The sequence below is a fragment of the Pseudochaenichthys georgianus genome, chromosome 4, assembly GCF_902827115.2.
Source record: "Pseudochaenichthys georgianus chromosome 4, fPseGeo1.2, whole genome shotgun sequence".
Lineage (NCBI taxonomy): Eukaryota > Metazoa > Chordata > Actinopteri > Perciformes > Channichthyidae > Pseudochaenichthys > Pseudochaenichthys georgianus.
The window spans coordinates 9729348-9854686 of NC_047506.1; the positions used below are offsets into that span (position 1 = coordinate 9729348).

At 41.9% G+C, this 125339-nt stretch overlaps 4 protein-coding genes, 1 long non-coding RNA gene and 1 pseudogene across 9 annotated transcripts in view; 5 read left to right on the forward strand and 1 right to left on the reverse strand.

Moving 5' to 3' along the window:
• The first annotated feature begins 3159 nt into the window (after window positions 1-3159).
• LOC139433744 (uncharacterized) lies at window positions 3160-42867 on the forward strand. The gene is made up of 3 exons (XR_011643132.1): window positions 3160-3497; window positions 7946-8111; window positions 42239-42867. It is a non-coding gene; the product is annotated as an uncharacterized lncRNA (long non-coding RNA).
• Window positions 42868-47526: 4659 nt separating this feature from the next.
• Window positions 47527-54208, reverse strand: prdx6 (peroxiredoxin 6). Its single transcript, XM_034080356.2, has 5 exons — window positions 54029-54208; window positions 50988-51144; window positions 49296-49439; window positions 48699-48845; window positions 47527-47756 (listed from the first exon to the last, which is right to left on the reverse strand). The coding sequence occupies exons 1-5, from the start codon at window positions 54118-54120 to the stop codon at window positions 47631-47633; spliced, it is 666 nt and encodes a 221-aa protein (XP_033936247.1). The 5' UTR covers window positions 54121-54208; the 3' UTR covers window positions 47527-47630.
• Window positions 54209-54458: 250 nt separating this feature from the next.
• Window positions 54459-65281, forward strand: plpp6 (phospholipid phosphatase 6). The gene is made up of 2 exons (XM_034082014.2): window positions 54459-56983; window positions 60646-65281. The coding sequence occupies exons 1-2, from the start codon at window positions 56503-56505 to the stop codon at window positions 61011-61013; spliced, it is 849 nt and encodes a 282-aa protein (XP_033937905.1). The 5' UTR covers window positions 54459-56502; the 3' UTR covers window positions 61014-65281.
• Window positions 65282-65669: 388 nt separating this feature from the next.
• Window positions 65670-113740, forward strand: LOC117445340 (flavin-containing monooxygenase 5-like). Of its 3 annotated transcripts, none has more exons than XM_071202848.1 (11): window positions 65670-65759; window positions 96633-96775; window positions 96872-97056; window positions 97152-97317; window positions 104711-104853; window positions 104934-105133; window positions 111040-111175; window positions 111290-111509; window positions 111596-111668; window positions 112187-112439; window positions 113033-113740. In XM_071202848.1, the coding sequence occupies exons 2-11, from the start codon at window positions 96640-96642 to the stop codon at window positions 113180-113182; spliced, it is 1662 nt and encodes a 553-aa protein (XP_071058949.1). In that variant the 5' UTR covers window positions 65670-65759; window positions 96633-96639; the 3' UTR covers window positions 113183-113740. The 3 variants fall into 3 exon arrangements, with proteins under 3 accessions (XP_071058949.1, XP_071058951.1, XP_071058950.1); XM_071202849.1 differs by lacking the exon at window positions 65670-65759 and adding an exon at window positions 92623-92837; XM_071202850.1 differs by lacking the exons at window positions 111040-111175; window positions 111290-111509; window positions 111596-111668; window positions 112187-112439; window positions 113033-113740 and having other exon boundaries at window positions 104934-105137.
• Window positions 113741-114741: 1001 nt separating this feature from the next.
• Window positions 114742-123628, forward strand: LOC117445290 (flavin-containing monooxygenase 5-like; annotated as a pseudogene).
• Window positions 123629-123720: 92 nt separating this feature from the next.
• Window positions 123721-125339, forward strand: part of LOC117445289 (dimethylaniline monooxygenase [N-oxide-forming] 2-like) — a 4948-nt gene continuing 3329 nt past the window's right edge. The window contains exons 1-4 of one of the 3 annotated variants that reach the window (XM_071202851.1): window positions 124276-124283; window positions 124634-124774; window positions 124970-125158; window positions 125273-125339. The exon at window positions 125273-125339 is cut by the window's right edge and continues 341 nt beyond it. In XM_071202851.1, coding sequence (XP_071058952.1) covers window positions 124643-124774; window positions 124970-125158; window positions 125273-125339 — 388 coding nt within the window. In that variant the 5' untranslated portion in view covers window positions 124276-124283; window positions 124634-124642. Of the gene's footprint in view, window positions 124775-124969; window positions 125159-125272 lie in introns of all 3 variants that reach the window. The other 2 variants (XM_071202852.1, XM_071202853.1) reach the window with 2 other exon arrangements.

A 125339-nucleotide genomic window follows, 5' to 3' on the forward strand; every position in this document is an offset into this window, starting at 1 on the left:
AGCAGTCAACACTTAGCAAGGAATACTAGCATTAGCATTTCACGAAAAGCACACTGGGTCAAGCCCCTGGTTGAAAGTGAAACTGTTAATGAAGACACGAGTTGCTTTATTTACACAGACATGCACCGATACAGTTTCTGTTTCAGTATTTGCAACACAAATGTATCTATTAAGTACATACTTTTAGTATTTCTAGAAGCAGCTGAATCCCATTGCATCGTATCATACCATTAAGACCTGTGTGTGTTGATATTATGTTGGATTGAGATAATTGGATTTAGAAAGGAATTAGTCTAATCTAACACATTTGAAATGTGTCTGGCACAATAATGAAGGCTTGTATCGTCACGCATCAGTTTATCAGTATATAGGCTATACAGGAATCAAAGTCAATAGCAGCACATTTATGGCAGCCTGCTGACTGATTATCTGTGGTTTTCTTTGGTTGGAGGGAAGAAGTTCAACATTGGGTAAAACCATTAGGCTTGATGTTTCCATTTGATGAATATGTGTGAACTTTTGCAATATCAGCACAGACATGCACCATCTCTTTGTTTTGTACCACTTGTACAGATAAGGTTAGAATTGCAAACATGATCATGCTGCTAAGTTGCTTAATGTACATGATAGTTTACATGCACAATACTACCACTTTTATACTACACAGCTCTTTCTCTTTTCATTTAGATATACTGCACATATATTTTCACGCTAATTTGTCATATTTTTTTTGTCCTGTATACTTTCGATTCTATAGCAAGATATTTAGAACTGTTTTTTTTCTAAATTAGGGACAGAGATAAAAACTGCATTTGGAAAAAAACACATAATTTAAGAAACATTTCTTTACGCATCAACAACACACACTGATATGTTTTTTATTTGTTTCCAGGAACAAGACAGACTGGGAGGACAGTGGTAAAACAAGTTCAAAACAGACTGTACTCTATAGTGTTGGCACATATTTGGTGTAGCTTGAGGTGTGTTTTATGTGTTTTCATTAACAAGAGAGGTTGAGGGAGTGAGTAGAAAGTAAGTGGAGCGAGGAGACATGAACTATAAACAACAGAAATTGGACACATCATCAAGGGCAGCAGATAGCCCCTCTTCCCCAGCACCCTGCAATGAGCCATAGACATTCACTGAAGGCTAAATAGGAATCCCCCATAACCCCGCGACAGACTGACTGACTCTGCATAGTGTAGATCTCTCTCACACACACAGTCACTGCAACACACACTTAAATGCACACATGCATTTACACAGCAGCTTACAGACAGCACAGAAATAACCCCAGTCTTGGGGCATTACCATATTCACTATCTGCTCCCCTCATCTACTTATATCACACCGCAGCACCGTAGGGCTTAACCACATGCACTAATTTTAACAGTGGTTCAGTTATTCTGCTGTTCATCTTATTGACATCTTCTCTCTTTTTCTTGGTTTTCTTTAGAGCTGTTTTAATTTCTCTTTCACTTTCTCTCTTGTTTGCAGAGACATGTACGTTAACACCTAAATTGATACTGCAAAAGCACTTTTCTCACTGTTTATTTCATTAGTTTACATTCTGTCAGCCCTCCCACATTTCACGTCAACACCACAGTGTGATGCACAGGTGTCTGAGTGACAGGTGAAAGGAAAGGTCAGGAGTTCCTCAGCCTCGTAGTTCCTGACATTGTACGCCTCCTACAGCAGCGCTGATGTGCTTTGATTCCCCTCAGTGCTCAGTGAAGCGCCAGAGCAATGAGGAGGGGCTTTCTTCTGCCCTTTACCTTCAACATTTGCATGGCTCTCACTGTAAAGGGGTTTCCCTCAAACACAGACCAGTCAAAGGTCTCTCAAAGCCCGAGATTGTGGCCCAAGTTGTTTATTTAACTGTCAAAAATGATAAAGTCTTGAGGGTCTTCATCAACCCTGATGGTAGTAGTAGTAGACGTTGTAGTGATTGGGAAAACACCTGCGTGATGTTTCTGAGTATATTTTCTCATTTAGGATCCAACACTTCAACACGATAAACATTACACAAAGAAACCCATGTTTTCGGATAATCCCCTAATAATTCATAACAAAGACTTCTGCTGAATCCAGATAGCAACTGCTTTTTTTCTCTGAGATGATGTCTCTCAATACATTATAATCAGTTCAAACGGTTCAAACCCTATCCAGTAGCCTACTCTGTTGCACAGCACAAATTCAAATAAACTAAATAATACTTGTCTTATTGTACTATCTGTAGGTTTACATTTGAATTTACTACAGTCATTTTGATGACATCTACAACTCTCGTTTATCTGAACATCTTCTGCCAGCTTTGTAACATCGTGAAAAGTCATTTCATGCTTCCACAACAAGCTTTAGCGTTTTCAAGAGGATGATTCAGTGGTTTCGATCAGTACAAACATACTCGAGCGTGAGTAGCTTTTAATGAAGCAGAATTATGTAAGCAGCAATTCAAATATTGTGTTCACGAGATGAGTTGTGAAGAAGTTTGACATTTTAGGTTACAGCTTTTTTGCAGATAGTTACGTGAGAAGATCAATACCGCTCTCATGTCTGTATCGAACAGACTGTTAGCTTAGCTTAGCATAATGACTGAAAACAGCATAAAAGCAGTAAGCCTGGACCTGCTTAAAGGTGACGAAGTCTACACCTGTATCAGCACTTCTAAATCTCAAACATCAACACATTATTTTTTATGAAACTGTGTAAAAAGGACAGATTGCTGTTTTTTTCAGGGTTATTTGCCTCTGCCTGTCCAAGACCACCATAACAACTTAGGAAATTCCCCATTTCTGCTCTGTCATGATGGCTGCTCAGGAAACATGATCCTCTAATCCGCCCCCCGCTGCTTTCTGCATCAGGTCAAGCTCACTATCAAGAATGCTGTCTATTTCCAGTTGACCTGGCCAGACAGCTAGTTATATTCCCCGGGTTATGCGATTAAGGTTGCCTCAGTGGAGGAAGAGGAGGGTGAGGAAGATGAGTGTGGGGTTTCCTGGGAAGCTCCCAGTCAGACATCTGCTGCCATCACTCTATCTGTCTCCCACTCCCCTCCCTCCGACCCCACCATCACTGTCTGTCTGCTGTTCGCCCTCTCCCTGTATGTCAGAGGTGGCTCTTTGTGGCGAGCAGCAGCGCTCCACTGAATAATTCAAACATCCAGCAGGGACAGACAGTGGATTAAGTCCCTGTAGAGGAGGAGGAAAAGGAGAGATGAAGAGGAAGGACAGAGGGTTCTTTTCCCCATTAGATGTGAGGAGTCGAGGGGAATTTCATTGACAAGGCAGCAGGTGGTCATAAGTGTTAAATCAGCAGGGTAGAGAGAAGACGAACTGTAAGAGTGGAAAGAGAAACGGAGGAGGGAGTGAAAGAGTTAGTGAGCGGGCAGCGCGTCACATGACAAGCTGGAGATCCCGGAGCAAAGCCGGTCACCTGACTGACTGGAAATGCACCCTGCTGCCTGAGAGCGATTCCCAGAAGTCACGTCAGTGTGTGTGAGTATATGAGAACTGGGTGAATTATGTAACATGAATACATCACATAGGTGCACTTTTATACATTTAGAAAAAAGAATTCAGTTCTAATATTTAAAACATATTTAGTAAAATATGACAATATAAATACCAAGCTTCCCTTCACATTTCTGTTTCTGTTTACAGTAAACTGGGCAGCTGGGATGAAAAAATGATGTTCCTGAAACAAAACTTTGTGTTTAAACGTTCAACTTGCAGGGGGTGTTGAGGTAGTGAGACTGATCAGAGTTAACCAGGGTATTTCTCTCTTTTCTTTCTTCTTCTGCTGCTGCTGGACTTTTGGGCCAGCTGTCTCACGCCCACTCAGTCACACACAGATGCACGATCTCACACACCAAAACAACCAGGATGTAATTTACAGTTCAGTGTGCTCAAGTTCAGAAAGTCAGGGGGATTTGATCAGGTGTCTTTTTTTGGAAAAACTCCTAATCGATTTAAGTTTTAATTAAATGAGATCTGAGTGAAAGCTTATTGCTTTGCTACCTTTGCAGTTCCTCTTGAATGACACATGTTGGTCTGTAGGCCGAGGCCCCTGTGGTGAGTGACTAACCCTGTAGGTGGGTGTAGGATTAACACAATCTGATCAGTTTCACTTTTGTGCGTGTGTGTGTATAGTATTTTGTGATCTTAGACTTTTTCCTTTAAAGGTTTTCGAACAAGTTGTGTCGCCCTCACTCTCATAGTACAATTTTGTTAAAGAATGACAAAACGTACCAAATTTATGGTGAGATTAGAATAATTGTATTAAACCAAATCCGACTTCCGGTGTTTAACCCTTTAATGTTGTGCTATTTGCAGTATGGTCTTGATAATGCTGGTGTTTCAAATAAATAAAATATTGAAAAGTACAGGATAAGCATGGCTGTAAAAAAGTGATTAACATCTCAAGACCAGGGATATTAGATAAATCCTTTATTTGAATTCAATCTTTACCACTTATAAGCTTTTTCTGTCATTTTCAACCACAAAACCTGGTCTTTTTAGCGGGAAAAGTTTATTAATTTGTCAGGGAAAAGACGGAGAAGTTGTTATATGCTTACATGCTATTGATGTGTGAAGAGATACATTGGCTTAACTTTACATGTGTTTGTCACTTGTTGTTTTCACACGTGTGAAGGTACAAATCTAAAGGGGATTTGACATCATTGCCATTTTTGAACAGTAATTGAGAACATTTGAAATTACTTTAATGAAAAAGTATTACAGTTAGATCATAGCACTTTTTCATCTGGAGTAGAACGGTGAGTAAGATTTTAGTAACCATGATTTGAAGGTGTGACACTGTAATTGTTACTCATGCTTCATGGGAGGTTTCGCGCTCTGGCTTGCGTCGTGCTGTTTGTCGACACAGTTCATGCTAAGGCTGATGGAGCAGCATTCATAGCCCTGTGCATTCTGGGAGTGTGACAAAATAAACACATTGCAACCATATCTGCACAGCTCGTTGATGGACTTTATGGCCCTTCCCTGTGCGCAGCGCCTTCAGACTTTGTAGCAGTGGATGAAAAATGCACCCAGCATGAAAAGACATGAAATACTTTCCATGCACGCACAGTTTGTGTTCCCTGGAGGACGTCCGCACGTTAGTTTATGCGTCCCCAGTGGGAATCTGGTGTTTGCTTTAGTTCCGGGTGGGTTGCGCTCTGGGTTTTTGGGTCGGTGTTTTCAGGCCAGTAGCTCTAGAAACAGGACCGGCACGACTGCTGTGTTTTTAAAAGGAAGCTGTGTGGCTGTTTTTGCTCTCATCTCCAAAATGTTCCTGTAAAAGATTGAGAAATATGAAAAACTATCGCCTGGTTCTGGGTAAAAGTCGGTGAGGTAAATTCTTTGAAGCCTACTGAAAAAAACACCAGTGTTGGTTTCAGAGCGCCCACTCTTGTTTCAGAGCATCAATAATAAAGAGTCACTGCACAGATCAGACCTGCAATGAGCATATAAAAAACAAAGAGCTCATGTCTTTCCACCATCAATCAGACAGACATCTGGCAGCGATTCATTTTATTAAACTGCTGTGTATTTCACTTTTATACCTGCTCCTTTGTCTCTTTCTCCATCTTCCCTCCTCTCCGACCCCCTTCCTCTCCCTCTGACATAATTGAAGTGAGCTTCTCCTCTCCTATGTAACCCAACGCTCGGCCCACAGCACTAAAGTGTCGTTTGGGCCGCAGCTTAAGTACTCGGTGTGCTCTGTGCTGCGCTCTAACTCGTACAGATCAGCAGAATCCCAGATTAGACAAATGAATTATTCACCTTATTGCCTCAAATGCAGTTTGTGGTAAAAGATAGTTATAAACCCTATTAGACGTCTGACCCTGTTCATTTCACTGTTATGACCTGAGGATCCTGCTTCGACCAACATGCAGTGCAAAGTAAAGGGGCCCTGTCCCTTTCCTGTAGCGTGTTATATAGGTTTTGGAGCATGGAAATGGCTGAAATCCTCTCCCGAGACTGGCTCAGATCATCTCCCCTGCAGCTTTTATCTCCCGCTGTACTTTCTGCTGTATCATCTCCTCACCCTCCCTCCCCCTGCCTCGTCTCACTTTCCTCCTTCACCCTCCACTCTCACTACACTCTCCCTCGTCTCTTTCCAGTTATTGCTTTTTCCCTCCTCTTATCTGCCACATCATGCTATGTACTACTATCAATTTGTCCAGATTAAAGACAATTTATAAAGATATTTGAGGGTAAATTCGACATTTCTCCGAACTTATATGTACTAGCACATAAAAACATTACTTTTATACTTAAACAGACAAGATATCACATGTGAATTTGTGACCTTTAGAGGCTTTGATGGGAGGATTTTGTTAACTATTGACGGACCGATGCTAGCTGTTTTCAAATGTTTCCAGTCTTTATGCTACGCTAGGATACCTGGTTAACAGCTCCAGCTTCATATTAAACACATGAGAACGGTAACGGTACGTCCACACAGCAGCTTTTCAAAAATCTTGAAAATCTTGGAGCTGGGCGTGTCTGACAGTTTGGGGATTTTTTGCGAGCAATGCGACCAACAACCAATCACATGAATCTCCCGCCCCCGACATACAAAGCAAAAAACCCTGGGGATTTTATGCGAGCAATATATATATATATAAACTCCCCAAACAGGCGAAAACCTACCAGTTTCCCCCACTGTCTCTGCCACCTCCCTCCATGCCTGGTTCCTCCGGTTTGTATCCCGTTAATAGTTCTGGTCGTAAAGAACCGGGTGATTTGCTACCGTAATTTCTCGTTTGGAATATGAGGAAATGAACTGCGGTCTGGTTCTCCCTGCTTACACGCGGTTTGATTGGCTAGCGCTTCTACTGTCAGATTTGCATAAACGTGTTTGATTGGCTGGCGCTTCCAGCTCAGCTTCAAAAGTTGAACATTGCTCAACTTTTGAATCCTGGACATCCTGGAAATCTTCGCTTCGCTCCCCCACAATGCAGTTCGGCGAAAAGCGAGGCAAAGTGACGTCATCCCCATTCAAAGTCAATGGGCAGAGAAGCGTTGGAAGCGGTGGAAGTTTCTTCTGAAGCTGCTGTGTGGACGTACCGTTAAGATCTTCTTATGTAACCATCAGCAATAAAGAAAACAAATGCATATCTCGAAAATCTAACTGTTCAACTACAATAGCTTCTTATATTAAAGGTGGGGTAGGTAAGTTTCAGAAACCGGCTCTATTGCACTAAAATTTGAAAGTACACAGCCGAAAAGAATCCGCCCCTTCCTTCAGACTTCCTTACAGAGCACCTCCTCCAACACACATGAACGCGCAATACATGCCCAATTACGGCACGCCCAATGAGGGCACGAGATACATTTGTGCGTGCACGAGATGGAAGGCTGACAGACAGGGCGGTAATCCAATCGGCTAAACGGATTGGTCGTGCTTTTTACAGTATTACGGCTTCCACAGATGACGTTTTTTTATGGATTTGTTGTCAAAGCACTTAAGATATTCATTGCTATCGGGATGTTAAGAGCATTCCATGGAATATAACAAAAAGTGTATCTCGAGCCGGTTTCTCAAATGTACCTACCCCACCTTTAAGCTCTAGGCCTCTATGAATAGCTCCCTCCACTGTCTTCAGTTCATTTCTCCTTACTTTGTCCTCTGCCTCTTTTCCTCCGGCTTTTCTATGTCACCCCGCCATCTATTTGCATTTCTCCTGCTGCTTGTGTTTTATGCCCTCCGTCACACAGCAGTAAACACAAGAGCCACAGAGAGCGCTGGTTTGTTTTTTTAATTAGGTAAATGGACTTTAGTCTGCTGGACCAGACGGAAAAATCACTCTCTGCGCTCCAGCGCTGTCATAACGATTTCTTAAATTAATGAGTTCAACTAAATGTTATTAAAATCTTGCTGTGCAGCGGGTTGTGCGCACTTTTAACCACTGCTGTTTTTATTTTGGGTTTCCTAGGTTTGCTCTTGGGCTCTGAGAAGGTGAACACTCCACAGTTTCCAAAGAGCAGAGTCGACAGATGCTCGTGCCAAAAGGGGAATTCACCCACGCAGCGGCCGACCTCAGACCTCAGCTCTACCTGTGCCTGACAGGCTGCGATCGGAGGCTCACACACCCACAGAAGGTGAGGCCAGGCTGGGTTTGGAGGGCTGAGAAGTGGCCCTGCCCATCTTTCCAGGGAGGATCCCTTCAGACACAACAACAAACATGTGCTCAGACAGAGGGGTATTATCTGTTGTTATTATTGGAGATAATTATGTCAGATAATTATATCTATTAGCCACGCTGTGTCCTTTTAGCTACTCCAGTGTCAATATTATTCCAATCTCAGTCCTGAGAGCGTTGGACCTCATGGGAAAATACTGTGAGCCGGGTAGAGAGGGGGTGCGAATGGACCACGACATAAGTGAGGTGTTTTATTTATTTATGTAATAAAGCTCTAACAAAAATTATTTTAACTTAATAGTTGTATTTTTGTAGCAGTTTCATGGTATTCAAGAGCACTTATCACCAAAAAGAATCCACATTAGTATTAAAAAACAACACTAGTACAGAAAGTTAAAAGACTAAAACTTCTAGAAAACATAATGTATTATTTGTCTCAGCTAAATATATTAAAGAAAGGCCATAATATAAATGATTTACCAGTCTAAAGGCTTTAATTCCAAGCTTAAAATAAAAGTGACATCTGTGTTTTTTGTTATTAGACACACTGTCACCCAACATGCGTTGTTTCCTTGTCGTACATGCAGCTTTTCTGACTTTTGAGGGACTGTTTCTCTCACAGAGGGCTTTTGTGTGCTGCAGGTGTTGAGGTATATGAGGCCGTGCTAAGGAGTGTTTTATTCCTATGGGCCCCCTGGGGCCCCGAGGCCTGGTCCAAGAGAAAGACCAGAAGCTGTTTCAACTTCCTCTACTGTTGTTTTGTATGGAATACAACTTCAAACACTGTACGTCAGAGCACAGAGCCAACCACAGCAACACACACACACACACACACACACACACACACACACACACACACACACACACACACACACACACACACACACACACACACACACACACACACACACACACACACACACACACACACACACACACACACACACACACACACACACGCACACACACATTCTGTATGTTTTTCTCTCTTATTACCCAAATCAACCCACAAAGCCTCTTTCTGCTGTACTTTCAAATTAAGAGTGAATCTGTATTATTTTCAGCAGGTTCTGGAGAGAGAAGGCTTCGAAGGACAGGCTTATTGCTGTACATTACAAATATACTCTATAGTGATTGTTATCGGTGATAAAAGTGTTTGGAAGCATGGGATATAGGCTGGTTTGTTGGATTGTAGTCTGCAGGTTTATTTACATCAGTGCTGTGTGTTGGACACGGTTATTGTGACTTCTTAAGTTAGCAATGGTTCATCTACCAGTGATCGTGAGAGGCAGTTGGATCTAAATTTAATTTCCTATCGTGTGTTACTCCTTTGCCTTTTCTTCCGTATCACATTGACATCACTATGTTACACATTTGCACTTCTATTGGCTTGTGCTTCTAAGCATTGTATGCTAAGGGTAAGGACATCTCTTTGTGGCTGAACATTTGCATAATAGGATCCCTTTAACAGGATTCTCATAACGTTGTATTTTAGTCTGTAAAATATAAAGTAAAATTAAAACAAATTGCAAACATCTTTAAACTTGGACCTATTTACAATCCCTCTGCATCTCTCTGTGCTCTTGAAACGCATTTAAGAAGCGAGTAAATCGAAAACCTGTGTAAACACTTTTTAAGGCCAGGATTTCTCTTCATCCCTCTTATAGCAGATGACAGATCGTTTTTTTGTAAGCAGTTGCTGCTTCAATTTGAATGTGTTAGGTTGTTGCCTTACTAACCATGTCTTATATTTCAAAGATACAGAATCCTTAGGACAACTTTGGGAGACAAGATCCGCAAGGAATTATTTGTACTATAAATAATGTTGCACAAATCACTCAAGCTTAGAGTGATCATATACAATACAGAGTGTAATATTAGACTATAGCACCATAGGGAGTGCTGCCAGCAGGTAGGGCAGCCGAGGGGAGCGCTCGGTATGGATTGTGTTAGCGTCTCTAAAGCCCCTGGAGCCACAACACTGACCTTTCCTGTTATGGAAATGTACGGCGGGCTGTTCTAGGCCCACAGCCACACGCTGCTCGTTTGAATGGCCACACAGGCCCCCTTCTGCTGCCTGCTCCTTCCTGAAGACTGCTTTTACTGTTTGAGCTGCTTTGTTAATACACATTTGTGGAGCATTGTTCAACAGAATGGGCACAATGTGTCCCCTTTGTATGTTATTCCCTGTCTTTATTTTGGCAACCCCTTACTCTACTGTGTGGTACAGTTGTGCGGAAATGTATTCTGCACTCCTCATAATAACTGTTAAATAATGAGTGATGCTTTCTGTGTGTGCGTTGGATGAAGACCAATGGATTTGTGGATTCAAAAACATAATCGGGTGCAGAGAGTTTGTTTGCCTTTTTTCAGTTAGCTTCATGCTGCTCTCTTCCTCCCTCTCTCCTGTCCGTCACTGTGATTAGGGGCTAAACTGGAGCAAATGAAGTGACATGTTTTGCTTTGCAAAGAAAACAGAGCTGTGTTAATCCTCGCGCGTGGAGTGGTGTGCATGTCGGAGCGGGGGCTCACTGGGTCAGCGATGATGCAGCGCTGCGCTCTGTCCGCCATCATCTGGATTCTCCATATGTGATGTGATTAGAAAGCTATTTGCTCCTTGGCAATCTGGTCCAAGAAAAACACCTGCTTTATTAAAACAAAACAAATTACCCCATTTATCCCCGAAGACACAGCACCCTACGGTTTAGCCACCTGAATACATCACATGGACGGATTATTATAAACAAATGGAGGTTTTAGGAGTAAATCTGAGGACAGCGAACATGATCCTTATCGTGACGTATGGCTGCACTTTACCAAAATCTCCAGTATTTTTGTTTGACTGAAAGGCTTAACACAACAAAGCTGAACATGGCTGTTTAGATTATCACAAGTATTGTAATTTCTGTAAGTGATCCACTTTAGATAAACGTTGTGTGTCTCCGTATAGTAATTAGAAGAACTCTTAGATTTCAATTTTTATTTAAGGAATAATCTTTTTGTTTAACTTAAACATTATGTATTTCCACAACCTCTGCTCTAGTAGAACCAGGCTAAGTTTTCTCTGCAGTATATTGTAACATTCGGTCTGTATATTTCACATCAAAACAGATTGCCCCCGAGGGAATTACACTGTGCTGGGTTACATAAAAAACCAGCTACCTTGTAAAATAAATATTTCTGGATTGATGTGGCTGCCGTGTCAGAGAAATTGAAAGATCTACACCAGCTTTTCCAACACGTTCTATATAAATGGGAGATTTTAAGACAACAATTTTGGCTAGAGAGGTTTTTCCACAAGAAAGCTCCTTGAAGCAGGGGGGATTAAACACTGTGACGTAAACAAAGATCACTCCCTCAATGCTGGTAAAAATAGATTTGAACAAACATCTTGCCAACAGCAATTTGCATTCAATGTGAGTTGAAATATCCTAGAAATGCCACGCGGCTTGGCTCTGCATATCTTTGAGAAGCGTCCCTTTGTGGCGTCGTTTGTATCCCTGCAAGCTTTTCAACAGAAAGCCAGCGTTTGAGGAACGTTAGTGTTACAGTGTTAGCATAATAGTCAGCTGTAAGCCTGGATTGGTTGATTTGTCAGAGAAACTAAGCATGGCATGATAATCACTAATCTGTTGGGATTCTCTTTCAGTTTTGGAATTTGGTACAGTTCTGGATGCTTCTGATGTACAATGAGGCCTTTTCATACAATTAAATCTCAGTTGAATGTGTGTTATACTCAGGAATCTGTATGCAATTTACCTTGTGGGCTGCAACAGAAATCCTTGTTAGATTCTGTTCATTTTCAGGGTGCAACTAGAAGTCTTTCAGGCATGACTGTGGTCTTCTGTAGAAACCAAAGAAACAACAGCCTCATCTCCTCATCCATCAAACAGGGTTACCCCCTTCTGTTAAATCTGTAAATACAAGGAACACATACAGTATTTCCCTGTTCCTCAGAGTTTGAGACTGTTTTTCACTTCCTTATGCAAAATCTTCGTCTCTCTTTTTCTACGCTTCAGTGGACATCAGCTTTCTGTCTGTCTGCTTGATGTTTGAAGTCTCTCCTTCTTTTACTCTCTCTTCTGCTCACCCGGTGTTACTTCATGCAGACGTCCCCTCTGCCCCTCGATGTCTCTGTTTGAATGTGCCTATTTTCCTATTCTGTGTGCTGAACGTGTAGACTACGTAGGATGCAATGGGAGGATGGCCAAAAGCAGCATGATTGACATAACACAACAAAAAAGTAGGACTCCCAGACAGTATTATTCCCACACTACTAGATATTCATTGTTTTGTCATCATGTTGTTTGTCTCTACAAGAGTCCCTATTGTCATATCTGAATTGAATAGTGGACTGTATTGTACGTTGTTAATTGTATCAAAATGTCAGAATTAAATCCTGTATTGTTTCAAAGCCAGATGTACACAATTCTTTTTTCAATCATTAACTCATTGTGGCTGTTCTCTGACTCCTGTTTGTTGTAACAGACTCCTCTACACAAAATAAAATAGGCCAATTCATCAAATAGTTGTTAACCAACAGACTAACTGACAGACAAACAATGGCGTCCCTGAAGCCTGACGTAAAAGAGGACAATATTCAGAGAAAAGTCATTTTGAATGCTGTTATTTTAAAAATAAGAAAAACTTCTTTCACCCCTAACCCTAACTGAGTCAACCAAACATAGTACACATCTGCTGCCAGTGATCACATCGTAATGTCTGTTGAAGATATCCTCCATAAAGGGTTCAACACAGTTTGTCTAGAAGTTGAAATTAGCGACTGCTCAAGACGACGACGTGTGGTGTGCAGACAGACTGGCCAAGTTAACCACTTTAAAAGGGTTTTCAGTCAGAACCATGTTTTCCCTATCTTGCTTTCCCAGTCTCTGTCAGCATCACACCAACAACCATAAGCAGGGATTTTATTTGTCATGAATTGGCTCACTTACGCAAAGAAGACAAAGGTCTAAATCTGTTCTTTCAGCACTTCTCTGTGCGCTTCTCACCCTAACAGACAGACAGACAGGATTCAAGCACCAGCAAGTGTTCGTGCGTGCGTGCATGTGTTTGTCTAACGACTGTGTGCATGTGCATGTGTGTGTCGGTGTCAGCTTGTGTGCATTTTTGGAGAAGAGATGTGTTCGTGAGTTCAGAGGAGGAGAGCGGTTGGCTGAAAGTACAGTTAAGAGAGATGAAGCACATGTTAAACCTGGGTGGTGCCAGGAGGCAGCAGCCATTGGCACGGGACTAACAAGTGTGTATATCTGTGTGCTTTTGTGTGTGAGAGTGTATAGTAAATGGTGGGGGGGGCTTGTCTCGGTATTGCATTAGCTGTGCCCTTATAAAGACGGGAGCGGGATATACTGTTCTCATACTGAAATGCCATATTAAACAAACACAAGCAGTGTGTGTGTGTGTGTGTGTGTGTGTGTGTGTGTGTGTGTGTGTGTGTGTGTGTGTGTGTGTGTGTGTGTGTGTGTGTGTGTGTGTGTGTGTGTGTGTGTGTGCGTGCGTGCGTGCGTGCGTGCGTGCGTGCGTGCGTGCGTGCGTGTGTGTGTGTGTTGGGAGATGGTGTCTTTCTCAGTGTGAGGCCTTTACAGGCTTTAGGAGCAGTAAGACCGCAGTCCTATTGATGTAAAAATAGACTGTATATGCTTACAGTCTATTTACATGTAGACACAGAAAAGACTCAAGCCCAATTATCTTCTGCATGCACAAAGAAGGAGAAGTCTATGTTGAGAGGACTGTCTTGTAGAACAGTAACAGCAGATGAAGTATAATGAAGGTGTCAGTATAACTGTCACGTTGGTGAATTAACACTGTATGTTAGTGTTATTATTCTGATGATTGTCCTTCCTTGTTACTGTACATTTGGAAACACCTGCTGTGGGGACAGCTGTAGCTCAGGAGGTAGAGCTGGTAGTCCTTCAATTGAAAGGTTGGATTCTTCTTTCTATATGTCGAGGTGACCTTGAGCAAGGCACTGAACCATAAATTGATGATGGATGAACTGCATCAAACTCTTCTTCAAACAACCTTTACAGTAGGTGCGTGGAGATGTAAAATGCAGGCTATAGGTGATCTGTGATTCAACAGCAAATTCTCTAGAAAAATTGGAAACAATAAGCATTCCATGAAATGTAATAATGCTCTGTCTCAAACGTTCAGATGTTTCTTTTAGGTGTCTTGATGTGGATCAGTATCTCCAGCCAAACTGACCTTTACAAGAAGAAAGCTGGTGTGCTGCTACTTTTCTTTGACCTCTCGCTCTCCTCTTCTTCCTAGTCTGCTCTCCACTCTTAAGGTCACAGATTAGCATGTGTGTGTCTCACTCCATCAGCTCTAAGCAGCTGACAGAGGTTGACTTCAGTGGTATGGTCGCTCACACCAGCATTAACACCCTCACACACATGCACGAATCAAACTCACATACAACTATATGACGGTGCACGCTCAGCAGCGACGGTTTTAGGCCGACTGTGAAACACACACCACATCTTTGTTATGTCTGTCTGTATGGTATTGTAAGAACTAGACCCCATGCAGAGCGTCTCATACACTTCCACTGTGTGTGTGATGTGAACCATGTCGCCGCGCGGTTCCCTGATCTTTTTTTTAGATGGCTAAATTATTGGGTGGAAAGACTCTTTAGAAGAGGCAGGAGACATATGATTGAAGATGGACAGGACTACCCGGCTGTTGTTTTTAACCCAGTGTCAGGTCCTGCCTGTTCTCAGCCTAACATTGGTTTATGATTACAGCATCGCTGATCACTATCATAAGTACTTTTGGCCTTTAAGGCAGCAGTTGAAGTTGGCACAGGCTGCTCACATTTGAACCGCTTTGACTGGCTTGGCAGCAAATAAAAGTGTTTGAGAGTCTTTAAGCACTTTGGCTCCCAAACCGCCTGACGGAAAATCACATAGATTTGTCTCTGGTTACAACAGTTCATAAAAACTCTCCTATACAAAAAAGACACATGATATCCACTGAAGCACAGGCCGTGTAGAGAAGTGATCAACAAGGAAACATGGGAACGTACGGAAATTGAAATATATATGCTTTTAATTGTTAAAAAATCAGTGCAAATAAACATTTTTTAAGATACTTTAAAGGCTTTTTGGCTGAAAGGAGTAGTAAGCGTGTTAGATGAGAAGACGGATCCCATTAAGACATGAATAAGGAGATATAGCTAGAATGGCAAATGTAACTAAATATACCTAACAACATCTTTGAAGCTTATCTATTAAAATGTCATCTGTCTTTATTTAATCTTCCACATTGTGGTTTTATACGGGGTGATATGTGGGTGTATTTCAAGAAGCAGTGTCATCTAGTTGAGAAGATAAAACAACCACAACTTGCCATTTCTATGTTTTATGTATTTGTTTAAAGGTGGGGTAGGTAAGTTTGAGAAACCGGCTCGAGATACACTTTTTGTTATATTCCATGGAATGCTCTTAACATCCCGATAGCAATGAATATCTGAAGTGTTTTGACAAAAAATCTGTGGAAGCCGTAGTACTGTAGCACGAGGATGGCCTACACATACTTATCTCGTGCCCTCATTGGTCATGTGCGCGTTCGTGTGTGTTGGAGGAGGGGCTCTGTATTTTCAAATTCTAGCGCACTCGAGCTGGTTTCTCCAAAATTACCTACCTAATACATAATAATAATAATAATACAATAATACATAATAATACATAAAGATATAACATGTTACTTAGTGTGTCTTAATGGTAGGTTGATTTTGTTTCTTTCTGACAGAGCCTTGCTAGCTGTATAGAATGCTAATATAAGCTAACAAGCTTCATATACAACTTAATACTTACTTGATAAACATGAATGTTTTATTAGTCTTCTCTTGCCAAGGGGGCAAATAAACTTATCACCCAAAAAGCCAAACTATATTTTATTAATTTGAACTTAGTTTAAACATTTGCATCCATATAATTTTATTCACATGGTTTCACACTTGTATGTTGTTGACTTATCCTGTGCACCACAGCATACACTTCACTTGGAGACCAGTCAAGACAAAGTCATGCTTGGAAGCAAATGAAAAATACGATTTCCCCATTTTTTGGTTGCACAGTTTGGACAGCTTGCTGCTGCTTTTGATGCTGTGGCTGAGTGAAAGTGTTGACTGAGATAACAAGTGAACGTGTTGGTAAAACAAAAACATTCAAAGGAGGGAAAGAGTTCACTAAAACCTGTGTGCACAGCGATGCTAGTTTCTGAGCAGCAAGTGAGCTCTTCTGTGACTGGAACCATCTTCCAGTCACAGAAGAGTGTGTGTGTGTGTGTGTGTGTGTGTGTGTGTGTGTGTGTGTGTGTGTGTGTGTGTGTGTGTGTGTGTGTGTGTGTGTGTGTGTGTGTGTGTGTGTGTGTGTGTGTGTGTGTGTGTGTGCGTGCGTGCGTGCGTGCGTGCGTGCGTGCGTGCGTGCGTGCGTGCGTGCGTGCGTGCGTGCGTGCGTGCGTGCGTGCGTGCGTGCGTGCGTGCGCTGCGTGTGTGCGTGCGTGCGTGCGTGCGTGTGTGTGTGTGTGTGTGTGGTACAGGGCATGGTTATTGTCAGCTCTCTGGGCCTGGAGTCTTTCAGTCACACTCCTCTTTCATACTCTCCTCCCTTTGGTCATCAAAAGAGGACCCTCAGAGGTTCAAGTGTGTGTGTGAGCGGTTATGTGTCTCTTTCTGTCATGGAAGTAAAATATGAGATGGTCTTGCTGTTTTCTCTTTTTTTATATCAGCTTAATGACTTTAGGGGGACAGACCGAAGTCTGACAGGATGACATTTCTCGGGTTTATGGCAGATGTGATTTGGATGTTGGAACAGAGTCAGTGACAGTCTGCCGGCCGAATCCAATTGGTCTTTTTATTGAATGGAAACGACAAAACTCACCATGACAATTTTTCCCTTTTCTCATTCACTTCAGACTGCCGTTAGTCTGAGATGTATGGGGCCTGTCTGATGCTTTCCATGTTATATTTGTTTATGCTTGGCTAGTAAGGGGGAGGCAAGAGGGGAGGCAGAAAGCCAGAGAGAGGAATCATTGAAGTGCTAGCCAGTGTTTATGTTTGTGTCTGGGTTTCCCTCTCTCTCTTTTCCTTCATACCCACAACAGCAAGCAGCTTCAGTTTCTTCACCTCTCTCCATCTTTTCCTCTCACTTTACCTGTCTCACCCCCTCCCAAACTCAAGTACAATTCAAGCTGAACCTGTCCTCCCTTCACTTTCCCTCATCCTGCTGCCTCGAGTCTTTATACACCTGCCAACTTTTACTCTATTTGTGCTTCAGTCTGGCTCTTGGCGTGGTCCGTCTGGAGGCTGAGGAGAAGGGAAAGCCGTCAGCTAGGAGGAGCTCTGAGGCTGGGAAGAAAGAGCGCCTGTGGTTCAGTACGCGCTTGTGAGTTTTCCATCGCAACGTCGAAACCCAGACGTCTGAGCAAGCTCTATCAGGAAGGAGTTTGCTGCGAATCCACGGTGCAAACACACACTAAATATGTCCCCTCTGTCGTGGAAACAGCCTGGTTGACTCATGCTAACTTGCTCCTTTCTTTTCTTATTCTCTCTGTCTCTCTGTGCCTGTGTCCATGTCATTATGACTAAACTGAATCGGCACTTTAGGTTTCACATGACGGCAGGGAGCTCTGTTTTCTGAAGGTAAGTTTCAGAAAGCGGCCCAGTCCCCCATCTATGCTCTTTCTACCCAAACAAATTAGCACCGCACTGCTGTGAGTTTTTCCACACATGGCATTTCACCTCATTTTAGAGGTTCACTGGTACCTCCAGGCTATAGGACTCAGACATACTACACTATTTAGCTGCCTGTCACCACTCACTCTGAGACATGCAAAGCCTTCACCATCCAACTCTGATGCGGGGGAAATAATAGTTGAAAAATATACTGCAGTGTAACAAAAACATATATTTAGATATATTTTAACACTCTTACATTTGGAATATTTATTATACAGTGTTTGCAAATATCAAGATCATTGAAATATTTTAAATGCAGCGTCGTTGGCAGCATTTTCAGGATGGTTCGTTATCACAAAAACAATCACAGTGTAATTTCCAAATCTACTCACGTAAATGGCATATGATATGCTAGTGCCGAAGCATTCAGAGAGGGTGTGTGTTCCCAGAAGACAATCAAACAGTGAAAATGCACGGTCATTTACCGCAGGGCACCCAGTTGTCAGTAAAGTTGATTGTTACTGGAAGTCAAAGGGGCAAGTCTCTTATTGGTTCAGTTTGACTCCTCCTTTTGAAACTGCCACGCCAACCGTCAGTGGTTAAGTGTGTTTGTTTTCATATCCTTAAAGGTGAAATGTATTTCTGTAAACTAAAACCACTCACCCCAACATTCATTATATCAAAGCTTTTGTGGCGGCAACTTGTTTACCTGAGATTAGAGGAATTTGTTTCCTAATACAAACTCCACGAACCCTCTGGCTCTTCCTCACTGGGAGTTTTGCTGTAGTTTACTATTGAGAAGCTGTGAAGACTTTGCCCTTTGGGTTTGCACCTTCTGTCCACCTCTGCACTAGCGGAGCTTTGAATCACGGCCATGCTGATGTTCACCCTGTGCATTCATCTTTATTCCCTTTAACCACACCTTTTCAGATCAGGCTGCGAGGGGTTTCCGGCTTGTCCACGGTGAGTTAACCCCCCCCCCCCTACAACGGTGTCACCTCCCACCTGCCTGTGGTTTCTCCTGCCTACGTGTGGCGAGCGTGTCATGGTTCATGAGTCAGTAAGGTGTTATCGTGCAGACACGCTGTGGTGAGCTGATCTTTGTGCCGTCCGTGATGAGAATCTAGATGAAGGAGACCCCCATGGTGCCCCCCTCGTTACCACACAGGGAAACACTTACAAATGCCAAATGTGTTTAAGTCTCTTATTTATACAGAAATGAAACGAGGTGAAATACACCATACTGTTTTTGCAACTTTAACATATGTATCATCATTTTGCACAGTTTCACATTGTTAAATTGAGTTTAACCAAGAAGTTGTTCTATACATGTTGGTGCATATTTATTATGGACAGTTTGGATACATTTTTGCCTTATTATTTCTCCTGCATATATGTCTATATAACCCAAGGGATTGTTTGACACGAAAGACTGCAGCCTTGCTGGCAGATTTGTGTGGCTGTACCTAAACACAGATGTGCTTTGAGCTAATGATAACATCAGCATGCTAACACACTCACATTGACGACACTCACATGCTAATGTTAAGTACATTCGTTTTTTGTGAAACATTTGGCTATAAGCACTAAACATAAATAATGGTGTAAAATGTTATACGACCATGGCCCTATATGGGGAGTTAAGGGTGAACCAAGGTGTTATAGTTCATCCTCAGGGGACCATGAACGTTGTTATACCTATGTCATAGCAATCAATCCAAATGTTGTCAAAACATTTCAGTTAAACGACAAACTTGAAAATCATGGCACAAAGTCAGGGGCTTCATCGGCTTCATTTGTTTGGGTCCAGGAATACCTGCACAATATTTCATGGCAATCTATTCAATAGTTGTTGAGATATTTGAGTCTATTCCAAAGTGGTGAAAAGAAAAACCGGAAGACCATCTTGACTCTAGTGTCTGATTGGGGTTACGCTTGTTGCACTTTCTCTAGCAATGTGTCTGTGTTCTTGGATCCTCAGTTTCACAAAGTTGTGATAGGATCTTGTATTTGGTGTGAGTAGTTATTCTTTTACAGAAATATTATATCAGAGGCCTCATTTTAGTTTGCGCTGAGGTCCACTATTCTTCGACAGCTGAGCGTTCATTGCAAGACACTTTTATTGAAACCTCTCTAACCTTTCAAGAGACCACAGGTTTAATTTGAATGCCATTCATGAGGCATTAACGTTCTACCTCAAAGGTGTGAGCCGTTTAGGAGAGGGGATCCTGTCGCTGAGAAACAACCAAGCAGGGTCACAGATGCACACCAGAGCGCTTTCATCCCACGCAGTGCGCTGGCGGTCTGCTGCTCATCACATTCTCAGCTCTGGGGGGGATTCTGAAACTGCAGGGGGGGAAAGGAAAGCCCTTGTTTCAAAGTGTGTGTGTGTGTGTGTGTGTGTGTGTGTGTGTGTGTGTGTGTGTGTGTGTGTGTGTGTGTGTGTGTGTTGTGTGTGTGTGTTGTGTGTGTGTGTGTGTGTGTGTGTGTGTGTGTGTGTGTGTGTGTGTGTGTGTGTGTGTGTGTGTGTGTGTGTGTGTGCGTGCGTGCGTGCGTGCGTGCGTGCGTGCGTGCGTGCGTGCGTGTGTGTGTGTGTGTGTGTGTGTTTGTGTGTGTGTGCAATGGCAGTTAACAGTAGAGCTAATGTCTCAGGTACTTCATGACGCCCACACATGATTCTTTTTAATCTGCAGTTCACTTGGCTACACTTACAATCAGATACTTTTTAGCGATGCATCCATCCATCAAACATTATCCTTCAAGTGACAGACACTATTGATCATGTGGAGCATGATGAATGAGGGTAAAGAGAGGAGTGGGGGGGTTATGCACTGGTGCAGATATGAATAGGACCCTGCTTTTAAACAAAGCCAGCTGTGCCAATCCAGATGCACTGCTGAACCCAACTCTCCTGGCAAGATACTCCAGTTACTTACAAAAACAACGGGTGATTTCTCCCCTATGTGAGGAGGAGATAACCTTACTGGAAGTAACAGCTTCCTATGAATGACCGTGAGTCCTGTCAGACATTCAGGTTAGCACAATAGGATACAGGACCACATAGCGAGCTGTTGACGTTGTGCCGTACTTTAGCTATAGTGAAGGGTGGGGGGCCGTAGCATGAAGCTGTGGAGGTGCTGTTGTTCTCAGCAAGCGGGTGTCCTGGTTGATAATTAGGTCAGCACAGCCCTCCTGGGAGAAGAGGGCAGAGGGGACACTGTAGAAACCCCTGAGCCCCATCACAGCCAGATGAAAAGAAAACACTCCCGGTACAGGTTCCACATGTCAGGGCGAAGGGTGAAAATGTGTTTTAGATTTTCCTTATTCCCTCTCCTCTCGGGTCCTGTTTGATTCTGAGCTGGAAGGGAGTAACCTCCTTGGAGCTCTTATAACACCTCTCTGTCCGGGCGTTTCGTTTGACTTTCTTTCTACACTATGTGAGGTTGTGTGTGTGTACTGTGATGTGGTCTAGTCTGTTTCTTCCTTCCTCTGGGTTTTAGCTAATCCACTTCTCTAGGCTTCCTTCCCAGAACAGCGAGACCTTTCTAAAGAAAACAGGGCAAAGCAGCACCTTGGAAATCCCTCCACCTCTCTCATTAAAGATGAGGATGAAGACAACGTTTTTTTAAGTGATTCAATTTAAGCCCATGAAACTGGACCTCGGCAACATTGCTCCAAGAGAGGGATGAAAGACAGACAGATGGAGAGAGGGGGCCACTTAAGTAAGCAAATATGAATCTGTTTTATTACTTTGCTTTAGTTCTGACGGATCTGAGATACCTCTGTTTGAAGCTATGCTTAAAATGTAGGTCAAACTATAGATTAAAATCCCTTTTGCTGAGAATATATGCCTTGAATTCGTTATGGCTTCTGTATTCTTTTGGTGAAAGATGGTGACAAACCCACATGACCTCTCCACCGTGAAGACCTGGCGAGAGTTGGCACAAATAGGCAACCCCAGTGAACATACTTGACGCACTGGTGTAAGAAACAGACGTCAGTCCTCCATGGGGCGATAGAGATATTCAGATTGTTTCCATGACCAGAATAGTAAACAATGATTGTGTCATTGGGGGAAATCGTACCTCTGTCCACTGTACAGAAGTAATAAAATAGGAAAACAAAGACATGGGATGTGTGCCTGAAAGGAGAGGTCACAAAGTTCATATGTTGACATGTTTAGCTAGAACTTCGTCAAAACTGGTCAACCAATCCAACAAGGAAGTTGACAATGCCTTACAAACCTGCTTAGTCCCCATGCTGGGAAACACTAACCCAGAACTTGAAGTTTAGACATTGTTTTTACTCACTTGAATAGATCACTTCATGTCTTCATTTGTATTTCCTCACACATTACAATGCTAAGTTAGACATTAAGTTGGTAAGTCAAGAGGAAATGTAATGAGGGTTATTTGTGACTGGCACTGCATAATGTTTGCGGTTGCACCCTGCATGTGCATGTCCTCCTGTGCGCATGTGTGCATGTGGTTGTGTACAACATAATGACCCACTAGAAGAATTGCACGTGAGGCAAATGACAGACCTGCAGATATAAAGACTGTTCTTATGTTCATGTAATTCAAACAATAATCTGCTGTGCACCCGCTGATCCTGCCTAACTGGGAATCTTCTCTGTAATCACGCTCCTCACGTTTGTACTGAAGAGCAAGAATTCCTGACTTCCAACGGGCCCTTCTTCTTTGAATAGCCTTAATGTATAATACATAAACCTCTGTTTAACAGGAATCTGAACCAAATGATCAAATGTATGACATTTCCTGACACCCAGGCTTATTCAAACATTTTAGCATTACTGTCGTGTGGTCAAATAGGCCCTGAAGCGAGGCGGTGTTTCCATTCTCATTCTATGGGCCTATACACCAACAGAGTCATCGCTACGAGTGCAGAGGGTGTAAGACTTTAACGTCTTCCTCTGACACACTAGTGTGAATGTCAGCTCTGTGGACAGCAGTGCATTTGTCTCTGTCAGCAGCATTTCAGCGCCAGCAAGGATCAAGAGCAGTGGAATCATAATCCAGGAAACCCAACCTGCTCAAATTGACTGACAGTTTCAAGACATTTTGGCTCTGAATTAGAAAGAGTTTAAAAAGGAGGAACAGAATTATAGAAATGAAGGAAGAGAGTGTAGGTGGAAAAATAGACAATTTCTCTTGAAAATATTAGTAATATTGATGACTGCACAAAACACCCATGAGGCATTTTTATCTGCACTTAACTAGAAGCTATCATGAACCTCTAATGAATCACTGTCAGTGGCATCTGCTTACTGGAAGAGTGCGTGGGCCGTACTGCTTCACAAGCCAAAACCAGTGTATCCACCTAGTAGGTTATTCAGTGTGTAAACTGCAACACGAAGTGGAGACGCACCAACTGAAATGAAAAGAAGAGGGAGTAAACTGGTCAGAGTAAAAACCACTGGATGGTGGATCGTAGTTCCCCTAACAAGAGGAAACTTAGGTATTCAAAGCAGAGCGAGAGTGTGTTTTCACAACTTCAACCTGAGACTTTTCCCTCTCATCTCACACTACCAGCTGTGTTTTTGTTGTCTTTCCCTCATTTTCTGTCTTCTTTTCATTTCAGAATAAGTGCTGACAGGTTCTTTAAAACATTGAGAGAAAAAACGTATCCTCCTCGCGTCTCTTTGACCATTGTTCACTTTAAGCCGAACTGTCAAAGTCTTTATGTACAGAAAATACCAACCTGATCTCACCAGAATGCGTGACTCCACCACGACTCCTTAACACCGCATTGCGTGGTGGACTCACGAACTTTGTTACATTTACGTGTCTGCACCACGCAAACAACCCCAATGTAAAGTGAATGAGGCTCCTTTGTCGTGGTGCACACACGCATTTCTACAACGTCCTGCAGTGAGCTTTTATTCTATAAAACGTTTTTAAAATCTACTTTATAGCTTGTAGTAACTCGCGGGAGGCTTCTTTTATTTTATTTGTATTCATAATAATTTTTATTTTTCGTCAGAATGTATTATGGTGCATTATTTACGAATTTTTGTTCTCAAAAAACAGTGCATTGCGTGTAATACAACTGTGATTTTTATTAAATTAGTTAGTTTTTAAGGAAGGCCAGAGCTTCAGCTGTGTCCAATAGATTGTTCCCTTTAGTTAACATTTTTTAAAAGAACATTATATTCCTATTTGATCATGTCCCCTTTATTGTATTACGGAGAGCAATGTGAGCGTCCATTCCCATTGGATAACGGAGGATTTTACACCCGGAAGTAAGTATTCCCCTTACTGTCAATTGATTTTACAATGATATCTGCACTACTCATCAACTCAAAAACACCAGATTATCCTTGTTGATTACACAACATTAATTGGTTTAAGTTGTGTACAATGCTTTTGTAATTTTCCCCTTCGATTCGGAGAAACAAATATTTGTTCAGTTTAGGATGGCCGAAGACACTACACTACCCAGAATCCTCAGCTATAGTTTGGGACTACACCATGTGCTTTGCTTGACAAACCCCGTGATTTGTCCTCAAGCTCTGTGATTGGATGTTGGAGTGGCAGTGCGAGAAGTTTGCTGAGCAACAAACAGCATTTTGATATGGAATGAAACCCATCGACGGCACACTATTCAAAACAGGAATCGAACGTCTCCTACACCCCCCCCCCCCCCCCCCCCTTTGGTCACAGGCTCCTCCAACAGTGCTACACAATAAAACAGATACACAGAAAAAATAGTGCAAGTCAATACAAAAAGAAAAATAGTAAAAAGTGAAATAGTGCAATAAGAGTCTATACAAGGGATTGGAATATGATATATTAGACAAATCATTTCTAAGTAGCAGCCATCAAAAAAAAAAAAAAAAAAGCCTTTCAAAGTTCAGGTGTTTAATAGTCTTATGGCCTGTGGGATGAAAATGTCCCTGAGTCTGGTGGTTTTAGTCCGGATGTAAGATAAAATAAGATAAGATAAGATGGTACTTTATTGATCCCAATTTGGGACATTGTTTTTGTTGCAGCAGCATAAAAGACAAGGCATTTTACAATAAAACAAAACTACAAATAAACAAGAATAGAAAAAAAAGAAAATAGAAAATATACGTGTTGAAATAGAAAATATACATGTAGATATTATATATGCAAATATACATATTCGAAAATATATGACAATGGAATATGGAATATCAAATATTGAACAGATTATGTATGTGTAAAATGTACAGCAAGGTTGTATTACACTGCACTCCCAGGTACTTGTAGTCCTCCACAACAGCCACATCCTCTCCTAGAATGCGGCTGTTGTGCCAGACGGCAGCAGACAGAACAGTTTGTGGCTGGGGTGATGGGGGTCTTTTATAATCCTGAGGGCTTTCTTTAAGGTTAACCTGGTATTTTTACTCCACTACATTTATTTTAGTTACTTTACAGATTCTGATTAATGATGTGAAATATAAACAACCCTTAAAGCAGACTTTAGTTACACCTGAGTAAAATACAGGGAAGGTGATTGTCAAGTGCCAACAATCAGGAGAGATATTTGATTGGAGGACTGGCTTATCTAAAGCCAGTTGAGTAGCACTTGAAATGTTTTGGCTCTATGAAACCTGATGTACTTATATGATTCTGTTTTCTTCAAGCTTGTATTTTGTTGGTCGAACGCACTTATTGTAAGTCGCTTTGGATAAAAGCGTCAGCTAAATGCAATGTAATGTAATGTAATGTAATGATTGTTGGTGCTTGAGAAGACTAAATATTTATCTGCAGATCTCTATAAAGTATATACATTCTCTACAAATAGTTCATTAAAAACTGTATATAATTGCTATTTTGGACATCCCTTTTCAAGATTTCAATATTACTCTAAACGTGTAATAACGTGCTTTAACCAGTAGGAGGTATGAGTTAAAAACATAGGTTAAAAAGCTGTCAAGTTTACAGTGTTAACAAAATAAAATATACTGCTGTTTCTGGTTTAGTTTACGACGGATATATTCTGTTATTGTTTTGATATTTGTAACACAAAAGCGATGGAAAAACCCCACAGCAACACAGAAAAGATGGTCTTAACATGAGTAGTTAATAAAAAACAATAATATCAAAACAAATTATTACTACTAACTTTATTGTGAAATTAAAACAGAACGGTAAAATAATAGTTTCCGGTCTATTTTGAGGCCAGATCTCTGTAGATAAATAAAGAACTACGACAGATGTGTAATATTTACAATGCATTCATGTGATGACTTTCAAAGAGTAAAGCAAGCACTGCTGAATAAAGTATGATTTATCTTTTACGAAACGTTTTTTCTATATGGAATGCAGTTGGAGGTCAACCAATCACAGAGCTTGAGGCAACGGGAACAATAGCTGAGGATTCTGGGTAGTGTAGTGTCTTCGGCCATCCTAAACTGAACAAATATTTGTTTCTCCGAATCGAAGGGGAAAATTACAAAAGCATTGCACACAACTTAAACCAATCAATGTTGTGTAATCAACAAGGATAATCTGGTGTTTTTGAGTTGATGAGTAGTGCAGATAGCACTGTAAAATCAATCGACAGTAAGGAGAATACTTACTTCCGGGGTAAAATCCTCCGTTATCCAATGGGAATGGATGCTCACATTGCTCTCCGTAATACAATAAAGGGGACAAGATCAAATCGGAATATAATGTTCTTTTAAAAAACGTTAACTAAAAGGGAACAATCTATTTGGCACAGCTGAAGCTCTGGCCTTCCTTAAAAACTAACTAATTTAATAAAAATCACAGTTGTATTGCACGCAATGCACTGTTTTTTGAGAACAAAAATTCGTAACTAATGCACCATAATACATTCTGACGAAAAATAAAAATTATTATGAATACAAATAAAATAAAAGAAGCCTCCCGTGAGTTACTACAAGCTATAAAGTAGATTTTAAAAACGTTTTATAGAATAAAAGTTCACTGCAGGACGTTGTAGAAATGCGTGTGTGCACCACGACAAAGGAGCCTCATTCACTTTACATTGGGGTTGTTTGCGTGGTGCAGACACGTAAATGTAACAAAGTTCGTGAGTCCACCACGCAATGCGGTGTTAAGGAGTCGTGGTGGAGTCACGCATTCTGGTGAGATCAGGTTGGAAAATACATGTATGATCCATATTTAAGACCGGAGACATGTGAACAGATGGCAATACTCAGGGGTTAGCTCTGATTTGTTGTGTGTCTTTCTAAATTACACCATTTTGTGTGACTAATTGAGCAAAATGTATTGTGCAGATGTGTCCACACTGGATCAAAACCCTGTGGCCAACGGCTGCATATCTGGTTGACTAATCATCCCCCTACCTTATAAACTCTTGGCCTCTCCATACTCCCCTCCGGTCTCTCTGGGGAGCCACTAGGCGGCCTGGCTCCAGTTCTCTGCACCAGGAGCCAGGAGGTCTCCATGGAGAGCATACCCAAACTGTGAGTACCTCCTGGGGTCCAGGGACTCTCATCGCCTTGGAATCACAGTGGAGGTTCACGCTTGGTGATAAACACAGTGCAAACACACTTAATGAGTAACATTAAATCCCTTATCTTGGCTGACATTCGGGGTTGTTTGGTGGAACTTTAGGAGGAACAGCTATTGTGGAGAGGAAGAGGCAAAAGGTCTCTTTCCTCACTTCTTGACTCACTCATGATCTATGTGCACGTTCTCTGCCTCCTATAAATTCCAATGTCAGCGTGACGTGCAGTAAACTTCACCTTATCCGAATCAAAAAAGAAATTAGGGATGAATACAAAAGGTTTATAGCAGTGTAACTTATAGCCATTAACTTTGCTGATGCAACAGAAGCCTGCCAAAACCCAATGCCATGCGATATACATGTTACACAAAATCCACTTCCATGAAACATTGAGCCCTGAAATTCCCAAAACACAATATTTGTCTTTAAGTAACTTCAAATTAGATTAAATATTTTCTTCCACGCTTTCTCTGCTATCTCGGTCTCTCACAGTATTGAATTGAAGCCACAGGAGGCTACTGTACGTCAGAGTTTAATGAGTGAAACATTTACATTTTTATGGCTGCAGTATTTAAAGAATTTGGAAGTTAGATATGTCGTGAAAGATCTTATATACATTTAAATACTTTTTTTCATCATCTAATGCCTATTGGCCTCAACTGTACTACCTCAAATGCACCATGCTAATATGCTAAACTAAGATGGCAACATGTGTTTTCCCACATTTCCTTTTCAAAGAATGTATATATTAATACACATTACAGCACATCTGGCACATCTGGCACAATTAAATTCCCCTCAAAAAGCCTTTTTCATTGCATATGCAAACTATAATGTGTGTTTTCACTTTGCTATCTGTGTCCTGTCTCGTTGAAGGTTATCCTTTTAATTACATTTGGTAGAAGCAATATTTTTTATTATTTTCCAGATAGATGCACAATCATAAATGACCTCTTCATCTGAGTTTGTATTAATGATGCCTGCAGATTGGTCCACCTGACTGCTCAACATACAGTATAACAGGTATATAAAATGGTACCTGGTAAAGTGTATTGTTTATTACAATAGCAATGACTGGCACTTTAACTCACATACTATGAATGCTAACATACTAAATACCTCTCTATCTGTGTTTTACTGCTCTGTAGGCTTCTGGTTCCTTCTCACTATCACAGATTCATTTGTGAATTGCCCTGTTAGGGACCCACAGGCCACTTAGAGCCTGTTGCCCTCTGACCTCTGGGAGGGGTTAAGTATGTGAATGAGAGGGTCACAGAGAAGCTAAGGGTTAATTGTAGTCCCTCTTAGAAGTAATCGCCAACATCACCCACGCCTAGTGCCTCCCGCCCACTGCCTCCCAACACACACACACACACACACACACACACACACACACACACACACACACACACACACACACACACACACACACACACACACACACACACACACACACACACACACACACACACACACACACACACACATTTGACAGCTCCAACAGCAGTCCAGCTCTCTATCCTCTGCAGTGTCCCTTCATATGGCCTGCAGGCAAACAGTCCCCTCTTTTTATGTAGACAGATAGATGTTCAGCTTGTTTCCTGCAACATATTTTGCATACCACAGACCGATAGAAGGTCAGGCCTTGCCAAAGCCTCTCCCAGGACTTGAGTTGGACTCCACCGCAGGGTCGCCCAAACACACAACAAGACCATAGTCTGAGACACCCTTACAGGACTGCATACAGCAGGGACCCAGCACTGTCTATTTATCTGTTATAGCCCAGAGCACAAATGGATGAAGCTTGGGGAGGATCTCTGTAGGAAGAGGAATGTTAATTGCAGGGGAATTTTCCTTTTCCTTTTTTTTTATCAAGCTTGACTTAATTTATTGTACAGTTGTAGTTTGTCATCCTATTTGAGCTTTTCATTTGGAGGACAGTGTGGGACTGTGTGTGCATGTGTGTGAGGAGTGACATGTACTGTATGTGTGTGCATTCATGTGAGGCGGAGTGAATGCGATTAGAGGACTGGTTGAGCGCAGCGGGGGGAAGAGGGCCAGATGGAGAGGCAGAGGAAAGCTGGGTTGGACTGGGAGGGTAATTGGCTGAGATGAAAAATGAGAGTCCTTGACCTTTTGTTACCTCCAGGGATGGCTGATAGCATGAGAGCCCATCCAATCTCTCCGTCCCTGTGCCACTCCCTCACCCATAAAGATCTTTAACTACAGGGATGGAGGACAGGAGGGATGAAGGTAAAGACAGGCGGTGGAGCTCAGGGGGGAGTCACTTGGTTGTTCTTGGGGCGTGGTTGACTTTTATTGTGTGTGTGTGTGTGTGTGTGTGTGTGTGTGTGTGTGTGTGTGTGTGTGTGTGTGTGTGTGTGTGTGTGTGTGTGTGTGTGTGTGTGTGTGTGTGTGTGTGTGTGTGTGTGTGTGTGTGTGTGTGTGTGTGTGTGTGTGTGTGTGTGTGTGTGTGTGTGTGTGTGTGTGTGTGTGTGTGTGTGTGTGTGTGTGTGTGTGTGTGTGTGTGTGTGTGTGTGTGTGTGTCAGGGTCTCAGGGTCTCAGCTGTCTCAGCCTCCATTAGGCTCTAATAGGGCTGTCACTATGGGCTTTTAACTCTGCTTGTTAGCATGGCAGACAACCAACAAACCCGCTGCTCCTCGCTTTCCGCGCTCCCAATCCCACAGATGTCCCCATTAGCATTGCTCTCTACCCGACCGCTCATCCAGGTCTCTGCACTTCATGTACAAACACACACAAGCATGCCGGGCGAGACGAGTCCTACCTCAACCGCAACACCTGTGGTCGGAATGATTCTCTGCTGCGCTGCTTTCTTTGTAGCACATCAACAACTGTACAGGCGGGCTCCGTAATCTGATGAGCAGTACCGTTTTAGCGGGAATTCCCCAGCGTCCCCCGTATGACCTGCGGTGTCTGTGTGCAGCGCGGTGACAGGTGGGTCCGTTAATTAAAGCTCAGAGCTAATGACAGGGCGGCAGACCTGAAGCCCGGCTGAAAAGAAATGGGGCCCATGGGATGAAGAATTGTCGGCACGAGTGTACTTGTAGACTGAAATCCCTTATTGTTGACAAATGACTGAGGAGTTGAAGAAAGGGAGTGCTTGTTGGTGTTTTGCCATCTTCAATTCAGTTGTTTTCAATTATCTAAAAGAAAACAAATGTAAGTTAAATGCATGGTTGTTGAATTAACATAATATAAGCCTTAAATCAGCATAATGGGCTCAATATGGCAAGAACAACCACAAGACATTTAAAAAAATGTTGGTGTCAGAGCTCAAAGTAAAATAAAAACCCTCAACTTTTATGGTTTGGACTGTCGCAGATGCAGTACACGATAAACGGTAACTATTTTTGCTTTTGCATTGTTGTCAGTTCTGCAACACAAAAAGAGACAATGGCAACAAAATAAGTTAATTCAATGGCCAATATAAAGAGAAAATATCTTAACTGGGTAAGCAGATACAGGAAAGGGGACAAAGAGCTCAAATAAATGGGAAGAAAATTAAAGAAGAAAAAAGCAGCAACAGAAAAGGATTGAACCCAGGAGAGCAGGCAGCTGTGAGGAGGTGCAGTTTGTCCTTGTTAAACTCGCGGCCATATGGCCAGCATCTGAGCGGTTCTGGGGGTGATTTTTATAGCTTTTTTTATAGCTTGGCAAGCTCGCACTGGTCCAATGAGAGAGTGCCTGCCTACCTGCCAGTGCACGACCATTCAGCTGATGGAGAGGAATAAACATGAATAATGTCCTGAACTTTATTCTACATTTGGAATATTAAAAAGCACCAAGATCATACGCCTTGTAAATAGATTAGCTGGTTTAGGGCTGCTCCCTGTGTCCTTCCTCCTTTGTCTTTCCTTTGCTACATTTCTTTGTCCTCTGTTGTAGCACTTATCCATCCCTCCAGGCTGTTTTTTAATGAAACATTGATGGTGAACTGTGTCTTTTTGAAATGAAAACAAACACTGTTGATTTCACTATTTCCCCACCCAGATGGATATCAGTAATACACTAAGACAGTTGTGCAATTTAGACCTGTGCTGTTGTAACAAATAACAGCCTTCGCAAACAAACAAGTTAAATGGTTCAGTGTTCAGTTGTTCTCCATCACGGACCCAATTATAATCAATGATAAACACTTAACAAATCATTGCTTGCTATGATGCAACAGCTAGGATAACTGCATCGTTAAATTAGCACACGCTTCACTTTTTGCACACCCACACATATTCAGCACTTGGGAATCGTTCTGCACGCTTTTGTCTTCTACAAATAGTCGATAGCAGTGTTTCTTCTAAGCTAACCACACTATGGGAACCTGTCTTTATTCATACTCACTCACATACATTATATCTACCATGCAGCTCATTTCTTTTCATCTTTTCCCACAAAGTTCATTAGGTTTTGCTGCTGTTGTTGTTTGAGTTGCCAAGCCTCTCCACCAAATTGCATTTCTCAGACATTTCTCTCAGCGTTTGAACTGGAAATATGAAGGGGATCAGGTTTCCACTGAGGGGAATTGGTGAGTGTATGTGTGTGTGTCTGGCTATGAGGAGTTTTTCTCATCCTTTGTGAGACTCTTTTGTGGACACACATATTCTCCAGATACATTTGGCAAGTTATGGACTATCGGCTGAGATTTCAAGAGATGTATTACTGTTGTAGTTTTGGAAAACCTGATCAGCAAGAAAGTCTAGGTTTAAAAAGAAAAAGGACTGGGGCGTAAATGTGATGCCCCTTCCCTACTTCCCACCCTCTTACTTCCATGCCCTCGCTCAGACCCCACCCATCTTCCAACTGTACTTGGGGCTGCTCCCTTGGCCCCACTATCTTGAACCATCTGACCCTTATTGTCATACATCCTGCCTGTTTCAACGCTATTTGCAGGGACAAAATCTTTCCCGAGACAGACAGACACCTTTTTTAACCACTGGAGTGTGCATTCTGTGTTTATTCGGCCCAAACAGCCAATGTACCAAATGTATAGACTCTAGCTGTAAGTCAGGCAGCCTCTGACTGAATGCAGCCCTCATCAGAAAGATAAATGCAAGGCTTTTCACTTTAGCTTGTGTCTTTTCATCAAGCGTATTTCCAGAAAATAGCAGCATACAAAACATCAGATCTGTGTAGCACTAAACACATCTTTTATTGTTTGACTTTGACATTGACTGCATTAAAAACATGCCAACTTTAGGGGGAAAAGTGAATCAAGTGTCAAGCTACAAGTAGAAAAACTCCCTCGATGTGTCAGGCAAAGAACAGTCTTATAAAACTCTTAAGGCTTTCAGTCAATGGCACATATGATCATCAAAGATACATCCTTCTATCAGCGGGATTGAAACACGTGTAAATTCAAAGTGAAACACACACTGACGCACGTGTTGGCTGGGGGGGGTGATTGAGAGAAGTGATCGTTAATCTCTGTGTCAGGTAACCACATCTGTGTGTTCATGTTTACATCATGATAATAGAGTCGCAACACACCACACTGCCTCGCTCTATCTCTCACATCTCCCTCTCTCACGTCTCCCTCTTTACTGGACGTGGAGGACTCGTGGATCATGGCCAGTTTAAACAGTTCCCCCTCTTTTCCCAATCTCCCCCCTCCCACTCGCTGTCACATCAAACCTGACCTTCAGAAACTGACTGCAGGCCGCCTGCTTTAAATGTGTGTTGTGGTTTTGGCAAATGGTAATTGGGATATGTAGGCGGGAGATTGAGAAAGACAGGCACAAATTAATCTTGGGAAAGGTGGTTAAAAGTATTTGATTGAACGGCATTCATGCAGATACAGGCAGGCCGGGAAAAGCACAACTGAGAGGAGCTGAAAAGAAGGGTTGGTACAAAGCTGAGATTTGAATTCCTGCCAAACTATTGTAAGTGTTGCTGCTCCGCCTGCAGAGGCCTGGGTAATCTTTCCCACTGCTCTACCTCCTCCACGTCCTTATTCCCTCGCTCCTCTCCGATGATGACAATCTGATCACCAGAACAGAGAAGCTCTCTAAGACTAAAATAATCTGGCCACACACTAACATAAGGGTACCTCTACGCCCAAATACACTCCTGTATGATGGATTGTTGTGTGGTCAAATGTAAAAGGAACCAAAAAAAGACAGAAGCAAGGTGGAAACAACTCCAGGTTGATGCATGCAGGGTGAACTGAAGGAGAAAGGAGGGGATGTTAAATGGAAAATGGCCCAGTGCCAAGTGGCAAAGTGCCCTTTCAGCTGCCTGCTTGTTTTATACACTCCTATCACAAACATCTCATCGCTCAGCACGAGCAACTGTGTGTGTGTGTGTGTGTGTGTGTGTGTGTGTGTGTGTGTGTGTGTGTGTGTGTGTGTGTGTGTGTGTGTGTGTGTGCGTGCGTGCGTGCGTGCGTGCGTGCGTGCGTGCGTGCGTGCGTGCGTGCGTGCGTGCGTGCGTGCGTGCGTGCGTTTACATGTACCTGCAATAACTTGTTGTAAAAAATGTAAAAAGGCTTTGTTTTGCTGAGGGACGGCAAAGAAGCGACTGTTTTGTTCGACAGAAAGGATTGCAGACACAGAGATGTGTAATTTAGAGTGCAGCCTTACTTGTCATAAAGAGAGATGATAACACACTCAAGGAGATGCTCCTGTCACAAACCTCTTGACAAGCCTGATAATGTGTGTATGTGTATTTGTATGTATGTGTGTGTGCTCATCAGTCAACTCCTCTCAACCCTGTCTGCGTTCAAAGAAGTGTATTGTCTGCTCTTATCTGTGCATCTGTGCAGAAAGAGTGGAAGGAGAGGAGGAGGAGCTGCAAGGTTGTTGTTAAACCTCCTGTTGCCTTCCTGCTTTTAAGCTGTGATTTATTTCCACCTCTTAACTCTGAAGACACAGACTGCTTATTACTGAGTGATGAATGCTGCTATTGATGGGGTCATCTCTGACTTTGGGACAACTCTGTTTTTTCTTCAGTGAGCTACAGATATGTGACACATAAAAGAAAAACTAAATAAATGAGTTGAGAACTATAATGATGCTTTCATACAGGCTCAAGTTATCACTGACAGATTTTCAGAGCTGTGTGCTAAGAATAAAAATAAGACAATGACAGCAATGAGACTCGACTAAAACGGTAAAGACAAAACTTAGAGCTGAAAGACGCTAAAAGGGGATCTGCAGAATCAGGTGATAATACTTTGTATGTTTATATGAGCGACCACTTTCCCATACAACTAGTCATGTAAGCCAGTGTTAATACAAATATTAGTTAAAGCAGCTTTGACTGAATTATCCTCAGGTCTGCAACATAGTAGATAAGTGTGTCATAGGTCATCAAATACTAAAGTGTAAGTAGAATTAGAAGAAATAGTCTTTCAGAATGTCAAAGCGTGCACAAAACCAACTCCTCGCTCACGGCAATAAAGTTAATTGTGATTCAATTGTTACTTTCCATCCATGTTTAAATGTTTAGCACTTGGAGCGCCAAACGTGAGCATTCCGACTCTGTGGTAGTATTGGTATATAGCACGATTCAATGTGGTACAGTAGAGTGTTGTTCCTGCTGTATTTAGAGCTCCCAGCAGAGTAGTAACCACAGTGAATGCAATAAAACAAAGACCTCCATTTAAAGAGGGGCACTGTTTGCTGTTAAAATGCTGGATCGCTGATCTATACCTTCTGCCCAGTGTGCTCTTCAACTTAAGATTTTAGTTGCTATTTTGGAAAAGGAGAACAAAAAAAGCATGCTCAAAATTCCCCAGTATCCACTATTCCCCTCCGTGCCTGATTGTGAGTGCGGGACATGTGAAAACCTGGCTGAGAGCGGGCCAGCTGGAGTGGCTCTGAGCTCCTCTGAGAACCACAGTAACAAAGGCTCACTGTGCTGGAGTGGCACTGAGAACTGCACACTGGCAGCAGCTCTGAGACCCAACCAACGCTGGGCAACACTTGAAAAGGCCCCAGATTTTTCTGTCTGCCTTTCGCCTCCATCAAACCTTGTTCTTTTTCCTACTGGCGTCGCCCTGTCTCACCTTTGCTGTCTGTGTCTGTCAGCCCATACATTTATCTTAGGAAGATGTCAACCTGTGTTTCTCTTTCTGCTTGTTGCCTTTCACTCGCCCTTTTAGTACTCCATTGGCAGCATCGATTTTCAAAAAAACAGTGAGAGAGTCTTAGAAACTGTTCTGCCCCCTTTTTGTTGTTTGGGTCAAATCCCTTAACAACATGGCTGTGATGTCATAACAGAGAGACGACTGGACTCAGATCAGGTGCATTCAGGTGGAAGCATGGCCTTAATCCTCCTTTAAGAGGCCTAAATGGCACAAACTGGCCGCAGGGAGGATGGATAAGGTGCATGTGATAACAGAACAGAAAGAAAGAGTCGGGCTGCGGGGAAATCCCTGATGAGGTCAATCTCCTATTCTGAGGTTTGAGCCCCCCCTGCTAAAGCTGTTGAAAAAAAATCCCCACCAAAGAAAGAGTGCCAATAACAAACCCAATCCGCTTTCACACCAAGTACTTTGCCGCACTTAGTGCCCCGGCACTTAGTGCCCCGCAGTGGCGTTTTTATATGTACAAAAGTGGTGGGGCACAAAAAACTTAGATGTCTTAAGCTTCTGCCGTGAGGTTCATGGCTGGTGAGGCACTGGCACTGACTCTTCAGGTTTACAAATATTATATTTTGACCTAAATCAAAATATAATATTATTTTCAAAAGCTTTTTTTGTCTGATGCTTCAATTAATTTTAAACAGACAGTTCAACAGATGGATACCCAAAAAATGTAATTTTATCATTTAAATATTGAATTATTCTCTCTTAGTAAGATCCCATTTTCAATAAAATTGCAGTCTTACCTTGACTTGAAGATGAAGTCCATGCTATCCTTCTGGATAAAAATCTCTAATACTTTTTTGTAAAAGTCCTCCTTATGTTCTTGTAGTTTCAAAAGTCTATCATAAATCTAATCTAATCAATAGATTTATGATTCGAAAATTATAAAAGTAGGGGAGACATGTGGATATTATCCGGCGGAACAAAACGTGCATTTATCTAACAGGTTTGTTTCCCACAGATCTTATTTGGAGCTATTTTCTAAAATCCTATGGAGAAATCTCATTGCTTTTTTGTCGAGGGAAGCCATGCGCAGCTTACTTCCGGGTTTTAGGACGCCTCACTGCAGCTCTCTCTCCTCCTCTTCACACACCACACTTTTCGCGGCACACGTATTTACAGCCAATCAGCTCTGAATTATGTGAGATGGTGTATGGGATGGCAGCTCTATGCCCCTATGGTCATTATTTTTTTGCCACACACATTAAATAGGAAGATATTCTGAGCATGCGCAGTGTAGTTTTTACAGTCACCATTGACTTAGAGTAGACAGTAAGAGGGAGGGGCAGGATCGGGTTTTATCCCACATGGCTCTAAACAGCTCAATAGGCACACACTGTAGACACTAATTAGAAGAACACAGACTAAAACAGCAATGTACAGACGAATCAGATGATTAAACATCTTAAAATATATTTAATATATTTTTTAATTAATTTTTTGCATTTTTTTGTAATCATTATTTTTAATACTTTCTGCTGACACTAGGTGGGGCTGTGCCCCTAATGACCAGTCGCCACTGGTGCCCCGGCACTTAGTGCCCCCATGGAACTAAGTACAGATCGCGTTCACACCGGAATAAATTCCCTGAGGGAAGATTACGCAAATATGCCGCTGACGTCACTTCGTCTTCTTCTGCTTTGGGTTTACTGGCAGGCCGCAAACAACTTCACGGCGTATACTGCCACTCAAAGTCCCCGACCGGAAGTCCCCGGAGTTGGGGACTGGCTTCAGTTGAAGCCTTCCGAGTAAATCGCCAGAACGCCGACACCGACTCATCACTCCACCGCTCCCATGTTTTTTTTTGTGTTGCCATAAATTATTCTCTCTCCGTTGGTGCGTGGGGCTAATGCTAATAATGCTAATGCCAGCAAATACAATGGCGGTGTCTGTGCCATATGTGTTCGGGGAACCATATGTGTTCGGGATCCGTCTCTTACCAGTGACGGCACGACGTAATGACGTCACACATTGTGATTGGCTGTGCGGTAATTTACCCAGGGGTGCTCGGGGACGCTGTCTAGAGTATAGAGGGGTTTTTTGATCAGTGGGGCCTTCTTTTTACAGAAACATGATGTTTTGATGTATATTTCCATTGAAAATGCTAACCGCTAGCCGCAAAGCTAGCATCACAGCCACTAGCTCCGTTTTCGGAGACTTTGCACACGTTATTCACAAACATTTTCACACGCTAGGAGTATGGGAGTACTTTCATTTGCTTCGGCTTGATCTGTAGATGTGATTTGATGTGTCGTGTGTCCCCCCAAAATAACAATCGACAGTGTAAACATAATTATGTAAATAACCCAATTTGTTTGTTAAAAGGATTTTACATTGTTTTTGTTACTTTTCGTTGCAGTGTCTTAAATGTAATTTAGGTTAACTTCCTGTTTGAAGTTGTTGCTATGGAAACAACATCACGGGAAAAAAAGTAATATCTTCTACATATAATAACGGACAAAGTAAAGAATGAAGTGTAGGCTATGTTTAAATGTTCGGAATTTGACCGTGTATGATGGTCCTCTTGAGTTGCCGTACAGCCAATGGCGTACAGCCATTGCTCCATTTTCATGTTTTTTTGACATATTTTTCACAAACATTTTCACACGCTAGGAGTATAGGAATACTTCAATTCGGTTCATCATGATCTGTAGATGTGATTTGCCCCGAGCACCCCTGGGTAAATTACCGTACAGCCAATCACAATGCGTACAATGCGTGACGTCATTGGTAAGAGACGGCCCCCCGAACACATATGGTACCGACAGCGGCTTCACAAAACTTTTCAGAGTTTTACGGGGCGTGGTTTGCAATTCGCCCAGCCAAAATAAATTGGTACTTTTTTCTCCCCAGGATAGTACCACCTCTCTAGCAGGCACTACAAATGGGGGTAAAAGTTCCCGGCACTAAGTACTCTTTTTGGTGTGAACGCAAAATAAGGGGTCCTCACGGAACTAAACGGGAAAAGTACTCCGGTGTGAACGCGCCTATTATGCAACCTACTTCACTTATCTTACTATATCTACAACTGACTCTGCCTCTTAGTTCGAGAAATTACACAGAAATGACAGGAATCATAGCTGCATTCTTTTTTAATTGGTTTGTTGTGTGTGACCCTGTGGGATATCCGTTACATTTGACAGGATGTGTGTTACTCTGTAAAAATCAGTAGTAACTTCGAGAACCAAAGAATGTCTTGGGCGGGGCAAATCACTTTATCCCTGCTTGTGACCACATCAGTCCAAAACACCCTTATAAAAATACTGTACTGCAGTTAAAATTATTACAACTGAAGCTTTTGACAAAGCTTTGAATATCAATGTCACTCAAAAAGTGTGTTCATTGCACATGCTGCCACTGATTTAGGTTTATTTTATCATGATCCAAAAACAAACAGCAAATATTTGACTTTCAGTTTCTGTCAGAGATAAGCTCCGAGGTCACAAGTGAGGCAACTCTCACTCTGCAAGATGCAACCCTGAAACAAATGGGTGTTAAAAGCTGTTTCTGTCCTGATGACATCTCTTTAGGAAGATGGTGCTATTGATAAACTTGTTCTCTTGTGGAATAGTATGGTTGTGTTAAAGCAGCAGTTAAACATTTTGGGAAGTATGCTAATGTGCTTTCTTGCTAGGAGTTAAATGAGAATAAAGGTACCTCTCTCCGAACCGCACAATACATTATGTATCTAAGGCAAAGCTGAACAAAATATTTCATGCTTTTTCGCAGCCAAAAAATAGTCAAACATATTATACAGATAATTGTAATTTCTGGACTTAATGCTAAGCTAAGGTTATCAACTAATGGCCCCTGCTTTATATGACTGTACAGTCTTAAGATTGTTAAATATATTCTTGTATTGGTTAAGCAAGAAGGCAAATAAACATGTTTACAAAATGTTAACTTCTATAAACCATTTTGATTAGTGAGTACTTCCTCAAATATCTGTCAGGTCTAATAAACAAACGTCAGTATCCATATCACGTTTGCCTAGTTAGGTCAAATATAATCAGATGTCTGCTAAATGGGAAAAAAATTCCCAACCCGCAGTTGGAATGATAAACCTTTTTGAGTTCATATATGTGTAGATAGTTTGCAAAGTGTTTGTACATTAGATCGCTGACAGCAGTTTGGTCATGTCATAAAGTTTTTGTTCAGGTTCACCCTGAGGTGGGATACACCCTCACCGGTAAAGGGCAGTTCCTGACCCTTGATCCCTAAAGTTTCAGGTCAGACTGGAGGTGACGAGCGGCCACCCTCAGCGATTTCATGTTCAGCATGTTAGCGATAGAGTTAACCTCTGCATTATGCGCCACTGGGTCAATCCAAGGTGTGAAGCCACTGACCCAACATCTGAGCTGTTGTCTCTTTTTCCTTTTGTTTCAGGGCAACAAATGCGGCAGTTTCTTGGACCCAACACACACAAATCCAAGTTGCATCAACTCGTTCCCCCCACCACCTCGTACTCCTCAAATCCTAAGCCCTACCTATGTATAAATAAACGTGTGTACAGGCGCTCGACTCACCTTTCCTCCCCACCATCCCCTACTTAAATAAACATGCAGGGGGAAGCGAGGGGTTAATAGGGCCAAGTTTAGGGAAAATGAGGGAGGCATGGAAGGAGGGGTGGAAGGTGAGGGAGGCCCAGGGGAGCTCATTATACTCAGACAGAGGAGACATTAACCCACATACACACACTTTGACACAAACCTCCAAACTTCTTTAACACACACATAGAGACTTATTACTCTCCATGTGTAGCATACGCTGGCTTTAAGCCCCATTAACACACAGTGTTATAAGCGCACTTATTGAAAGCAGTACGCCAGAAAACTCAATGCTTCTTGGTGGGGGGATGGCCTCGAGCGGGATCATAACATGAGAAATAAATATATAATTTCAGAATATTAAACAGTGTGTAGCAAAGACTTGGTGTCGTATATCTGTGATGTTAAAGTGGGAATTTGTGTACAGTTCAAGGGACCTTTAAAATATCTTCAAACACTTTGATGTTGTTAAGTTTTAAAAAAAAAACATATTTTTCAGGCACAGGCATCTTTCATATTATACTAATATTGCATCGTTGTTTTTCCTTTCCCCTGCCTCTCTCCATGTTATAGCTCGGCAGTGTTTATTTACAAGTGCTTGTTTTATGATCATCACTTTATTTGATAGTTAACCATGGTTCTGCTCTCAATGGATGAACATAAACAAGTACTAAAGCAAAACATATGTCACTCTCTCAGCTCTCTCTCTCTGTGTGTGTGTGTGTGTGTGTGTGTGTGTGTGTGTGTGTGTGTGTGTGTGTGTGTGTGTGTGTGTGTGTGTGGTGTGTGTGTGTGTGTGTGTGTGTGTGTGTGTGTGTGTGTGTGTGTGTGTGTGTGTGTGTGTGTGTGTGTGTGTGTGTGTGTGTGTGTGTGTGTGTGTGTGTGTGTGTGTGTGTGTGTGTGTGTGTGTGTGTGCGCATGCGTGCGTGCGTGCGTGCGTGCGTGCACATGCTTATGTGACCCTGGGTGTGAGAGCCAGGAAAGCCAGACTGGTTTCATTATGCTCCAAACTAGCCCATTATGGTTAGGGGGAAATAATCCAAACCCTAAACAGTTGCTATGGTAACGGCATGTTGCCTCCCTTTTTTGAACCCCTCTCCCAATTTCTTCTCGATCTTCATCTCAGCAACCCCCTCCTCCTTGGCTCTCCCCACTCCCCACCGCATCACATCACACTGAACACGCACACACACACACACACACACACACACACACACACACACACACACACACACACACACACACACACACACACACACACACACACACACACACACACACACACACACACACACACACACACACACACACACACACACACACACTAACGTGGCACTCACTCGCTCTTCCCCCAGCGGCGGGTTTCACTGCCTCTGCCCTCTCACACTGACTGCCCTCTGCTTAAAGGGAAACAAATCAGTGGAAAAGAACACAGAGAGAGACACAAAACAGCAAGACGGGTCTGAAATTGTAGGGTCTCCATCAAGCAGTGGAGAAAGAAGTACTCAAATATTTTCCCAAAGTAAAAGTAGCAAAACTAAAATGTAGAAATACTCTGTAAAAAGTAAAAGTACTCACATTTTAGAATCTTATATTTTAAATTACTGCATTGTGATTATAGTACAAACACCTCCAAATTGGACATAATTACAGTATTTGTTCTGAATACATTTTGTTACTATCCACCACTGCCATCAAGTCCAAGTCAGGGTTCAGTGTAGACTAGAGGGATAACAGCCCAATAAATGATTAAAAGGACTTTGTTTGGAGTCAGTTTTAAGGTCAACATGAATGTTATTACTTAAACAATTAACGTGGTACCTGAATCTGAATTAACTTGAATGTTTGAAATTGATCTTAGAATCATTAGAATAGAATACTTGAATGTTGTTGTACTCATGAACAGTAAAACTAGTACACACTTGTGATGTGGAAAACTTTGCCCTACCTCATAGCACATTAATTCACATTGTAGTAGAGATTTAAAAAGTTCCCAAAGTACATTTGACCGATGAATTAGACTAGAATATTTCTGAATGACTGAATAGTGATCATCATGTCTGAAAAGCTGGACAACGCGAATGCAGAATATATGTGTGATACTGTAAGGCAGTGTGAAATAAGATCATTTACCACAAAATGTGGGGAATACAGTTGCAACAAGAAAAAGTATGTGAACCCTTTGGATTCTCCACACATAGCGTTGTGTGTTCCTTCCAAACAACTCAACTGTGGTTTCATCTGTCCACAGAATATGTTGCCAGTCGTGCTGTGGAACATCCGGGTGCTCTTTTGCAAACTTCAAACGTGCAGCAATGTTTTTTCTGGACAGCAGTGGCTTCCTCCGTGGTGTCCTCCCATGAACTCCATTCTTGTTCAGTGTTTTACGTATCGTAGATTCGTCAACAGAGATGTTAGCAGCATGTGCCAGAGATTTCTTTAAGTCTCTAACTGACACTCTAGGATTCTTCTTCACCTCATTGAGCATTCTGCGCTGTGCTCTTGCAGTCATCTTTACAGGACGGGCACTCCTAGGGAGAGTAGCAACAGTGCTGAGCTTTCTCCATTTATAGACAACTTGTCTTACCGTGAACTGATGAACATCAAGGCTTTCAGAGATACTTTTGTAACCCTTTCCAGCTTTATGCAAGTCAACAGTTCTTAATGGTAGGTCTTCTGAGAGCTCTTCTGTGCGAGGCATGGTTCACATCTGGCAATGCTTCTTAAGAATAGCAAATTCAAAACTGGTGTGTATTATTTATAGGGCAGGGCAGCTTTAACCAACACCTCCAATCTCGTCTCATTGATTGGACTCCAGGTTGGCTGACTCCTGACTCCAAGTAGCTCTTGAAGAAGTCTTTAGCCTTGGGGTTCACATACTTTTTCCACCCTGCACTGTGAATGTTTACATGGTGTGTTCAATAAAAACATGAAAACATATAATTGTTTGTGTGGTATTAGTTTAAGCAGACTGTGTTTGTCTATTGTTGTGACTTAGATGAAGATCAGAACACATTTGATGACCAACTTATGCAGAGATCCAGGTCATTCCAAAGGGTTCACATTTTCTTGCAACTGTAGTTGATCTCGTTTTGCTGAGGGCTGGATAAGTAGATTGATACCCCACTCTTTATCACAAGAGTGGTATCGACCTTCTCTAACTCTGAGCAAGAAAGTAAGTAAGTTCGAGGTTTGAAGTGTGTAAATATCCCTTGAGAATACTGAGAGTGTGGCTGTAGGAATGTAAAACACACGCTGAAAAGATTATTAATGACTTAAAGTGGCTGAGTGGTGCTGCGCTTTGTCGCAGTTCAGGTGGTCTGGGATCCTTATTGGGTTGGGTTTGATGTCTCCTCTTAATGGCAAAGTCCCCTGCGTTATGATCACGCACATACACATACACAGAGGCACACTTTATAATGTGAACAGCCATTTGCCTTGTCGCCGTGATGAAGCTCTTGGCGCTCTACTGGGGTTGTTTTAATGCCCAGACACCCTTAGCCATTACTCAGGTGATATGTCAGGGGCGGGTGATCAATGTGTCTCTAATAGAGAGATCAGGGGGAGCAAAAAGCAAGAGAAAGACAGCGATATTGATAGAGAAAGATAAAGATAAGCACAGAGAGTGATTGCACTTTTACCTTCTCATCCATCAGCCTGTTCCTGGAGCACTAACTGGCCCTAACCTGCTCTGCAGTAATAGCCTGTCTAGATGCTGTATTTACGAGATGCCATCCAAACAATGGCGTTTATCTAGGCACTCGGATCATACACTTTCATCACTTTTATCATTATGTCCTCGCCTCTGTGTGTGTCTGTTGAAAGGCTTGTTGACCTATGCTTTAACAGAAGCTCCGGGCTGGGTGTCGAATGCGAAGCGGTTAATGCACCTTAAAGTTCAGCCAAATCCTGAGGTCAGCACGCATGTCTCTGTTTTTGTTCGGCCTGACCTTCAATATCTTCACCTGTCTTACTGCCCACGCTAGTCGTACTTGGTGAGCTGGTACACATAAATGCCAACAGGTTTGCCGGAGTTTTAGATTGTAACCACTTGGAATCATTAAGAGAATTAAACAGGAGTGTGGAAGAAACAAAGAGAAGAGCTTCAGTGTTTTGTCTGTGCACTGCATGGGAAAGGGAAGCTGAAGAAGCAACAACTTTGATAAGAAGAGTGGAATGGGGGAGGTACAATAGTGTGTGTGTGTGTGTGTGTGTGTGTGTGTGTGTGTGTGTGTGTGTGTGTGTGTGTGTGTGTGTGTGTGTGTGTGTGTGTGTGTGTGTGTGTGTGTGTGTGTGTGGTGGGGGGGGTGGGGGGTCGAGATGTGGAGAGTGGTGAGAGTGCCAGGCGATGTAGGAGGGAGAGAAAGAGAGAGCACGTCTGGAAAGCATCAAGCCATAGCTCTGCATATGTGCGAGTACATGTGTGTTTTGTTGCTCCTCTGGTCTCTGGCTTGTTAACCCGCAGGTCACAGGCAGCTTCAATGCCTGGCAAACAGCATGGGAATAATGACCTCTTCCATAGCAAACACATGCTCATGAATAAACACACGTACATAGAAACATATATACCGAGTGTGAGTTCACAGCGCTTTTACGTCAAAGGTCTGCAACACCTTTGCAGGAACAGTTTGACTGCGGGGATTTGCTTATTTGATTTCTGTCATCTTTTGACAGCTGTTCCCCCGGTTTCCAGTCCTTATGCTAAGCTAAGCTAACCAGATGTAAGCTGTGGAGGTAGTGTACAAACATAAGTGGTATTCATCTTGTTAGATACGAAAAAAGCTCATTTCCCCCAAAAACATATTCCTTAAAGTCACTGAATCTTTGCACATTTACAACACTCCAGGAGCTACAAGCATTGAGCTTGTGTTGCTGGTCGGGATCCTCTTCTGGTTATCACTTCCCAGGAAAACTGCTATGGAAACTGAGGAAAACATTTTCTTCTCTGAGATAAGACAAGTTTGGTTAGAGGCTATCCCTTTCAGAGCACTTCTTATGTCTTTGATCAGCAGTGTGTGTGTGTGTGTGTGTGTGTGTGTGTGTGTGTGTGTGTGTGTGTGTGTGTGTGTGTGTGTGTGTGTGTGTGTTATAGAGAGCGGCAGAAAGAAAGAGGGGCCAGCAGCTGGTGTGTTGTGTTTTGCCCTGTGAGACTTGGCCCAGGCCGGTGTTGTATTACATGTACTAGTGTTGCCGAGGTGAGATGGGGTGAGTTGGCTCAATTGCAGAGAAGCAAGGGGTGGCAGATGAACAGAATTAAGGGAGGGGGGAGTGGGGTTGGTACTGGGCACTAAATCCAGAGTCTGACACCCAAAGCGCTTATCATGCTCTTGCACAGGCTATTGTAGTGTGGAATTTGAGAAATGCATTTGATCAGTACGGTGTGGCTGTTATTTGGGACGACTCCTGAGGACAAAACAGGCACCAGAGGGAAAAGGAGGAGGAGAGGAGGTGGACCTGATGAATACTTTCATCACCAGCATCCAGTGTTTGTGTGAAGAAGAATGTAGTTTCAGAAACAGAAACAATGATTCAAAACACAATATAGCACTTTCTTTATAGGGGGATTTCTGTTAAGTGAGCAACTGATTAAAAACAAAAAAGAAGAATAACATTCCTCTTTGCATTGTGTGGATGACGGGAGTGAAAAGGAGGAGGTCCAAAGATATTTTATCTGGCTCTGCACACTCTCTGCCTCCCTCCTCACTCAAAGGGAATCCCATCTTTTCTCTTTGACCTCAGCATTCCTCAGACTCAGAGTGAATACAAGGCCAGAGCGTGCGTGTGTGCATTTGTGTATGTGTGTGTGCTTGTGTATGTGTGTGTGCATGTGTGTGTGTATTAGATCAGTGTTCACCTTCAAACAACTTGGAGTAATTAATACCGTCCTCAGCCATGCAGTTTTTAGGGTTGAATAACAAAAGAGAAACCTACACCTCAGTCCTGGCTTCAGTGTCTCATCTACAGTTCAGGCCGGCCTGTCGAGGTGCTTACTGCGACACAGAGATTTAAAGTGAAGCTTTATAGTTTTATATTCACTCTGCTGACTTAAAATAAAAATCTCTTATTCACAAAATGCCTAATTGACGTTATGCAATCTCTGTTATTGCTCGTATTGTTTTGCAATCAATCCCAATGTGTATTTATGCAAGCTGATAAAAGAACTTCAGTGATTTATGTTCCGCGGTGGACCGAGTATGCAGTTAGGTACTTAAAAAGTGGCAAAGCAAGATAGAAAGACATTTCGATTACAAGTTTTGCATTCATATTTTCCACTTAAAGAAGGTTTTTCTCAGCATAATATATTGATATTATCAAAAGTAAAAATATGTGTCCTGTTATATTATATTTGTATTATGACACTTTAAATACCGACAACAATGTGTATTTGTCTCAGCAAAGGGGTCAGGCCCCTCCAAAGAGTACCAAGATCATCTGAGGGACAGGAATAAGATTAATGGGAGACGAAAAAACTAAATAATGCATCACACATGTGTGTTCATACGTCTGACTTTTATGTATTCTTTTTCAATTAATAGATATTATTTGTTTCAGGCCTCAAACTATTATTCAAATTAAATGATGTGAGAATTTTAGAGGGGAAATGTAAATAGAGAATCTTAATGTGTAAAATAACCAGTAACTTCAGCTAAAATGTAGTGGAGAATAAAGTACATTTCCCTATTAAAATTAAGTGGAGTAGCTTTATAAAGCACCGTAAACTCAGTATATATACACATTATACTATATAATAAAATAAAGTACCTTAAAAAGTAGGTTATTTACGTAAATATACTTGTGCATCTTATCATAAATGGTTAAAGTGTAAACATCACTTGAGAGAATACTGAAAATGTGGCAATGGGAATCTAAATGTATACTAGAAGTAACAGTACCCTTAAATTGTACTTGAAAATGGTAACTGAGTAAATGCACTAACGTAGTTATTTACCATACTTTGCATCCTCTTTAGTTGTGCAGCTGGGGAGTTTCATTTGGAGAATGGCATTTGAAAAGCCTTAGCGTGAAGCATAGAAGAACCAACACAATCAATTTAAATGACTAATTCATTGCACATTAAGACATTTAGACAGCTAGGGCATTAGCCTGTACTGCTGAGTTGGCAAAAATGATTTAAAAAAAGTAGAGTGAAAGGGGAGAATGCTTTGTAAACCTCACTGTGTACTTTGAGAAACATTGCTGAAAGAAGATCAACTTGATGTGGCCAATCCTCTTTCATTTACGGAAATGTAAATAAACTAGTACTTTTATGACATGTGGTACCACTCCCCATCTCTGTGTTGTTGCGAACAGATTGTTGCTTTCAACCTAATTGCTGTCTGTGGGTACCATCAGTGAGTCAATCAGTGTGCATATACTGCCCCCTATTGGTATAGAATGGTACTGCAGCAAAAGCAGCAAGGTGATATTTCGAGTTAAGGTTGTAGAAGGACACCTAGTGGCACAGTCATTTATGGCAGAGAAAATGTTACCAAACTGCCCCCTCGTGTGGTGTGAAAAGACTCAAAGATTCAGAGAACATATGTGAAAAGTGTGTTTATTGATTGGTCAGTTTTATGTGTTATCATCCAATGATTTATCAAAGAGTAGTAATCTATACAAAGATTTTCGTCCCTAGTGTTTCTTTAGGGCTGGGTGTAGCGCAAGTAATTCTTCCCAGAAGGCACCTCTTTAGTGGTCACGCCGTTTGGGAAAAGAGCAGCAGCTTCAGCATCAGAGAGTGAAGGAATGACCATGACTTTGTCACCAAGCTGAAAGAGAAAGGAAGAGTTTTTGAAGAGGAAGGTCTAGTTTTGATAACAGTCCTACAGGAGGTCTTCACAGCAGCCTCATATTGCTCCTGTGTAATGTGGCTTTTGGTTATTTTCTTCAGTGTTCCCAGTTAAAATAAGGGCACATATACAGTGCAGTTATACTGTGTTTGGAAGAAAAGCTTGATTTGATATAACAATTATCTCTTGCTCCTACACTTGTAGTTTTGCACTTAAAGGTGGGGTAGGTAAGTTTCAGAAACCGGCTCGAGTGCACTAAAATTTGAAAGTACGCAGCCGAAAAGAATCCGCCCCTTCCTTACAGAGCACCTCCTCCAACACACATGAACGCGCACATGACGTCAGCAGACTGGTGAAAGTGTCCGCCTGTTTCTGGCGAGTCATTGAAGTACTGCTGCAATGCACGCCCAATGAGGGCACGAGATACATTTGTGCGTGCACGAGATGGAAGGCTGACAGACAGGGCGGCAATCCAATCCGTTTAGCCGGGACTGGTTGTACTTTTTAGAGTATTACGGCTTCCACAGATGAAATTTTTTAATGGATTTTTTGTCAAAGCACTTAAGATATTCATTGCTATCGGGATGTTAAGAGCATTCCATGGAATATAACAAAAAGTGTATCTCGAGCCGGTTTCTGAAACTTACCTACCCCACCTTTAAGGGCTGGTAAATTCATTTAATGTATGCTAAACAAACATTTTTGAAGATTGTTTTCTGGAGGCTTGAACTGGTGTGTTGAAGGCTTTGACTGATTGTTAGGTCTATACTGTATTTAACCACAACCAATTTATTGAAGATAGCATATGTGACATACATATGACACTCTCGACTGTACGCTAAGTATAAAGCTTAAACAAGGAGACTGTTAGCTTTTTCCTTAGCCCAAGCTCGTGAATCACACTGAATTTTAGCCATTTACCTTCCAGTCGACAGGTGTTGCAACCTTCTTCTGTGCCGTGAGCTGCAGAGAGTCGATAACTCGGAGCAACTCATCAAAGTTCCTTCCTGTGGTGGCGGGGTAGAGGATGGACAGCTTCATCTTCTTGTCAGGGCCAATCACGAAGACCTGAAGTGGGTTAAAAATGCTGGAGGGTCAATGTTACGGAAAATGCTTCCTTTTAAAAAGGTGACAAAAACAAATCCTATAAATAAAAAAAATGCACTATATTTTGTTCTGATTATATTTCCTTCAATCCATTTACAAGTACAGAAACTGTTATTGTGATAGCGATTTGTATTCCATATGAGGATTTCTAAATCCAAGCTGTTAAGATGCAAACACTGTGACTCATAGTCAATCAACAGCCTGTTTTGCACAAAGCCATCATTTAGCTCAGATGCTTCACCATCCAAAAATAGGTCTGTCCGCTGCAATAAAATTAGACAAGAGACCAAAACCTTTTACAGAACAAAAAAGTTGGGTCAGGACAGGATTCTGTATCTTTTTGGCAATTTTTTTGTATGAAATAAAAACACATGTCCAGAACTGATTCAAGATGGAGGACAGGTTTCTTACGCAGCGAGCAGAGAGGGGCAGCCCATCGCTGTCTCTCTCATCAGGGTCCAGCATGCCCAGCTCGATGGACAGTGCTCTGTCGTGGTCAGAGATGATGGGGAATGGCAGAGTTTTTTCAGTTGAACTGCTGACTGCCATCACATCCTGAAGACACAGAAACACAGTCAGGCTAACTCTAAATCTAATCTAATCTAAATCATGATATTATGATCCTACGTGGATATTCTCACAATCCTGGTCATCAGTGCAGCACAGGTTTGATAAGTGACCAGAGAACGTTAATCTTTAACTCAGGGGTTGACATCGGGATATATTTTTTTTTTTAAGCAGAGAGAGGAGCTGTGGATTATTGTTATTGATTAGTGCATCAGTGTTTTAGGGTCAAAAACACTAAACTCACAACTTAAAATGAAAGCGTTTAGTTTATTTAATAAAAGAGCACATGATCAATGTGAAAAGTGACAGTAGATATAGATTAGTTGCAATTTGGTTATTTAAAAAAAAATATCTTTATTTTTTTAAACACCTTGAATTTCAGGGGGGGCCCGGGGCTCCGTTGGCGGGGCACAGCGCCCCTCCAAGACAATGGTAGGGGAAACACTGTGGGTATGTAATTTATTTCAGAAACACTTTGTTATATTCCATGGGATGCTCTTAACATCCCGATAGCAATGAATATATTAAATGCTTTGACAATAAATACATTAAAAAAAAAATTCATCTGTGGAAACCGTAGCGCTTTAAAAAGCACGACCAATCATTTGAGCCGGCCCGGCTAAAATAACTGGATGGCCTACCTACCTGTCAGCCTTCCATCTCGTGCACAAACTTATCTCGTGCCCTCATTGGTCATGTGCGCGTTTGTGTGTGTTGGAGGAGGGGCTCTGTAAGGAAGTCTGAAGGAAGAGGCAGATTTTTTCCAGTTGTGTACTTTCAAATTCTAGCGCACTCGAGCTGGTTCCTCCAAAATTACCTACCCCACCTTTAATGTAACCTAGATAAAACGTTTTTCTTTGTATGTGTTAGCCACATGTACAGATTTCATTTAACTATTTAGGACTAGTGGTAAATGTTGTTCATTTATATATAAAAAGTAATGTTATTGCAGACCAATTGCAGACTCTATTTTAAGTTTATCTGTTTACTTAGAACCATACAACCAACGGAATGATCATTGAAGTTTATTTTGGAATTAACCTACTGTATGCAACCAATGCACTGCACACCTGGAGCACATGACCTTCACACTAACTACACTCAGCCTCAAACATTTTAGAGCTAAAATGCTTTGTAAATTATGTTTAAACACATCTAAAGAAAAATAAACCAAATTAGTTTTTTGTCAAAACTGTACATTCAGAAAACAGAACAGCAAGCAGTGATTTATGACAAAACTCACCATTTACACACCTTGTTTTTAACAGTGTCATACGTCACTGCTTGCTCTCCTTGTAAGCCACATGCAAATGTCCTTATTGTACAATAAAGTATGTGATTGTTAACCTTTATTAAGGGTTACTTGATCAACAGTAACCTCACCTGTTACATTATCCCTCTTACACACCACCTTATAGTTATGTAAGGTAGTGTGAGTGTGTGAGAGAGAGAGAGAGAGAGAGAGAGAGAGTGAGTGAGTGAGTGAGTGAGTGAGTGAGTGAGTGAGTGAGTGAGTGAGTGTGTGTCATCACCCACCTTGCTCCAGTTGTGGTGATCCTCAACACTGTCAATGGACAGAGCAATCATCTTAACACCTCGTTTCTTGAACTCATCGCTGACCTTAGCAGCACATGCGAGCTCAGTGGTGCAGACAGGAGTGAAGTCCTTTGGGTGGGAGAACAGGACACCCCATCTACAGAAGAAATACAAATAAAGCAATTAGATCTGTTTTCTACACATTTTTTTTCGTTCAGGAAATCTCAATGTCCAAAACTGTATTAGGAAAACAGCAAATAAGGACATTGACATTGTTACGCTGATGATGTACAGATCTATCTGCCTCTCAATCAAAATGCCAACTCACTACAGCAGTTGAAGGACTGCTTAACAGAGATTAAATCCTGGCTGAGCCAAAACTTCCTCACCCTTAATGAGAGCAAGACCGAGGTCATCTTTTTTGGACCCCAACCAACAGTCTCCCCGGTTGATATTCTGGGCTCCCTCAACACAAATATTCTCCCCTCTGTCATGAACCTTGGAGTGACCTTCAACAGCGCCTTTCCATTTGATAAGCAGGTTAGCACTGTAGTCAAGACCTGCTTTCTCAAAATACGACTATTGGCTAAGACCAAGTCGTTTTGATCTTTTAAAGACCTAGAAAGGGTTATTAACGCCTTTGTTACCTCGAGACTGGATTACTGTAATGCTCTGTATGTGGGTATGGACCAGGCCTCAATTAGACGCCTGCAGCTAGTGCAGAACGCAGCTGCACGTCTTCTCACTGGCCATAAAAAGCGTGACCATATCACCCCAATTCTGGCTTCATTGCACTGGCTTCCAGTTCGGTTCGGAATAGATTTTAAACTCCTTTTATTTGTTTTTAAAGCCCTAAATGGGCTGGCTCCTGCCTATATAGCCGAACTCCTCCATCGCTACACCCCAGGCAGAGCCTTAAGGTCAGCTGATCAGCTGCTGCTGATCGTGCCTAAGACCAGGCTTAAAACCCGAGGGCATCGAGCTTTTGCAGCGGCTGGCCCTAGGCTCTGGAATACTTTGCCCCTTCATGTGAGGTCGGCCCAGACCCTGGGGGTTTTTAAATCAACACTTAAAACTCACTTTTTCTCTCTGGCTTTTGTTTAATTATTTTTTTATTTATTTAGTTATTTATTTTAATATTTATAACATAACATAGGATTTCATAAAGTATTTTTAAAACAGTGTATACATTATTCGGTGTGTAGCTTGCTGCAGCAGCAGTCTGCACGCAGGCTTCCTCCAAGTTTACAGTCAAACAAACTGGTGGTGTGACCAATGGGCCATGGCCATTTACAATTATTAATACTATTACTATTATTAGCATTAGTCTATATTTTGGTTGAAACTAAGCCATAAAAAAAAAAAAACATAAATAATAATACAAAAATATATAAATAAAATCGATTTTTAAAAATAATATTCGATTATGGAGACTGTAACGAATATTCGAATAATCGAATAATCACTGGCATCCCTACTCCTCACAGGCATGGTGGTCACATGATTTGGGGTGACCAGAAGCCCTGAAAAGATCTGGCGAAGCAGAACAAACCATGGATAATGAATGTTTCTTAAGAGGAATGTGTTTAGAACTAGAAGCTGATGATGTGAGCACTGGCAAGAAGTTAAACACCTAAACTAAATCAATAAACATGAGCTATATGTGCACACACAGACCGGCTCTTTTATTCCTCCTTTCTTATAGGATTGGAAAGTGCTTTTAAAAAGTGTATCTTTTACACTTTGGAATTGTTTCAAAGGGTCAATTGGCTGAAAAAGGCTAAAACAAACTCAACCAACCACTGCTGAAAAACACAATGGATCGTAAACTATGTCACATTTTCAACAGATGGTAGCCTCTCAGAGTTCAACATATAACTTAGTACACACACCTAGTACACACACCTAGTGCACACACCTAGTGCACTTAGTAAACAAGCAAGTTATTAGTTACTGTACCTTGGTGTTTTCCTTATTGATTGATTGATTGATTGATTGATTGATATACTTTATTAATCCCCGTGGGGAAATTGTTTCTCTGCATTTGACCCATCCTAGTGTTAGGAGCAGTGGGCAGCCATTTTGAACAGCGCCCGGGGAAATATATACTTATATTGACAAGTGTGTAGTTGCAGCAGGTTATGCGTGTTATTAAATTAGAGCAAAGTACACCATGGCAAATATACCCCTCTATTTGCACTGTGGTCGGGACGAGGATATTACAGGGTAGAAATCTTGAATTTGTATCTTCAAATCAAAAGTAAATGAAAAATGCACCATCAAATTACTTCATTAAAGTATTGTGAAGAGCTTTTTTAATCAATTGTTTGCACGGGTCCACACACTACATTAGACTAGGTACATCTTTCTATGTACAAATAATTCTCACTGCATTAAATTGTTGGAGCATTATGCCAGGCTGCGTGTTGGTATGGTTGTAAAATGCATGCTATAGTATTTCTTTCTCTCGGTTTTTACAAAGCGGCCTACAGCTGAACAAGGGTGTGAACTAAAGGTTATGCAAGCAAGCACTGAGGCACAGTTACAAATGCACACAATACAGGCGTTGTCTGTTCTTTGCTTACATGCAACTAATGAATTGGCCAGAGAAAATGAATGAGAACCACACATATGTCTGCTACTCTCTTTTGTACAAAGTTAGGACAGCTCCATGTTGCTTTCACCCATTTTTAACACAAAATTAATGGTGTGGGTTTCATTACATTTCTGGTGTATTATGCTCCAATCCTCCAGTCATGCTTAAAGTAACCCTGTATGTGTCAGGTGTCGCATGGCAGTCACGGGGATCATCAGTAAAGTGATCTGTAGACTTTTGTGTCAGACCCATCGGTCAGACCTTTATTTAAAAAAAATGCACTTTAGCTTTTAAATATCAATAAATATCCTGACTCAGATGTGCGTAAAGCTTCTCTGAAAACAGCCACACATATAACCAGCTCCCATGGTGCAAACATAACTCAAAACACCGACTCAAACATTAGTTGCAGTATAATGGCTGTACGGGGAGCATGCGCACTCACGAGCTGCCCAGGAAATCATGGAACTTGATTCTGCCGATGGTGGTGTCGGCCTCAAAGTTTGGGAACACGTCTCCGAGCAGAAGTCCGGGCATGGTAGTCTCTTCTTTGCAGCTCCAACAGTAAAAAGACGAGATACAACGTGCCTGCGACTCGTGAATGGACCCGATCCGGATAGGGGCGTGATCAACTGCTGATACGCAGATCCTCGACCAATCAGAGACAGAGACGTATTGATTCCTTTTTTTGGGAAAATGTTTCATATTTGAGTGTTGTATGTCTTTTGTTGTATGGACCAAGAGTCTCTTTAAATAAAGCTGATGATGATGATTAACATTTACAAACATCAATGAATAAAAAATACAGACAGATCCGATACAAAATTACTTTCATTAAGTACGTAAGTAAGTACAACTTTATTTATATAGCACCCTTCTCAACACGGATGTACAAAGTGCTTAGTACAGTACACAGGTCACAATTCAAAGTACAACTATAAAATGTAATGTAAATGTATTACATACATCATTATTTAATTGCATAGATAGATAGTAGGTAGGAAACAAATAAAATGAAAATAAATAAAGCATGTAACAACTCTGCTCTCTTCCATAGTTGCTCATCATATATTTGAGTTATTCATATGTTCTGAGAAGAGACTACATGTTTTCTTTCAATTCATAATAGGGCACTGACATGATTGCACACAAGGTTTTTGTGGAGATTATTGTTCCTTTATTTGGATGTATGGATTCAAAACTTTGCCAGGAGTTTTGCCAATTTGAACGCCCTTTTTGTTAATAATACCAAATACATTATATTCTCTTGTGAGAGGAGCAAGAAGTGACTTTTGGATGAAAGTCACCTAGTAAAATCGATATTATTTTCTATTTAAGTATCACAACACTTTCAGTTATTGTAAAATGTGATGTATTTGTTTTTAGGGGAATTGTAGTTAGATCTCTACTTCATAATATCTGATAGTTGAATGATCATATACATGACCCGGTTTCGAGAGCTTCATCATCTGTCACCTACTCCACAACATGCCCTTGCATGATGAATAGAACAAAATAATTGATGGAAAATGCAGCAATGTTCATGGAAACATTCAAAAGGTTAATTGTCTTACTAGATAGATAGAATCGGAGGGATGAAACCCTCTTTAATGGTCACACATACATGCACACAGCACACACAGTGACATTTGACCTCTGCATTTAACCCATCATAGTAGTAGGAGCAGTGGGGGAGCTGAGGGGGTGTCCTGCTTAAGGGCACTACGGCAGGGCCCAGCAGGTGAACTGGGTCCTCTCAAAGTAGCAGTCCAGACTACATGTTCGGGGACTTGAACCAGCGACCCATACGGCTCCCAGAGCCATGCACTTCCGGACCGAATATATCACAAACTTTACAGACTTAAAGCATTAAAGAAGTCATCAACATACCATACAAACCTGCTCAGGGATTCCCACCAAGGTAACGTTGTCAGCACAACCAAACATGTGGCTGTACGCCTGGGACAATAATTTGAAAGGGCTGCCACCGAACCTGCTCAGATAAAGACTACGCCCTGCAGTTGTTTAAGAAAGTTGCTGAGCCTTTAAAATGTTAACCTAAAACAGTTTGACCTGTTTTTATTCATTTAAGCTACAACCTCTGGTAGAATAAATGGGGCTTAGGGAAAAGTCAGTATTGAGAGGCGGTTGTTGGTCTTAGTCTTTTCATTAAGTTGTCTGACTGTATGCAAATCATGAAATAATTCGACCATTATGCTCTCAAACTTTGTTATTCAAATTATTACCAGATCAATCAAGGAGATCTTTGCCACCAGGGCACAATCTAGGAATAAGGGGTGTTTCATACAGAAACGAAAACTAAACGTCTCCAATGTAATATTTGCATCTTATTTGTTTCTCTTCAGTGTGAATTCAATGTTCAGTACTACCTTAAAACCGGTTGTGTGCACATTCCTAAAAAACTACTCCAAAACAAGTTGCCTGCACTTCTAGAAAGAACTTCATCATTATGGCTGATATTATTTACATATCCCCCCTTTATTTGTATTTTTCTCATGTTAGGGTTTGTGAGCTGTGTGGTTTTTCTATTTTATTTATTTATTTCTCTGTAGGCCTACAGTACTTTGGTCTGGAGGTTATTAACGTGCTTTACAAATAAAGCTGCATTGTATATGGCTCCACAATCAAAACAAGATGAATAGGAAGTCACTTATAACTAATGGTGTATTTTGCTTGACAAAAAGGGGTAACCACACTGGAAAACACAATTTCCCAGGTGTCTTTGCGATCAACATCAAAGATGGCGATTCGGCTCAGCGTTATAGGACGTGCTTTGAATGTTGAGCCGCACAACAGATGACCTAAAGGAGCGAAAACCCCGCATAGCACTGCAGACAATTTACCACAGAGGGCCAGCAACACCCCACCTTACTGTACATCGGTTTTAAAACAGATAAAATGCCTTCTCCTAAATCTAAAAACCCGGTTCATGGCGGCGGAAGCCCGGTGCTCGGCAGCTCCAACGGCCGCTACGACTTCATGTCTCTGACGAAGCCGCTGAACCGGTCCTCCCCGCCGCACCAGAGGCAGGGCTCCGACCCCGCCACCGCCCGCCTCAGAGCCTCGGAGAGCCCCACTCGGCGCCGGGGCTCCAGCTCCTCCACCGGCAGCGGACAGGGGCTGCCAGAGGAGGACGGCTTGCGGCTGAACCCCTCTTTCATCCGCGTAGCACTCAGCTCCCTGCTCGCCATCGACCTGTGGATGTCCAAGACGATGGGGGTGTGTGCCTGCGAGGATTCGTCTTGGGGCAGTGTGCGCCCCTTAATGAAGCTCATAGAGATATCCGGACATGGCATCCCCTGGCTGGCCGGTACCGCCTACTGTCTGTACAAGAGTGACAGTGCAACAGGACAAGAAGTCATGCTCAACCTTTTCATGGGTAAAACACTTTTTGTATTCATGTGCCTCCATATATTGTCAATCTGTGTCTCTAGGGGATTAACGCACAGAAAGATCCAGGTTTCTAGGTACCACTGAGCTAGGCTGAAGTGCAGTTCTTGACACACACACAGCTCCTCCCTTCTTTTTTCCTGTCGTTTATAAAAACACCTCCCATGACTATTTTTAATAATATTTGTCTGACCTTAATTTACTTTTTTACAGGTTCTCACATGTAGCATAGATCAGCTGTTTACTATGGTCTCAACCTACCTCTTTTTGCAGCTCTCCTGAGGCTCTTTGAATGACGTGTGTGTGTGTGTGTGTGTGTGTGTGTGTGTGTGTGTGTGTGTGTGTGTGTGTGTGTGTGTGTGTGTGTGTGTGTGTGTGTGTGTGTGTGTGTGTGTGGTGTGTGTGTGTGTGTGTGTGTGTGTGTGTGTGTGTGTGTGTGTGTGTGTGTGTGTGTGTGTGTGTGTGTGTGTGTGTGTGTGTGTGTGTGTGTGTGTGTGTGTGTGTGTGTGTGTGTGTGTGTGTGTGTGTGTGTGTGTGTGTGTGTGTGTGTGTGTGTGTGTGTGTGTGTGTGTGTGTGTGTGTGTGTGTGTGTGTGTGGAATTATAACCGCTAATACAAGTCTTAACCGGCACAACATTCTTGTGTTTTGCTGGTTTGTCATGAAGCATAGCTGAAGAGGAGTTATAAGGGACTTGTATTGAAGCTCATGTTGGTATCATGTAGACTGTACATTGATTTATCAACGGTGATGCAGCTTTTACTTGGATTGCATCACTTAACTGCCAGTACAAATCACTGGGAATTAAACACAGGACTTATTTATTTCACTAAAACGAGTGCATCCACTTTGTATATCAAGATGTTCCCATTGTTCTTGGAAGACACTCTTTGTCTCCCTCCTTGTTTTCAGATGTCTGGTTGTTTTTTGTGGTAACACGAGCCCAAAATAACAATGAACTGGATATTAATTTGTGTATTGTGCAGGTGAATGTGCATGTTGTTTATGCTCGTGTTGGATTACTAATGACTGCTTCAGTTATTATGAGGCAGGAAGAGGCAACTCTGAAACTCTTTATCATCTGCCATGCACAAATTGTTCTCACGTGATCCCATCTCCAACGTGTCACTTTGGTATTTGTTATTTTTCTCCCTCGATGTATCTCCCCCATCAGAGCCTGCGGGCTCCCACCTGTAGACGAGATGTTCACTTTGACTTTAATCCACCTTTGCTGCTCCTCCTCCTCCTTAATAACTACTTGTTGCATCATATTTTTGGTTTGGCTTTATATAAACTTTATGAATGATCTTAATGTTTTTTATAAAAACAGAAATCTCATAGGTTTTTCTGATTTTCTTCATTTTATGTAGCTTTAATTTATCAAAACGATTAATTTTAAAACACAACTTTGGGCTCTAGCGAATTGTGATACATTTTTTAAAACAATTTTCTGACCTATTTAGTGATTCGTACTGTTGACAAATAGTCAGAAATGTGCTGTTAGGGACTGAAATATTGACAGTCTTTTGTTGCGTCCATTATGATATCTTGAAAAGCTTTATGTTAAAAGGATTTAAATGTCATGTTTGCCCATGTAGTATATGAGCTCTTCTGGAGGGGATTTGCCTCACAGTTTCAAGGATATACAGCTGCAGTAGGGAGGAGTGGTTTAAGGGTACATTTAATGTTGAGAGTACTGGATATGTAATTTGTTTTGCCTATAAGCATCCTTCAGTTGTCATATCATATACCAGCCAACCTCCCGAATGCATAATGTTAGTAAGTAAAAGCCTTTGATTCGTTGCAAAGACCGTTTGTAACTGCATTAAAATAGACCAGTCTGAACCAGAAGGCCGTTTTAAGAGCTATTAATTGGCATGCTTGTGCATTAAAATCGGGTCAGTGTAAAGAAAGGCCCATTTTGAGATAATTAAATGTCTGAAAAGAGGGGATCTCTTCAGGATTCTGGCATGGCCAAAATACTCTCAAATCTAAGTGTTGACTTGTAAAGGAAACGGCATGCTGCAGTTCAGTGCCTGAGCCAGCTGCCCTCTCTAATTATAAAACACAGCTTCTTACCACTGCAGTTATTTGCTCATTGAGTAGTTATCAATAATAAATGATACTATTGCATATTCATTTTCTGAAATCCTCTCATTGGACTCCCAGCTGCAATTGGCTCATTTCCACCTGACCGTTGCATTAATAGTTCAGCACTGCAGACCTGATGAATATAAAGCAAATGCTAATAAAAATCCCTTTTTAATTAGGTTCCTTATGCCAAGGGAAGGGTTTCTTTTCTTAATATAAGCTGCTGTTTTTCACCACCCAAAGCACCCAAAATACTTTATAGCCTGGTTCTAATATTTGTATATATTATCCCAAAAAAAGAAACCACATTATGTAGTGTTTCCTTAGTGCTTTAAAAAATAAATAGACCTGCATCACAACAACATAACAAGGAAAGAAAGATACCAGGGGGGTATACTGCGAAGCAGGATTTTCGCTTAGCCGGCTAAATTCAGGGAAAACTCCGGCTTTCCGGTCATCCGAAGCTGGTTCTCTTTTTAGCAGGCTAGATCTCCATGGTAATATATGCTAAGCAGCTAACCTGGTCGGGACCAGGTTAGGTTGCAGGCTAAGAGCTCAACTCAGTGAAAGCACCGCCTGCTGACCAATCAGAGCTCAGTGTGCGGAGTTTAAAGCGATCAAGTCATATTACAGGAGAAAGGAAATACAGAAAAACTGCCGTCTTAGGAAAGACGGCCGGCAAAAATCACCGACTGTGTGAACGTGAACATGAATAGAATATCACCTCCCATCTTCAGAGCAATCTGACTATTATAACATTAGCGTTAAGAAAGCTTACTTAAATATCGGCCACAACATAAGTAACCGGATCAGAGTACATTAAGTACAGTCCGCGGCATATCACTTCATAATGTATCATATATCTCCTTATCTGAGTCAGCTGAGCCGTATCTGGCCGTGCAACACTCACAGTGTCACATACTGTGTGCAGAAGTATTATTTTAAGCAACACATAAGTTGACGAAACACTCGAGTCAAATGTAATTAAAGTCAGATCGTGTTTTAGACGGGGCAGTGATATCATAAACCTGTTAATGTACGCATTCAAACACTTTTTCTTTTGCCAGCTGTATGCACCTTGCAGGTGCAGCTATGTGGCTTTGATCCTGGATAAAGTGTTTAAGTCATGGATGTTTAAAGTTTAACTTCTTCATTTTTGACTAGTATTAAAGTTCACTTTTCATTCAGGAAGTATGACGCTGCGCTGTCAGTACGCTTCTCCATGTTTGTGATTGGTCGAATGCTCCAAATACCACCCCTTTCATGTGAACGCGCACCTAACTAGATAGGACACGGCTGGCTTGAGCGATCCACTTGATAACCCGCGTCGTAGTACAGTTTAGCGAGAGCGCGTATGTTTTGGATTAGGCCAACCGGCTAACTCAAACATATCCAGGTTAGGTTGAACCAGGTTCGTAGTATAGGCCCCAGCTGTCATTGGGGTTCAAGTATATCCTCTCTTTATATTGAATTAAAGTGTCTAATATCTGTTTGCCAATGTTATTGTGACTACATTGCTGTTTCCTCAGTTGCTATAACACACTCTTCCCTCCCCCCTGCAGGCCTATTGTTGGACCTGGTGCTGGTCACCATCGTTAAGGCAGTGGTGCGTCGGCGTCGGCCAGCCCATAACCGCATGGATATGTTTGCTACCTTTTCCGTGGACCGATTCTCCTTCCCATCAGGCCATGCCACGCGCGCCGCCATGTGTGGGCGCTTCCTGCTGGCTCACCTGGTGCTGGCCGCCCCTCTGAGGTTCCTCGTCGTGCTGTGGGCCGCCCTAGTGGGCCTGAGCCGGGTGTTGCTAGGCAGGCACAATATGACTGACGTGATGTTCGGCTTCTGGATGGGATATGTCCAGTACAACCTTATAGAGATGCTGTGGCTCTCACCTCAAACCCTGCAAGGCCTGCTGGGACAGTTGGCCTAATGCTAAGGATTGAAGGAGGAGACATGGTGGTTTGATTCTTCATTGCCAGAGCACCTGCACACTTTTTGTCTTTTTCAGACTGATGCATAAGAGAAATTGTCTTGACAAGAGAAGTGTGCTATCAAACACACCTTTGTTCTGCTGTTATCTAACACTTCAGAAGCTCACTGTCAGCCATCCCTTTTCAGGTTGCAATGCCTGTAATGGGAAGTACAGGATTTTAAACCAGAAAAGCAAGAGAGGCGGATGAGTCCAGATGACCACCTGAGGCCACCTTTCTCCCCTTAATGGGCCTGATTCAGTGGAAATTATGAACTGAAAGCATGCTTTCTAAATCTGAGGTTTCCCTTTGCCGATCTGACTTAAGATATACCCAATAAAGAACGCCACAGAAAAGAGGTTCAACAATAATATGAATCCCTGCTTTGGAAAAATAATGGCAATATACTTTTTACATATATCTTCCTTTAAGTTAATACAGAAGCAAACAGCAATGAGAAATCAAAATGGATTCAAAACTGCAATATACAAGTAAATGATGAGTGGGGAAGTATCCTAACTAATGAGCCTTGTCACTGAGCCACAGCAGTTTTCAATCTGCACACAAACTGTAAATAATAAAAAAATGGTTTTCTTCACATATATTTCACAGTGTGCAAACGGGCGTAAAGCCCCTACTGTTATCTCTCCAATGTAAGGCCCTCGGCCCTCACCTCTTTCTCCAGGACAATAATGTGAGATGGTAGAGCTAATCTTAAAATGAGCCATATCATTTTCCCACTCAGCAGTTTACAGTTAAGGATCATGTTCACCTCCAGCCAAGCTCAACTTTGCCACAAAGCCAACTAAACTTTGATTTCCACTTTGTATATGATATCTGATAGGATCACTTTAATCTCACCAGTTTACTGATTGACTCATATTCCTGTGAAAGTTTCCTTGTATCACTAACCTCATCCAAAGCATATCACGTATTGCTGTTTACTAATCAACTCTGCTGGATCACATACACAAATTACCATATGATACACATTAACATTATTACAGGTAAAAAAAAAAATCATAATTTTCCGACACATTATTCAAAGTAAGTGTGTGGGAACTAGGGATGCATATTGTTGACTTTTTTACGATACCGATACCACTGAACGATACCGATACTCAAGCGATACATATCGTGATACTTTGAAAATGTATCATCCCACAATTACTCCCATGAAGTGCTTTACGATATAGTTAACATGTCAAATGAATATTAAATTCAATTGTGGGACTTCTTGGACCTTTTAGTACTGAACAAACAATGAAAAATACATAAAAAATATGAAGAAAACAGATTATGGAATATCTTTTATAACACCCGCCATCAGGTGTGCCGCGTGAATAGCACATCTTGTCAATGCAAACAGACCGTTATAGCACCGTTATAATTAATGTTAAACCTGAGATTCGACTAGAGAACAAATACATAATAGAATAATGGTCATGAGATCTCGGCATTGCACAAACAAACAAATCTCATCTTTAAAATCAACATTTACCTTCACTGGTGAGAGAAAACAAATCCCATCACAGTTCATTTGTGGGACTTTTACCTTTCTAGTATTGAACAAACAATGAAAAATACATAAAATATGAAGAAAAACGATTATGCAATCTAATTTATAACACCTGCCATCACGGGCCACGGACTCACTTTTAAAAATAATTAAAAAATATATATATATTTTTTTTTTATAAGTATCGAAACCGGATCTGATTTCTGTACGGTATACCGTAGCCACCATTAACCGGTATTTCGGTAATACCGGATACCGGTATGCATCCCTAGTGGGAACCCTCTTCTCTATACACCGGAAGTCTCAAAGTGAGGCTATTGAGTGGTGAGAAAGTAAATGCCATATATTTACATCTTCGTTGCAAAGAAAAGCATAATCTGCTAAACTGTAGAAAGATAATTGTTATAGTTTGGCCTAAAGCAATCACAGATATCACTAGATTAGGGGTAAAACATATGAAAGACACATTTACAATACAAAACTAAGCCATTAGTGACACTACATGTGCAGATGTTTTCAAGATGTTGCTCTGATTTCACAACGCACATCTTTTTTGTCTTGACAGCATGTAAAAAAGAAAACACCCATTCAGTGTGGAACAGGGCGTGCCTGAGCTCTGCTTGCATAGCTCTGTCCTTGGAGGTCATGTAGTGTGATTAAAACCTTTGTGAGGGAACAAGGGGCACTTAATAAGACCCTACAGGTCAATGCCGGTGACAGTCTCCACATGAAATGACAGCTTTCTAAAATTCACTGTGAAATCGCTATAAAAGACACTGTCTTTGCAAGCACTGTATTCATTCAAAAACTAGGCCACGGTACATTTATTCATTGGGTTAGACATTTTAAAAAACAATCCACCAGAATGTCTAACTTCGTACGTCAGCAGCACCGTGGCAGCACATAGTTTTATATTAGCAACCAGTTAGAGTGAGCCAGGGTGTTAAACTGGCTGAGCGACTGCTGTCAGCGTTCACAGTTCAAAGGGTTGTAAGCTACTGCATTATGAAAGGACGATTGAAACTACAGTGTATAGGGTGCCTTGCCATGGCGCATTTGAATATCTGTTCTCTGCAACTAGGGCTGCACGATTTTGGGGGAAAAAATCGAATTGCGATTTTTACTGACAAATATTGTGATTCGATTTGCGATATTTGTTTTTAAGCGACCCAAAGGAAGTTTATTGTAAAATGCGGCCATATCTCCGGCTAGGAAGGTTGCATCAACATGCTCCCGTCTCTTGCACCCCGAGCTACGAGTGAAATAACTAAACTTACATGAAACCTCCGTTGGGTTGCTTTAAAGTCCAGCTTTAGTTTAAGATTCACCCTGTAATAGATGTAAAACATGTGATGGAGCATTACTACCTGACTCAGATGGTTTGTTTCACCAAAGCATCTAGGAAAGCTCCATTGGAAGCCATTTGGAAAAGGCAGGCACTTTCAAAAATACTTGGCAGGTGATTGGATCAATCTGTCTATCACCTTCTATCATGGGCCACTTCTGATTGGTTAACAACGGCTGGTACATGAGGAGCACAGCACTTCTGATTGGTGTGGATGACTGACACACAAGAACACATTTTTTTTTTTTTAAATCGCAGGCTTTGCGATTTGATAATTGCATCATTTAAAATCGCGATTTCGATTTAAAATCGATTAATCGTTCAGCCCTATCTGCAACACACTGTCATATCTAAGTTTTTTGAAAATCACTGTGATGGGGTAAATCCTTACATTGATGTGCTGTTAAAAAGAACAGCATGTTGGATGATTAAATTATATAACACTGGTTCACTGAAAGCAGAGTGAATGAACTCAATATGAACTTTAAATGACGCCAGTGGTCATGTAGTTCACAGAAACCGCTGACCTATTAACTGATTTGTCCCCTTACTTGCTAACTGTCTTTCCAGCTTATCAGTCTCCTCCTGACCTTCGCTGTTGCGTTGGTGGCAAATCATTTAATGTCAAACTGCTGTTTTTTTGGTCTGTTGTCCTTTTCCATGGGTTAGGACTATTTTTTATTCTGATTTCTTTGTAAATGTGTCATGTATGAACTGCTGTTGAATCATTTTTACGAATATAATTTGACCTGGTATGCAGGTGACCCAGACCTTCCTCTTACATGCTGTGTTCTTCCTGCAATAATTGATCAATGATCTTCCCAGTGTGGAGGAGAACATAATGCGTGCGAGGAGGTAGCGCTTTCTTTTTATTTCTTTAGCCTTCTTTAACAAATATAATAGGCTGGATGGTGGACTTCGTGACCAAATGATTTATGATTTATTTCTGGGTTTTACATGTTGATATCGAGGTGATGCAGTACTCTAAGAAAAATATGTTCATCACAATGATTACTGAATAGATTTGGCATATTCCACATCAAACCTATTTATTTCGACAACAACCTGTTTGTTCAGCTTCTTGAAGAATCAACAAATGTCACATGAGTTTTTGCACATAGTCAAACATGAAGTCAGCTACAGTTTAATTCACGGCACTGCGTTTTGCCTACTATAAATTATATTGTGTGTTTCCTGTATAGACCTTAATCTTAATGTATATAATTATGCCAGCATGGTCACGTGATTACACTGTGTTATGTTTGGTGGATTTTAATGTGCTGCTGAGTAATCCCTGAGGGGTTGTACTTGAATGATTTGATTGTAATGATTTTTAATAAAAACAATGGGGATCACATCTGAAACTGTTTCATGACTCGTGACTGACGGATGGACAGACAGGCAGACAATTGTTGTTACTCAGTTACATCAGCACTCTTCCAAATTCAATAAACTACTCAGTACACAGGCTGAAGACTTTTCTTTTTGTCGCTGCTTTTAATTGAACTATTCATATCTTAGACTGCACTGTAACTTTTATCCATGTATTTTTTCTTAATGTCTTTCATTTTTTGTTTTTCTTTTAATGTTTCTTTTATTATCTTTTACTGTTTTTAAATGCCTTTATCTGAATGTCTTTCATTTTTGTAAAGCACCTTGAATTGCCTGGTGCTGAAAGGTGCTATATAAATAAACTTGCCTTGCCTTGCCTTGCCTTACACAAAATGAATTTGTCAAACTGGATTTACGTAACAATTTATGTGGGCTGGACTAAAGACCGCCTCACTATAAAAGAACGTGCTCAGAAGATACCAAAGAAGAAATCAACGCGTACGGATTGAGGTAAGAGACCTGCCACACTCTAGTTCTGCTATATTTTACTACAGGATCATAGTATTTGGTGTTGCATGTGTTAAAAAAGATGCTTATATTTCAGTGAGATTTGTGATGTGGCTTATTCATGAGGAAATTATCAAACTGCAATCTGACTTGTTTTTTTGGCACTCACACAAATCTAATTTTCATAGCACAAAATGCACAACTCATTTCATTTAAAAAATGTTTAGTGCTTTCAAATAAGTGTGAGATCTGCAGTTATTTCTATTTCTAGCAACTGGGATGACAAGTGTAATGACACAACCTGGGTTTGATTAAGTCAATGCATAACAGATCAGTAATAATGACTTGTGAAAATAAAAAGATATTTTCCAAACATTAATCTAATGCACGATGGAGTGAGACCTAGTGCAAAACTGATGCAGTATCTGATCTGCCTTCTTTTTTATATTGTGGCTTGTTCACTGGAACTTGCTGAAACAAAGTCAAGTTTGACGTTGCAGCACACCTCCAGATGTCCTGGTATGGACATAGATATGTCTCATAATTATTTGTGTGTAAATATGTGATATGTAAATGTAAAACACCATCCACAAATGCATTTAAAAGATTTGCAAACTCACAAATAAATGTGCAAGTGTAAAACGGATCTGCAAATAGGCAAAATATTTTAATCCATTTTGTATTTGTCGACCAAAAATGCGCTTGCGGATCTCAAATTTCTGCTCGTGGATCTCACATTTCTGCTTGTGGATCGTCTTTTTACACACACGGAATTTTGAGACATATTTTCCGCCGGTCTCTTCTGAACTCTATGACGACATTTCCCGCTTGACTGAATACACAATGAAGAAATAGTTTTATCTGGGCTGCTTCGCTGCCAGCTGCTCCCCCGGGTATTTCAACATCAACGAAAGTGCTCGATATATGCTATATTGATCCAATAAACTAACACAAACTAACTGTATCACTATAACAGGATGATGATGATGATGATGATGATGATGATGATGATGATGATGATGATGATGATGATGATGGCGGCGGCGGCGGCGATAAAGAATACATCTAACGTTCCGCTGTTCATTATAATACAAAAACAGAGCATTAAACAAACCATCATGCTCTTACTTTGAAATCATGCGGAAATGTTGTCATCGGCGGGCCATCACGTGGTTTCCGAAAATAACACGAGGGCTGCAGTCGAATAGTCCAAAGATCAGCTCCTAAGTTCTAACCCTATCGTCTATTCCTTGACCTCTGAGTGAAACGTCACGGGGTTAAGGGATAGTGGACAGGAGAATTCAAAAGGACTTAGGAGAAGAGGCTGCGGTACTTTAGAGAATCCGAATGCACTTTCACTATCCGACGTGTTTATGATGCGCCAGCGGACGTCATTGTGTGCGTCTGCTGCTGTGGGGAAACTATGGAAACCACAGTTTTCTATTCAGCGGACTACAACATGGATGTTTAATAAGAACGAGGGACTACTATAAACTCATCTAGAGACTCTGCACCGTGCTCTGATGCTGCTGCTTTGCTTTATGAACGTGGACAACAGAGAAACATATTCTTCATGACCAAAGTTGGAATTGAAATAAAAAAGGAAAGTGAAACTTATGCTCGTCACCCTCTCCCTCCGGTCCACAAATGATCCCAATACGTATGATTGTATGAACTAAAGATCTTAAAATCAATACAGATGTATTTATTATTAACGTTAGTCCTTAACATCTATCACTGTGTATATCACCATTCAAACATCTTTTAAAAGTTGAACAAACCCCACACAGCTCAGTAAAGACTGAAATGTTGACTTTATTTGATAATTTCAGTGAAAACTAACGTTCATATTTATCTTTTTGATTATAATACTGATGAACGTTCAAAACAAAGCACTTTGGCAACTTACCACCTATGTTTTAAAATGCTTAATAAGCACCGTAACTTTCATGATATCATTTCTCGGTCATAATCGGTTGTTTCCGTGAACGGCCAACTGTTGAGTGATGGCAAATGCAGCGGCTGCAAGGCATTGTGGGGCAGCATTTTCGCTTCTCCTGTCGGTTAGGGAGGTACAGTGGTTCCTAAGCTAAAGGAGGTTATAAAGGAAGTTTGAAACCTCCTTTCCTATCATTCTCATCATTCTAGAGAATTCGAACGGCACTTATCATGGCTGCCACTGAGGGACTTCCGGGTCATTTCACTCCTTTAGGAAGGTTCCTAAGCTAAATGGACTATTCGACTTCAGCCGAGTAGAGTTTAGAAGAGACCGGCGGAAAATATGTCTCAAAATTCCGTGTGTGTAAAAAGACGATCCACAAGCAGAAATGTGAGATCCACGAGCGCATTTTTGGTCGTCAAATACAAAATGGATTCACAAATGCCTGATCGAAAGTTGTAAATGTTAAAGAGATATTATTCACAGATCTTTTTTTATTTGTGAAAATATTTAGCGTATTTGCAGATCCGTTTTACATTTGGAAATGTATTTGTGAGTTTGCAAATCTTTTAAATGCATTTGTGGATGGTGTTTTACATTTACAAATCACATATTTACAAACAAATTATTTTTATGTTCACACAAATAATTATGAGACATATCTATGCCCATATACTGGGCAGTGGTGGAGTGGGCGTTGGACACGGGGGTACGCCGTACACCCACTTATGACGCTTTTTTTTAATTGTCTAACAAATATAAAATCATTGCCAGTGTTCAGTTGCAAGTGTGTATTTGTTGTAATAATGACAAAAACACAATACATTTCCCAGTAATTATAATAAAAAATAAAAACGATTTCCTTAAAAAATGATGATTCGTCATCACGCTTGTGACCCATGGATGTAATAAGAACTTGTGACCCCGCGGCGAGCTGGGGGTGTGTCAGTGATTTGGCGGTAGCTCTTTCCCTCAAGAACGCTAAAGAGAAAGCTCTACAATGGCAGGCAAACATTCTATACTTGACTTATTTTCTAAAAAGAATATCATTCACAAAAAGAAAGAGGCTATCAGCAACGAAGCTACAAGTGAAGCTGCTACTAGTATATCATCAGAAGAGGGCGGGCGGGCAGGCAGGCAGGCAGGCAGGCAGGCAGGCAGCGCTGTCTGCTTACTTGCAATGTAGGCTAGGCCTCATCAGAATAATTTCAAGTCCAGATTCAATATTGTTTGCATAAGTAGGCTATATTTTTCGTTTATTTAATAAGTTAATTTCAGGACAACTTTGGGAATTGTGTTTGTTTGTTACAGTGGCGAGCAGTGACTTTTATACCTAGGCCCTCTGACTCTCCCCTCTGATTCGAAAATAATAAAAGTAGGGTAGACATGTGGATATTATCCGGCTGAACAAAACGTGCATTTATCTAACAGGTTCATTTTCCACAGACTTTATTTCAAGCTATTTTCCAAAATCCTATGTAGAAATCCCACTGCTTTCTGTCGAGGGAATCCGAGCGCAGCTTACTTCCGGGTTTTAGGACGCGTCACTGCACCACTTGCATAGACCTCACAGCGGGCGGAACTTGTCATAAAGTCCGCGAAAATAAAGCCGGCCATTAGAGGGAATATATGATTGGTCAATTGTACTGTCATTTGACATTACTCTCTCATTGAGTTACTATAGCTGGCCCTCTGTGAATGTAGAGAGGGACCAACATATGGGCTCAGAACAGTCTCATAATACACACATGCACACAGAAGGATTCACTTGTATTTCATGATCCGCAAAAGGATTCAAACTTGTATTTTTCAATGCACACACAAATGTGTTCCGTTTCATATATAAATAAAATCCAAATACAGAAAAAAGTTTTACATATGTATTTTTGATCCTCACATATTTGTTTTCCATTTAAAACCTCTGCACCTGCAAACACAAACAGCTTTCTGTGCACGGATCGCTGTGCATTCGTGTGTGGGTTTTTTGAGACTCCCCTGACGGTCAGCCGATTCATACTTGTAATTTTTTCTATAGCCAATCAGATGTCTCCTTCATTCTAAGCCAATCACGAGGGTATGATTTCTTGCGTTCATGACACTTCATATATACGCATTTTGCGCAGTCCGGTCAGCTCGCTAAACAGAGGGCGGAGCTTCAGGTGATCATACAGAGCTGCGTGTCTCCGTCAGACTCAGCAGCTGATCTCTCTCGTGTCCGGTTATACTTCACTCGCGTTTATGTCCATATAGATCAGATCCAGCTCTCCTGATCGGCCTTTATAGAGAGCACCGATCAAACTATTAAGAGTGAATATCGGCCGATAATGACCGGCGGGGCTCCCCCCGTTGAACGCAAGAAATCATACCCTCGTGGGGGCGCGCTCATGTAATTGGCTTAGAATTGAGACATCTGATTGGCTATAGATAGAAAAAATTACAAGTACGAATCAGCTGACCGTCAGGGGAGTCTCAAAAAACCCACACACGAATGCACAGCGATCCGTGCACAGAAAGCTGTTTGTGTTTGCAGGTGCAGAGGTTTTAAACGGAAAACAAATATGTGTGGATTAAAAATACATATGTAAAACTTTTTTCTGTATTTGGATTTTATTTACATGTATATGAAACGGAACACATTTGTGTGTGCATTGAAAAACACAAGTGTGGATCCGGAAATACAAGTTTGAATTGGGGCTGGGCGATTTGGAATAAAAAAAAAAAAAAAAAATGTCTAACTAATGGACAATTTTCGATTTAAACCTCGATTTTTTTTCTGTTTTTTTATAAACAAACCAGACCATGGCAACATTTCAATACATATTTTCTTTATTAACACAATAAAAATAAATGAGATTACCAAGTAGTCTAGGCCTATGTGAACAAATCAGTTGTTCAAGAATAAAAAAAATAAAATAAAAACAGCACCACGGCACTTGGCTGTCATTAATGTGCAAAGATTTTTTTTAAATCAAACTGGAAAAAAAATCTCTTGTAGGCCATCCCTGAAAAAACTTGTAAAATGAAATACAACAAATAATAAATAATGATAATGAAATGAATAATAAAAAAATACCCTCAAACAAAATAACATCCCTTTAACTTTCTAGGAAGTTGTCTTTCTACAGACCTTACACAAAACAGTTGTTTGTTCTATGTATGACCGCTTGTACCCGAACCACTTCCATACAACTGAAGTAGCACCTTTTTTAGGAATGAGTTCTTCATCTGTGTTCGTGGACATTTTTATGGTACGTCTGTCGATGAAGCGGTGAATGTGATTGTAGTAGGCTATGTGACTACCCGATCTGCAGCTCTGCACATGCGCACAGTGTTATAAATTAAAATCAATGTTTTTGATGGCATAAAGTACCTTAAACATACCGTCAGTTTAAATGCTGTTTTATACTGAAAAACCAGAAGTTCTCATTAAGCTTTTATTCTGAAAATCCTTCATCTCCGGTTAGCATTTAGCATGTGGCTAATATACCATTTACTATAGAGGTGCAGTGTTTCCCACAGATCTGAAATATACTTGGGCGGGTGGTGGCAGCGGGCGGGGGTGCCCGAAAAAATAAATAAAAAAGTTTTAACAACATGTTTATTTATTGACTTTTCATTCCTGTATAATCATTTTGCGCAAAGATGGCACTGTTTGTCAGAGCACTTCATCCTTCTGGGATTTCATGAAGAACAGCTCCAACGCCTGTGTGTATGGGAACACCTCTGGTGCTGGTCCATTAACTGCCAGTGCTTCCCACAGATCTGTTTCCCACATATCTGAAATATACTTGGGGGGGGTAGTGGTAGCGGGGGGGGGGGGGGGGGGTGAGGTGACGTGCAACAACATTAACCTTTCCGTTGGTCGCTTGTTAGCAGACCCTTCACGCGATGGCAGAGCGAACAGGTACAGGCAGGGCCCATAATGATAGCCCTATAGTTTAAATCTACCACCCACACATGAACATATGGAAATGGGTTACTATTTAAAAAAATAAATGTATTTAGGAACCTATCCATGTGATTTTTAGTGGGGGTCGACCTCAAATCCTCTAGGGGGTCCAGGGGCATGCCCCCCCGGTAAGATTTTATTTTTTATTTTGGAGTTAAATGCATCAATCTGGTGCATTTTGAGAAGAAAATAAAGAGACGAGATCTATGGAAACACCTATATTAAACAGAACTGTATACATTTCAATAATCATAAAATCATGGCCATAACTAATAACATACCATTTCCAATATGAAAAAAACACTGAAACTTGTTTATTAATTTATTTTTGGTTCATTTATAGTTGAGCTCCTGAATCAGCCTCTCCTGTCTCCCTCCTCTCCCCCCTGCTCCTCTTTGAGGCAGCAGCAAAGACTAGTTTTCTCTCAACAAGTTTTAAAAGTGTATCTTACCTTTTTTCATCCAGTTAACTTATTTATTTATTCATGCATATTTTACTAATCACATTACATTTCATTTAGCTGACGCTTTTATCCAAAACGACTTATAATGACCGATTACAGGGACATTCTCCCTGGAGTAACTAAGGGCTAAGTGCCTTACTCAAGGGCACACTAGTGGTGGTGTTCCTGGCGGGATTTGAACTCACAGCCTTCCGATCTTCAGCCCACCTCACTATCCATTAGACCAGTGACCATCAACTGGCGGCCCGCGGGCCACATCCGGCCCGGCAGACATTCTCATCCGGCCCGCACGGCGGGGGTGACTGTGGCGTTGGCGGAGTGGTCAGTGCGTTCGCCCCCTACTCATTTTTTTTAATACGTCTTCTGAGTAATGTGCAGTACCGGAGTCCAACAGAGAGGCAGCAGCTGTGGGACAGTAGACTGAGTACTGCGTAGCCTTCCCTGCCCTTAAGAAGAAGTGATCCTTCGTTAGTGTGAAGAGTCTGCTAAGCTTTATGCGCCAGGGCTCTCAACTAACTTTTTCCCCCATCCTCCCGGAACCGTCCCGAAATACAATCCAAGCCGTCCAGAAATTAATGTGGACCGTCCCGATTTTTTTTTTTTTCTTTTTTTCCTACATTGTCATTAGTTAAAATCATTCAAAGTGACCTTTAACATAAATAAAACATCATACAAATCATTAGATGATAATTCATCAACCTTTTTATTTTAGTAAATCATTCAATCACATAAACAAAGGCCAAATATATTTAAACAAACACACAAACGAGAAAATTACTCTAATATTGAATCCAATCAAGTCCCATCCAATTATCAAAAAAAATCCAACACTGTGTCCTGAAGACAGAACCCAGAGTAACCACTAACCAGGATGACAGTCTGTAACACAGTCAGGAGACCTTTACAAACTGCCCCGCCCCCTCGCACATAGACGGGACAGAGAGATCTCATCTGGATTGGAAAGCTCGAAAATACATCATAGACGCATGTTTTAGTCTTATTGCATATTAGAAACGGAGTTGGTGAAACTAAAACTGCGATATAATGTGTATGTAGCAATAATACATATGACATATATTTTTTAAATGTCTCCTGTACCGATAAAAAGTCTGATAACGTCAGAGCTTAACGTTACCACTGTCTTTAATAATTCCGGCCCGTTTAACACCGGGGCTCGGTACCCATCCCTACATGGGGATAGGCGCAGCATTTTGCTAAGGACTAAATACGATGGAGGGTTCTCATCTCAGCCTTATTACTCATAGGGGATGAAGAGGAGTAAGTAAATAAAGAGGCCGGTGCTCCAGGGTCTGGTTCTGCAGTGCGTTTTTGTGATGTAACGGTACAACATTTCAGAATTCCTCCACGGGATGCCATTGTCATTGTACATCACTCAACCCGCGAAATACACACACTCAGTCAGTACATAGCTAGACCCAGAGCCATATTATATTAATCTGGCTAGACCATAGAGAGCGCGAATTTGCGGACCAGGAATTCGCGGGCACAGACAGCTGGGCGGCTGGCTGACAGCCAGCGGCACAGCAGTGGCTACATGTGCGTGTATTTCGCGGGTTGCTAAATGTTTTATGCGTGTGTGTTTATGTTGACAAGGAGATTTAATAACTGTGTGCTACACAAAACGTGCAGTCGGTTTCATTTTCATCGCCGTTTGTAGTAGAGTTAGCAGGATATTTTTATTTTAACTCTCGTCCCAAATTCGTCCCAAAATTATTTTTTATCCTCCCCGACACTATTTTTTTCGGCCCCGGGACGACGGGACGTCCTTAAAGGAATGGTCCACTCATTAGATAATTAATCAAAACTTCAGTATTTAGTGAAACGTTATGTTTAAACCATACCCTGAAGAAATCAGCGATATTCCCCGGTAAATAATGATTTTATAGCTCTTTTTTATCAAGACCTGTATATTCCGTCTGGCCGCCGCCATGTTTGCCATTTTCAGTAGTCACGTGATGGTCGTGACGTCATCCATGCGTTCACTTTGTCAACACACGGAAACATGGTGGAGTATTTCAGTTCGGACTCGTCAGCAGAGGAACAAGTTTTGACCAATGTGAAGAGATTGGATGGGGGAATTCAGCCATACATATCAGTATGACAATACGACACCCTCTGTCCTAAGACCCTCTGTCCTCAGACCCTCTGTTCTCAGACCCTCTGTCCTAAGACCCTCACATCGTACAAGAAAAAACTTCAGAAGAAAACCCACAGTTTAAAGGGAACATGGGAGAAACCTCAGGGAGAGCAACAGAGGAGGGATCCCTCTCCCAGGACGGACAGACGTGCAATAGATGCCGTGTGTAAATTGAAAAGATAATACATTTGCAACATAGGTAGTCCAAATGTTTGGAAATGCATGTGTGTATAATAGGAAGATGATATAAGATACTATATGTATGCATATAGTACCACCCTTGCTAGCGATTCCCTCTCTAGTTTAGCATACTCAGCTTCGTTGTCCCTGGCCATAGAATCACGATTTTATGGGGCCGGAAAAAACTGGGGTAAAATACACACTAGCCGGTACTACGCTATATGGAAAGGCCACCAAAAACTGTCCTGGCCTGGACGCTAAAGGACGTTAAAACGGGACTAGCCGCTGCAATGGAAATGCGCTATAACATACCTTATTCTTACTCCGAGCACTACTTCTGCTCCTCCGTCGCTTCACACTTGCAGAGGGCGATTTCTCAACTGGCCGAACTGGTGTCCTGGTCGGTGATGACACCAGAAAGACCGATGGTACTGCATCTCCATTAAGTAATGGTTGTTCCATAAATCCCATGTTATGTTTTATCATACTCTCAGAGTAGTCGTCCGGAAATTTGAAATGTTCGCTGCATACATGAGCCTGTGAATCTTTCGGTTCGGGCCGGCCACATTTCGCTAGCCACTGCCTCCGAATGTACTTCTTACGCTTACCTTTTGGCAATAGATGGAACCGAGCATTCCGTGGATTGTTCCTATCAGAATTGTGGCAATATTTCGCGATACAGTGAGGCATATTTGAAGAGAGAAACTACAGTAAATAACATGGAGATCAACGTGTCTTCGAAAACCAAACGCATGGTTTACGTCACGTCCGGAAAATGGCGGCGCCCACAGTGTTGATGTTATTTCGGTATATAATCAGTTTAAAATCACTGATAATGTCATCAGATTAAAAAAAAAAAGAGAGAGACTGGCAGAGACTGGTCTGTTTTATCGGATGATAATTATTTAAAAATGAGTGTCATGAGCATACCATTCCTTTAAGTTCGAGCCCTGTTATGCGCTCCGCAGTACCTGAGCGTGCTCCACAAGCAGCCCTCCCCCGGTCAACAACTTCACAATTCTGGGCTATATATACAAATCGCTGGCCCTTGAAAGTGTCTATTGGATACATTTTGGCCCTTGGACAAATGTAGTTGGTGATCCCTGCATTAGACCAATCACTACCCTCTCAAATGGAAATATGTGTTTACATAAATGGTGACCACACCGTTTGAGACCCACTGAGAACTTAGACTAAGTTAACTTTCTAAACACTCAGAGAGTCCTTTACCTCATCTGAGCTGAGCTTATCCCGAGCTGGAATGACACAGAGACCAATCAAGGGCTTTGATTTATGATCTGTATGACAGTGGCCATGTCGGCAGGCCACATCATGTGGACACCCTGTGTGAGGCAGGCCACTTAACAGGCCAGAAGGAGGCGAGATCAGTGCAAGGTAGCGATGGATCATTGTCCACAAGTTAATCAATCGCAGATGGCGTCGTGGTCACGTACGAATAAAAACATTTACATTTTGTTTTTTTTAAATAAAAAAAAAAAATACCTAAATGGGTCGCGAAATATACTTGGGCGGCCGTTAATATACCTGGGCGGCCCGCCCAAGTATAGTCTGTGTGGGAAACCCTGAGGTGAATTTAGTAGCGATATGACACTGAGTGTTGCACACCGAAACCTACTGATTTCAACACTACAACTACTGTATAGACATTGAGATATTATTATTGCTGAATATTAAATGAAGGTACAGTTTATTTGAATACGTTTGTTTACAGACGTGGGTAGCATGAGACAACATCCGGAACTACCAGAAATGAAACCAGCCGTGAAGTTTTTCCTGTATTGAGTATTGATTACAGCGTTCAAAACCATATTAAATGAAAAGTCATGAAAGAGATAAGGAGAAGAAAAGGCGTGTTTAGTTATATATGTAATGTACAATGTCTGAGTCCTCTGTTATGCTCAACAACGAACAACGAACACAGCATAACAACAGCAGATCGGGCAGAGCTGCAGATCGGGTAGTCACAGGCAATGTGGCTGAGTTTTGTGCGCGTTATGGAAAGTGAGAGAGTAAGCTACTACGTCCCTTAAAGCAAAACAAATCTGCGGAGTCTAGAAATGTTTTAAAATCGCGATTTTTCGGTTCAGCCATTTTACAAACCGTAGGAAAGTAAAAATGCAAATTAATCGTGATAACCGAAAAAATCGCCCAGCCCTAGTTTGAATCCTTTTGCGGATCATGACAGACAAGTGTGAATCCTTCTGTGTGCATGTGTGTATTATGAGACTGTTCTGGACCCTCCCAAAGCCCCTCCCCCCTCCTCCCTTCTGTCAAGCGACTTTGTTAACTACTTTGAAAAAAAGGTTGACGGTATTCGCTCGTCTTTTTCTGACTCACCTCTACTCACCGCTGGATCACCTGACCGACGGTCAACGGGCACACTAACTACTTTTTCCCCTCTCTCGCCAAGTGAGGTTCTTACCCTCGTTACCTCTGCCCGCCCTACCACCTGTTCTCTGGACCCTATCCCTTCAAACCTCCTTCAGACTATCGCTCCTGATATTCTACCGTTTCTCACCCATTTCATCAACACTTCTATAACTTCTGGTCACTTTCCAAACAGTCTCAAGGAGGCAAGAGTAAACCCTCTCCTGAAGAAACCCACTCTCAACCCGTCTGATGTTATAAACTGCAGGCCCGTCTCTCTCCTCCCGTTCCTGTCTAAAACACTTGAACGCGCTGTCTTTAAACAACTCTCCTGTTATCTCCATCAGAACAACCTTCTGGATCCGCACCAGTCTGGTTTCAAGGCAGGTCACTCCACATAAACTGCCCTCCTTGCTGTCACTGAGGAACTGCACACTGCTAAAGCAGCCTCCCTCTCCTCTGTCATCATCCTGTTGGACCTGTCTGCTGCATTCGACACGGTGAACCATCAGATCCTCCTTCGCACTCTCCAAGAACTTGGAGTTTCAGGCTCTGCACTTTCCCTCCTCACCTCATACCTCAAAGACCGCACCTACAGGGTAACTTGGAGAGGGTCCGAGTCTGACCCTTGTCAATTAACTACAGGGGTCCCTCAGGGCTCTGTTCTTGGTCCCCTCCTCTTCTCCCTGTACACAAACTCGCTCGGATCTGTCATTAGCCCGCATGGTTTTTCATACGACTGCTACGCTGACGACACCCAACTAATTCTGTCCTTTCCCCGCTCAGAGACCCAGGTGGTCGCACGCATCTCTTCTTGTTTAGCTGACATCTCTCAGTGGATGTCCGCTCATCATCTCAAGCTCAACCTTGACAAAACTGAAGTGCTTTTCCTTCCGGGAAAAGATTGTCCCACTCTTGACCTGACCATCAACATCGGCACCTCTGCTGTCTCCCCGACCCAGACTGCAAGGAATCTAGGTGTGATCCTGGATAACAACCTGTCCTTCACTGCAAATATCGCTGCTACAACCCGCTGCTGCAGATACACGCTTTTCAACATCAGGAAGATACGTCCCCAGCTGACCCAGAAAGCGACGCAGGTTCTGGTCCAGGCTCTCGTCATCTCACGCCTAGACTACTGCAACTCCCTCCTGGCTGGTCTACCTGCATGTGCCATCCGACCTCTGCAGCTCATCCAGAATGCAGCGGCTCGTCTGGTCTTCAACCTTCCTACATTTTCCCACACCACTCCGCTCCTCCGCTCCCTCCACTGGCTTCCAGTAACTGCTAGAATTCACTTCAAGACACTGGTACTTGCGTACCATGCTGCGAATGGATCTGGCCCTTCCTACATCCAGGACATGGTTAAACCGTACACCCCAGCGCGTGCACTTCGCTCTGCATCAGCCAAACGACTTGCTGCACCCTCACTGCGAGGAGGACCCAAGTTCCCATCAGCAAAAACACGTGGGTTTGCTATCCTGGCTCCTAAATGGTGGAATGAGCTCCCCATTGACATCAGGACGGCAGAAAGCTTACACACCTTCCGGCGCAGACTGAAAACTCATCTCTTTCGACTCCACTTAGAGCGATAGAATGACTAACAAAGAACTGCTAACAGAGCACTTATATACTAATAAAGGACTGGCTTATCTAAAGCCAGTTGAGTAGCACTTGAACTGATTGCCTCTATGAAACCTGATGTACTTATATGATTCTGTTTTCCTCAAGGTTGTGTCTTCCTGGTCGAATGTACTTATTGTAAGTCGCTTTGGATAAAAGCGTCAGCTAAATGCAATGTAATGTAATGTAATGTAATACCAACAAGCTCTCCCGTCTTCACATAGAGAGAGAGAATTTATGCAACATAGGCCTATACATTGTTTATGTGCCAGTGTGTCCATGGTTTTGAGTCTGTGTGTGTTGAGCGCACCGCCGTCTGCTTTTTGCAGTACAGTAACTAAAGTAGGACTAAGCATACCGGTAGTTTCTGTGGACCTGTCTGCCCGTTTTGGGAGTGCACTGTGCACGTGCGCACTTGTGTGGCATTGTTTGGGATGACCTAATTAAAATAGTGTCCCCCCAGTAACAAAAATCCCCACTACACCACTGGTCCTGGGGTAGAGCAAGAAAATAGGGTCACTATTGGTATCTGCTTAACTTTCTCATGGATTAAAATGGGTGGGACTGAATGCTGCACGTTTGGAAATATGACCTGTTAAACCCTGAGCCTGTTTTTCAGGTCTCAGGCTCGAAAATGACATTCTCAGAACAAATGACCATATCTTCCCTTCTAAAAGGGTTCAATTAATAATCTTTTGTCTCAAAGTAATAATAAACCTTTGAGTTGGATGTAGAAAAGTCAGAATCAATATAGATGTTTTTTATTTTAAAGAAAATTCAGATTGAACATATAGTAAAAAACTGTAAATTATAGTGTCCGTTCTTTTTTACTTTGTACATAGTGAAAACCAGTGGTGTAGTGGGGATTTTTTTTACTGGGGGGACGCTATTTTAATTAGGTCCAAACAATGCCACACAAGTGCGCACGTGCGCAGACAGGTCCACAGAAACTACCGGTATGCTTAATCCTACTTTAGTTACTGTACTGCAAAAAACAGACGGCGCTGCGCTCAACACACACACACACACAGACTATGGACACACAGGACACACAAATTACATAAACAATGTATACTCTCTCTCTCTCTCTCTCTCTCTCTACTTTCAAAATCTATTTAAAACTCATAACAAATAAACAAAATTCCCAAAGTGTTGGGGAATATTTTCCAAGGCCCATAACGTTGACCCAGTTTATCAGTTCAAACTGTCCTGACTGAGCGCACGCACCTCGTAACCTTGGCTGCTGTGCTCTCAGTGTTCTGTCTCACTGTTCCAGCCTGTTGGCGTCAGCTGATAGAGGTGTTATGATTTTATCTTGTTATGCAGCATGTTGATGATGCTCTCGGAACTAGCTAAATACATGGGTCTGGGGTAGAGTTCTTCAGAATTGACGTGGCAACTCAGCCATGCAGTCAGATCGTGGCTGCTGTGACTTGTGATGTGAATTCTCCGGCCGAAACTCCAAATAAATTATCAGTGTTTGACATTGAAGCTCCTGCTTTACCGTGTCTCTTTCCTGAGTCGGTGACTCCCACTGCATTGCTGCTACACAGAAGTTTCCCTTACACAAAGTTATCCTGAAATTAACTTATTATATAAACGAAACGAAAAATATAGACTTATGCAAACAACATTGAATCTGGACTTGAAAGTATTGTGGTGACCACCTATAATACACTGGGACATAATTCATACATGGAACTACAGTTGGGGGTATTGTTCCCACACGGATATGTTATGTGTTTATATGTTGTGTGCCCTCCTGACTTCACTCTTTTCTTCCCGTACTGTAACCGGACAACATGACCTTAGTTGCTGTTAAATAAAGTACCCTTTTGCACCTCCATTGCACTGTCTCCGACTCCCTATCTCTCGGCACTACATTGGTGACTCCGACAAAGTCTCGAGAAGTTTCCGGGACGGACCCGAACACGGCAAAAAGAACGCAAGTTTTTTTTCTCGAAATGCCGGGGATTTTTTTGGAATCGTCCGTGGCTGACACCGGCACGCGGACTGAGGCTCGGTGCGCACCCCGCAGAAGAGCTGGGGATGTTGCTCGCCATTCCCGCATCAGCCTTCCATCCAACAGGGGGACGATGCACGACCTGCTGGGTCGACCAGCAAACCGATTGCTATCGATTAATCAATCAGCGGCTAACGGCTAGCTGTTAACGGCTGTCGACATATTTCTGTTAACATCTGACTGTTAACAATTTTTTCCAGTGCCGGCGAGGAGGTTCGACCAGCTGGTTGACCTTGTGTGGACACTCACCTTTTTCGAGAGGGGTCTGCCTGCAGACCTCCACTCTCAGGACAGTTCCGGTGCAGACCTCCACTCTCAGGACAGGAAGTGCACGCTAAGAATTCCAAAATAAAATCACCACGATCAGTACAGTGCCACTTTCCAAACAGGAAATGCACGCAAATACAAAATAAAATCGGATCTTGACGGATCGTGACACTTATTATATACATATGTATATATATAGATATATTATATACGGACATCTTGTATTGTTGTTACTATCAGTACAGTGCCACTTTTCAAACAGGAAATGCACGCAAATACAAAATAAAATCGTACTGACACTTATTATCTATATAGATATATATTTATTTATATATATATAAATACGACATCTTGTGAGGCTGTCCAACAACATCATTTCCGACCCAAACCATTTTCTGAACAGTGAATATGAACTGCTACCATCTAATCGGAGATACAGGGTCCCACGATTCAATAAAGTCAGACTGAAGCACTCCTTTGTGCATCAGTCAGTCCTCACAGTAAATACAGAGCTAAATCCCAGACCAAATGCACGCTGAAGGCTCTTTGAGCATGTTTTTCTCTCACTGATTGTGCTGTTATGTTAAATGTTTGTGTATCATGTATTTGTGTATGCATATTTGTCTGTTGATGTTGGACATGGAGCTGCTGTGACGCAAGTCAAATTTCAGACTTGATCTGACAATAAAGTAATATCGTATTGTATTTTAGTTACACCTGCGAGACAACAGTGGAAGGTTCGAGAAACAACCGTGTTTGCCGGGTGCACCGCGGCGGAGGTGGGGAGGTTCCAGCTGGGCCCTCCGACAGTGGGTCGCGTTTGCCATTCGATCAGTGAGAGGAGAGGAGAAGATGCAACATAAATGGTCAAAATCCGTTAATATATGGATGAGTGGGGTGGGGGGCTGGACACAGGCCGTGGGGGGACACCCGAGACCGGGCAATGTATAAAACCGGGGAAAAGTGAAAAAATGTGTCCGAAAATAGGCACTCGTGAGGCGGACAGAGTCACCTGTCAACTCCCGTTACATTCCTCCATGGTGTCATTTTTTTTTTAACACTTTATTTTTGAACGTTTTTTTTTTTACAAAGAAATATCATACAGAATGTCATTGAGCAGTCAAATACATACTGTAGATGCAACAGTGTACATTTAAACCAGACTGCCAAAAAGCAGATCAAATATAACCCCCACCCCTACCCCAGCATGAAACAAAAAACAAAACAAAAAACAGAGTAAATGAGAAGTGTACACGTTCTCACAAATAATACAAAAATTAAATAAATAAAAAAAACATACAAAGCAAACGACAGACAAAATATATGCAAAACATACAATGCTTTAGAAATGGTAGTAGCCCAGATTCAGCAACACTCAAATCTATACACAATCTTCTTTAAAGAGTTAAGTCCAGCCTGCACTTCTCTACGTGTGTGATCAATGGCTCCTAGGCCTTATAACATCTATCAGTAGATCCCTTCAGAGTGGACCAGATTTTCTCCAGACGCAAAAACTGCAACAGGTCTCTAATCCAGTGAGTATGGGTGGGTGGTGATTTATCCTTCCATTTAAGAAGAATTAGTCGTTGAGCTATCAATGATGCAAAAGCAATGGCATTTAATTTATATTTTGGAAGTTGAGCTTCTCTAGCAACAACTCCAAACAATGCTGTCAGTGGAGACAGATTGAGAGGAATTTCAAACACTTCTGAGAGAGTTTTAAAAACATCTTCCCAGTACTTGCAAAGCTGGGGACAAGTCCAAAAAGTGTGAACAAGATTCCCTACTTGATTCTTGCACCTATCACACATGGGGCTCACAATAGGATAAAACTTGGCTAATTTCGCTTTAGTATAGTGTAGACGATGAAGAATTTTAAACTGTAGGAGTCCATGCCGTGTGCAGATAGAGGAGGAGTGAACTTTGTTTAGAATTGAATCCCATGTGTCCTCATCTAATTGTAAGTCCTCTTCCCATAGGCCTTTAATTAAGCAATCATACACGAGAGGCCGTTCTTGCTCCCAAACCTACGCTTTCTGCTTGAGTTAATCTCCGTCAGAAAGTAGTTCCTAGAAAGTAGTTCCCATGGTAACGATAGCCGATCAATCGAACACTCCTGCTACCCCGCTTACAGTTATTGATATAATTATAATAAATAATATATTATTAACCAATTTATTGAAAACAATTTATTGAAAACAATTCTTGAATTAGGCTATTTAAATATCTGAGTAATCACTGTGTGGGAATAGCGGAACAAATCAAATCAGGCTGTCCATGGTGCTTAAACATTTTGGGTTCAGAATGAAGGTGGATGTTCATGCTGCCATTAAAAGTGCAATTCTTGAAACCGCTCTCCATGAACTCCATGCCAGACTTTTTTGCAGGTGGTGCTGTGGTGTTCACGGGTAGGACTACGTTATCGGAAGAGCTTTCCTCCAGTGGCCGTTTCATGGCGTGTCCCGGACCGGCAAAAAGCGTGTTGCTCCACATCTTTCTGTCTGTGTCCATGTCCAACCATTCATCAATACTGAGGCCCCCCAACAAATCAAAGTTAACTTTAAAATCTGACATTTTGTAGCTACCGATTTCCAACGAGAGACAATGTATAACAGTGTAACGGCTGTGTGTCGCTAAACGTCGCTATGGAAACCACACGATGTAGGCTCATGGAAGTAGTTTCGGTAGGCTAGTGGCGTGTGTAGGCCACTGGATACTTTGTGATTAGGTACGTTCTATTTGATCGTTGTTTGATCGTGGAATCAAACACGCCTATTGACCAATCAGAGAGCTTGCTCAAACCTATGTGTTATAGAATTATAGATAAGGAGGGGCAGTCAAGTTGAGAAATGATCTTATATATTTGAGCAACCACACCCCTCTCGAGTGGGTTAACATCCAAAATATGGTCTAATATTGTTTTATCCGGCGGATAAGGGAAATTAACTAGATTAGTTCGAGCAAAGTTTCTAACCTGCAAATATCTAAAAAAATTGGTTGTTATTAAGGTTATATTTCTGTTTCAGCTGGGTGAATGAGGCAAAAGTACCATCAATATATAAATCTCCAAAAGATTTAATACCTTTTGTCTCCCAAATTTTAAAAGCAAGGTCCTGCAGTGATGGGGGGGGGGGAAAGAATGATTTTGATCAATCGGTGCTGAAAGGGGCATTAATACAAGTCCACATTTTTTCCAAAACTGTACCCAGATCCTAAGGGAATGTCCAAGTGTTGGGTTATTTTTATATGCAGAGAGATCCACAGTTGTGGGGCATGTCAAGAGAGCAGGTAGTGAAGATTGTTTACAGAATGAGGCTTCAGCAGCCAACCAGGATGGTTGTTGGTTGTCTAACGGCATTTTCCAAAATAATATGCTACGAATATTAGCTGCCCAGTAGTAATACTCAAAGTTAGGTAAAGCCATTCCTCCCGATTGTTTTGGCCTTTGCAAAAAAGCCTTACGAATTCTTGAAGGTTTATTGTTCCAAATAAATGTTGAGATAGATTTGTCAAGGGCTACAAAGAATTTTCTTCTTATCAATACTTGCACACATTGAAACAAATAAAGAAATTTCGGCAAAACATTCATCTTAACGGCATTGATTCGGCCAGCCAGGGAGAGGGGTAGTGTATTCCACCTCTTTAAATCCTTCTTAACTGTTTCTAAAAGGTTAGTAAAATTGAGGTCAAAGAGTTTATTATGTAATTGTGGAATTTTTACCCCTAAATAAGTAATATACTCGGATGTTTGTCCCAGACTGAAATTTTGAAAAGGTAGAGTTTAGCTATTTTATTTATAGGAAGCAACTCACTTTTCTGAAGGTTTAATTTATAGCCTGACATTTTTCCGAAGCTGTTGAGTATACTGAAGACATATGGTAGCGATCCCAGGGGATCAGAAATGTAGAGCAGGAGATCATCTGCATATAAGGAAAGTTTATGTTCCTCTCCAGCCCTAAACACTCCTTTAAAATGTGCCTCAGAACGGAGTTTAACTGCCAAGGGCTCAATCGCTACTGCAAATAGGAGGGGAGATAGAGGGCAGCCCTGCCTTGTACCGCGGTGAAGTGGGAAATAACTAGATTTCCCTTTGTTGGTTTGTACTTGTGCCATCGGAGATGAATATAATAGTTTTATCCATGATATATAGTGTTCACTAATCCAAATGTAGCAAGGGTATAACATAAATAATCCCATTCTGCCCGGTCAAAGGCTTTTTCGGCATCAAGGGATAAGACTATATCAGGTTGAGGTGAGGAGGGAGTGTATAAGATTTGAAACAGTCTGCGTATATTAAAAAAACCGTGCCTCCCTTTAATAAACCCGGTTTGATCCTGCGATATTATTGTTGGCAACTGTTTTTCCAGGCGTCTAGCAAGGCATTTGGATAATATTTTAAAATCAACATTCAATAAAGAGATTGGACGGTATGACGAAGGTTCTAATGGGTCTTTATTTGGTTTTAAGAGTAAGGATATTGTAGCTTCATTTAAGGTTGGCAGTATGGAACTGGATCTTAAGGATTCATCATACATTTCTTTTAAAACAGGAGTAAGATTTTTGCTAAAGCTTCTATACAATTCAACTGGGAAGCCATCTGGCCCAGGAGATTTGCCTGCTTGCATTGTTTTTATAGCTTCTTCAATTTCAGATGGAGTAATTTGATCATCGAGCTGCATCGCCTAAAGTGGGAAAAGAAATGCCTTCCAAAAATGTATCCAGCAGTTTTTCGTTCCTACCTGATTCAGATTCGTAAAGTCTACTATAGAAGTTCTTAAATGTTTTGTTGATTTCACCAGAATCATGGGTCAGATGGCCAGATTCATTTCTGATTTGAGCTATTAGTCGTGAGCTCTCTGAGCGCCGCAATTGGTGAGCAAGAATTTTGTATGCTCTTTCGCCCTGCTCATAAAGCAATCCCTTTGATTTTAAAATCATCTGTTCAGTCCGCCTAGTAGAAAGAAGATTAAATTCTGTCTGTAAACATAATCTCTCTTTATATAAATCAGGAGATGGAGAAGCAGAATGTTGCTGATCCAAATTTAAAATCATATTGGTCAACTCCAGCAAGCGCATCCTTCTTTGTTTGTTTTTGAAGGAGCTATAAGAGATTATTTTCCCACGGATATATGCTTTAAGACTTTCCCAGACAGAACTCCATTTCATGTCTTTATCAATATCCATCTCCATCTTCTCCCGCTTATCTGTGGTCGGGTCGCGGGGGTAGCAGTTCCAGCAGAGAGCCCCAAACTTTCTTTTCCCTGGCGACATCAACCAGCTCTTATCAATATTCATCTCAAAAAAGATGTCAATTTCTGAAGATATGCATTGTATGCACTAGCTTGCCTTTCGGACGTGAGAGTTTCAGTATTTCCTCTTTCACTTGAAAAAGATGAACTTGACAGAGGAAGGAGCGTGGGCGCTCTCCGTCTTTAGGTCGAGAAGCGGGTACACGGTGAGCACGGTCAAGTACCGGTGCTTTCTCCAGTCCGGTAAACAATTCGTGAAGCATGTTAGAGATGAACGTAGTAGGGTTGCCTTGTTCAACACCTTCTGGTATTCCAACAATACGTAGATTGCAACGTCTCCCTCTATTCTCCAGGTCATCTGTTTTCAATTGTAATTTAGCGTTGTCTTTAGCTAGCTGAGTGCTACGGGCTTCCAGAGAGTCAATCCGGGCGGCCAGGGTGTTTAAACCTTCCTCATGATCAGCAAGTTGAGTCTTACATTCATCCAATGCAGTTCTTACTAGTGCAATTGCAAGCTGAATGTCTGTCTTGAGCGAGGAAACTTCATCCTGAATCACTTCCCTTACAATTCTGCGGATGTCCTCTAGCATCTCGTTGCGTTGATCCTTAGCCTCAACCATGCTACTGGTTAAGCTAGCAGTCGTCTTGTTCACCTTTGGAGGCATGATAGCTGCACATATATCCCAATAGTAGATCACAGATACCTTTTAATCTTAAACTGGGTCAAATTTTGGTCGAATTAGAACAAAAAATAGCAGGATGTTAATGAATTTATTATGAAGTACCAGGACCACCTGTTAGATCCGTCTACTGCTCCATTAGACGCCCCTAGCGGTTTCTCCTCCATGGTGTCATTTGAGCGAAAAACTTTTACAAGAACCAGGCTGGGGGGGTCAAAAGGGCTTGACCAAGGCCGACCCAAAGTGCACGGTAGGCGGACTCATCACCTCCGTGATGAGTCTCCATTGTGATTTGAAAACTTCCATCAAACGAGTCCTTCGGTGGGCGGGGAAAAAAACGAGGGTCAGAATCGTCACTTCCTGTACTGACAGTGGAGGTTTTCTGAGAGTGGAGGTCTGCAGGCAGGCTCCCATGCCTTTTTCACCACCTCGACGGCGGTTCCAGACGCCACTCACGTTTTCATCGGTGCCTGGGTGGCGCACTCCTGGACCCCGTCTCGCCTCGACGGTTTCGGACGTCGCCCATGCTGCAATCATTGCACCGCCTCCGACTCCCTATCTCTCGGCACTACAGTATTCTGATTAGGCCTACACTGTAAGAAACATACCGTGAAATTCACAGTATTTAACTGGCAGCAATTGACAAGTTACTTACTGTAAAATGAATTACGGTAAGTAACTTCAACGTCAATTGTTGCCAGTTAAATACTGTAAAATGAATTACAGTAAGTAACTTGTCAATTTCTGCCAGTTAAATACTGTAAAAATGAATTACAGTAAGTAACTTGTCAATTGCTGCCAGTTAAATACTGTAAAATGAATTACAGTGAGTTGTCAATTGCTGCCAGTTATATACTTTAAAGGTAATCACAGTATTTACAGTTTATTTACAGTAACAGTGTAAAATGAAACACAGTAACTTCCAAGTACTGTATTTGTGTTTACGGTAATAGTGTTTTAACTGTAAAATGAAACAAAGTAAATAGCATTTACTTTATTTGGTATTACAGTAGTAGTATTATAGCTGTAAAATGAAACGCAGTAACTTACAAGTACTGTATTTGTGTTTTAACTGTAAAATGAAACAGTAATATTTAATTACTTTATTTTTTGTTACAGCAGTAGTGTTATAGCTGTAAAATAAAAACAGTAATTTCCAAGCATTGTATTTTTGTTCACGGTAATAGTATTTCAACTGTAAAATAGAAACTTTAATGCTATAATTTTAAGTTACAGTATCAGTATTGTAACTGTAAAACAATTTATTATAGTATACTTCATGTCATGCTGGTATTTTACAGATTACCAGACATTCTTGACACAATTTTAAAGCTCACCAATAACTGCAGGGAGACAACAAACAATACATTTTAACAATGTATTCTTAATTGTTGAACGGTATCAAGACCATGTATTTTCTTGGGCTAAATTATAAATATTTTCATCCATAAAACAATCGATATTAATATCCAAAAACATGGAGATTGCATTTTTAAAACAGTGGCGATAACAAATCAATAAAAAAAAATATGAAGCCATTTCTTCTGCCAAGCCATTTTAGAGACGTGCTGTAGTTGAAAAGGTGTCACGACCTCGACACAAACTGGAGAACCCAAATGCACGACCCGGAGACACAGTTTTAAATGTAACAAAAATGTTCTTTTTAATGTCATTGAACAGAAAATCCCTCTTAACAGAGTAAGTACTGGAATAACAAAAAAAAACGCTCACAAGGAGGAAAAAACTAAGCATAACAAAAAGAGAACTTAAGATAAACTTAAACTAACAAAACCTGACATGAGTGAAAACGATCCTCTCTTTGCTGAGGCCTGGCACGACCACACGTGGGAACAAAAACAAACTGACACAGGACAGGGGGGAGACAGGACTATTTAAACATGAGGTGAGTGGGAACAGGTGGAAACAATCAGGGGGCGGGGCAGACACAGACGAAGGCCTGAAATGAGAGGCAAGAGGTAAGTACAAAATGAAAAAGGAAATGGAAAACGAGACACAACATGAAACACGGGGACTTAAATAGACAGACCTGACATGAAGTGAATAAACATGAAATGACAGACATAATACATAAACATAACTAACACATTTGACGAGACACAACAAAAAGCACTGTTTGGCAAATACATTATCACTATTCTTAGATAATACCCAATACTTTAAAACACTTTGAATACAAACAACCAAATGCATGCAGGAATGGACCCTGTACTGAACTTACACAAACCTTACACGTGTAAGACATTTTGATTACATGAATTAACTGACAAAATTGTTTGTATTAATTACTTTCTTTGTCTCTTGAGTTACCGTGGCTGTTGGGGGAGGTTACTTCCTGGTTCAGCAAGGGTGTGGCCGAGCGCTGAGGACTTATAAATTCTGCAAGGAGCCAATTGGGACAGATTGGGACAAACCCAGCCTGTCCTCCTACAAAAAACGACCAAATAGGTCGATTGTTTAAACACCTTAGATTACGACCCATAGCCACGTTTTAAAGTGTAGCACCTCCAGTGGTCGTGTAAGAAACAACATGCTCCCGTTTATTTACAAATAACCCTCTCTGGAAAATCCTAAATTGTAGAACAGTTTGGCCATTAAAATGCTTTTTGATTAGATTTCTAGCGAGAAGTGTTTATTGTACTTTTAGAATCCACGTCCAGTGGAAGTGTAGGATCTATAGTTTGATAGATATTACGAAGATGATTTGAGGTCTCGCCAGGATAACGTGTATATGCGGCAGCTTCCATGTAAAGTTAGCGTGGGTGAAAACAGTATTTCCGGTCTCGAAGTTTTCATAATAAAACCGGATATATTCCCCTCACTGTCAAATGATTACACAGTGATATCTGCATTACTCATCCACTAAAAAACATCAGTTTATCCTTGTTAATTACACAATATTGATTGGTTTAAATGGTGTACAATGCTTTTGTGTTTTTAACCTTCGAGTCAGAGAAACAAATAGTTTTTTAGGAGTTTAGACACTACAGTTTCCGAAGACACTACACTACCCAGAATCCCCAGCTATCGTTTGGGACTACAACATCCGCCTTGCTTTACAAACCCCGTGATTAGTCATCAAGCCCTGTGATTGGATGTTGGAGTGGCAGTGCGACAAGGTTACGCTGTCAAACAGCTCTTTGAAATGGAATGGAACCACGGCAGACTTTCCAAAACTGGAATTGGACGGGTCCAGCCCCCGGCTCCAGCTTCCCCCCCCCCCCCCCCTCCCAGAACTACACATGCTGGCTATTGTGTGTTTCGCAATATATGGCACGTCTCTTTATAAGACGTTTTCGTATTTCCCACAATTAGAAGTTGGCAGTATTAAACGTGTACACCCTGGAGGTTTAGGGGATACGAAACACAGTGGTGTTATCAATTGTAAAACATATAATTAATAAATGGTGAAATAATATACCCACATGACACCTAAGGTCAGAAGAGCTTTATTTAACAGATGGTTTTATGTCTACCCCTCCTGTTGTTCATTGATAAGCCGGAAACATGCACTTGTCAAGGTTCAGAGGCAAATTTTTGCAAATATGGCAGTAGCCATCGATCATCTTAAGATAAGATATACTTTATTGATCCCAAGTTGGGAAATGTTGTTGTTACAGCAGCATGTACTACTTTGTTCTACTCCACTACAATTCAGAGGTTAACCTGGTATTTTTACTCTACTACATTTATTTTTGTTACTTTGCAGATTCTGATTAATGATGTGAAATATAAACAACCCTTAAATCAGACTTTAGTTACACCTGAGTAAAATTCAGCCTTATCAGTTTGTCTGTTTTGCACATCCTCCTGTTAATATCTTTGGACGTCCTGCTCTAAACTGTTTTATTGTAGAGATCACTACAGTATCTTCTTGATATTTTCCATTCTATATTTCTATCATTGACCCCTATTTTGTATGTAGGCTACTCTTAATATTTAAATGTTTTCATCAAATATAACTTATTCTACAACTAAATTCAATAACGTGCTTTAACCACTAGGAGGTGCGGTTTAGACCAATGGTCTAGTTAATACAACATAATAATATCGTACATAATATGACTATAAACTTTATTGGGAAATTAAAACAGAACGTTAAAGGAAAATACAGTTTCAGTCTCTCGATGTGAAGCTTATGCATTGTACCATGAACTTGTATAGACCTGTAACAGTCAACTGCATGAGGAGTTGGAAAGGTAGTTCAGAAAATCAGTAATATCTTTAAAAACTACAAAAAAGTCCCTTTATATCAGCTGTGCACCTTTATGGTGTAAACACAGCCTATCTACTAATTGGATCAAATATAAAAGTCAGCCGAATTAGTGTTGATACTGCAAGGAGACGTATTGTGTGAAAAGAAATGGAAGATGTTGTTTAATTGTTGATATATGTATGGTCCACGTCACGTATTCAGTTTTGGCGGCATCTCTTCCAGTTTGTCAAAAGGTCTTCTGATCAGGGCTCTATAAATACATATCTACGGCAGATCTGTAATATTTAATGCAGCCGAACCGTGTATTGCAATGCCGTTATGTGATGACTTTCAAAGAGAAAAGCAAGAGCACTCGGAATAAAGTTTTATTATTATTTTTTGAATGTTTTCCGATTTCATATCACATAAACACCATATCCCGACGTGCATTGCGGCGTGATTTTAGCCTATCAAAACCTCTGAAAACAGAAAGGTGTCTCTCAGAATCGAAAGAGAAAAACCTATGGGAAAAACACAAAAGCATTGAACAGAATTTAAACCAATTAATGTCGTATAATTAACTAGGATAAACTGATGTTTTTTAGTGGATGTGTAGTGCAGATATCACTGTTAAATCATTTGATCATTGGTTTTATTATGAAAACGGCCAGACCGGAAATACTGTTTTCAACCCGTAACTTTACATGGAAGCTTGCCGCATATACACGTTGTCCTGACGAAACCTCAAATCATCTTCGTAATATCTATCAAACTATAGATCCTACATATCGACTGGACGTGGATTCTAAAAGTACAATATATACTTCTCGCTACAAATCTAATCATAAAGCGTTTTAATGGCCAAACTATCCTACAATTTAGGATTTTACAGAGAGGGTTATTTGTGAATAAACAACCCTCTGTAACGTTTGCATTGAACGGGAGCACTAGAGGCCGACAATTTTAAAACGTAATTATAGGTCGTATTAAGCGCTTGAACAAACGACATATTTGGTCGTAATAAGGTTCTTAAACAATCGACCCATTTGGTCGTATGAGTTGGAGGACTTGTTGGACAAACCACCTGCTTTCATGTTAAAGGGGGGATTTGGGTTTTTGTCAGTGTCCTTTGTGTATTCTGTTACTATTAATTATCCCTTGGTTTTAACTTGGTTTGGCCAAGCCACATACAGGTGCATCTCAATAAATTAGAATTTCGTGTTTAATTAATTCAATTCAAAAAGTAAAACTCATATATTATATGGATTCACTACACACAAAATGAAATATTTCAAGGCTTTATTTTTTGTAAATCTTAATGATTACGGCCTGCAGCTAATGAAAACCCCCAAATCATTATCTCAGAAACCGGAAGCACCACAGTTGTAGGTCTTCCGGTTTGCAACGACATAGGGTCTTACAAATATATATCTACTAAGTATATAAAATGTTGGGGAATATTTTCCAAGGCCCATAACTTTGACCCAGTTTATCAGTTCAAACTGACTGAGCACACGCACCTCGTAACCTTGGCTGCTGTGCTCTCAGTGTTCTGTCTCCCTGTTCCTGCCTGTTGGCGTCAGCTGATAGAGGTGTTATGATTCTATGTTCCTGTCTGTGGACGTCAGCTGATAGAGGTGTTATGATTTTATCTTGTTATGCAGCATGTTGATGATGCTCTCGGAACTAGCTAAATACATGGGTCTAGGGTAGAGTTCTTCAGAATTGACGTGGCAACTCTACCGTGCAGTCAGATCGTGGCTGCTGTGACTTGTGATGTGAATTCTCCGGCCGAAGCTCCAAATAAACCATCAGTGTTTGACATCAAAGCTCCTGCTCTTCCCGTGTCTCTTTCCTGAGTCGGTGACTCCCACTGCATTGCTGCTACACAGAAGTTTCCCTTACAAATTGGGGTTGTCGGTAGGATACCAACAAATCTTCAGAACTGGTAAGTGTAATTTCAAATCTACATTTGGATATTGCCTTACCAGAATTTGTGATTGACGGTATCCTAAAATGTGAAACTGAGCGGCTGTGTTTTGTTTTTGGTTAATGAACATTTGGGGATAATAAACCCAGGAGATCAGTGACTGGGGACTCAGTCCTGGCTGATTTCCTCTGTGTATGCTGCTCGGGACGAAAGTGCCATACAAGCATGCACAGCTCATGTTTAGAGAAACCTTAAAGAAAGGCATCAGTAGAGTGGAGCTTCTGTGTGAAAGCAATGTAAAGATTTGTATTGGACAGATCGCCGAATTCTGGGGGTTTCGGCGGCCAACACAGCAGTTGAAAATAAGCAGCCGGAGATATTACTGCTATCGCCTCTGTAAACACGGCTCCAGCTGCAGCCGTGGGTGTGTGTGTGTAAAACCTCCCCGTGTTTGTGGGGCTGGAGAAGTGCAGCTGAGAGGGATAAAGTCACAGCTTTTTGTCTATAGCTTTAAAGGTGACATGTCATGCTTTTCCGGTTATTACCCGTCCCCTTGTGTGTTATGAAGGTTTTTATGCATGTAAACGGTGTGCAGAGTCAAAACCCTCAAAGTACACCATGTAGGGAGTAAAACTCTAACACAGAAAATACCTCCCCAAAACGCCTCGTTGGAGATACGTCACTGTCCATTTCATTCTTCCGGGGACATCATGATGTCATGTCGTCCCCGGAACGAAATGGACCAATCTGTGGAGCCGTTACGTCCGCGGAGCCGTTACGTTAAGCCCCCGCTGATTGGTCCAAATTGACCAATCCACAGACTTCCTCACACACTCAGTGCATGTAGCTCAGCTGATCTCTCCTCCCTGCAGCTACAGGCTGATAACAGACAGTTGGGATCGCGGCGAAATTCTCTCTGCAGTGCATGCAGACCCATTCTCACAGCGTTTATCAACCTTTTTCTTACTCAATATCAAGCCATACTTATTGTTTTTACTTCGGCTGTAACTTTGTGTGTGCTCAGGGTGAGTTTGGCTGTGTTTCGCTAAACAAGGAAATCACACCTCCACGGAGTTTAGCGCGATTCACAACGTCCCGACTAGTCCCGACCAATCGGAGCACACTGGGCTCACAGGGAGGGAGGGGGGGGGGGGGGGGCAAGAGCTGCAACGAGCCGTTTAGTGGAGAGAGTGAATACTGCTGAATACACATACTTTACAGAGATGCTGTATGCGAAACCAATGTGAGTTTGGAAAATTGCACAGTATAAATCTATTCTAGTAGGCCACAACAATGGAATTATGATCAGTGGAAATGGCCATGACATGTGACCTTTAACAGCAGCACCGCCGTCTCTATTAAAAACGAGATGGTCTAAAAGCACTCGTTGTTTGTGACCGTTTTCTACGTGCATGGTAAGACGGGGCAGCGCGAGGTGCGTGCACACCTCCAACTCGCCGCGGGGTCACGAGCGTGATGACTAATCATAATTTTTTAAGGAAATCGTTTTTATTTTTTATTATAATTACTGTGAAATGTATTGTCTTTTCGTCATTATTACAACAAATACACACTTGCAACTGATAACACTGGCAATGATTTTATATTTATTAGACTATTGAAAAAAAGATCATGCTCCAAATAAGTGGGGGTACGGCGTACCCCCGCGTCCAATGCCCACTACACCACTGGTGAAAACTACCCTCGGATGATGGCAGGGGTGGCGCCAGGGGGTAGCTTGGAGTTGCTATAATGCTTGTTTTCTGAATGAAGATCGGGTCGACCAGGCTAAGCTAGTTGTATATAGCCTAGGCCTACTCCATCCACACTCACAACAACGGCCTACAGACATAAATAAACCAGCGACTGTATTCGCCATGACACAGACAGTCTGTGGTTTGTACTTGTTTAACTTTTGTCTAGTTTCTGAACAGATATGAGGAGATGTGAGCTCTGTGTGCTAACTCTTAACAGCTAACGGCTGAGATCCTCACCACTAGTGTGTGTGTGTGTGTGTGTGTGTGTGTGTGTGTGTGTGTGTGTGTGTGTGTGTGTGTGTGTGTGTGTGTGTGTGTGTGTGTGTGTGTGTGTGTGTGTGTGTGTGTGTGTGTGTGTGTGGTGTGTGTGTGTGTGTGTGTGTGTGTGTGTGTGTGTGTGTGTGTGTGTGTGTGTGTGTGTGTGTGTGTGTGTGTGTGTGTGTGTGTGTGTGTGTGTGTGTGGTCTGCTTATTTGCAATGTAGGCTAGGCCTCATCAGAATAATTTCATCGCTATTGTGTACTTGTACGCTCAGGGTGTAATGGTATTATCCAAAAATAATATTGTAGGAGCACAGAAACAGTGTTCAAATTCTGCTTTTACAAACTTATTTTGGTTGTGCTTACCTTGCAAAGTAATGTTATAAGTGTCAAAGGAATGTTTTTTTAATGTAAATATTAAGGATAATATTGTAGCGTGTCCAAGTTAGTTATTTCAGTTATCAGATGTGCACAGTTTTAGTACATTTGTAAAGTTATTTAGGCAATGTTGTTGGTGGGAGTTAGGGAGAGACCCTTCCAGGTGTGTGCGTTTTCCGGTGTGTGTTGGGGGAGTACGAGACGGTAGGAGTTGTGTTCGAGTGTGGGGAAAAGTCACAATGAGTGTTATACTATTGATTGGTTCTGTAAGGCGTGGCTGTGGCCGTCAATACCAGACAATAAAGAGAACGTTTTCGACATTGAAGGCTCGTGATCTGTGATCTTGAATAGCGGTGAACGCTACAATATGAACAGGCTCTTGCTTGGCCCACTGGTATTGTTTGTTTATTTATTTTGAAAATTAACTAGCAACGCCGTGCTGTCATATAGCAACTGCAAAGCTACTGCAGCAAAAAAATCCTGGCGCCGCCCATGGATGATGGTAAGGTAGACTAAAAGCTTTAGGAATCCGAAGTGCAACATAGAAGTACCCTGTATCAAGAATGATGCAAAACAAGTGACATTTGAACTTTTTAGAGGTTTAGCGAAAGAAACTCCACCTCTGAGGTGATTTGGGTGGAAATGGGCGTTTTTACCGTTTCTCTAGAACCCATTGGTCGATTTTGGTGATTGACATCTCTTTTTGACCGTTAGAGCCAATAGAATCGAAGGGGAATTTCCCCATACACACACATGGTAAAAAAAAGAAGGTGGGGGCTTTGCGCATGCAGGTTTGCATCAGAGTGAACCTGTCTCTCGCTCTGACATCTGGAAACGGAAAAGCAGGTTTATTGCTTATGGATTATCAGAAATAATTTCAAAGGGACACAGACACATTGGATTAACCTAAGGATTAACTTCAGCACCGTTTTTATCGTTGTAATGCCATTGAAGACCACTTTTGACCAGACGACGACCAAGGTGAGCCATGTTGCCGTTTTTAGCTACCTAGCGTGTTTTTATGTCTGTTCTTGTTAATAGCTTTGCGAGTTCTTATCATGGAGTGATGATGTATGTCCCGATCGATTCTGTGTCATCTCACGATCAGATCGATGGGTTGAACGTGCAGCTACGATAAGTAATAAGGGTGTTATGAGTGAGTTTCTGTGCAACACGCCGTTAGCATTTTTCGCTCATGGCTAATTCATAGGCTCAGCGCTAGCTTTGTGGGTTTAAAAAAAAAAAAAAGTCAGTTCGCTGAGTTTCTTCCCGTGACATTCATAGTTTATTGAATATGAAGATGCCCTCAGACGCTGTTTCCTGCAGATGACGCGTTTTTTCCCCCCGGTATCGGGGGTACGGTGTAGAAGAGGTTCTGAATTGAAATATATATGTGTCTTTTTGCTCTCCTTTGTGCAGCTGCATCATGGTCCACAGAGTAGCAGTGATCGGGGCAGGCCCCTGTGGTCTGACCAGCATGAAGGCCTGTCTGGAGGAGGGCATGATGCCAACCTGTTTTGAAAGCAGCGATGACATTGGTGGACTTTGGAAGTTCAAGGCAAGTCAGCACTTAAGTTAAGTAAAGTTTATCCACAATCTTTCCAGCGTTTTGGTTTCCTCCCGTTTCCTGTCATTAAAAACCTCTTCTCTGCAGGAAGTGTCAGAGCCAAACAGGGCCAGCATCTACCGTTCCCTCACCATCAACATCTCCAAGGAGATGATGAGCTTCAGCGACTTCCCCGTCCAAGCTGATTACCCCAACTACATGCACCACTCAAAAATCCAGAATTACTTTAGGATGTATGCAGAACACTTTAAACTGATGAAACACATCCGTTTCCAGGTAACAAGATCCAATTTAGTATGTGGTTAAATATTTCCGGTGCAATTTCAAACTATAATTTCAAACAAATCTACTGTGTTTATTTTTTTTTTTAGACCTTGGTGAAGAATGTCAATCAAACACCAGACTTTTCTCGCACTGGTCAGTGGGAAGTGGTGACAGAAAACAAAGATGGGAAGGAGGAGAGGCATGTCTTTGATGCAGTTATCTGCTGTTCGGGTCACTACTCCTACCCTAACCTGCCTTTGAAAGAGTTCCCAGGTAAAGACATTTTTTTTTAATGCACCTCAGACCAGGCTTAGTGGATCATTTTGTTTTTCACTTAAAGCTGTTGGCACAAGATATCAATATGTGTTGAAACATTCCACTTTTAAATGCCTCAATGGCCTCGCCCTGCCCTAAACTGTAAACAAATTCACAGTTATTTACAGTGTTTGTGCACAGTAAATTACTGTATACTATTTAACTTACAATACCGTGCTTCCAACCAACAATTACAGTACCTCTGGAGTTACTTTAAAAATATCAGTAGTAACGTCCCAACTGTAGAAAATCACAGTAACCATTATGTACTGTAGAAGATCACAGCAACCAATAATGTACTGTAGATAATCACAGTAACCAACAATGTACTGTAGATTATCTACAGTACATTATTGGTTACTGTGATCTTCTACAGTTTACACCAATTGCCTGGTATATAAATAAACTTGCCTTGCCTTACAGTACATTGTTGGTTACTGTGAATATCTAGTAGATATCCAGTAGATAATCACAGTAACCAACAATGTACTGTAGAAGATCACAGTAACCAACAATGTACTGTAGAATATCACAGTAACCAACAATGTACTGTAGAAGATCACAGTAACCAACAATGTACTGTAGATAATCACAGTAACCAACAATGTACTGTAGAAGATCACAGTAACCAACAATGTACTGTAGAAGATCACAGTAACCAACAATGTACTGTAGAAGATCACAATAACCAACAATGTACTGTAGAAGATCACAATAACCAACAATGTACTGTAGAAGATCACAATAACCAACAATGTACTGTAGAAGATCACAGTAACCAACAATGTACTGTAGAAGATCACAATAACCAACAATGTACTGTAGAAGATCACAATAACCAACAATGTACTGTAGAAGATCACAGTAACCAACAATGTACTGTAGAAGATCACAGTAACCAACAATGTACTGTAGATAATCACAGTAACCAACAATGTACTGTAGATAATCACAGTAACCAACAATGTACTGTAGATAATCACAGTAACCAACAATGTACTGTAGAAAATCACAGTAACCAACAATGTACTGTAGAAGATCACAATAACCAACAATGTACTGTAGAAAATCACAGTAACCAACAATGTACTGTAGAAGATCACAATAACCAACAATGTACTGTAGATAATCACAGTAATCAACAATGTACTGTAGAACAGTGTTTCTCAAACCTTTTCATACCAAGGACCACTTAACCAATAAAAAAACACTCGCGGACCACCTAACTCCACAAATATCCAAAAACACATCGTTTTTTACAAATCGCCTGAAAAACAAATGGCAATATGTGTGATGAAGGTGTTTATCTGGGCTATATCATGCAATCAAAAGTGAAACTTAAGCTCGCTCCATTGCAGAGATATTCCCGCGAGAGTGCGGAAAACTTAAATTAATTAATTAATTTCAAATGTGAAATTTTACCAATATACTCACGGACCACTAGGGGGCGCTCACGGACCACCAGTGGTCCGCGGACCACACTTTGAGAAGCACTGCTGTAGAAGATCACAGTAACCAACAATGTACTGTAGAAGATCACAATAACCAACAATGTACTGTAGATAATCACAGTAACCAACAATGTACTGTAGAAGATCACAGTAACCAACAATGTACTGTAGAAGATCAAAGTAACCAAAAAAGAAAGAACCAACCAAAAAAAATACATTTCTAGAATAGCTAAAATATCTAAAATATCTTAAATAAACCAACATCCTTTTCTTAATATACATAATATTGATGCAGTGTAATTACTAGTTTGGCTATACTAGATATTTTATATACTTAGTAGATATATATTTTTAAGACCCTATGTCTTTGCAAACCGGAAGAACTACAAATGTGGTGCTGATTTATACAAAGAATGTGTCTTGGTATTGCACCTAAAAACGCAACACTGAGGAATAAAAATAGACTAAAGTAATAATCATCATTTTTATTATTATTGTGGCGGCTCAATTGCCAGTCCAGTTTGAGTCAGTAATATAGTCTGACAATATTATATAGGACAAACTATAATAAACTGTAGGGACAAAAACAGTCAACAGAAAAAAATAGGCTTGTTTTAGATGAGTTGCGGCTCGCCTCGAAAGTAGACGAGAATAGCCGATTGCAGTTGGGAGAGGTCTCAAAAAGCTCGCCTAGTTATTAATTTACATTTTTTGTCAAAGAGATGCTGATTTGAAACCGTTGTTACATACAGTTACGGCATTTCCTGTTTCTTCCGGAGAGAGGGGAGTTTGTCCCAAAGCTTGCCGCTGTATTTACTCCCTCCATCTGACAGGAGGGAGCCTCATGTGTCACACCACGGAGTTCACTCCGTCACGGAGGGGGAGTGTGTAGGGGTAGGGTGAAGGGCGTGGTTTGGGATTGAGCCCCAATTTACTGTTAACAGCATTCCAACTATCTGTTCTTCTACCCACGAAATTCTTTAATTTTATTCCGCCCGTTATTTTGCCGGTGTTCTCCTCCCGCATTGAACATTGCAGAAACTCCGTTCAAACATCAAAACGTTCAGCTCGGTCAGGAATCGAGTGCCATTACTTTTTTCATTCATAACTTTCATAATTCCAGAGATACATCCCATAATTCATCACATTTTTAACCATTGAAGTCAATGGAGAAAATCTTCAGACTTGAACAAACTTCATGCGACTTCAACTGCTAACTGTTCCTTCATACTTTCACTCAGAAACCTCATTCCAACTTTAAAATGTTACACATCTTTCTGACAATATTCGTGTAACACAACTTTTAAATCTGATTCTTACTTTTAGAGATATTAAACATTGTTCAGACATTGGTACAGAGGCCTTCTTCAGATGTTAACATTAACTAGAGTGCGTGATATGAAATCTTGAAATTTGCCTTCATATTTTTTTTTTAAACTGCCATAATTCCCAAACCCTACATTCCTGAGACATAATTTTTCATGACAAATGTATAGGAAAACATCTCGTAGCTTGAAAAATGACAAATAATTAAGCAAAAATAATTAAACAAAATGCCTCTTGAGGGCATGAAGTGACAAATACTTTCAACATGCTTCCATTAAACACCATTGTAATTTCAGGCTGATATTTCCTCACAGCAGCAGCCGCACACCTTTAGTTAATCTGCCAAAAAGGCCACATTATTGACTCGAAAGTACACAAAAAGCACACTTCAGATACTCAAGGACCTTGAGATGCTTCGCGGTTTGAAATTTCACCGATATCTGTTACGATTCTTAAACAAAACGTTCACATGTAAGAGGTTTATCTCTCATTCAGAACAATGGAAACCTTTTATCTCTGGACACCTCGTTAGCTCAAATATAAACTCCTGTGTCATGGAACACGATGATGTCATAACTCCAACTGACATGCTCAGAGCAGCAGACTTCAGATAATGGTTAATGGTCCTGCCCTCAACAGCTCTACGTCAATTATGGGGTGTCATATGCCGTTTCCATGGAAACTATCCCTCGCCATAAAAGACGATGTCGCTATACATTAACTCCTATGAAAATGTTCAAAAAGTGTTCAAACTTCACATGTGTGTTAACAGTCCAGCCGTGAAGACATCTACGGAACAGTTTTGAGATTTCTTCACATGCCGTTACCATGGCAACACAATGCTCGCCAGGAAACACGGTTTTCTCATAACTTCAGGGATAATGCTCCAAACGGCCCAAAACCTCACAGGTTTGGTAACGATGCAGCCATCAACGCATCTAAGCATATAATGAGATGTCATCAAATGCCGTTGGCATGGCGACAGATCATTCACCATCAAGTTAGTTAAAAAGTTTGCAGTTCAAATATTCTGCTGCTTTTCCAAGCCTTTTTACTTTCTTTTCTTCTCTCATCACACATTCAAGCCCCCAGTGTTCATGTATCATTTCAATCTAAATTCTTCACTTTCTTCTTACACATTACATTTCAGCATAGCAATTCAGCATCAGCTTTTCAGCATAAAGCATTCCCACTAGCAATTTCTTCAGGAATTGCATTCTCTAGTTTTACACTGTCACTGTAAAAAAGTGTTTTTACTAACTGGGAGCAATTGACAAATTACTTACTGTTATACATTTTACAGTATTTAACTGGCAGCAATTGACAAGTTACTTACTTGAATTCATTTTACAGTACTTGTCAATTGGTGCCAGTTACATACTGTGAATTGCACGGTACGTTTCTTACAGTGTACCTTTCTAAATTGCTACATCCGTACCTCCTCAGGTCAGCTGATCAACTGCTCCTGAATGTTTCTCAGAACAAAGTGAAAGCTGAGAGGGGACCGTGCTTTCGCTGCGGCCCCAACATTGTTAAATAATCTGCCCATAGGCGGCGCGTGAGGCTCAGGTTTGGGAAGGCTAAATAACTTTTTTTACCTGACGCTGTCCGCCTCCGGCGTCTATAGAAAAGCTATACCTGCTGACCAATGAGAGCTCAGTGTGCGGAGTTGAAATCTATCAAGTCATATTACAGGATAAAGGAAATACGGTTTAAACTGCAGTATGCAGATAAGGCGCAGACGTGTCGCACTTATCATTCATATCACATCATCAATCAGATCATCGATCATATAATATCATCCATCCATCTTCTCCCGCTTATCCGTGGTCGGGTCGCGGAGGTAGCAGTTCCAGCAGAGAGCCCCAAACTTTCCTTTCCCTGGCCACATCAACTAGCTCTGACTGGGGGATCCCAAGGCGCTCCCAGGCCAGTGAAGAGATATAATCTCTCCACCTGGTCTACCCCTTGGTCTCTTCCCAGCTGGACGTGCCTGGAACACCTCCCTAGGGAGGCGCCCAGGTGGCATCCTAACTAGGTGCCCGAACCACCTCAACTGGCTCCTTTCGACGCGAAGGAGGAGCGGTTCAACTCCGAGTCCCTCCCGGATGACCGAACTTCTCACCTTATCCCTAAGGGAGACACCAGCCACCCTGCAGAGAAAACCCATCTCGACCACTTGTATCCGCGATCTCGTTCTTTCGGTCATGACCCATCCTTCATGACAATAGGTGAGGGTAGGAACGAAAATGGCCCGGTAGACAGAGAGCTTTGCCTTCTGGCTCAGCTCCCTTTTCGTCACAACGGTGCGGCAAAGCGACTGCAGTACCGCTCCCGTTGCGCCGATTCTCCGGCCCATCTCACACTCCATTGTTCCCTCACTCGAGAACAAGACCCCGAGATACTTGAACTCCTTCACTTGGGGTAAGGACTCATTCCCTACTTGGAGTGGACAGTCCATCGGTTTCCTGCTGAGAACCATGGCCTCAGATTTGGTGGTGCTGATCCTCATCCCAGCCGCTTCACACTCGGTTGCAAACCGATTCAGTGAATGCTGAAGGTCGCAGACCGATGAAGCCATTAGAACCACATCATCTGCAAAAAGCAGTGGTGCAATCCTTAGTCCACCGAACTGCAGACCCCCTCCCCCACGACTACGCCTCGAAATCCGATCCATGTATATTACAAACAGGATTGGTGACAAAGCGCAGCCCTGGCGGAGGCCAACCCTCACCGGAAATGGGTCTGACTTACTGCCGAGGACCCGGACACAGCTCTCGCTTTGGGAGTACAGAGATTGGATGGCCCTGAGTAGAGACCCCTCACCCCATACTCCCGCAGCACCTCCCACAGTAACTCCCTGGGAACTCGGTCATACGCCTTCTCCAAGTCTACAAAACACATGTAGACCGGATAAGCGTACTCCCAGGCCCCCTCCAGGATCCTTGCGAGAGTAAAAAGCTGATCCATCATTCCACGACCAGGACGGAATCCGCATTGTTCCTCCTCAATCTGAGGTTCGACAATCGGCCTGACCCTCCTTTCGAGTACCTTAGAGTAAACTTTCCCAGGGAGGCTGAGTAGTGTGATGCCTCTGTAATTGGCACACACCCTCTGATCCCCCTTTTTGAAAAGGGGAACCACCACCCCGGTCTGCCACTCCTTCGGTACTGTTTCCGACTTCCATGCAACGTTGATGAGACAGATAATATCATAATATATATTATATATTATCTTAGTCAGCTTCTCGAGCCGTATCTGGCCGTGTAACACTCACAGTGTCACATACTGTATGCAGAAGTATTATTTTAAGCAACACATTTAAAGGTGGGGTAGGTAAGTTTGAGAAACCGGCTCGAGATCGCTAGAATTTGAAAATACACAACCGGAGAAAATCTGCCACTTCCTTATAGAGCCCCTCCTCCAACACACACGAACGCGCACATGACCAATGAGGGCACGAGATAAGTGTGTGCCCCGATGGAAGGCTGACAGTAGTACTTTTTACAGTATTACGGCTTCTACAGATGACGTTTTTTTTTATGGATTTTTTGTCAAAGCACTTAAGATATTCATTGCTATCGGGATGTTAAGAGTATTCCATGGAATATAACAAAAAGTGTATCTCGAGCCGGTTTCTGAAACTTACCTACCCCACCTTTAAGTTGACAAAACACTCGAGTCAAATGTAATTAAAGTCAGATCCACTCGTGTCTTAGATGGGGCACTGATATCATAACTGTTGTACGCTTTCAAACACTCTGTATTTAGTTTTTTAACCAGGTGCAACTATGTGGCTTGTATCCTGGATTATATGTGTAAATCATGGATGATTAAAGTTCATATTTGTCTAATATTAGTTTACTTTTCATTAATGAAGTATGACGCTGCGCTGTCAGTACACTTGTCGCTGTTTGTGATTGGTCAAATGTAGTTAACCCCGCCCCTTTCACGATAACGCGCTCTCAGCTGGAGAGAGAAACCCTTGCTTGATTTACCGAGTTGATAACCATCGTCGTAGGACCGCTTAGCGAGATCTCGTTTGTTAGGGTTAGTGAAGATAACTCAAACATATCCAGGGTCTGTTGAACTGGCTTCGTAGTGCACAGGGCACAGGTGTCTGCATAGCAGCGCTAATGTCAAAGACACAAACATTATATTTTTATTTTTACCAGGATGCAGTGACACAAATATTTACAGTACCTGCCGCCCCTAAATCTGCCCCTGCAAATGAGACGAGCCATTAAACTGCCTGTTTTTATATCGCCTTTTAAAACCCACCTCTTTTCCTTAGCGTTGGACACTTTGGAGATTGTTGCTGTTATTGCTTTTAATTGGTCTATTGTTTTTACTATTTGGCTGTGTTATTATTTGTATTCTTGTTTATTTTCGTTTCTACCTTTTTCTTTTAAACCTATTTTATTGTTTGTGAGCTGAGCTGTGGGACTTTTTGTATTTGATTTATTTCTCTGTACACCACTTTGGTCAGGAGGTTTTAAAGTGCTTAACAAATAAAGCTGTGTTGTATTACATGAGAAACACAGTAATAATGACATCACTCTGCTGTGTTTCAGGAATTGAGACATTTGAAGGAAAATACTTCCACAGCTGGGACTACAAGGGGGCTGAAGACATGGTTGGGAAAAAAGTGGTGGTCATCGGCATCGGTAACTCAGGAAGTGACATCGCTGTGGAGAGCTGCAGAGTGGCAGAGCAGGTGGGGAAGTATTTTCTGTATGCTATTGTCCTCCTTCTTCATGATCATTTGTGTGTCTGACTTTTGCCTTTGTGGTGCAGGTGTATTTGAGCACTCGTAGTGGAGCCTGGGTCATCCGTCAGGTTTCTGAAAACGGCCTGCCAGTGGACATAAAGTACCTCACACGCTTTGTCCACATCCTCACCCAGCTGCTGCCTATCAGAATCCTTAACTGGCTGTGTGAGACAAAACTCAACGCCATGTATGACCACACCATGTATGCCCTCAAACCCAAACACAGGTAGGTGCAGCCAGGGTGACAACAATTATAACTGTGCATATTAGACCACTTCCTCACATTCTGAGCAGGAAATAAAGTCACATTAAAGCATTTCATCTTACATAGTGAAGAAAGCTGGTTAGTTATTCCCTTTATACAATGATGGACAGTAAATATGCCCATTCACCCAAGGACTGCACTTTCACTTAGAACAATTTTGAGGTAAAGCTACTCTGATTGAATATTTCCACATACTGCTAATCCTTAATAATTCATATCAAGTCAAATATTGCACTTCATATATTTGATAACTTTAGTTGTTTGAAGATTCGGATTGTTAATAAAAAATGTGATTAACAAAAAGTGTATTATGTACTATGATAGGCTAAGATAAACTTTATGGATCCCTTATTGTTACGGGTGAGCGAAGCAAGCAGGACCCAAATTCAGATAACACTGAAAATACCTTTATTTCAAGGATACACAGACAAACAGAACACTCCCCGGTGAACACAGTCACAGACAAACGACGAACCAACAATGACAGACAGAAAAACAGAACTTAAATACACACAGGACTAATCAAGGAAACAAGAGACAGGTGAGGAGGGAGGAGAAAACACGGGGGCACCAGGTGAACACAATCAGGAAAACAGGTAGGAGAGAACACACACACAGGGTCCTTCTCACTTCGGTTAAATGAGAGGCTTCTCAATACTCAAATTTCCCCTCCTCGGTCCTCCGGTAGTGACCCGGAAATTAATTTCAGCGCGCCATTTTGAAGTACATCTAATTTCTCTAAATGCACGTCGAGGATCGAGCATCGATCGATCGATAGGAGCTCTAACCGAGGATATGTAGCTTTGTACAGAGTGAAGTAGCCCTCCACTACACATTTAATTTGAAAGTCTTTTATTTTGTTCTGCAAAGAGCAAAAATATGTATCTTATTATCACAGTTCACCACACACACACCGTGACTTCACTCAAGTGTGTGTTTACGTTCTCTGAACGTATTCACTATACTAACACAGAAACATAATGAACATCTGCATCAACATCCAAACAATAATCATGTCTACCGAATATTGTCACATTAACCAAATCAATTATGTATCTCTTTTAACTTGTTTATTTATCTATTAACTATACACGAGCAGTCCCGGCTCTTTAGACCGGCTCATAGTTCTACTCTCCCGCCTCACGCTCGCTCAAGCTAACTAGGCCACCAGTGCTAACTACTGGCTAGCCATTTTCAATACGTTACGTTTGCTGAACAAGTAACGTTAACACTACTACATAAAGTCCAACCGGGATCATAAACTCACACATAACATATTCACTCATCAATTACACAATTCCAACTCCGTTCTTACCTGCAAAGAGCAAAAATATATATCTTATCACAGTTCGCCACACACACGCACACACACACACACACACACACACACACACACACACACACACACACACACACACACACACACACACACACACACACACACACACACACACACACACACACACACACACACACACCGTGTGTGTTTACGTGAGACTTCTCTTTGTCCCCAACACAGTGTAGCGAACGCGCCCTCTGCTGGTCGGAGTTAGACACTACATACTGCTAGATAACACTACATTTTTCAAACGATAAACCAACCATTCCTTATCAGAAAACACACAGACAATTCTCACCACACTCTGAACATGAGCTGTACTAAATGCAAATCATGTTAACCATGTAATTACTAATAATGTAGGTATATCAACCCACTGATGGCTCTGTATGCCACAGATACACTGATGGTTCCTCCACGGATGCATTTCCGGGAACGGTGGAGGCGTGACGCACGGCCGGACTTATCTCAGCCAATGACAGCTCTGCATCCTCTGCATGCATCCCCTGGATATTATTTTATAAACTGCTTTCATCGCGTCACGATGTTTCCAGAGAGAACAGAATTAATTGGGTGTCGTCAGCGTAGCAGTGGTATGAAAAACCATGCGGGCTAATGACAGATCCGAGCGAGTTTGTGTACAGGGAGAAGAGGAGGGGACCAAGAACAGAGCCCTGAGGGACCCCTGTAGTTAATTGACAAGGGTCGGACTCGGACCCTCTCCAAGTTACCCTGTAGGTACGGTCTTTGAGGTATGAGGTGAGGAGGGAAAGTGCACAGCCTGAAACTCCAAGTTCTTGGAGAGTGCGAAGGAGGATCTGATGGTTCACCGTGTCGAATGCAGCAGACAGGTCCAACAGGATGAGGACAGAGGAGAGGGAGGCTGCTTTAGCAGTGTGCAGTTCCTCAGTGACAGCAATGAGAGCAGTTTCTGTGGAGTGGCCTGCCTTGAAACCAGACTGGTGCGGATCCAGAAGGTTGTTCTGATGGAGATAACAGGAGAGTTGTTTAAAGACAGCACATTCAAGTGTTTTAGACAGGAACGGGAGGAGAGAGACAGGCCTGTAGTTTATAACATCAGACGGGTTGAGAGTGGGTTTCTTTAGGAGAGAGTTTACTCTTGCCTCCTTGAGACTGTTTGGAAAGTGACCAGAAGTTAGAGAAGTGTTGATGAAATGGGTGAGAAACGGTAGAATATCAGGAGCGATAGTCTGAAGGTGGTTTGAAGGGATAGGATCCAGAGGACAGGTGGTAGGGCGGGCAGAGGTAATGAGGGTAAGAACCTCACTTGGCGAAGAGAGGGGAAAAGGAGGTTAGTGTGTGGGTGGAAGGAGGGTCTGGTGACCCAGTGGTGAGTAGAGGTGAGTCAGAAAAAGAAGAGCGAATATCATCAACCTTTTTCAAAGTGGTTAACAAAGTCACTTGACAGAAGTGAGGAGGGGGGAGGGGCTTTGGGAGGGTCCAAGAGGGTGGAGAAGATGGAAAATAGTTTTTTAGGATTGGAATAGGAAGATTGGATCTTATCTTGAAAGAAAGTGCTTTTTGCCTGAGAGATCGAAGCAGAGAAAGAGGAGAGGAGAGCCTGATAGGTTAGGAGGTCGTCATGGTGTTTGGATTAACACCGTTTCCGCTCTGCTGCCCGAAGGACGGTTCTATTAGCACGCAGTGCGTCATTTAGCCAGGGAGCAGGAGGGGACTGACGAGCCTGCCGAGATGTGAGAGGACAGAGAGAGTCCAGAGAGGATGAGAGAGTAGAGAGGAGAGTTTCCGCAGCAGAGTTTGGAGGCAGGAGTTGGAACGAGTCAGAGGAAGGGAGGGCTGAGAGCACCGATGAGGCAAAGGTAGGACAGGTGCAGGATGAGAAGAGATTAGTTTGTTATGTTTGGAAAGGGGTAGAGAGAATGAAATGAAGAAGTGATCGGATGTGTGGATTGGGTTTACAGAGAGGTTAGAAGTAGCGCAGTTCCTTGAGAATATGAGATCAAGGACATTGCCAGCTTTATGAGTTGGTGGGGACAGAGACAGTGAGAAAGCAAAGGTGGTTAACAGAGAGATGTTAGTTTGTCTATCTTCCCTGTCTGGAGGTTGAAGTCTCCGAGAAGTACAGCGGGAGGGCCAGTTTCAGGGATGTGTGAGAGGAGATTATCCAATTCCTCCAAGAAGTCCCCCAAGGCGCCTGGTGGACGGTAGAGAACAACAATGGTTAATTGTATAGGATGGGTTACTGTGACGGCATGGAATTCAAAGGTGGAAGGAGTGAAGTTAGGTAGCTTGAAGAGGGAAAAGCTCCATTTGGGAGAGAGCAGGAGACCAGTGCCACCTCCTCTGCCAGTGGGTCTGGGTGTATGGGAGAAGGAATATGCTGTGGAGAGAGCTGCTGGGGTGGATGTGTTGAATGGAGTAATCCAGGTCTCAGTGAGAGCAAGGAAATCAAGGGACTGCAGGGAGGCGTAGCCAGAGATGAAGTCAGCCTTAGGAACAGCTGACTGGCAGTTCCACAGGCCACCTGAAACTAGATGTTGGATGTCAGTGGAGCACGTGGGATAGACGAGAGCAGGCCGGTTATAGCGATTAGGCGATACACGGGGCCAGTGATAATTGTGAGAAGACACATGAACAGGATTGGAGAAAATACACATGCTTATAGCATGAGGGGCTATATCCAGTCTCTGATTGTTACATTATTATGAGAGTGCTCTCATACTTTAAATTGTATATATCTATATAAATATATTTGTGTGTGTGTGTCCGCATCTGTAGCCTGTTATTGTCTCATTATACCGCACTCTCAATGAATTCAAAGTAAATATGTGGGGGAACAATGTTCAGCTGATCTAACAGAGATTATAAAATACAGCGCTATGACAAAACACTCGACAGCTGATGCAGCTGTTGCCACGTAATAATGAACGGACGTTGCTTTAATATGACCGCTCAGAGGAGAGGAGTTCTCATTTCTTTAAACGTCTGCTGCTTCCCCTCCTCTCTCATCGGTTCCCCTCCTCGGTCCTCCTCTCGCATCTCCTGTGGGCGGGACTAAGTCTTGAGGAGGGGAGTCGAGGAGGGGAAATGTAAGAATTGAGAAGCCTATATGGATTCCTTGCGTCCCTCACTTGCCCCCCCGAGTTGTGGAGAGACACAAGAAAGGCTTCTCAATTCTCTAATACCCTTCCGGTATAAATAGGAAGGAGGCCCGACAATCTGCTCCATCTTTTCTTCAGCACACCGTTACTGAAGCACAAGAGACACTTCAATTGCAGAGTAAACATGAGTAACAATGTGAGAGATTGTCCCTCATGTGGCTCTGGGTTCATAATGAGTTATGACCTATGACCAGCACACATGTGAATCCTGCCTGGGGTCAGAGCACGGGATGCTGGTTTCCCAGCCACCCCTTCTCTGGAGCCAAGCCTGACGGCGTTTTTTGGGGTAAGACAGGCCAACATAATCGCCGGACGGCGCCCTACGTTGAGCTCCCCCAGAGACCAGTATGTCGCCCGCCAGGCCGACCGGGTGCACCAGTGTGCCTTTCAGGCGGCGGCGAATAACATCGCACTGCTCTCCAACTCGGTGGTGACACTGGTAGAGTGGTCCACCACCTTGGCCGCTGACGAGGCAGAGGAAATCAGCAAGGCGGACAGCACGGCGCTCACTCTGTGCGCGTCCGTCGCTGTCTCCCAGGCGAGGATTTCCGCGTAGATGACACAGATCATCTATTGGTACACACGGTTCAACGGTTCCACCTCTGGCTGCAGCAGGCGTCTGTTACGGAGACGGCCAGAAAAGTGCTACCCGTCCGGGCTGTTCGGACCCCAGTTCCACGCCATGGTGGAGTCCATGAAGACAGCGGGTGGGCGTGGACTACAAGTGTTTCAGTGCTGCGCGGGTGCGCAGGGGGAATACCCAATAGCGATAGCCTTAGAGGGCTACGCCAATACTCATAGAAGCTGGAGTTACAGTAGGTAACTTCAGTTCCTCGATTATAGCTCCTCCATTATCGCTCCTCGGTCCTCCGGCAAAAATAAGGCCATTGGGACGCTACTCAAGATGACGCAGACAACTTCCGGTGAGACAGAGGAGCGAGGAAATGAAAAATAAGAGAAGTGAGAAAGGGCCACAGACAGGAAACCAAAGACAGATCTAAACTAGACAAAACACACTGCAGACAGAAAACCAAAGACAGATCTAGACAAGACAAAACGCAACACAGACAGATCGTGACACTTATATTCACAAGCTAAAAAATGAGCTCCACCTTTACCAGAAGCAGCTTTAAAGTCACATTAAAACATCATTAGATATAATAAAATGATATAATGTGTTTTTCTCTGAAAAAGAGCAGAGTGAGTTTAACTTGTTGTTATAGAAGTGTATTTTGATGCCAATACTTTTGAAAAGTTAATTAAGTAAAATGTTGAATGTGTGACTATTAGTTTTAGAAGAGTATTTATACATTATATTTTATTACTTTTGCTGAAGTAAAAGATGTAAGTAGTTTATTTCCCTTGTTTTCCTGCTGCCTCCTCAGATTCTTCAATCAGATCCCGGTAGTCAACGATGAGCTGCCTCTAAAGATTCTGTCTGGGTCTGTCATCATCAAAACAAATGTGAAGGAGATCTGTGGCTCGTCCGTGGTGTTTGAGGATGGCAGCACTGTGGAAAAAGTAAAGGAACTTAGTTTCCAAGGATATATTCTATCTTTATTTCCAAGGATATATTCTATCTTTATTTCAAGCAAAATTCAAGGCTATCTCTTACTTATCTCTTCCTCTTTATAGGTGGATACGATCGTGTTTGCAACAGGTTACAACTATGATTTTCCATACTTGCCAAGTAGTTCTAAGTACATGTCTGGGCATCGTCTGGGACTGTACAAACACGTTTTTCCTCCAAACCTGGAGCATCCCACTCTGGCTGTGGTGGGTTTCATCCATGCCTTTGCAGCGATCATGACACAGGCTGAAATGCAGGCCCGCTGGGTCTCACGAGTTTTCAATGGTGAGGCTTTACCAGTTTATCATCTGCCACTTTTCTAGATACTTTTCAAACGGACCATATACCTTTGTCTGTCTTTTGCATTTCAGGACAGGCCAAGCTGCCCTCAAACCAGGCCATGATAAAGTCTGTGGACAAGGACACCAAGGACATCGAGAAAAAGTAAAACTAATATTCCTCTGCTAGGTTATTTATTGCAGACAACATTGTCAATTAATTTGATAATATCTTAAGGTTCTTCAAATTAGATTCAAGTTTCAAGGCTTTTATTGTCATTCGTACATGAATGCTACAATAAAACTACAGTGTAGTTATGTCCAGGGGTGGACTGGGACAAAAAACTCGGGAAACTCGACCGGCCCAACTCGGTACCACTAGTCAATTGTCAACGGTGGGGGGGTGCTAGTGAATTGTCCGACCGGCCCACCGGGGAAAACTCCCGGTATTCCCAATGGCCGCCCCTGGTTATGTCGATTAAAATCTTAGGTCACAGGCTCCTCAGTGCAACACAAGAACACAGATCAAATAGTCGAAGTAAATACAATAAAATAGAATAGAAGTATTGCCAGAGTCTATATACAAGTGATAAATAATTTGTAATTAGATTTGTTAATAAATAGTAAATAAAGGTTTGAGTGCAACAAATTCCTATATTAATTTCCGATCCATCCTCTCCACAGCTACATTGTGTCAAGGTTGACACCCCTGCACGTGGACTTTGTTACCTACATGGATGACTTAGCAGGAGAGATTGGGGTGCGGCCCAGTCTGCTCTGGCTCTTCTTCACAGACTACCAAATTTTCAAGATGGTTCTGTGGGGACCTGTCACCAGCTACCAGTACCGCTTGAAGGGACCAGGGAAATGGGGCGGAGCCCGCAGAGCAATCTCAACCACGTTGAACCGCGTGTACCAGCCCCTGAAAACCAGAAAGGTCTGAAATAAACACAGTTTCTTCATAAGACTCTTATGAAATGTAATGCATTAGGAACCTGTGTCTTTTCCAACTTATCTGAACATCAGATCAAGTCATCAAATCAAAGTTTATTTATATAGCCCAATAGCACAAAACACGTTTATCTCAGTGGGCTTTACAGATTAACAAACACAGATGACAGTGTTAAAAGAATAAAACAATTACAAGAAACTAATTAAAAGATACAAATTAAATAGATAATAGAAAAAATACCAAGAATTGTAGAAGTCAGGAGAACACACATAGGCTTATCTTAAACCAGCTCTAACTACAGGCTTTATTAAAAAAGAAAGGTCTTCAACATACTCTCAAAGTGTTCAACACTGTCTGCCTCCCTAAAAACAACATGAAGTTTGTTCCCGGGAAAAGGAGCTTGGTAGCTGAACGCTCTGACTCCTAATTTAGTTTTGCGGACTCTTTGAACCAATCGAAGACTCTGAGAGTGTAATACTCTATAGATGCAATAGGGGATTAAAATATATTGTGGTGGTCTTAAACATGAAATAATGTTTGTATACATCCAACGTAACTTTCCGTCCTATCCCTTACAGCTGGAGACAAAAGAGGCCTCTTTTGCTGGCAGCCTGTTCAAGCTGAGCCTGACCCTCATGGCTGGAGGAGCGGCCGTTTACTACATCCATGTGCGCAACCCGACCACCATCCCCACTCTGCTGGCCAACCTGCGACCACAAACAGCCTAAACATGTTAAATCAAACAATATGCAGACCAAATACTTTACTTGTTTCCTTAAGTAATCTAGTTCAATTAACTCCTGTTTGGGTTGTGATTATGGGAATACCACAGTTTATGCTGCTTTTAAAGCTATTACTACTTCTATATGTTTAGTTTGTTTAAATGCCATATCCTTTTTTCTTAAGAAAGTCCACTGTATATGCACATTTTCAATCCAAAAAGTATGGTAATGTGACAAAATCCACACAATCGTTCACTGCTAATGATTACTGTCAGAAATGTCCTACAACAAACTCTTAGTGTATTGAAAAAGTAATACTGAGTTAAAGTGTAAAAAGAATGGAATTCAAAGTTGGCAGTGGATGTAAAAGTATTTTCATGTTTGCGTATAAACACAAGCAGGTCTGTTAACATTTGCTGGCTTGTAAAAGGTCAACCATAACTACATTAACCAGATATATGTGTGTCTTAAGCTTTTAAATCACAGAGAATGTAAGGGAATGTTAAACACATATAAAGACATCTCACTCTTTGAGTAGACCCATTAATAAAGACTTAATCAAGAGCCCTCTGTGTGTGTGTTGTTGATCATGTGGTGGGGGGGGGCGGGGACATTGAAACTACAGGTGAAACGGGAGGAAAGTCAAATGTGTTGTGAAGCAAGCATACTAGCATAGGATGCTATAAGATTATGTATACTGCATTTACAACTACATCATTTATATTGTGTATTTCGTCAGTGTGTTTTTTTGTTGCCAGAATCGCTCGCGTCACCTGGAGAACAAAAGACAACCGCTTCCAGTGTTTACTCGAGTTTACAATCCGAGTGTTTCAACCATGGATGTATAATAAGAGCTTGAGTATTCTGAATATACTCAAAATGTTGAAATGCTCATTCATGATCCTCTGAATTTCAGAGGATCATGGAGTATATACTATGTGGTTTAATGGGCATGTAAAAAGGGCATGTACAAAGTTAACGTTAGCTTCCTTTCTCTTTTAATTCCCTCTGGATATTTGTTATGTTTTGGTGCCAGAGAAAAAACGTATTTTCGGGCCAAGAGCCGTCCCGCTGAGGTGGAAACAGAAATACTGGCTTGCAGGGTAACATGTTCAAAGTTCATCGCCTGCAATAGCCTTCTGTAGATAAGAAACATGCAGTTCATGTGAATGTAGAGGCTGTTTGGCATTTTAGTCACAGCTGACAGGGGACTTGTGGAAGGTGAGAGCAGTTTTTCAGACTTCAACAATGCAAACATTTATCTTTCTTGATGTTCACATTACACATGCTGAGCAGAGCAATACTCCTACCTAAGTTTACTAAATAATAATCATAATCCTTTGTTTTATCATTTTATTTAATTGTCTATTTAGTTTACTGAAGTAGTCCAACACTTGGTTATTCATGTTATTTTGAGTTAATCTGAAGTCAAATGCTCTTAGCAAAAAGCTATGTTTATTTAAGAGGAGTGGATATATTAACATATATTCTCTTGAATATGAATAAGTAAATGATGACGTATGCTGGAAAGGTGATCATAGCTGTTTAGACTTTTCGTCTTGTTTTCTCAGTTCTCAGCCATGGTGCGACGTGTGGCAGTGGTGGGAGCCGGCAGCTCTGGTCTGGCTTGCATCAAGATCTGCGTTGAGGAAGGCATGGAGCCTGTTTGCTTTGAGAGCAGTGATGACATTGGCGGCTTGTGGAAATGTAAGGTGAGTGGGGGGCACCTTGAGTAGCCCATACATGAAGGTAGTGGCCAGTTAAAGATTGGTTTTATGATACTGTATGGCCTAAGAGCTCCCAACCTAATCTGGAATAAAATGATATTCAGTTTGAAAATAGATTGTGTCAAAAGAATTGCAAACCTCAGTAAATTGTCCTTATCAAAGTTTGTTTGTGCCAACAGGAGTCACCTGAGCCAGAGCGATCCAGCATCTATCGCTCCTTGGTGGTGAACACCTCCAAAGAGATGATGTGTTACAGTGATTTCCCCATGCCTGCTGACTATCCAAACTACATGCACAACTCCCAGCTGCTGCAGTACTACAGGCTCTACGCTGACCACTTTGACCTGCTCAGATACATTCATTTCCAGGTCATCCTCCAGGAGTTCACCATCTTTTCACAAGTTTATACAACATACTATGTGAAGTTAAAGTTATCAATTCTTTCTTTCTTTCTTTTCTGAATGTGGTCATGCATGATACAGACCACAGTGAAGAGTGTTGCCCAGAGGCCGGATTTCTCTCTGTCAGGTCAGTGGGACATAGTGACAATTAACAAGGATGGCGAGGAGGAGAGAAACGTCTTTGATGCAGTTATGGTGTGTTCAGGCCACTACACTCATCCGTCCTTACCCCTGTCAGGTTTTCCAGGTCTGTCAAATTCAAACATTTTACAGAATTTGATGAAAGAGCATTCATCTTGCATATACTGTAACTGTTTTCCTTTTGCACCATCTGTATCTACTCCAGGATATGAGACGTTTTCTGGCAGGTGCTTTCACAGCTGGGAATACAAGATGCAGATGCCTGCAGAGGAAAGAGGGTGGTGGTGGTCGGCATTGGCAATTCTGGAGGAGATATTGCAGTGGAGATCAGTAGATCTGCAAAGAAGGTAAGATGGGAAAAAAAGGAAAGCTTTAATTTAGTTTGGCAGAGGAGCAGGGGATAGATGAAAACAATGTGTACTTAACTGCTATAAGATTGCACTGCACATTGTTACTTCAAAATATGTAACCCATGAATTCACATCTATCGTTTTAAATCTCTCTGACAGACATTTCTCAGCACACGCGAGGGGGCCATGGGTGATTGGCAGGATGTCCAGTAATGGTCTTCCTCTGGACATGACCGCTATCACCAGACTCAACAAACATGCTCACACTGCTTCTGCCCAATACTTTGGTCAACTGGGCAGCAGAGAGAGCACTGAACTACAAATATGACCACAGACTGTATGGTCTGAAGCCCAAACACAGGTGCCGCATGATTCCAGTGTGAAAATGCTGTCAGCTGTGCAGACTGTTACTCTATCTAATACAATGGTGTCATTTTGAATAGGAGAAAATCTTTGTAACAAGATAGGTGGTTGATTCCTTTCATTTCATTTCTTTCCCAGACTTATGGACAGAAGTCCTCTGATCAATGATGACCTCCCTGGTCGAATCCTTCAGGGAGCGCTTGTAATGAAAACCAATCTAAAAGGATTCAAAGACTCAGGAGTGGAATTTGAAGATGGCAGAGTGGAGGAGAACATTGATGCTGTGGTTTTCTGTACAGGCTATAATGGAACATTTCCATTCCTGCCTTCAGTCTTAACTGACGGGCCTCAACGAGAACTGACATTGTACAAGTGAGTATGTTGTCAGTAGAGTTTGTATAGCTATGTGTGATTTTTTTTTTAAAGTTTTACTAGTTGAAAATCCACACTAAAACTTAACTTAAGGGGTTGTAAATGTTGTAAGATGACCTTTCACATGAGAAGATAGATAGCATTTTTAATAAAACAAGAAAAAAATCCTAATTATACTTCAATAAATAGAAATATAGAAAAATGTTTACAGAGCATAAGATTGAATTGTGCTTAAATTGTGCTGTTTTAAAATAACATTTTAGTTAAAAAATATGCATCCTATGAGTTATTGTGTATATATATATATATATATATATATATAAAAATACATGTTGTAAGTACTGCCATATATTAATATATACTTTGGTAATTTCGGACTCTGTTTCCTCCTTCTCTGGACTACCCGTCACGATGTTTCCAGAGAGAACAGAATTAATTGGGTGTCGTCAGCGTAGCAGTATGAAAAACCATGCGGGCTAATGACAGATCCGAGCGAGTTTGTGTACAGGGAGAAGAGGAGGGGACCAAGAACAGAGCCCTGAGGGACCCCTGTAGTTAATTGACAAGGGTCGGACTCGGACCCTCTCCAAGTTACCCTGTAGGTACGGTCTTTGAGGTATGAGGTGAGGAGGGAAAGTGCACAGCCTGAAACTCCAAGTTCTTGGAGAGTGCGAAGGAGGATCTGATGGTTCACCGTGTCGAATGCAGCAGACAGGTCCAACAGGATGAGGACAGAGGAGAGGGAGGCTGCTTTAGCAGTGTGCAGTTCCTCAGTGACAGCAATGAGAGCAGTTTCTGTGGAGTGGCCTGCCTTGAAACCAGACTGGTGCGGATCCAGAAGGTTGTTCTGATGGAGATAACAGGAGAGTTGTTTAAAGACAGCACATTCAAGTGTTTTAGAGACAGGAACGGGAGGAGAGAGACAGGCCTGTAGTTTATAACATCAGACGGGTTGAGAGTGGGTTTCTTTAGGAGAGAGTTTACTCTTGCCTCCTTGAGACTGTTTGGAAAGTGACCAGAAGTTAGAGAAGTGTTGATGAAATGGGTGAGAAACGGTAGAATATCAGGAGCGATAGTCTGAAGGTGGTTTGAAGGGATAGGATCCAGAGGACAGGTGGTAGGGCGGGCAGAGGTAATGAGGGTAAGAACCTCACTTGGCGAAGAGAGGGGAAAAGGAGGTAGTGTGTGGGTGGAAGGAGGGGTCTGGTGACCCAGTGGTGAGTAGAGGTGAGTCAGAAAAAGAAGAGCGAATATCATCAACCTTTTTCAAAGTGGTTAACAAAGTCACTTGACAGAAGTGAGGAGGGGGGAGGGGCTTTGGGAGGGTCCAAGAGGGTGGAGAAGATGGAAAATAGTTTTTTAGGATTGGAATAGGAAGATTGGATCTTATCTTGAAAGAAAGTGCTTTTTTGCCCTGAGAGATCGAAGCAGAGAAAGAGGAGAGGAGAGCCTGAATAGGTTAGGAGGTCGTCATGGTGTTTGGATTAAACACCGTTTCCGCTCTGCTGCCCGAAGGACGGTTCTATTAGCACGCAGTGCGTCATTTAGCCAGGGAGCAGGAGGGGACTGACGAGCCTGCCGAGATGTGAGAGGACAGAGAGAGTCCAAGGAGGATGAGAGAGGTAGAGAGGAGAGTTTCCGCAGCAGAGGTTTGGAGGCAGGAGTTGGAACGAGTCAGAGGAAGGGAGGGCTGAGAGCACCGATGAGGCAAAGGTAGGACAGGTGCAGGATGAGAAGAGATTAGTTTGTTATGTTTGGAAAGGGGTAGGAGAGAATGAATGAAGAAGTGATCGGATGTGTGGATTGGTTTACAGAGAGGTTAGAAGTAGCGCAGTTCCTTGAGAATATGAGATCAAGGACATTGCCAGCTTTATGAGTTGGTGGGGACAGAGACAGTGAGAAAGCAAAGGTGGGTTAACAGAGAGATGTTAGTTTGTCTATCTTCCCTGTCTGGAGGTTGAAGTCTCCGAGAAGTACAGCGGGAGGGCCAGTTTCAGGGATGTGTGAGAGGAGATTATCCAATTCCTCCAAGAAGTCCACCAAGGCGCCTGGTGGACGGTAGAGAACAACAATGGTTAATTGTATAGGATGGGTTACTGTGACGGCATGGAATTCAAAGGTGGAAGGAGTGAAGTTAGGTAGCTTGAAGAGGGAAAAGCTCCATTTGGGAGAGAGCAGGAGACCAGTGCCACCTCCTCTGCCAGTGGGTCTGGGTGTATGGAGAAGGAATATGCTGTGGAGAGAGCTGCTGGGGTGGATGTGTTGAATGGAGTAATCCAGGTCTCAGTGAGAGCAAGGAAATCAAGGGACTGCAGGGAGGCGTAGCCAGAGATGAAGTCAGCCTTAGGAACAGCTGACTGGCAGTTCCCACAGGCACCTGAAACTAGATGTTGGATGTCAGTGGAGCACGTGGGATAGACGAGAGCAGGCCGGTTATAGCGATTAGGCGATACACGGGGCCAGTGATAATTGTGAGAAGACACATGAACAGGATTGGAGAAAATACACATGCTTATAGCATGAGGGGCTATATCCGTCTCTGATTGTTACATTATTATGAGAGTGCTCTCATACTTTAAATTGTATATATCTATATAAATATATTTGTGTGTGTGTGTCCGCATCTGTAGCCTGTTATTGTCTCATTATACCGCACTCTCAATGAATTCAAAGTAAATATGTGGGGGAACAATGTTCAGCTGATCTAACAGAGATTATAAAATACAGCGCTATGACAAAACACTCGACAGCTGATGCAGCTGTTGCCACGTAATAATGAACGGACGTTGCTTTAATATGACCGCTCAGAGGAGAGGAGTTCTCATTTCTTTAAACGTCTGCTGCTTCCCCTCCTCTCTCATCGGTTCCCCTCCTCGGTCCTCCTCTCGCATCTCCTGTGGGCGGGACTAAGTCTTGAGGAGGGGAGTCGAGGAGGGGAAATGTAAGAATTGAGAAGCCTATATGGATTCCTTGCGTCCCTCACTTGCCCCCCCGAGTTGTGGAGAGACACAAGAAAGGCTTCTCAATTCTCTAATACCCTTCCGGTATAAATAGGAAGGAGGCCCGACAATCTGCTCCATCTTTTCTTCAGCACACCGTTACTGAAGCACAAGAGACACTTCAATTGCAGAGTAAACATGAGTAACAATGTGAGAGATTGTCCCTCATGTGGCTCTGGGTTCATAATGAGTTATGACCTATGACCAGCACACATGTGAATCCTGCCTGGGGTCAGAGCACGGGATGCTGGTTTCCCAGCCACCCCTTCTCTGGAGCCAAGCCTGACGGCGTTTTTTGGGGTAAGACAGGCCAACATAATCGCCGGACGGCGCCCTACGTTGAGCTCCCCCAGAGACCAGTATGTCGCCCGCCAGGCCGACCGGGTGCACCAGTGTGCCTTTCAGGCGGCGGCGAATAACATCGCACTGCTCTCCAACTCGGTGGTGACACTGGTAGAGTGGTCCACCACCTTGGCCGCTGACGAGGCAGAGGAAATCAGCAAGGCGGACAGCACGGCGCTCACTCTGTGCGCGTCCGTCGCTGTCTCCCAGGCGAGGATTTCCGCGTAGATGACACAGATCATCTATTGGTACACACGGTTCAACGGTTCCACCTCTGGCTGCAGCAGGCGTCTGTTACGGAGACGGCCAGAAAAGTGCTACCCGTCCGGGCTGTTCGGACCCCAGTTCCACGCCATGGTGGAGTCCATGAAGACAGCGGGTGGGCGTGGACTACAAGTGTTTCAGTGCTGCGCGGGTGCGCAGGGGGAATACCCAATAGCGATAGCCTTAGAGGGCTACGCCAATACTCATAGAAGCTGGAGTTACAGTAGGTAACTTCAGTTCCTCGATTATAGCTCCTCCATTATCGCTCCTCGGTCCTCCGGCAAAAATAAGGCCATTGGGACGCTACTCAAGATGACGCAGACAACTTCCGGTGAGACAGAGGAGCGAGGAAATGAAAAATAAGAGAAGTGAGAAAGGGCCACAGACAGGAAACCAAAGACAGATCTAAACTAGACAAAACACACTGCAGACAGAAAACCAAAGACAGATCTAGACAAGACAAAACGCAACACAGACAGATCGTGACACTTATATTCACAAGCTAAAAAATGAGCTCCACCTTTACCAGAAGCAGCTTTAAAGTCACATTAAAACATCATTAGATATAATAAAATGATATAATGTGTTTTTCTCTGAAAAAGAGCAGAGTGAGTTTAACTTGTTGTTATAGAAGTGTATTTTGATGCCAATACTTTTGAAAAGTTAATTAAGTAAAATGTTGAATGTGTGACTATTAGTTTTAGAAGAGTATTTATACATTATATTTTATTACTTTTGCTGAAGTAAAAGATGTAAGTAGTTTATTTCCCTTGTTTTCCTGCTGCCTCCTCAGATTCTTCAATCAGATCCCGGTAGTCAACGATGAGCTGCCTCTAAAGATTCTGTCTGGGTCTGTCATCATCAAAACAAATGTGAAGGAGATCTGTGGCTCGTCCGTGGTGTTTGAGGATGGCAGCACTGTGGAAAAAGTAAAGGAACTTAGTTTCCAAGGATATATTCTATCTTTATTTCCAAGGATATATTCTATCTTTATTTCAAGCAAAATTCAAGGCTATCTCTTACTTATCTCTTCCTCTTTATAGGTGGATACGATCGTGTTTGCAACAGGTTACAACTATGATTTTCCATACTTGCCAAGTAGTTCTAAGTACATGTCTGGGCATCGTCTGGGACTGTACAAACACGTTTTTCCTCCAAACCTGGAGCATCCCACTCTGGCTGTGGTGGGTTTCATCCATGCCTTTGCAGCGATCATGACACAGGCTGAAATGCAGGCCCGCTGGGTCTCACGAGTTTTCAATGGTGAGGCTTTACCAGTTTATCATCTGCCACTTTTCTAGATACTTTTCAAACGGACCATATACCTTTGTCTGTCTTTTGCATTTCAGGACAGGCCAAGCTGCCCTCAAACCAGGCCATGATAAAGTCTGTGGACAAGGACACCAAGGACATCGAGAAAAAGTAAAACTAATATTCCTCTGCTAGGTTATTTATTGCAGACAACATTGTCAATTAATTTGATAATATCTTAAGGTTCTTCAAATTAGATTCAAGTTTCAAGGCTTTTATTGTCATTCGTACATGAATGCTACAATAAAACTACAGTGTAGTTATGTCCAGGGGTGGACTGGGACAAAAAACTCGGGAAACTCGACCGGCCCAACTCGGTACCACTAGTCAATTGTCAACGGTGGGGGGGTGCTAGTGAATTGTCCGACCGGCCCACCGGGGAAAACTCCCGGTATTCCCAATGGCCGCCCCTGGTTATGTCGATTAAAATCTTAGGTCACAGGCTCCTCAGTGCAACACAAGAACACAGATCAAATAGTCGAAGTAAATACAATAAAATAGAATAGAAGTATTGCCAGAGTCTATATACAAGTGATAAATAATTTGTAATTAGATTTGTTAATAAATAGTAAATAAAGGTTTGAGTGCAACAAATTCCTATATTAATTTCCGATCCATCCTCTCCACAGCTACATTGTGTCAAGGTTGACACCCCTGCACGTGGACTTTGTTACCTACATGGATGACTTAGCAGGAGAGATTGGGGTGCGGCCCAGTCTGCTCTGGCTCTTCTTCACAGACTACCAAATTTTCAAGATGGTTCTGTGGGGACCTGTCACCAGCTACCAGTACCGCTTGAAGGGACCAGGGAAATGGGGCGGAGCCCGCAGAGCAATCTCAACCACGTTGAACCGCGTGTACCAGCCCCTGAAAACCAGAAAGGTCTGAAATAAACACAGTTTCTTCATAAGACTCTTATGAAATGTAATGCATTAGGAACCTGTGTCTTTTCCAACTTATCTGAACATCAGATCAAGTCATCAAATCAAAGTTTATTTATATAGCCCAATAGCACAAAACACGTTTATCTCAGTGGGCTTTACAGATTAACAAACACAGATGACAGTGTTAAAAGAATAAAACAATTACAAGAAACTAATTAAAAGATACAAATTAAATAGATAATAGAAAAAATACCAAGAATTGTAGAAGTCAGGAGAACACACATAGGCTTATCTTAAACCAGCTCTAACTACAGGCTTTATTAAAAAAGAAAGGTCTTCAACATACTCTCAAAGTGTTCAACACTGTCTGCCTCCCTAAAAACAACATGAAGTTTGTTCCCGGGAAAAGGAGCTTGGTAGCTGAACGCTCTGACTCCTAATTTAGTTTTGCGGACTCTTTGAACCAATCGAAGACTCTGAGAGTGTAATACTCTATAGATGCAATAGGGGATTAAAATATATTGTGGTGGTCTTAAACATGAAATAATGTTTGTATACATCCAACGTAACTTTCCGTCCTATCCCTTACAGCTGGAGACAAAAGAGGCCTCTTTTGCTGGCAGCCTGTTCAAGCTGAGCCTGACCCTCATGGCTGGAGGAGCGGCCGTTTACTACATCCATGTGCGCAACCCGACCACCATCCCCACTCTGCTGGCCAACCTGCGACCACAAACAGCCTAAACATGTTAAATCAAACAATATGCAGACCAAATACTTTACTTGTTTCCTTAAGTAATCTAGTTCAATTAACTCCTGTTTGGGTTGTGATTATGGGAATACCACAGTTTATGCTGCTTTTAAAGCTATTACTACTTCTATATGTTTAGTTTGTTTAAATGCCATATCCTTTTTTCTTAAGAAAGTCCACTGTATATGCACATTTTCAATCCAAAAAGTATGGTAATGTGACAAAATCCACACAATCGTTCACTGCTAATGATTACTGTCAGAAATGTCCTACAACAAACTCTTAGTGTATTGAAAAAGTAATACTGAGTTAAAGTGTAAAAGAATGGAATTCAAAGTTGGCAGTGGATGTAAAAGTATTTTCATGTTTGCGTATAAACACAAGCAGGTCTGTTAACATTTGCTGGCTTGTAAAAGGTCAACCATAACTACATTAACCAGATATATGTGTGTCTTAAGCTTTTAAATCACAGAGAATGTAAGGGAATGTTAAACACATATAAAGACATCTCACTCTTTGAGTAGACCCATTAATAAAGACTTAATCAAGAGCCCTCTGTGTGTGTGTTGTTGATCATGTGGTGGGGGGGGCGGGGACATTGAAACTACAGGTGAAACGGGAGGAAAGTCAAATGTGTTGTGAAGCAAGCATACTAGCATAGGATGCTATAAGATTATGTATACTGCATTTACAACTACATCATTTATATTGTGTATTTCGTCAGTGTGTTTTTTTGTTGCCAGAATCGCTCGCGTCACCTGGAGAACAAAAGACACCGCTTCCAGTGTTTACTCGAGTTTACAATCCGAGTGTTTCAACCATGGATGTATAATAAGAGCTTGAGTATTCTGAATATACTCAAAATGTTGAAATGCTCATTCATGATCCTCTGAATTTCAGAGGATCATGGAGTATATACTATGTGGTTTAATGGGCATGTAAAAAGGGCATGTACAAAGTTAACGTTAGCTTCCTTTCTCTTTTAATTCCCTCTGGATATTTGTTATGTTTTGGTGCCAGAGAAAAAACGTATTTTCGGGCCAAGAGCCGTCCCGCTGAGGTGGAAACAGAAATACTGGCTTGCAGGGTAACATGTTCAAAGTTCATCGCCTGCAATAGCCTTCTGTAGATAAGAAACATGCAGTTCATGTGAATGTAGAGGCTGTTTGGCATTTTAGTCACAGCTGACAGGGGACTTGTGGAAGGTGAGAGCAGTTTTTCAGACTTCAACAATGCAAACATTTATCTTTCTTGATGTTCACATTACACATGCTGAGCAGAGCAATACTCCTACCTAAGTTTACTAAATAATAATCATAATCCTTTGTTTTATCATTTTATTTAATTGTCTATTTAGTTTACTGAAGTAGTCCAACACTTGGTTATTCATGTTATTTTGAGTTAATCTGAAGTCAAATGCTCTTAGCAAAAAGCTATGTTTATTTAAGAGGAGTGGATATATTAACATATATTCTCTTGAATATGAATAAGTAAATGATGACGTATGCTGGAAAGGTGATCATAGCTGTTTAGACTTTTCGTCTTGTTTTCTCAGTTCTCAGCCATGGTGCGACGTGTGGCAGTGGTGGGAGCCGGCAGCTCTGGTCTGGCTTGCATCAAGATCTGCGTTGAGGAAGGCATGGAGCCTGTTTGCTTTGAGAGCAGTGATGACATTGGCGGCTTGTGGAAATGTAAGGTGAGTGGGGGGCACCTTGAGTAGCCCATACATGAAGGTAGTGGCCAGTTAAAGATTGGTTTTATGATACTGTATGGCCTAAGAGCTCCCAACCTAATCTGGAATAAAATGATATTCAGTTTGAAAATAGATTGTGTCAAAAGAATTGCAAACCTCAGTAAATTGTCCTTATCAAAGTTTTGTTTGTGCCAACAGGAGTCACCTGAGCCAGAGCGATCCAGCATCTATCGCTCCTTGGTGGTGAACACCTCCAAAGAGATGATGTGTTACAGTGATTTCCCCATGCCTGCTGACTATCCAAACTACATGCACAACTCCCAGCTGCTGCAGTACTACAGGCTCTACGCTGACCACTTTGACCTGCTCAGATACATTCATTTCCAGGTCATCCTCCAGGAGTTCACCATCTTTTCACAAGTTTATACAACATACTATGTGAAGTTAAAGTTATCAATTCTTTCTTTCTTTCTTTTCTGAATGTGGTCATGCATGATACAGACCACAGTGAAGAGTGTTGCCCAGAGGCCGGATTTCTCTCTGTCAGGTCAGTGGGACATAGTGACAA

What these genes read in the sequence shown, in the direction of transcription:
- prdx6 (XM_034080356.2), bottom strand. Translation starts at nt 54,120, where the DNA reads ATGCCCGGACTTCTGCTCGGAGACGTGTTCCCAAACTTTGAGGCCGAC. An exon ending in CATGATTTCCTGGGCAGCTC is followed by an intron (nt 51,145 to 54,028) that starts GTGAGTGCGCAT and finishes TTTCTTCTGTAG; the next exon opens with ATGGGGTGTCCTGTTCTCCC. An exon ending in CAACACCTGTCGACTGGAAG is followed by an intron (nt 47,757 to 48,698) that starts GTAAATGGCTAA and finishes TTTCTCTTTCAG; the next exon opens with CTTGGTGACAAAGTCATGGT.
- plpp6 (XM_034082014.2), top strand. Translation starts at nt 56,503, where the DNA reads ATGCCTTCTCCTAAATCTAAAAACCCGGTTCATGGCGGCGGAAGCCCG. An exon ending in CATGCTCAACCTTTTCATGG is followed by an intron (nt 56,984 to 60,645) that starts GTAAAACACTTT and finishes TCCCCCCTGCAG; the next exon opens with GCCTATTGTTGGACCTGGTG.
- LOC117445340 (XM_071202848.1), top strand. Translation starts at nt 96,640, where the DNA reads ATGGTCCACAGAGTAGCAGTGATCGGGGCAGGCCCCTGTGGTCTGACC. An exon ending in GCTGCAGAGTGGCAGAGCAG is followed by an intron (nt 104,854 to 104,933) that starts GTGGGGAAGTAT and finishes TTTGTGGTGCAG; the next exon opens with GTGTATTTGAGCACTCGTAG. An exon ending in AGCCCCTGAAAACCAGAAAG is followed by an intron (nt 112,440 to 113,032) that starts GTCTGAAATAAA and finishes TATCCCTTACAG; the next exon opens with CTGGAGACAAAAGAGGCCTC.